General features: G+C 38.6%; 5 protein-coding genes and 1 pseudogene across 9 annotated transcripts; 2 read left to right on the top strand and 4 right to left on the bottom strand.

Annotated features, from left to right (window-relative positions):
• Window positions 1-24295: 24295 nt before the first annotated feature.
• Window positions 24296-29170, bottom strand: LOC135701790 (uncharacterized). The gene is made up of 2 exons (XM_065222718.1): window positions 29126-29170; window positions 24296-28693 (listed from the first exon to the last, which is right to left on the bottom strand). Exons 1-2 carry the CDS (start codon window positions 29168-29170, stop codon window positions 24296-24298), a joined length of 4443 nt encoding a protein of 1480 aa, XP_065078790.1.
• A 16-nt stretch (window positions 29171-29186) lies between these two features.
• Window positions 29187-30607, bottom strand: LOC135701707 (PHD and RING finger domain-containing protein 1-like). Its single transcript, XM_065222563.1, has 2 exons — window positions 29545-30607; window positions 29187-29483 (listed from the first exon to the last, which is right to left on the bottom strand). Exons 1-2 carry the CDS (start codon window positions 30329-30331, stop codon window positions 29383-29385), a joined length of 888 nt encoding a protein of 295 aa, XP_065078635.1. The 5' UTR covers window positions 30332-30607; the 3' UTR covers window positions 29187-29382.
• Window positions 30608-36366: 5759 nt separating this feature from the next.
• Window positions 36367-126230, bottom strand: LOC135701749 (glycerophosphocholine phosphodiesterase GPCPD1). 5 transcript variants are annotated; one of them, XM_065222660.1, is made up of 8 exons: window positions 126100-126230; window positions 125830-125966; window positions 81206-81469; window positions 43012-43337; window positions 42172-42942; window positions 41602-42069; window positions 41397-41543; window positions 36368-37385 (listed from the first exon to the last, which is right to left on the bottom strand). In XM_065222660.1, exons 3-8 carry the CDS (start codon window positions 81441-81443, stop codon window positions 37203-37205), a joined length of 2133 nt encoding a protein of 710 aa, XP_065078732.1. In that variant the 5' UTR covers window positions 81444-81469; window positions 125830-125966; window positions 126100-126230; the 3' UTR covers window positions 36368-37202. The 5 variants fall into 5 exon arrangements, with proteins under 5 accessions (XP_065078733.1, XP_065078734.1, XP_065078732.1 ...); XM_065222661.1 differs by lacking the exons at window positions 125830-125966; window positions 126100-126230 and adding an exon at window positions 81990-82211 and having other exon boundaries at window positions 36367-37385; XM_065222662.1 differs by lacking the exons at window positions 125830-125966; window positions 126100-126230 and adding an exon at window positions 81939-81956 and having other exon boundaries at window positions 36367-37385.
• Window positions 57942-59520, top strand: LOC135701762 (CLIP domain-containing serine protease B15-like). Its single transcript, XM_065222694.1, has 5 exons — window positions 57942-58335; window positions 58395-58524; window positions 58581-58683; window positions 58741-59036; window positions 59102-59520. Exons 1-5 carry the CDS (start codon window positions 58102-58104, stop codon window positions 59437-59439), a joined length of 1101 nt encoding a protein of 366 aa, XP_065078766.1. The 5' UTR covers window positions 57942-58101; the 3' UTR covers window positions 59440-59520.
• On the top strand, window positions 69269-70576 carry LOC135701767 (CLIP domain-containing serine protease B15-like). The gene is made up of 4 exons (XM_065222698.1): window positions 69269-69556; window positions 69612-69841; window positions 69901-70193; window positions 70250-70576. Exons 1-4 carry the CDS (start codon window positions 69317-69319, stop codon window positions 70552-70554), a joined length of 1068 nt encoding a protein of 355 aa, XP_065078770.1. The 5' UTR covers window positions 69269-69316; the 3' UTR covers window positions 70555-70576.
• LOC135701789 (MICOS complex subunit Mic60-like) lies at window positions 95839-97709 on the bottom strand (annotated as a pseudogene).
• Window positions 126231-128287: the final 2057 nt, after the last annotated feature.

Raw genomic sequence — 128287 nt, 5'->3', positions numbered from 1 at the left:
TGTTAGGTTAAAGTTATGTTAAATTTAAGTCAAAATTAATTTAAGGTTTTGTTAAACTTTAGTTCAAGTTAAGTTAAAGTTATGTTAATGATAAGTTAAAGTTATTATAAAGTTTAAGTTAAGTTAAAGATCTGTTTAGTTCATGTTAGGTTATAGTTAAGTTCAAGTTATGTTAATGGTAAACTTATTTTAAATTTAAGATAAAATTTAAAGTTAATTAAAGTTAAGTTAATGTTAGGTTAAAGTTCTGTTAAATTTAAGTTAAAATTAATTTAAGGTTATGTTAAAGTTTAGTTCAAGTTCAGTTAAAGTTATGTTAAAGTTAAGTTAAAGTTATTATAAAGTTAAAGTCAAGTTAAAGATGTGTTAAGTTAATATTACATTAAAGTTAAATTAAAGTTATGTTAAATTTAAGTTAAAATTTAGTTAACAACAACGTTTAAGTTAAGTTAAAATTTGGTTAAAGTTATGTTAAAGTTAAAAATAAGTTAAAGTTTGTTAAAGTTAAGTTAAAGTAAAGTTAAAATTACGTTAGAGTGAAGTTAAAATTAAAATGATTTTAAAAATAAAGTAATGTTCAAGGTTAAGCTATGCGAAAGCTAAGTTAAAATTAAGTTAAAGTTATGTCAAAATTATGTAAGAGTTATATTAATGCTAAAGTTAATTTAAAGTTAAGTTAATGTTAGGTTAAAGTTATGTTAAAGTTATGTTAAAGTTAAGTTAAAATTAAATTAATGTTATGTTAAAGTTAAGTAAAAAAAGGTTAAGTTTAGTTAAAGAGAAGTTAAAGTTAAGTTAAAGATGAGTTAAAGTTAAGGTTAAGTTATGATAAAGTTAAATTAAAGTTAAGTTAAGATTAAATTAAAGATAAGTTAAAATTAAGTTAACGCTAAGTTAAAGTTAAGTTAAAGTTAATGCTAAGTTAAGTTAAGTTAACGTTAACGTTATCTTAAAGTTATGTTACAGATAAGTTAAAATTACGTTAGAGTGAAGTTAAAATTAAAATGATTTTAAAATTAAAGTAATGTTCAAGGTTAAGCTATGCGAAAGCTAAGTTAAAATTAAGTTAAAGTTATGTCAAAATTATGTGAGAGTTATATTAATGCTAAAGTTAATTTAAAGTTAAGTTAATGTTAGGTTAAAGTTATGTTAAAGTTATGTTAAAGTTAAGTTAAAATTAAATTAATGTTATGTTAAAGTTAAGTAAAAAAAGGTTAAGTTTAGTTAAAGAGAAGTTAAAGTTAAGTTAAAGATGAGTTAAAGTTAAGGTTAAGTTATGATAAAGTTAAATTTAAGTTAAGTTAAGATTAAATTAAAGATAAGTTAAAGTTAAGTTAACGCTAAGTTAAAGTTAAGTTAAAGTTAATGCTAAGTTAAGTTAAGTTAACGTTAACGTTATCTTAAAGTTATGTTACAGATAAGTTAAAATTACGTTAGAGTGAAGTTAAAATTAAAATGATTTTAAAATTAAAGTAATGTTCAAGGTTAAGCTATGCGAAAGCTAAGTTAAAATTAAGTTAAAGTTATGTCAAAATTATGTGAGAGTTATATTAATGCTAAAGTTAATTTAAAGTTAAGTTAATGTTAGGTTAAAGTTATGTTAAAGTTATGTTAAAGTTAAGTTAAAATTAAATTAATGTTATGTTAAAGTTAAGTAAAAAAAGGTTAAGTTAAGAGTTAAAGTTAAGGTTAAGTTATGATAAAGTTAAATTAAAGTTAAGTTAAGATTAAGTTAAAGATAAGTTAAAGTTAAGTTAACGCTAAGTTAAAGTTAATGCTAAGTTAAGTTAAGTTAACGTTAACGTTATCTTAAAGTTATGTTACAGATAAGTTAAAGTTATGTTATGTTATGCTCAAGTTAACCCGAAAAAAAATAACAACAAAAATACATTAAAAAACAATGTAACAATAAGACGAAAATTATTGTTTTAACAATGATTTATATTGTTACGTCTACAATAAATTTACCTTGATTTATGTTGTACAAAACAGTAAATTTCATGGTAAATGGAAAATTTACAATAAAAAAGGGGGGTTGTTAAGTATCTTAACAATGAAATTTTCGTGATTTTCCCATATAATTTTTTTTTCAATAACATAATATATTATTGTTATTTTACTGTTGGTTGGCGAATTTATTGATTAAAAAAATAACAGTGTACTTTAGAGTGTATGTGTTGGCTTGACAGATCTACTTTATCGATTTTAAAAATAAATCGAAAAAATAAAACATTGCCCCGGGAAGGGAAGGGGGTGGCATGTCTGTTATGGGTGGTCCTTTTTTTTTACTGGTTATGGATCGAGATTCGATCCGGAACTTGTGAGAAATACAGGCCAACTCCCCTGCGCTCGATATCCCTAGGTCACGTCTCCTTGGGGGTTGAGCGCCGTTGATAAGTTAATGCATTCGACTGGAGAGAATCGCCCATGAAATATGCTTCCACCTCGAGGGGGGCGACACATCTAAATCTCAATTCTAGATGATCAAAAAATCTTATACTAGCGAATCAATCTTCGAAAAATCATCTTTCATTTTTCCCATCTACTTGCATCGTGCTTCATCTTTTTGCAGGAAATCTTCAAAATTGACATAAATCTTCCTTCTATCTACTCAGCGTGCGTGCAGCTAGCCACAGTAAAACCAACAATCAATACGAAACTAACGATTTTAAATTGGCTCACCACTTTAGTAGCCTATTGGTCCCAAGCAAACGATTAACGTACCCTATTCTAGTTGAAATTCTATTACTACACTATGTTTGTTTTGATTCGCTATGAAAGTTTGACAGATAACATCAGGGGTGTGTGGATTCATGCAGAACATGCAGGGGTGAGTGAAATAGCTTGGGACTGCTTGGGACCGTTGTTCTGGTACTGAGTGAGCCAAAAATAATAATGATTTTCGTCGGGACCCAGTAGTCTTAGAGTTACCTCTATGGTAAAACACAATCTTTTCTGCATCGTAGATAGAGTCGTCCCCCTCGTTCCACCTGAGAGTTCCTTTCTGACATCTTCAAGTGGTGGAGTTTTTTATTATTATTGTATGATTATTCCCTAATAAAAAATAACCATAAACGAACGATAACCCAAATCATTGAACTATTTCACAAATGGTTTGGATGATACCCAGAACACGTCGTTAAGCAAATTAACCATACAATTTTTATTAGGGTTGACTGCACGGAAAAGGTCTCCATTGACGAGTGCACGGATGGATTTGAGTTCACTCACTCGACAAAAAGTGACACAACAGCGGGGCCCTGTTTACTAAAAATGAACACATGAATAATACTCACGTAACATTTGAAACGAGTCTATAAACTTATGTACACAAAACTTGTTAAGCCTTTTTCGCGCGAACCGAATACGCTCACGCAAACTAACAACACCATCGGGCAGAGGAAATTCTCCCCTTCGCGATAGTGCTCTTGGTTTGCGTGGGCGTACTTCGGTTCTCGTGAAAAGAACCTAGCAAATTATTTACAAAAGTTGATAGGCCCTTTTCAAATGTTAAGCGAGTATTATTCATGTGTTCATTTTTAGTAAACAGGGCCCCGCTGTTGTGTCACTTTTTGTCGAGTGAGTGAACTCAAATCCATCCGTGCACTCGTCAATTAAGCTTTAGAGAGGGTCTAGGATAAGATATGAGCGGACGCGGACTGCCTGATTTTGAGCCAAACGAACTGTCAAAGCCAGAGCCATACGAGCAGCGCCTATCTTAGTTACATTGGCAGTGTTGCTGATCCTCTCATAGTCTGCATGCTTCAATCAGATTTATTTTTATTGTTCGTGAAGTAACCCACAATGAAAATACACCAATATTTAATGTAACAACAATTTTTATTGTAATAGAGTTGTTCATTATTGTTCATGATCGAATCATGTTAACAATAAAATAAATGAAAAATACGATAAAAATCATTGTAACAACATTTTATTATGTACATTCATTGTACAGCTAGGTAGCAGTTTTGCCGTTTTCGGAAGAGTACAACATTATAACAATCATTTTTATTGTCGACAATAAATATGAATGTTAGAGCATTGTTTCCACTGAAAATTTCACTGTAATTTTTTTTTCGGGAAGTTAAAGTTGAAGTAATGTTCAAGGTAAAGTTATGTGAAAGCTAAGTTAAAATTAAGTTAAAGTTATGTTAAAATTAATTTAGAGTTATGTTAATGCTTAAGTTAAGTTAAAGTTCAGTTAATGTTAGATTAAAGTTATGTTAAATTTAAGTTAAAATTACGTTAAGGTTATGTTAAAGTTTAGTTAAATTTATGTTAAAGCTAAAGTGAAGTTAAAGATATGGTTAGTTGATGTTAGGTTAAAGTTATGTTAAAATTTAAATTATAATAAATTTCAGTTAAAATTAAGTTAAGGTTATGTTAAAGTTTAGTTAAAGTTAAGTAAAAGTTATGTTAAATTTTCCTAAAAATCTGCAAATTACTTAGACGATCTTCGAACTTCCCTGAAGTTCTGTGTACTCCCTGAAGGTCTGTGAATTTCTCTGAAGATCTTCGAACTACCCTGAAGCATTAAAATATTAAAAATTTCTCTAAAAGTCTACAAAACTTTCCTGAATTTCTGCAATTTTTTTCTGAAGCAATAAAAATTTATCTGAAGACCTCCTTTAAGTTCTGCAAATTTCTCTGAGGATCAACAATCTTCCCTGAAATTCAGTATTTTTCCCTGACGTTCTGCCAATTTGCCTAAAGCTCTGTGAACTGCCCTGAAGTACTGAAAATAACTCTTAGATGTACGAGGATCTTTAAATTTATGTGATCTTCCCTGAAGTTCTGTGAGTTTATCTAAAGTTCTGCGAACTTCTCTGAAATTCTGTTCTATAAATTTCCCTTAGGAACTAAAAAATTATCTTTAAATTTACGAACATCACTGTAGTTCTGTTAATTTCTCTGAAGATCTTCAAACTTCCCTGAAGATCTGTGAACATCCATAAAGTAGTGATTATTTCTCGAAACGACGACAAACATTACTGTAGTGCTGTAAATTACTCAGAAGATCTACGAACTTCCCTGATTTTCTTTTGATTTCTCTAAAGATTTCAGTTTTTTAAAACTTCTCTGAAGTTTTTTTTTTTAATTTCCCTAAAGTTCTGCTAGTTTCTCTGAAGATCTACGACCTTCGGTGTAGTAAGATCTTCATAACAATTTCCGATTATTCTACGTTCTGAAGAAATTTTCAAACGACTTCAATTCGATTTTTTATCAGATGTTGGTCCTCAGAATAATTCCTGATCAACTTGACCTCTTCGAAAAATATCTCAAGATTTTAATTTCTAATCCTTATCAACCTGACCACTTCGAATATTTTCTAAATTACTTTATTTGAATTTCTGATCAGTTGTAGGTCTTCAAAACAATTCCTGCTTATTTTGATCTCTTGTAGTAATATCCGAAAAGTTTCGATTGATTTATTGATCAGTTGTAGGTTCTCAGAATAATACCTGATCAATTTAAACTATTCAAAGAATATCAAAAGGACACCGTTTGAATTTCTGTTCAGTTGTAGGTCTTCAGAATAATTATTAACTTAAATTAAATTAAATCTGGTATTTTTCTGATGTTTATAGAACTACCAACAATCAATACGAAACTAACGATTTTAAATTGGCTCACCACTTTAGTAGCCTATTGGTCCCAAGCAAACGATTAACGTACCCTATTCTAGTTGAAATTCTATTACTACACTATGTTTGTTTTGATTCGCTATGAAAGTTTGACAGATAACATCAGGGGTGTGTGGATTCATGCAGAACATGCAGGGGTGAGTGAAATAGCTTGGGACTGCTTGGGACCGTTGTTCTGGTACTGAGTGAGCCAAAAATAATAATGATTTTCTTCGGGACCCAGTGGTCTTAGAGTTACCTCTATGGAACTACCCTGAAGTTCTAGTAGCTCTTCTAACTAACCTTAAAATGTACATTTACCCCTATACCGCTATGCCGCTGTCCTGGTGTCATTGGGTTCGGCCCTTTACCTGGCTCGTAGACAATTCAAAGACAACAATGTCTGCATGATGTTTATACATCGGTTCAAACTATGCGTATTGATAAGTTTTCTGAAAAGATTTGGATCTAGGTGCATAGTTTGCTTTGATAGTCTTTCAGTTTCTCTAGCATTCTCTAGTCTTAGCTCATCTAAATATTTATTGCAAAATCCCTGGATTAATCTTCAATTTGGCTTTGTTTTCTTGTTTATTTTCTATCGTTCTATGTTCTGCAACCGAGTGGCAACCACTAACGCTAGGGAGGCAATTGAACACCTAGACCTGGACTCATCAACTCAAGGGCCAGGATCCACGGCTGTGCTTCTTTTCGAAGGAAGGCATGACACCACCAAAGCAACCAAGGAAGTCATCAATCCCCACCAACTGACGAGTTTCGTTTGTGGTTCGACACATGGACGGAGCATTTGTGTTTTGCTAAATTTTGCAAATTATTGGGGAATTTCCCTAAAGTTTCACGCGGCCACCAGTTTTCACTCTTCCACAGGCCTTAAGGGTAACCCACATTAGATCTGCTTGCGTTGCGTTGTCGTAAATTTTATAGTTAGACAATATATTTAGCTGTCACTTTGCTGCATCGCGCCAGATCCGGATCTAATGTGGGTGGCCCTGTAGATTTGGAAACTTGATTATGTAAACACTAGGCATCTTTGTCTGGTAGTTCGTTCAAAAATGATACAACAATCGTCAAGCTCGCTGTAACGTCACCTAGTGCCTCGTCACCTACAAATTGGCGCCTATGTCAGTGGTCTAATAACTCTTAGCGCGCTAATGGCATAGTTCCCCTGCCGCATAGAGAGTTACCACAATGACATTAGGTTAGCTAAGGTCAGTTAACTGACTGGTGGGAAACGGGAGCTTACGCAATGACTATTCTGTATGCATTTAAGAGATAGTCTACCAGAATGGATGATTTTTTTGTACAATTTTATGTTTTCTGATTGTGCAAAACATGATAATTAACTTTTCCAATGCTTTCAATTGTACAAAGCATTAGTGCTAGAAACATGATCTTGTAAACACTACACACCTTAACTGTTAGTTTGATTAAAAAATGCTGCAACAATCGTCAAGCTCGCTGTAATGTCACCAAGTGCCTCGTCACCTACAAATTGGCGCCTATGTCAGTGGTCTAATAACTCTTAGCGCGCTAATGGCATAGTTCCCCTGCCGCATAGAGAGTTGCCGCAATGACATTAGGTTAGCTAAGGTCAGTTAACTGACTGGTGGGAAACGGGAGCTTCAGCATTGACAGTTATGTACGCATTTTTATGATGTTATCTAACAACAATGGTGTGTAGTGTTTACACGATTATGTTACTAATTCTAATGTGTTGTAAATATAATTGAAAGCATTTGAAAAGTAAGATTCTAGTGGTTATACTACTTAAAACATAAGTAAACATCTACATTTTAAAACATTCAAACAACGTTTACTTTAAACGTTTTGTACATCTGAAAACATCAGAGAACAACAAACAGGAAGTACAATTGAAAACATCCGAACAACGTTTAGTTCTAACGTTGTGTACATCCGAAAACATCCAAAAAACGTTTGGTTCTAGCATCGGGAAACATCTACATAAGAAAACATTAGAATACATTTACATATAAAAACATCCGAACAACGTTTAGTTCTAACGTTTTTTACATCCGAAAACATCCAAAAACGTTTGGTTCTAACATCAGGAAACTTCTACATTAAAAAACATCAGAAAACATTTACATATAAAAACATTTAAACAACGTTTAGTTCTAACGTTTTTTACATCCGAGAACATCCGAAAACGTTTGGTTCTAACATCGGGAAACATCTACATTAGAAAACATCAGAAAACGTTTACATATAAAAACATCCGAACAACGTTTAGTTCTAACGTAATGTACATCAGAAAACATCCTTAAAACGTTTGGTTCTAATGTCAAGAGATTGAAATTTTTGACGTCAGACCGACATTAGAATGGCAAAATTTTGTTCCAAAATTTCTGATGTATACACCATGTTACGTTGCTTAAATACAACTAAATCATAATGTTTTCTAATGTTTGACATCAGGCATACATTTGATTTCGATGCTGATGTAGACATCAAAATCAAACGTTGGGCTAATGTAAATTTCTATTCGGGCATTCACAATACTGGAATTTTCAATGGCACTTCTTTCATCGAATAACTCCGCTCCGGGAAGCGATATGATCAAATTCGACCTTCTAAAAAACCTCCCCGATATCGCTAAAAGACGATTACTTAACCTATATAATTCATTTATGGAATTCAATATAGTTCCACCAGCATGGAGACAGGTTAAAGTAATAGCTATTCAAAAGCCTGGGAAACCAGCGTCTGATCACAATTCTTACCGTCCGATCTCTATGTTATCATGCCTGAGGAAATTATTAGAAAAAATGATCCTATTAAGACTTGACCATTGGGTTGAATCAAAAAATCTACTTTCAAATACGCAATTTGGTTTCCGAAAGAGTAAAGGAACAAACGATTGTCTAGCGATGCTTTCATCTGATATTCAACTGGCCTTTGCGCACAAGGAGCAATTGACTTCAGTCTTTTTGGATATTAAGGGCGCATTTGATTCGGTTTCTATAGACATACTGTCAGACAATTTGCACAGTAATGGATTACCCGGTATTTTGAATAATTTCTTGTATAATTGCTGTCAGAAAAACAAATGACCTTCAATCTAGGTCAACTGACAACTTCTAGAATTAGCTACATGGGCTTACCCCAAGGTTCATGTTTAAGTCCCTTACTTTATAATTTCTATGTCAAAGATATTGATAACTGCTTAGATAATCTATGCACGCTTAGACAGCTTGCAGACGATGCCGTGGTTTCCATGAGAGGTCCACGAGCGGAAATCATGCAAAGACCATTGCAAAATTCCCTAAATAATCTGTCTTTCTGGGCAAGAAATTTAGCGATCGAGTTTTCACCGCAAAAAACTGAATTGGTAGTGTTTACAAGGAAGCGGTTTCCAGCCCAACTGCGTCTAAATCTTTTGGGCAGAGACATTACCCAATCTTTAACCTTCAAATACCTTGGAGTCTGGTTTGATTCAAAATGCACTTGGGGTACCCATATTACGTATTTGAAACAAAAGTGTCAACAAAGGATCAACTTTCTACGATCAATTTCCGGGACACGGTGGGGTGATCACCCGGAAGACCTCATTAAACTATATAAAACGACTATTCTTTCAGTTCTTGAGTATGGCTCTTTTTGCTTCCTCTCGGCAAGAAAAACCCACCTAATTAAATTGGAACGCATTCAATATCGTTGTTTACGTATTGCCCTTGGCTGTATGCATTCAACACACAATATGAGCCTAGAGGTCCTAGCGGGCGTAAAACCCCTGCGGAACCGTTTCTGGGAGCTCTCATTAAGATTATTGATCAAATGTAGTGTCAGTAACAACCTTGTGATTGAAAACTTCGAAGAAATGCTCGAATTGAGCATCCAGTCTAGATTCGTGCGAATCTATCTTAATTATATGTCATCGGATATTAGCCTTCCTTGCTATAACCCCTCTCGTGTATGCTTTACTAACTACAGTTCCCCCATTGACTATGATCTCTCCATGAAACAGGCTATTCAAGAAGTTCCAGATCAACTTCGACCTATCTTAATTCCCCGCATTTTTGCTGAAAAGTACCAACAAGTCAATTGCAATAGAAGATTTTTCACTGATGGATCCACTGGCTTCGGCGTCTTCAATGAATACTCAACCGCCTTTCGGAAACTTCAGGAACCTTGTTCCGTTTATGTTGCTGAGCTAGCAGCAATCAACTTCGCATTGGGGATGATTTTCGATATGCCCATAGACCATTACTTCATCTTCTCGGATAGTCTCAGTTCGATTGAGGCTATTCGGTCGATGAAACAAGGTAGGCACTCATCTTATTTCCTTTCAAAGGTAAGGGAGCAGATGAGTTTGCTGGTCGAAAGATCATATATGATTACCTTCGTATGGGTCCCCTCACATTGCTCAATCCCAGGCAATGAGAAGGCAGACTCTCTCGCAAAGGTGGGCGCACAACAAGGCGAGATTTATGATAGAAGAATTTCACATGATGAATTTTTCCCATTAGTACGTCAGAGTTCTCTTTTAAGTTGGCAAAACGATTGGACAAGTAATTCTCTTGGGCGGTGGTTACATTCCATTATTCCAAATGTATCTTCGAGAGCGTGGTTCAAAGGTCTGAATGTAAGTCGGGGATTCATTCGAGTGATGTCAAGACTTATGTCCAACCATTACTCGCTAGACGCACATCTCTATAGAATAAACCTCGTTGACAGCAATATATGTAGGTGCAGAACCGGTTATGATGACATCGATCACGCAGTTTGGTATTGCCCGGGTAACGACGCCTCCAGAGCACGACTATTGGATACCCTAGTGGCCCGAGGTAGACAACCCTTCCGTGAAGTAAGAGATGTATTGGGAACACGTGATATTCCCTACATGCAAGCGATCTACGAATTCCTTTGTTTGTCTGATGTTAGAGTTTGATGTGACCATCCCATCCTTTCCAAACAATTTCCCGCCATTGTGTCCCAGTCTTATTATCCTCCTGTTCCTGTGCTACTTGCCCCTGCCCAGCCAGGATTTGGTCAACCGTCCGAGAGTAGTATCTGAACGAGGCTTCAGAAACCAGTTTCTTACCTAGCTCCTTCCCATCGAAATTGTTACCCATTAACCTCGAGCCCGCCACGAGTAATTGGTACCCAATACTAGCCTAGAACTACTGCTATTTAAACTGTAAAATCAAACATTACTGATTTTGGCTCCGCAAAGTGTCACACACGACTGAACCTAGTAAATAAACGAACTAGTAAAAAAAAAAAAAAAAATCGGGAATTTTTCCCTGGAAAATCCTGGAAAACATGAGGCAAATTTACTCATCGCTGAGTTCCTGCACTTTTGGCGATTATGAGTGAACTAAACTCAAATTTCGGTCGTTCTCATTCGCCGTGAAGGGGAGTAGACAGTGAGGTTCGATGTCAATTATAAATACAAGGTCTGGAACAACAAGCAGCTTGCTAGTGTTAGAAGCAAAAATGTTGTAAACATTGCTGAGCAAGCGAATGCCGATGTCACGGCAGCACATTCCATACTGCGATTAGCAGACGTGTCGTCACCGAAAACAGCTGTTTCGTCTAAAAAGATAAACATTGTGATGAAATACGACCCCCACTAGACATTTTCACATTTCACTAATACCAATAAGCCGGTTGGGCCAGACCTTGTATAATTGACATCGAGTGAGGTTAGGGACCGTGTGATCTATTGAGTTCTCCAAGCAGGATCTCACGAACACTACGTTAACAATATAATTTTACACACACTATAGTCCTCTCCAGGCGGGTTCGTATTGGTTCGATTTGCTTGTGTTAGTGAAATGAAGTTTTTTGTTAGCTGTGAGAAATTTTTTGTTTGCTGTAAGAACTGTCATTCTAAAGTAAAAATAAACAAAACGAAAACAAACCTTACGCTTGCACGGTAACAGTCAAACACTCTTTTATGAGTAAAAGTTAACCCATTTTTAATAAAAGTGGCTTTACTCATTTATGACTAAATTATTTTAACAACAATGAGTTTCTGCTAACAATAGCTAACAGTTACTACTTGATTGGCATAATAAATTACTCATTAATTAGTAGTGCCACTTTTATTGACAATGGGTTAACTTTTACTCATAAATGGGATTTTGATTATTACCGTGTACATTGCAGTATATGCTAGTGTGAGTAAAATTATATTATTAGATTAGTGTTCGTGAGATCCTGCTTGGAGAACTCAATAGCGTATACTGTCATGTGCACGGTAAGAATCAAACATCCATTTATGAGTAAAGGTGAACCCACAGACAAACAGACATAACACATTGAATATTTCTCATTGTAAAACATCGTCGCTAAAACATTACTGCCATCTGTTGAGTACACTGTGGTGGGTAGTACACTGAACAGATGGCGGTAGGGTGTAAACGTCAAACGCAAGGGAATTTACTATGCGCGCCACAGGTGGTGGTACTACCAACTACGATACTTTTAAATTGACCGTTAAATGCTTGTTCGATGAACAACTTGCGAGTGTTATGTCTGTTTGTCTGTGGTGAACCCATTGTCAATAAAAGTGGCACTACTAATTAATGAGTAATTTATTATGCCAATTAAGTAGTAGCTGTTAGCTACTGTTAGCAAAAACTCATTGTTGTTAAAATAATTTACTCATTAATGAGTAAAGCCACTTTTATTAAAAATGGCTTAAATTTTACTCATAAAAGGGTATTTGACTGTTACCGTGCAAGCGTAGGGTTTGTTTTCGAGTATCATTTCAGGCATAACATTTGATAACGGCACAAAAGTATTTGTAAACAAACTTTCTAAGGCCCTTTACACGCGAACCAAAGTACGCCCACGCAAATTATTTAAAAGGGTCTATAGTAATTGTGGTATAACTTCACGCTATTTCAAAACTTCCCAAATTTGGGTAGAATCCACCCAGATCAGTCAAAACTGAACCTACCGAAAAATGGGTAAACTGTGTTGGGAATGACAAGTTGACAAAAGAACAACGTCGATCGGATTCATGTCGATGTTCTTCATTAGTCAACTTGTCACTTCAAACACAGTTTACCCTTTTTGGGTAGGTTCAGTTTTGACTGATCTGGGTGGATTCTACCCAAATTTGGGTAGTTTTGAATTAGCGTGTTGGTATCCAGCTTTCCATGCTCGGTAATGACAGCCTGTTTGTATGCTTAAATCTGGATCAACAATAGAAAAGGGCCCATCAGCATTTGTAAACAAACCGTTCCAAAGCCCATTCCTCACAAATCGAAGGCCGCTCACACAAACCAACACCATCTGATAAATTGAACTATTCCCATTTTGCTTGAAATTTAATCAATTTGACATTGAACTCAGTTTAATCATATCGAATGATTAAAAATTAATCCTCTCTTTCTAAAAAATAAGCATCTGATATTAATCCCAGTTTAATCATGGTTGATTAGATTGTAGGTTATCTTTTTTTGAATATTTTTTAATCATTTTTGATTCTATTTAAAAAAAATTTGATTGAATTTTAATCTTTTTTGATTATTTATCAGTATTGAAAAAGAATAATATTTAATACTGGAAAGATTATTTCGAATTTAATCATGCATGACTACTACCGAAGTAATCATGGCTCGGACTCAATAAGGTGAAGCGGGAATCTGCATACTTTTTAAGCTTTTTTGATTTAATTTATCTTTGAGTGTAGGTAGAAGTTTCCCCTATCCGATTATGGTGTTGGTTTGTGTGGGTGGCCTTCGCTTTGTGAGTTAAGGGGTTTGGAACGGTTTGTTTACAAATGCTGATGGACCCTTTTCTATTGTTGATCCAGAAATGTATCCTTCACTGTGCTATCTGGAGGTTCGGATTTTAACCCCTCCCTTTCCCTCTCCCAGGAACAGAAGAAGATGAAACAACATACGCCCTCCAGTTAGTGTCAAAAGCACAGTGAAAGATACATTAATTTATTCATACAAACAGGCCGCCATTACCGAGCATGGAAAGCTGGATAGAGATTGCTAAAGTATGATCACGTGTGATTGTGTTAGTGATTTGTTGTCATCAGGAAAATTTTCCGATATGAAGTTTTTTTTTCTGATGAAAACATTTTGCGTATACGTGTAGTGTGCATACGATAAACGTCAGCAATCTTTATATTCGGATTCCAATTCATGCACACAATAAAATTACTTGTTATTCTGTTCGGTAGCACAGTATATTCTGAATTTATTAATTATCATGTTTTCAAGGCCTGCTTAGATATTATATTGCACATTTTCTTTTTTATATAAATTGAGATCAAGTTTTAATCTATTTAATCAACATAAATACTTAAATCACAGACAAACAGACATAACACTCCCAAGTTGTTCATCGAACAAGCATTTAACGGTCAATTTAAAAGTATCGTAGTTGGTAGTACCACCAACAACCAATACGAAACTAACGATTTCAAATTGGCTGATTGGTCCCAAGCAAATCGATTAACGTACCTTATTCTTGTATAAATTCCAGTACTACACTATGTTTGTTTTGATTCGCTATGAAAGTTTGACAGATAAAATGAGGGGTTTGTGGATTTTCCTATGTTTCGAGGGGTGAATCGATTAGCTTGGGACCGAAGATAGTACCAGAGTTGAGCCAAAAAGTTGAGCTCGTTTCTTCGGGACCTTCTGGTCTTACCACCGTAGAGGTAACTCTAAGACTACAAGGTTCTGAAATAATAACATAGGAAAAACCAATAACCCCTCATTTTACCTGTCAAACTTTCATAGCGAATCAAAACAAACATTGCGTAGTACTAGAATTTCGACTAGAATGGGATACGTTAATGGTTTGCTTGGGACCAATAGGCTAGTCAAGTAGTGAGCCAATTTAAAATCGTTAGTTTCGTATTGATTGTTGGTACCACCACCTGTGGCACGCATAGTCATTTTCCTTGCGTTTGACGTTTACACACTACCGCCATCTGTTCAGCGAACTACCCACCACAATTTACTCAACAGATGGCGTTAATGTTTCAACGACGATGTTTTACAGTGAGAAATATTCAATGTGTTATGTCTGTTTGTCTGTACTTAAATCTCTACAAAATAAAATTATCCAATCCTGGAGATAGTCTTCTAGTTCTTCATGGTTGAATCCCCGCATAAGTGGGAACCATTACTTGACCGTACCAAAAATGGTTAAACATTGTGTATAATCCCTGCTAAACTTTAACTGAAATGGTTAGGGAACTTTACACGAACGTTTGTGTGATAAAGTCTCAACTTTATGTATTATGTTTTTTTGGAAGTGAACCTTACAAATAATGGGTTGTTAAGAATCATTACCTAGACCATTACCATTCAAAATTTTTGTTTTCTCCATACATTTTCGGAGAGAAGACTATATTAGAACCTTTTACTTATGGTTTGAGAATTTTAATGGTAATGGTTATCGTAGTCAGTAAGGTCCATGGATGGTTTTGTATTGTCGGTCAACTTTACGTGAAATATATCGCGAATTGGTAATCATTTATTTACAGGCAACCTATTGGTGATATATTCCACATAAAGTTGATCGATGTTACAAAACCATCAATGGACCTTACTTACTATCATAACCATTGTCACTAAAGTTCTCAAACCATAAGTAAAAAGGTTCTAATATAGTTCTCTTTCCGAAAACGTATGGAGAAAACAACTATTTTGAATGGTAATGGTTCTTACAACCCATTATTATTTGTAAGGTCCTCTTTCAAAAAACCATAACACATAAGATTAAATCTTTATCACAAAAACGTTCATGAAAAGAACCATAACCATTTCAGTTAAGGATTAGCAGGGCTTATAAACAATTTTTAACCATTTTTAATAAGGTAAAGTAATGATTCCCATTTATGCGGGTCCCCGAAAGTTTTCTTCAGCTCCATCTGATGATATATTTTCTAGAGTCGGTGTATAATGAGTCACGCCAAGAGTGAAGCCAATTGAACTGTCAAACCGGCTACCTATCGTGCAAAGTAAACAAACATAACGATGCTATGCAAGGTCCACGAAAGGTATTGCAATAAAATATAAAATAAAATCGAAGAAATGATCATAAACACGTCGTGAGCATTAAATTGTCATGGGGTACGTTTGGTAATGATGAGTAATTGGCAAATCAAAGTTGGCACTCGTTGAGAATAGAAGAACTATGAGAGTGATGATGGTTTCAAAATTTTCCACGGGGTGGTATACTAGTGCAATCTTAACATGCTTTTATTTTGCAAATGGAGCGTTTTTTTTTTAAATCTGGTTGCTGATACAGTTGTAGAAAAGCTTGAATATATGTCTACACATAACAATCTGAAAAGAAATTATTTTTTCTATATTATATGTCTATTAAGTAGTCCTTAAGTTTTCTACTAGCGTAGCATTAACCAGATTTAAATAAAATGCTCCATTTGCAAAATAAAAGCATTTAAAGATTGCACTCGTATACCTCACCGTGTAAAATTTTGAAACCATCACCACTCTCATAGTTCTTCTATTCTCCACGAGTGCCAACTTTGATTTGCCAATAGAAATTTCTATTATTTTTTGATAAAATAATTTGACATAATCACTGATATAATGATTAACTACAGACGCTATTTTTTGTTCTCGTTAGAAGTCATTTGAAGTTGATGTAGAAGTCCGCTGTTGCCAAGTGAAAAGAAAGGAAATATTTCGAAAAGTTTGATGCGAGTTCAACTGTTTTTATCTTGGCGTGACTCATTATACACCGACTCTAATATTTTCCTCCTCTTGATCTTCCTCAAATAGTGATGTACTAACCATAGGTTTTGATTCGCATGATGTTACTAGGTCAGCAGTGGTTGTAGCTGTTGCGTCTTTGCCAGAACATGAAGTGTCAGTAGAAAGTATTCTTCTTTGAATCTGATAGTACGCCCGTAGCACAGTTCTGTTGGAGGTTTCTGGGTTGTTGAATGAGGAGTTGTATAATATATCAGTAAATAGTCGTTTAAATCCTTCTTCCAATCTCTTTTCAACGCGTTAATGATCTGTAGTCGCTTCAAAAGTGACCTATTTTGACTCTCTACTAGTCCGTTTTCCTGAGGCCAATATGGTGTTGTATGATTAAGCACTATCCCATGTATCTTGCAATATTTTTCGAATTCTTTCCCAATGAATTGTTTTGCATTATCTAGTGTTATTGTTCTAGGATAGCCCATATTTTGCCAAGTCTTTGAACTGTGTCACAGGTACAAATCCTTGACATAATGTCCACTTCTTTATACTAGAGTCGGTGTATAATGAGTCAGGGTCCGACCTAGTAGCAACTGCAATTTCTCCTACATCAATCGCCACTGGTTCCTGAACAGCGATAACTAAGAAATGGTTGTCTGTTTCGAATTCAACAGGATCCTCTGCTACTACCAGCCGAGACAGTGAGTCTGCAATATTTCCAGAACCTTTCCGATATTTCACGGTGAACTTGAAGGATTGGAGCCTTAATACCACAAACGAAGTGACAGACGACTAACTGGCGAAGAAATCCATTTAAATAATGTGGTTCACTGTAATAGAATTTTCTTGGAAGCTTATGCCATCATCCACCAGATGGGTTAGTTTTTTTGTTTTGATTTGAACAAAGTTGATTTTGTGTACAATGATTCTTTGACAGTGTGCAAAGAGTGCGTATCATTTTGTCATTTTTTTATGCATTTCAGTTTTGAGTAGAGTGAAAGAGATAGAACCAAAACATTCTAGTACATTTGGTGAAAATGCTAGTTCAATCTAGTAGTAGTGTTGCCATGTGGTACAATCCAGTAGTAGTGGTGTTGCCATGTGGTACACTGAAAAATTGAAATAGCAGGTGCGTCACCAAAGTTTTCGAGCCGCTCCGTCTGTCACTTCGTTTGTGCTTAATACCCACCGCTCAATTCGAGCACACGGCGTGGATGAAGGTGAGAAAATGATGTCTATAGAGAATCAGCTTATGATCTGTCTCCAATTCAAATTCTCTGCCAACCAGATAAATTAAAAAAAATTCCACTGCTCATACCCGAGCCCATACCAACGCAAGCGCCTCCTTCTATTTTGGCAATAACGTTTGTCGGTTATGGTTAGGCATTTGCTCGCATAGCTTATAATTCGAGGATCAGCATCAGTTCTACCATTAAATTGAACAAGGACTGTTCCTAGATACGAGTATCCGCAATAACTCGAGTTCTCAGCGAGTTATTGAAAAACGAGAGAGTTTGCACATCAGCGATCATCTTTTTCAAGAGCTCAATACTGTTTTTATGTTTCCTTTCCCACGTGAATCTATTATCTTTGCAGATAAGTTGTCTTAGAGGTTCCGTTATTGTTGCTAAATCGGGAATGAATTTTCCGACGTACGTTACAAGATCCTGGAAACTTCTTACTTCTTCGGGAGTCTGGTTCGCAACATTTTTGATGCGCTTCAACCTTACTAATAGTTGGCTTAATTCCTTCCGATGAAATCAGATGACCAAGGAACTCAACTTGCTTTACTTTACTTCCGGAACTCTAGTACTATGAGCACCTTCCTCAATGCTTCATCATGTTCTTCTTCAGTGTCCACCGAGTCTATTATCACAAACGAAATGACAGATGACTAACTGGCGAAGAAATCAATTAAAATAATGTGGATCGCTGTAATAGAATTTTCTTAGAAGCTTGTGCCATCAGCCACCAGATGGGCTAGTATTTTTGTTTTGATTTGAAAATAGTTGATTTTGTGTGCAATATGATCTTTGACAGTGTGCAAAGAGTGTATCATTTTGTCATTTTTTTATGCATTTCAGTTTAGAGTAGAGTGAAAGAGATAGAACCAAAACATTCTAGTACATTTAGTGTTGCCATGTGGTACAATCATAGAGGTAACTCTAAGACTAGTAGGTCCCAAAGAAAATCATTATTATTTTTGGCTCACTCAGTACCAGAACAACGGTCCCAAGCAGTCCCAAGCTATTTCACTCACCCCTGCATGTTCTCCATGAATCCACACACCCCTGATGTTATCTGTCAAACTTTCATAGCGAATCAAAACAAACATAGTGTAGTAATAGAATTTCAACTAGAATAGGGTACGTTAATCGTTTGCTTGGGACCAATAGGCTACTAAAGTGGTGAGCCAATTTAAAATCGTTAGTTTCGTATTGATTGTTGGTACAATCCAGTAGTAATGGTGTTGCAATGTACTGAAAAATTGCAATAGCAGGTGCGTCACCAAAGTTTTCGAGCAGCTCCGTCTGTCACTTCGTTTGTGGTACTACACTATGTTTGTTTTGATTCGCTATGAAAGTTTGACAGATAAAATGAGGGGTTCGTGGATTTTCCTATGTTTCAAAGGGTGCATCGATTAGCTTGGGACCGAAGATAGTACCAGAGCTGAGCCAAAAAGTTGAGCTCGTTTCTTCGGGACCTTCTGGTCTTAGAGTTACCTCTATGGTAGAACATCATGAGTTTAATCTCAAGCCCCTCCACATTCAAGATTCGTTAATCGAAGCACCGACAAAATATAACCAAACTAGAACCGATGGGAGAAGCAGTAAAAAGAATCAGTCTGCCGTTCTATCCCAAAATCACAAACCCAATCAAATCCACACTCAAGCGACAAGGACTTAAGGTAGTACACAAGAGCGACAACACTTTGCGTGATCTGTTGTGTAATCTGAAGGATAAGGTTCCGCCGGATGAACAGTCTGGAATTTATCAAATTCCCTGCAAGGACTGTCCTTCGGTCTATATCAGACAAACGCGCCGCAAAGTAAAAGTTCGCATAAAAGAACATAAACATGCTGTAGACAACAAAAAAATCCCAATGAATCAGCCGTTGCGGTACACACAATTAGCTTAGACCTAAGAGGAAGAGGTGACAATTGGCTTCTTCCTCTTTTATTTCTATCTCTATCTCTATCTTTATCTATCTTTTTCTCTATCTTACGCACATGAAATCGGCCAATCAGGAGCTGGTTCACGTTTGACAGAAAAGTGGTTCATTTTCCCGTATTGTCACCTCTTCTCTTAGGCTTAGACCATAACATTGACTGGAAAGGTGCAAAAATCATCAAAACCGTCAGAAAAGCTTCTAATCTAAACGCATGGGAATCATCATTTATCACCAATACTGCTGAACCATTGATGAATGAAGGAAAATAAGTAAAAACCCAAAGGCTTGGTAGCCATCATAATCTCGATCATAATGAAGTAATGAAATTGGGTTGTTAGAGGAATGCTTAAATAAAACAGCAAAAAGGTTATCTTCCATTTAATTCCACTTAATTAATTTTGGTATCCACGACAGATATGTACGTATTTCGACTACAATGTGCAGTCTTCCTCAGAGTCATTCCCACTAAAGAACTTATCAAAATCTAATTTTTTATAGAATATAGGGTAGATGTACCAGTTATGGCTATACGTTCCTATTATGGTGTGTTCCAATCATGGCCTATGGAAATACCATGTGCCATAATTGGAACACACCATAATAGGAACGTATAGCCATAACTGGTACATTGATGTAATATTGTACCCTACCTGTTTTCAGCAAAGTTGTTCAGGTGACTAAGGTCTATTCGATGGTGGACATAAAAGTTGTAAATTCATTCACTGCGTGGTGCAAGTATACGTGTGTGATTGATCATGTTCCATAACTTGGTACCCTGGCATTATTAACACCACAAAATATAATTATAACATACCGTTTATGATTACGATTACAGGTAACTAAGAATCACACCTAACTGAAAATTAAACCACAGACAAACAGACATAACACATTGAATATTTCTCACTGTAAAACATCGTCGTTGAAACATAAGCGCCATCTGTTGAGTAAATTGTGGTGTGTAAGTGCGCTGAACAGATAGCGATAGTGTGTAAACGTCAAACACAAGGAAAATGACTATGCGCGCCACAGGTGGCGGTACTACCAACTACGATACTTTTAAATTGTTATGTCTGTTTATCTGTGAGTAAACCACGAAAGAAATTCCACTTTTTAAAATAGATTAGAACAATTCTACACTCAAAAAAATTATCACATACATATATAATGGATGAAAACCATGTGGACTTCACATAGCTTTCATATGAGGCCGACAAAATTCATATGAAAAATCATATAAAATTAACGTGATCGCATAAATGTTATGTGAAATTCAGATGAATTGCATTAATTTTGTATATGGATGAAAATCATTTGCGTTTCCAATGGAAGCTACACTATTTTCGGTGTAGACAAACCACTCGCTGTAAGTAAATTGTAAACGAAACACTGAAATTTTAATGCGATTGCTCAAGCGTAACTTCTTCTTATGAGTAGTATTCACGGTACAAAATGTATGCGAGGTACACGTTAGCTTTTGCATTTGCTTGTTCCCCGCATTTTATATTCGCTTCTTCTTCTGAGCTTTTGCAATTGCACATGAGTTTGTGCATTGGTGCGAGCTGAAGTTTGCACTGGTTCATAGTACTTGCGTTCAAACTTGTGTACAAATGGGCTTGAACATAGTCGAACATAGAATGCGGAGAAGAAGCGAGTGCAAAGACTAATGTGCACATCGCACTCATGTTGTATCGTGAAGACTATAGATACTATAGATTCCATAGATAAGCAAATCTTTGCAACAATGTATCTAGGAATGGTTTGCTTTATCTTTCCTTCTTCCGTTGTCCGCGAAATAAATCGGAATGTGGAGTGTGTAAAGCGTTTTGTGCTCATAATATTACAATACTTCTCCCTCAAACAACACCATGATGACGTCATACTCGTTTGGCTACACTTACTGACAGTTCGTTTGGCTACATTACACTTTTCCTACGCTTATCTATGGAATCTATAGTATCTATAGTGAAGACTGGTTGTAATAAAAAGAGCTCGTTTGCCTAGTGGCAAACGTTTTTGCTTACTGAGCAGAAGACCGTGTGTTCAGTCCCAAGCTCCTTGGCGTTATAGGATCGTTAGGATATCAATCCAGCTTATCGTTTACCAAAACAAATCCTGCTGCAAACCCGACCCTTTTATCCAACATCCCAATGATTTTTCGTGGAAGTGCAGAGGATTTCTCGGCTTTCAACATAGCGGATCATACCAACACATTCTGGTGGTATTGCCTAGTTTGAGATCACCAGTTTTTACAGATTGAGGATGAATGCTAGTCCTAAGGATCATCTATTGGTTCTCTGTGTAATTACTGCTGATCTGGCAATAAACGAGTAACATCCGCGGACGGTCAATCATGCTCATGCTCAATCCAGCAAATTCATCTTCCGAGCCTGATACCTTGAATTAATTCACCACCGGCAATCGAATTTTTACTTGCAACCGGCACCTCGTTTTCGGAACTATCCTCATTATCCATATATTTTTTTGATAATCAATTGGCGTTGACGGCGACTCTGTAACTCTTTACTCCTATGAGAAAATCCATAAGCAAACGTCAGACTGTGCGTGAAACATGGCGGACTTTGTACTATCCTTTCACTCCACCGAAAGTTTCCATAAGAAACTGTCTATATTTGCTGGACGGTGCCGTCAACGCCAATAGCAGACATTTTGAAACAATTGAATCTGATCCATCCAAACACGTGAACTTTCGAAACAACAATAAAACACCATTTGGCGTTGACAGCTCCGTTCACGAAAAAAATTACAGTTTCTTATGGGATTTTTCGGTGGAGTAAAAAGATAAGACAAAGTTTGTCATGTGTTATGCACAGACTGACAGATGCTTACAAAATTTAACCATAGAAGTAGTTAGTTACAGAGTCGTCCTCAACGCCAATGTATGATACTGTTTTGCTTTTATTCTGACTCATTCAATTGATATTTTCGCAAACTTTTATGCATTATTTTACAAATTGGGTGTAAAAGTATTTTCCAATGCATATTTTAACTAATTGGATGCATATTTCCAAGTTTCGCTTTCAAGTTGTCTGAATAAAAAAGAAAATGTGCGGCGGTTTCAACCTTCTGGAGATAATATTATAGTCCATTAAAATGTGTTTTTGTTGAATTCAGACTTTGTGGATCTAATCCGCACCAAATTCGCGCAGACAAAATCTGCATAATCGAAACATATCGCTTTTTTTCACTTCCACTCCTCTTCTTTTAACCCTCTCAATTATCTCTACACGGCGAATGAGAACAACCCAAATTTGAGTTTAGTTCACTCATAATCGCCAAAAGTGCAGGAACTCAACGATGAGTAAAATGGTTCTGTGACACTACCCCGAATGTCACTACCCCGAATGTCACTACCCCGAACGCCGTTACCCCGAACGGTACACTACCCCGAACGCCATTACCCCGAATAGTACACAACCCCGAATGCCCATTACCCCGAATGACCATTACCCCGAATCCATTTCCAAAAGCTGTAAGCTGTATTTTTGTTTATTATAGTCACTCCTGGAATCTTCCTTCGCATATATAAAAAGAAGAGAAAAACTTCTTAATGGATCAAGGGGTTTTAGGAGACCTTAATGGATCAAAGGGTTTTCCCTTGTTTGAAAATATAAGAAAAGGAAATAATTAATTCTTTGGATATACGATAAAGAAGGGAATATTTCCTTCTTTGCATATGTATAAAAGAGAACATCATTAATTCGTTAAATATATGATAAAGAAGGGAATATTCCCTTCTTTGAAAATATAACAAAAGGAAATAATTAATTCTTTGGATATACGATAAAGAAGGAAATATTCCCTTCTTTGAATATATAACAATATAAAATGACAAAAAAAAGTGATAAATTACTAATTTCATCATCTTTTCTGGGGAATGGTACATTCTGGGGAATGTTATAGAATCGGTGTAACTGGTATTATTAGCAGTAAAAACAAGCAGATTTTTTCCCAAAGGCATTATAATCCTTCACGCAGCGATCTGGGTGTATGAGATTCACATGTTCTGCATTGAAGTTTCCATCTTTAGTGACACTTCAACAAATGGATTGAAAATATAATAATATTCCTTCATAATCGAATATTCTAAGATGAGTGTTGCCGTAATAAAACCCCCTTGCACTAATTTTCGAGAGCTATATTTTTATCAGCTTCAAAGCTACAATTAATAGGATTAATTAGAACAGAAATGGTAGATTTAGGACAAGTAACTTACAATTTAGTGCTTTTATGGTTAGCAATATGTATATAACTTTAATCCACGGAAAAATAGATTTAAGGTTAATAGGAAATTCAACTAATTAAATACAAATATCACTCCACTAAAACGCCGTAGTCATCCGAGGTCGTGCAGGGTTTTCGTTTGACAGCTCGACCGTCCTGAGCTCGGTTGATCATCGGTGACAGCGGGTGACGCTTCTGTTGGACGCGTCGCCTTCAGCGACCGGGTTACCAGATTCATCACCCCTGTGGTAAATTGGTAGACTTGCGGCAACATCCTCCGCCGGGTGCATCTTGCCATCGGCCAAGACTGCACGGGTTTCTCCAACATCCAGCAAGGCGATCTTGGTAACCGGTCTTCGTACACTACCTCCCTTAGTCCGCACGATAGCTTGACGCACTCTTCCATCAGGTCCTCTAATAGCTTGCTCCACACGTCCTCTGGTCCACTCGCTTCGTCTGCCGTCATCGGTAATGAGAACCAAGTCACCATCCTTGATCTCTCTCGCAGCTTCTTCGAACCACTTCGGTTGCCGGCGAATAACTGGCAGATATTCTTTAAGCTACCGTTTCCAGAAGATGTCCAGTTGCTGTTGTATCTCTACCCACGTCTTCTGAAGGTTCCGCTGCTGGTAGCGAATGTCCCGGCCCGGTTCCTTGATACCGCTCGAACTCCCGAGCAAGAAATGGTTCGGTGTTAGTGCCTCAGATTCCTCCGAGTCTAACGGCAGATACGTCAAAGGCCTAGCATTGACTACGCTCTCAGCCTCCACAACCAAAGTCCCAAGTCCTTCCTCGTCAAGTTTCCCATCCCCGTAAGCTTCACCCATCGCGGCTTTCACTGACTGGACCATCCTTTCCCAGGCACCGCCCATGTGTGGAGTACCTGGCGGAATGAAGAGCCATTTGCACTTCGAGCTGGTGAAGGTGGCGGATAGTCCCTGCTCAATTTGTTCCCGCAGAAGTCGTTCGGCGCCTTGAAAATTGGTCCCGTTATCGCTGTAGAATTCTACTGGTGCTCCGCGACGGCCGATGAACCTTCGGACGGCGGAAACGCATGATGAAGTCGTCAGGCTGTGCACAACTTCCAGATGGACCGCGCGCACGGTGAGACAAGTGAAAAGTGCGATCCACCTCTTCACGCTCGCTCTTCCTTGCTTCACCAACAACGGACCGAAATAATCCAATCCGACGAAACTAAATGGACGGCTGCAGGCTGCAAGACGGGCCGCTGGAAGTGGAGCCATCGGAGGGATGTACGGCCGCGCTCGGCGAAGTATGCAGTACCTACACTCACGGCTGCACCTTCGCACCACTGTTCGCAATCGAGGGATTTCAAAATGCTGACGGATTTCATTGACTACAGTTTCCGGGTTGGCATGTTTATACTTCCGGTGGTACTCATCCACCACGAGCGTAGTCACTTCACTCTTCCGGGGAAGAATCACTGGATGCCGCAGATTGTACGATGCATGTTTTGCTGCTCCGATGCGTCCGCTCTGTCGCATTACTCCGTCTTCGTCCAACGCCGGTACTAGTTGATACAGCGAACTGCTTTTCGGGATCGGTTGTGCTTCACCTTCCGCAGCAGACTTGTTCTTCGTGAGAATTGTCATCTCGTCCGGAAACACTTGCCACTGCACCTGCTTCATGATCACCGCTTCCGCTGCCTGGAGCTCCTCTTGTTGCAATTCGCCACACATTTTGCGCCGCTTTCCGTTGATGTTGTTCATGAAACGTAGCACATAAGCTACCGTGCGATGTAGCCTCTCCCACTTCGGGAACCTTTCAAACTGAATGACTGGCTCATACGGAAAGTGGAAAAGAACAGAAGGACGTATCTCCTCAGTCTCGATGGAAGATAACTCTGGTGGAGTTGGCCAGTCGTCTTCCGGGTACCTCAGGAACTGTGGTCCAGCAAACCAGCGGCTATCGGTGCTGAAATACGGTCCTTTGCCCCACTTAGTCCCCTCGTCAGCCGGGTTGGACAACGATGGAACGTATCTCCATTCATCTACGCTGGTAGTCTCCAGAATTTCTCCTACTCTGTGGGCAACGAAGGGGCGGTAGTTGCGTGGATCCGACCTGATCCAAGAAAGCGCCGTAGTGTTGTCCGTCCACAGATAGCGCTTCGTGATCGGGATGGTGTGGTTTTCCTGAACAAATTTCAACATCCGTGTTCCAAGTACGCACCCTTGTAGCTCAAGCCTGGGAATGGACATTGGCTTCAGAGGAGCCACCTTCGCCTTTGCTGCCACTAAAGAACACTGTCCGTTACCCTCAGAATCCATCACGCGTAGATACACGACGCAGCAATACGCCGCAGGGCTTGCGTCAACGAAAACGTGCAGCTGTGCATTCTCATAGGTGGAACTCGTCGCTGCTTCGAAGTAGCATCTCGGGATACGAACCGTTGAAATAAACTGGATCATTTGCACCCATTCCCGCCAGCGATTCAGCTCAGCGTCCTTGATATTCTCATCCCAGTTGATTCCGGTCCGCCATAGCTCCTGAATTAGAACCTTTCCGTGAATGAGGAACGTCGCCAGTAATCCTAGCGGGTCGAACAACGTCATCACACAGCGCAGTACTTGCCGTTTTGTAGGCCGAGTGGAAGTCTCGATAAGCGTGCGCACTTCCTCGTTCATCTGCGTTGAGAAGCATAGTTCGTCGGTTGCGGGCATCCACAGCATTCCGAGAACCCCCTCAGTGTGCTCCTTGTCAACCAGGTTGATATTCTTGTTTCTATCGATCCCTGGCTCTCCCAGGAACTCCAGCACTGCATCGCTGTTGGCATTCCAGTTCCTCAGAACGAAGCCACCGTTGCGATGAACTAAGCGCACTTCTGCAGCAATCTGCTTGGCTTCTTCTACATCCCCGAAGCTGTCGAGATAGTCGTCAACGTAGTGGTTGTCTACTATCCGTTGAGCAGCACGAGGATACTGCTGCGAGTGCTCCTTGGCGTTTAAGTTCTTTACGAACTGCGCTGAAGCCGGTGAGCAGGTTGCTCCGAATGTAGCTACGTCCATAACGTAGACTATGGGAGGCAGTGTGGGATCGAAGCGAAATAGGAATCTTAATGACTGCTTATCGCGTGCTATCATCAAAATCTGATGGAACATCTCTGCGATGTCTGCGCTAACCGCAATGTGGAACTGCCGGAAGCGGAATAGAACAGCAGGAAGAAAGGTCAACTGGTCGGGTCCCTTCAACAGATGGCTGTTCAACGACAACCCGTCCACCTTGGCAGCAGCGTCCCAGATAATGCGCACCTTTTCGGGCTTCTTCGGGTTCGTTACTGCTCCCAACGGAAGGTACCACACCCTTCTTGGGTCAGCTCTCTCCAGTTCTGCATCCGACGCAACGTGTGCGTAGCCCTTGATCACGTAATCCTGAACTTGCTGCTGTATTTTCTGTTTCAGTGTTGAATCTCGCTCCATACGACGCTCCAAACATTTCATTCGGCTCAGCGCCATAGGATAGCTTTCCGGTAACTCGACGTGATCCTTCCGCCACAGCAGTCCGGTTTCGTATCTGTCTCCAACTCGCCGGGTCGTTTGCTCCAGTAGCTCCTGCGCTCGTTGATCCTCGGCCGAGAGAATGGGGTTGGCCGCTCCTACTTCGTCTACGGCGAAGAATTGCTTTACCGTTTCATGGAGCTCTTCGTTTTTCGTACACTCACACACGTGAAAACTGTACGATTCCTGCTCCAGCTGCTGCTGCTGGCCGTAAACGCACCAGCCAAGCCTGGTTTTGGCTGCAACAGGTCCGGATCCATCTCCTTCTCTGACCTTCAGTGGTAGGGCCAACCGCAGATTATCGAGCCCTATCAGAATCCTAGGAGTAGCATCCTGGTAGCTCTTCAATGGTAGATGCTTCAAATGTTTGAAGCGCTCCGCTGCATTCTCCAAATGGAAGCTTTGTGTCGGTAGATTCAAGCATTCGACCGTTCGCGCTCCAACGATAGTGAACTTCCGTTCCTTACCTTCACCAGAGATCGAAATGGAAACACTCTGTGAAGATTTTTCCGTACGGGAGGTGTTTGCCGTCCATCGCAGGCAGAGAGGTTGTGGTCTTCCGGTTATCCCAAGCTGGTTCACTAGCTCCCCTTCGATCAACGTCAATGAGGACCCTTCATCTAGAAAGGCAAAGGTATTTACCTGGCCGCTATTCCCATAGAGAGTCACGGGAACTATCCTGAAGAGAACACTCGAAGTAAGCAGACGATGAGTATGATTATCCGCTACCTGCGTGACAGCACTCGATGACCTTTGCGTTGAATGTAGGAGAGGATGGTGCCTATACTGACACCCGTCGATGCCGCAGCGTGTAATGACTCGGCATGACCGCCTGCCATGCCTAAACAGGCAGTTTTGGCAGACGCCCAACGAACGAATTTTCCGCCAACGATTGTCGATACTGAGAGCTTTGAACTCCCCACAATCTCGAATACGATGTCCAAATTTACTACAGTTCACGCATTCGATCTTGTCAGCCGGCTTCTGTACAGCTGCTTCCGACGACCCTTCGACGGTGGACGCGTGTTGGTTGACGAATCCCTTCTGCTTTGCTTTTTCCTTTCCCTGCTCTCTTCCGTGACATCTGTTCCCGTCCGACTCGAACGAAAGTACACTCGTAGCATCCTCGACGACTTGCTGCATGTAAGCACAGAACGTTCTCAGGTCTACGATGCCCGCAAAACATCGTCTATACCCAGCCCACATCATCTTCTGGTCCGCTGGCAGTTTAGCTACCAGTTCCTGCAGAAGTGTAGGATTAGACAGGTGACTGAGTTCGTTCGCCGCCTCGATGTGATCGCACAGTGCCTGTATAGCGGTCCCATAATGGATGAGCCCCTCTAATCGATCCGATCTTGGTGCTGGAATCGATCGAACTTTCTGGAGCAGAGCGTTGATCAGGAGTTCCGGACGTCCGTAGCGCATCTGCAGTGCCTCGATGACCTGTGGAACGGTGGAAGGTATCACAAGCAAGGTTGCAAAGACTCATTTCAGCTAAAACAATGTTTTTCTAAATTATGAAATAATTAGATGCCATGATCAAATTTTGAATTGGTAGGATACAAGAAGAGGTTGCAAAGAATGTGTTTGACATATTAAACCTGTTTATTTCACTTCATGAGAGTCACAATCAGCGATTTTTCACAAACTCACTCACTCACTCACTCACTCACTCAGCGATCAGCAAATCGCTGATTGTGACTCATAGAAAGCAAAATTTACAGGTTTTATGTTTCCAACGCATACTTTGTAACTTCTTCTTGTAAGTTACAAGTAAAACATGCCATCATACCATCTTTTGGTTTTATTATTCCGAGAAACATTATTTTAGCTGAAATGAGTCTTTGCAACCTTGATCACAAGTCTGCTCCTGACACTCTCGAGCGCACTGCCCTTCAGGCAACGTTGTAGCCGGATCATGTTTTCGCCATCCGTATAGCCGCAAGCTTCGGTCGTGTAGTTGTAGCTGGAGATAAATATAGGCCATTCGGCTGGGTCCCCGGTGAACGTAGGAAGATCCCTAGCTAAGGACTGACGGGCTACAAGCTGCTGCGACGTGGGACCCAATTGCACATTCACGGGGGGATTTCTAGGGGGATTTCGTAGGGGGAAAACTTGACGGTTGGACCCATTCATGTAAGGAAGGCGATCGTTAATGTTTGAGAGTGGGTTTGTACTTTGCGGTGGCACAAACTGAGGAAATGGGTGGTTGTTTTGGTTGGTTGTGGGAGGACTTATGTCAAATAAACCAGGATTGCCTTTATTTTGAGCGTGAAGAGGGGCCTGACGCTTACCTGCTTGTTCCGGGTTAGGATACGTTTTAGGAATAGCACCTGTATCCCGGTGTTCATCACGTGTCATCCTTCCCGGTTCGGGTACCCACAGCGGTGGCGCTTGCGGTACCGTGTTCGCTGGCTGCTGACGGAAAGCTTCTTCCATCCGCTTCATGCATTGCTCCAACTGTGCTCGCAATTCAGCCACTTCGTTACGCGACTGCGACCGATCGCGAGATTTCGCTCTCCCCTGGGTTTGATTCGGGTCACCGGTGTTGGAGCCTTGTGGTTGAACGCCGTGATCGATTGGCGAGGCAGCTGGTGCTGGATTTCCGCCCACCGCGCCTTCTTCCGTACCGTCACGGGACGACTCCTCTACCCATCGACGCACTCGCCGATTATGTGCCTGACTACTTACTTGGCTCTTCTGACTCCGGGTCTCCTCGGCCGCTCTGGCCTTATCCAGCAGTTTTTGTTGCTGCTTTAAAAATTTCATCTGCAGCTTCAAATCCGCCTGTTGCCGCTCGAGGTCTTGCTGTCGCTTCAGTCGTTCGAGCTCGTGAGCGACAGTCGATCCGCTTTTGTTGGATTTGCTGCTTCTTGCCGACACGCTGGGGGCAGCTTCGCACTTGGTGCATATCCATGCCCGTTCGCTAATCGATGAATCGACGTCGGCACATGCGAAATGCCACCAGCAATCACAGGTGTCGCATTGCACGAAGTTGGCCGGCAAATCGGACTTGCTGCACGCCACACAACTAACCTCTTTATCTGCAGGCATACGTGGAGGATCCGGGGGGTTCGGCATCGTTCAAGGTAAATTCTTTGAAGAATTGTTGCCGTAATAAAACCCCCTTGCACTAATTTTCGAGAGCTATATTTTTATCAGCTTCAAAGCTACAATTAATAGGATTAATTAGAACAGAAATGGTAGATTTAGGACAAGTAACTTACAATTTAGTGCTTTTATGGTTAGCAATATGTATATAACTTTAATCCACGGAAAAATAGATTTAAGGTTAATAGGAAATTCAACTAATTAAATACAAATATCACTCCACTAAAACGCCGTAGTCATCCGAGGTCGTGCAGGGTTTTCGTTTGACAGCTCGACCGTCCTGAGCTCGGTTGATCATCGGTGACAGCGGGTGACGCTTCTGTTGGACGCGTCGCCTTCAGCGACCGGGTTACCAGATTCATCACCCCTGTGGTAAATTGGTAGACTTGCGGCAACAATGAGAATATACCCATTTTCCTTCTGAAAGAACTGCTCATATTCAAAAGAAGGAGAAATATCCAATAAAGATTTCTTTTCCCTTAATTTCTTCATGAGCTGTTCTTTCGTATTAAATTGAACCATAGTTCATGAAAAGAAGAAAAAATATCAATTTATTTTCTAAAATTACTTATTATTATTTTTAATCATGTTCTGGTCCAATTAAGTTTGAAAGAATAGCTCATGATCAAAAGAAGGAAAAAATTCCAATTACTGTTTATTAAATTACTTTTTCTCCTTCTACAATTACATTCCAGTGTTTAAAAGTATGAAAACCTCAAAACTCCAAAGAACTGCTCATGTCTAAAAAAAAGGAAGAATTTCTCAACGGTGTTCCAAGAAACAAATCAAATAATGATGAATAATAAATGAACTGAAAACAAGCATACTGGTTTTGGATTATTATTCTATATATAAAAATGAAAATGCTTTAAACGGCTCAATACATTAATATAGGGAAAAGAGGGGCATAGTGAGCATCCTGTGCTTTGGGAATGGGTTTCTAGCTACTCGAAGCAAATTAATTGGTAGTTGGGTTAATCTCATATTAAATCTTCCATTTGCATGGTTTGAAATTTAAGGTGGGTTGCAATCTGCTCACTATGCTCAATATATAGTAAGAAAATTGCCAAGGTTGAAAAATTCCTAACTTTTTTTTTTCGTGGATATGGCATTCGGGGAAATGTAGCACAATCCTTATCCTTTTAATCGCATGCTGTTCTTCCGTTTGTCTTAATTTCGGGGTTATGGTCATTCGGGGTAGTAGGGTATTCGGGGTAATGGCCATTCGGGGTAGTAGGACATTCGGGGTAGTAGCTTTCGGGGTAACGGCGTTCGGGGTAGTGACATTCGGGGTAGTGTCACAGAATCGACGTTTACATCTGTGCGGATTTACTCGCGCTAGTGTACTCGTTACACACTAAGATTATTTTACCGAAATCTGTGAAATTTTACCGAAATCTCACCTGCTGAACGTTAGGTAAACAGTTCGGTGATTTTTCACAGATTTCCTGTAATTTTTCACAAATATTCGGTGAAAAATTACAGGAAATCTTTAAAAAATCACCGAACTGTTTACCGAACGTTCAGCAGTTGAGATTTCGGTGAAATAATCTTAGTGTGCAACTAGTACGAATTTCAGTTGCTCCTGAAATTTCATGCTGGTAGACGCTGATGCACTGTTTATATTATGCTAGTGAGCTTTTTTGCTAGCTGCTAGTTCATTAGCGCTAGTGAAATGGCATAAATGTAAACACCCCATTAGGGCGCGTTCTGCCAGGTTGGTCGAGGCAGATTTTATGTGTGAGTAAGTGATGAACATTGTTACACTAAGAATAATGTTCACGTCCATGCTACGTGGAAACAAACGTAGATTTTTTCCATCGTACTTTTCACATAAGAGCTACGTGATTCTCATGTAGTGGCACTCATTTCATGAAGCTTAACCATCACAGGATTATCAAATAGAAGCTACGTGATTTGGTCGGTAATACTCATTGGAGGATTCTAGAATCAATATTTTGACACTGTTCATACAATTATTTTCTCAATATGTAGATTAAATCTTTACCGTATTCATATAATAAAATATAATAATATTCCTTTAATTTATTCATATATGCTAAATTCGCTAAATCAGATTTTTTCTTTAATATTCGATACGAAGCACAAACAATCTGGATGATCATGGGGATGGGCCGAGGTACTTTTTTCCTTAGCGGAAGAAACTGCTGGACAGCTTGAAATCATTCTGTTGAGCACGATGAAACGGTCAGTTTGTTTTTGTCAAAGAGAAAAAAATAATCCATAATTTTATACTTACATCTTGCCGCTATCTTTCAAAAATACCGAACAAAGGGTACCATGATGACGCAAAGATTTGCAACGCTCTGAGTGTACCTACGTACCACTCTTTTTTTAGATGTGGAAATCACACAAGCTTTACGTGAAACGCACATAGACTCAGTGTTATGTGAAAATCACGTACATTTCATTGATTATGTAGGTGTGTTAAAAAGGAACTCCATGTGAAATTCAAGGGTCTTCACATACATTCTACGTGAGCCACATAAAACTGAGAGGAGAGGAAAATCTGAGAACTTACGTGATTTTTCACGTAGCTTCAACGTGTAGATTATTTTGAGTGTATGTGCAATTCACTTTAAAAGGTGCGTTTCATATTTCATGTAGTACCAAAGAGCCTGAACGAAATGTGCCGCTTGCGAAGATCACTTGAAGATACGATATGACGGAACATTTATACTATTGGTATACTGCCGCTATTTGCATGTCCGTCGCATAGCGAAAATCACTAAGCCGAGAAAATCGCGTTTTAAGTTTGCTTCGTACCATTGCTTCTTATGTGATGGGACAACTAATTTGACTGTATTTCCAAACTTTTTCATAACAAAGTTGTTGAGCTCATCCAGTATTCTGAAAATATGTGTGATTATCTACCATTTGCATTGAAAAACTCAGTTTTGACAAAAACAACTATGGGACCGACATGCGAAGAGCGGCAGTATACAACACAAGTAAACTGCCGTTCTACGCATAACTGTCCCATGTTCTATGCAATCCTTATGCACCTTGGGACTCTTATGCGTATAATGGCAGTAAATGCTTCCAGAAATTAGTTAAGATAGCATATTGAAAAATGTGTTAGTTGTCAGTGAACAAATGTAATGTTGCATTGAAATACTTTAAATCGTGTTCAATTTAAATTAAGGTTCTACAAAGGGTAAGTAAATTTGTGTTCGTCTTCTTTTTGAAATATTCTTCAATCATCATCATTGGTTTACACATACATTCACATAATATTAATACAAAAATTTAACACTTTTTTTTTTTCTTTGGTTTGTTTTTTTCGTCGATCTTGTTTTCCGTGCTGAGCACCAATGCTACCGACGTGCCAGGAAGGCAGCTCCCACACCTGGACCCTACCTATCGACCCATCAACTCATGAACCGGAGACCAACGGCTTTACTTCCCATCCGAAGGAAGGCGTGATCAGAGATGTTATGCCTCAGAACATCAAGGCGGCGCCGACTGGTATTGAACCCAGGCCTGCTGGGGTGAGAGGTAATCACGCTTACCACTACACCACCGGCGCCGTTCAAATTTAACACTTGTAGTTCATGATTTTAGAACGAAAACTTCTTGGGTAAAACATATTCACTGCATTAACTTACTTGTGTTCTTCGAAGCATAGCACAATATAACACACCATTGAATACGCAAAACCTAAAACAACTGCTTCTCAAAACTCTTGGTGAACAAAATTGAACACCAAGAAAACCACTTCAACTTTACTGCTTTGCCAGCAATCGTAAAACTATCATTGAAAAAGCGTTGCCAGATGTATTACCTCTAGCAATGAATTTAAGTTTATTAAAACAAGCAATTAACCACTTCATTCGAGCTGTTGAAATGACGTTTACTACCGCTCGAACTTTGAAATAAAACATTATTTTGAGATTTTTTTCTTCTAGAACCTCGAGAAAAGTAGTCATAATTTGTGCGTTTCATAAAAATATAGAAATTAGTTGGTCCAGTTCTGTGAAATCGCTGGTAGAAAGTCACGCCAAAACTGCTTGACAAAGTGGTCAATTGCGAAGATTGACTCATTAAGATAGATGATTGGATGTATTTAATGGTGAATAAATATCTGAAACTGAGTAAATAAAACAAAACCGACCATTCTAGGCATTTTACCGGTTCAATTTAAAAAGCCACAGAAGATTTAAGTCAATACTAACAGGGTTGATGGCAGCAGTGCACGTAGCCTGCACGGCGAATGAGAACGACTCAAATTTGAGTTTAGTTCACTCATAATCGCCAAAAGTGCAGGAACGCAGCGATGAGTTAAATTTGTCTCACTGCAATTGTGCACGGTCCATACAAATTTTAAAAATTTTGTATGGAAATTTGTCTACGCAGGGGAAGGGGGGGGGGGTCAAGAATCCCAAAAAATCTACGTAGTTAATGAACAGCCCCTTAATGGCTCAAGGGGGTTTCCCATCTTTGAAAATATAACAATAGGAAATAATTAATTCTTTGGATATACGATAAAGAAGGGAATATTCCCTTCTTTTAATATATAAAAGAGAAAATAATCAATTCGTTAAATATATGATAAAGAAGGGAATATTTCCTTCTTTGAAAATATAACAAAAGGAAATAATTAATTATTGGATGAACGATAAAAAAGGGAATATTCCTTTCTTTGAATATATAAAAAGAAAATAATTTATTCTTTGGATGTATGATAAAGAAGGGAAGGGAATATTCCCTTCTTTTAATATATAAGGAAAATATGTAATCAATAGCTTTTGGCAAGGGATTCGGGGTAATGACCATTTGGGATAATAACGTGTGGAATAATGTTATAAATTTGTAATCGATAGTTCAACGTTCCATGCACCGATTTTTCAATCCATAACGAGAAATTCTTCAACTCAGGTCTAGACTCAGGTCGAACAATTCTTTGATAAGGTTTAACAGTTTCCGACTGGTATTGCATATTGAATTGGATTGCATATTAGACCCTTTGACTTTTTAAATGGTGAACGAAGTGCTCGAAAACTTGAAGGTTGTAATTTTCTAAACTGCTTTAAAATGGTTTGGAATTGATAAATACATAGTTCCATAAAAGCAAACGTAGTGTATCATCAATTTAGTAAAGTGAAACTAATCAGAGAGTTTAATCACAGACAACAGACATAACACTTTGAAAAGTTTTTCTTGAAAACATAGTATCTCAAAACATAGGACCTCAGTAACGACATCTCTCGGGCTTCTCGCGTAAAACAAGCTTGCTCGCTTGCAAGCTTCAAAATTCCAATAAAAATTATCATTTAATAATATACATATATATATAAATATATATATATATAAATTCCAAAACGAAATTTCCATCTAAAAATGTACCCTTCTTTTGACCCCTTGCTGTTCTTTCATTTGTCTTAATTTCGGGGTAATGGCCATTCGGGGTAGTAGGGCATTCGGGGTAATGGCCATTCGGGGTAGTAGGACATTCGGGGTAGTGGCATTCGGGGTAATGGCGTTCGGGGTTATGGCGTTCGGGGTAGTGACATTCGGGGTAGTGTCACAGAATCGAGTAAAATATGTCTCATGTTTTCCCAGGTTTTTCCAGAGAAAATTCCCGAATTTGAGAAAAGTTAAAAGTGGATTCACTCAGTCTATTGGTACTACTCCGAGACTGAATAAAATTTTCGTAAATTTTCTCATTTTCCGGCAGATTTTTTAGGTTTTCCACAGGAAACCATGAGACAAATTTACTTATCGCTGAGTTCCTGCACTTTTGGCGATTATGAGTGAACTAAACTCAAATTTGGGTCGTTCTCATTCGCCGTGTAGTGCTAGCAGACTTCCCATAATCTTTTATCCGTTTCATCTTTGCTTGATTTTCAATTCGTTTGAGACAGTTATGTAATTATGGAGTATTAAAGTATTAGGTAAAGTTAAAACATGATGTGATATTAAGTTTTAAAAATATACAACCATCCTACTTATCATGAGTTTTATATTTTTTTATATTATATTTAAGAATGAAAACTTATTTTAAAACAATCTCCTGCAATCTTCTGAACAAACCTTATGAAAATGTTGCTTCTTTGTTTTCATTAAATCATATAATTACCACAAAACCTTTTGAAAATCAATCGGAAACACTAGCTTTGCTATCCCTTAGGCAAGGTTTGTTGATTTTATTTTGGTTTGAAAATTTTATACAATGGACATACATATATTTTCTCGTGAAGCAGTAGAACAAATGTCATCTTATACCATGGACAGACATGATTATATTACCGTTCTAGTCCTTTAATCGAGGTACCAGACGAATGGAGCACAACGGTAGTACATCTGTCGATGGTATAAAACTATCAAGCATTATCGGGTTTGATTTGATATTTTCCGATGATTTAGCTGGATGTTTATTGCGGTTATGTTTCGGATGACTGAAAAATAAGTAAGTCTAAACGTAAACGTAGTTAAATTAAATTTCACCAAAAATTTCAATTCAAGCCCGATGATATCAATGTCACGGTGATCGTAACCAGAAACACAAAACTATCTGGTAGCAGTTGGTAAATGTTCTAGGGTGTATCATAAACTATGAAATATTACATCTAATAGCCTTTGCTTGATTGCATTCAACAACAGTTAATAGGTATGAAAAAGAACAATACTTATAAATATTTTTTTTTGTTATACTGGATAAATTCGAAATTCTTTACAAGGTTAAATGGTTTGCCAAACGACTGTAGTTAGGATATTTTCATCAGACGGTAGTTGACAGATACAATGTTTACGACGGTGTTGATTTATCTCTTGATTGTAACAATCTATTACCTCTCCTTTTTTCGGGGCCAAACGTTATTCAATCAGCGGATTTTGGTAACAGTGACGAATTCGAAGCCACATCTACGGAAGCAACCTTTCCCGGTTTGCTTTGGACGACTAAATCATGTTGGTTGATGATTTGCTCGTGGCGGTTTTCAATATCAATTTGCTGCAACAAAGCAGCCTGTGATTCGCGAGCACCCACTAAAAATACACTTTCCTACAAAAAATAATCAAATAATTTTCATTTAGGTAGCCTGTTGGCCTTCGTTTGCGGTATGTATGGTTAAAGTAACAGATATAAATATCTTTTACAAAACACCGCAGAAACAAACTACAATGTGGGACGTTTTACAACAAGCCACTACCTGAAGAGATCGAGTTCATAGATAGTATTAAATTTAAAGTTACTTAGGAACAGACAACATAAATTCTCAAAACTATAGATCATAGTCTAGATATTGTCACGGCCATCGGAAAGTAGGAAACCACAAAAACATGAAAGCTTTCGCTCCAATCGATGCCTCTTCGGTTGGGATCTCCTCTCCTACAATATAATCACATCAATAGACACATTAGAAACGCAACATGACGGAACATGACGGTGTACAATTATATTATAAATATATTTAGCCCCTTGAGTAACTTTGCTGACTAGAATCGGCATTTTGACCCTCCACCTGGAATGACAGGGCGTCGGAAGAGAGAAAAGAAAAACATGATGGAATCGCAAGATCGGCAATTATAAGTCTGTTGTTTGGAAGATACAAATCTACGTGCAATGAGCGGACTGTGACCGCATACGTTGGAAGAATGATTTCAAAATATTCTAATGGTAACCGAATTTTGTCGTTTAGAACGACTATCACATATTTTTGCATCGAATAGCTGAGATGAGAAGGCAAGACAATTTCATAGAACTGTGATGATAGCAGACAATATATTAGCATGTAACTGTTTCCTAAACTCTTGAAATACCAAATCATCATATAATTAACGACGAAAGATAAAAAAATATATATTCACAATTTAGAACAAGCAAAAGAACGACTGCAAGCAATTATATATAAATGGCTGATTGTGAACATGATTTGAAGCGAAACAGTAAATCACGATGCAGCTTAGGTAAAATGCGCATTAATCCCTTATGCATTTGCCAAACATGATACTAGGGTAAACGTACCTATAGTGGAGGTACGTTAGTGCAACGTGTTCATGACACGGATAGAAAACCCCTTACAACTTTTGGCAAATTTCTATTGTTGATTTAAGTCAACTAAGAAGCAGGCGCCTTGCAAAAAGTAAATGAAGACCTTGTGTCAAATGAAATGCTTAATGGTCACACTTACCGTTTATGCCTTCTTACAGAAACTATGTGGTTTGTCTTATGAAATGTATAACGCTGATGTTTTGGCAACAATGTATAAGTAAAACACATGAATAAAATAATTAATTTTCGTTTCGTCATAAGCCACTATAGGAACACATTGCACTAACGTGCCTCCACTATAGGTGCGTTTTCCCTATACTAAATATGACTATGTGCGAGCGCTCGCTCTAAAGTGGCAGGTTTGGAATTTAAAAAAAAAGTTGATCACACAGTGCAGGGACGTAGCGAGGGTGTGGAAATATAGCTCCCGCCAAGGGTGACAAGCCAAAGGGGCGTATTCCGAGAGTTTCTTCTTCGCAAATTATTCAAGAAATTCATTCCATCGTCATTTAATTCATTGACATGGAGGCATAGGAGAAAGTCACGTTAAGAATGTTAAGAATATTAAAATTTTGGTAAGCTTAAGAATTGTGTAAATCATGTGTTTCAAGCATTCCAAGGGTAGATTACTTAAAGAATGATGAATACACGCAAAGCAAATGGCATGAACATGAAATGTTAGAATGCATTTCTTACATCATCTGTATACACTGAGAAAAATTCAATGATTATATTTATGTGTCCCACACATGAATTTTTGCAATTTGAGAAACAAATGATATATATGTGTCGGACACATAGTTCTTATGTGTAGACATAAAATCCATGTGTAACCACACATACTATTCATTTGACTCTCATAATGTTCATGTACTTCTGACTGGATTCTGTTTATGTGTGGACACATGAAAATCATGTGGAATTTTACATGGAAATTCACCAATAAAAATGTGTAGAATTTTATGTGTGTAGGATCTTTGCAACAAATGCAATGGTAGTTCTTAAAATGTACTGCACAGCCCTTTTCAACATAATTGTCCCATTCGTTAAAACAGCAAGCTGAGAAAACAGTATTGGAGATCGTTTTCTCTATGGGTTCTTATCGATGGGCTCGAAAGCTGGATATCAAATTGAAATCAAAATGTGCCCTTATGCTGTAACTTATTTTGAATATTCCAGTTGATCTAATTTTGGTTTACGGTTAACATAGCAAAAATGAGAGCACAATATTACACTGTTGAATCTAACGGAAAACTAATCCTCCTTTCAATTAAATCAATTTGATTACTGATTTTGCATTCATAATATTTAACTGAATACGGGCCTGGCGTAAATGGTTAACAAACATGCTATTCACGCTGAAATACTTGAGTTCAAATCTCACCCGGACAAGTCACGAATGACCTAAAATGTGTTAAACAAAACAAATAAACAATAATCGTTAGTTCAATGACACATGAACTTAAATTAAATTTTAAACTTAGCAAAACTTGAAGTTAAGTGGCTTTTGTTCTAGACTGGATCGAGAATCGAAACCGCCACCTCCGGCTCGTAATACCGTGCCTTAATTGACAAAGCTATCTAACGTCTGAGCCTCTTTTTGAAATTTAAGCAGTTATTATCATTGATTCATCTTGTTTATTTAGACGGGTGTTGAAATTATATTTATTTTTATTCGGTATTTGAAATTTATGTGTTCTTTCATGATGTTACCATTCAAAAAAATAATTTGTATCTTCTTACCCTTCTTAGAAGAATATATATATATATATACATCGGAAACCCGACTTTCGATCCGAGGTTCAAAGGGCCAAGTGCCATATACCATTCGAATCAGCGAGGCAAGATCAGAAAATGTCTGTGTTTGTGTAACGAATTCTTATCGTGTTCCTCAGCAACAACTGAATCTAATTGGACGCAACAACCGCCAAATGAAAGGTATCATTGTCCCATAGAACGATTTTTAATATTTTTGAGTCCTATTTGGACACTATTTTGCCTAAATAGGGTCAAAATCCATCAATCACTTGAGAATTCATCTGACCGCTTTTTTCGGAATTTCTATCGATAAAAAGGGTCAGAGCTCACCATAGGTGGATTAGTTCAGGGTTTTTCTTTGCGATTCTCCGCGGTGTTAGGAATGTACGGTTTTAGTGTTTTCATTTTGCTGCATCATTGTCGACCATCAACCATTATCCTTATCTCTCTTCCAAATGCCGATCAACTGTTTACATGGCTATCTGAGCAAAGCTGGAGATCAAATAGAAATCAAAATGTGAAGTAATGATGAATTTATTTTGAATATGGGAAATGACTCTAATGATGGCCTATGGATCTAAGATTGGGCTCATCGCTAAAAATCTCATTTTTATCAATTTCATCTAGACGACGCGTCATTGTGACGGTACTAATGGATATTTTTGGTCGTTATTGAAAATTTAGTCGATTGCTGAATTTATGTATTGGCCCAAATTAGGGACATTTAGGCCGACATTACATCCATTTCCCTTACAACTGGATTACCATTTTGGTTGACTTAACGGTTACCACCACTGTAAAAATGAATGCAAAATCTAATCCTGCTTTTAATGAAATCAATTTGATTACAGATAATATTAACTGAACACGGGCCTGGTGTAAATCTAGATAGAGCTGGAATTAGGGCGTAACAGCTCTGGTAAAAAAATGACATCTCTCGATTATTTGAAGGCTCTCAATTAACAACTGATAGAAGGACTTAAAGAATAAGAGCAGACGTAAAGTTCCAGCTGGGCTGTAAGCGCCATGAGAAAGGAAAAACATAAATAAGGTATGTCACAGGTCTATTGTAGAAGCACTTATATAAACGGGTAGAAATTTCAGTAGATACTACATACGTTGTATCAACTAATTGTATCAAAAACACATAAAACAAGCAAACCAAAAGACAGATAACACAACCTAAGAGAACGGAAAACAGTGTTTTTTTTACAAAGCGCACACAAAGTATATACACATTTCGAAACAATCTTCAATACTTACTTTGACAGGCTTATCAGAGTACTCGTGCATCTTATCGTAGATAATGGCGTGGATTCCAAGGCTTTTCAAATGCTTGATCGTATCTTTGCAGTTATTATCATCACCCCAGCAGAAGACGATCAATCCTTTTTCTGTCGCTAGATTAACCTGCAGACGGAAACGTAATAGGTAGGTGAGATTCCTCAGGAAATCGTGTGTAGCTTACCTGAGTTTGATCACGCAACAGATCCTCAGTATGCGCGACGATTCCGAGCAGTTCGGTAGCGCAGGCATTCCTGACTGCCATCTCAATCGAATTACAGCGTGGATCGTGGTAGCTCGGATATCGACTGGTAACACCCAGAGTGAGGAACATTACCGGATAAAGGTTCTGCTTGAGACGTAACATTGTACAAATGTCGGCGTCGAAGCAAGAGAAAACAATCCGCCGGTCGCCAGCTTTCTCTAGAACGACTTTTAAAATACAATCAACGTATAGATTCGAATCGAAATTTAATTCTGATTCCATAGAGCCGTCTTTGAGTTTCTGGGACCACTTGATTTCGATATTGAAACCACAGTTTGGATCGATCAGTTCCAATGCGTCGGCCAACTGTGGGAATGGTTGATGTTCTTCTAGATCCTCGTCGAAGAACTTTGCTTCACGATTTCTACCTTCTACGGCATGGTAGACCTGCGCTCAAGAGAGCAACAATTACACACAAAATACTTTCGATTGTGACTAATTTGCAATGGTTTGGACAGAATGTGATGTCAATGAGAACCAAGAATTTACCTTAAGATTTTTAAGCTGCTCTAGCGTCAATTCACGCATCGGCAACTCCAACATATCATTAATCTCGAGGCTTGTTTTACGTTTTAGCGAGACATAAATATCGAAATCATGGTAGATCACCGGTACCAAGTCTTTGCTTAGCTGTACATCAAATTCAACCATATCTGCACCATGGGCGACGGCGCTTTTCAATGAAGCGATTGTATTCTCTCGTATTAAATTTCCATCGCTTGCTTTGAAGCTAGTCCCTGAACCACGATGACCTACGTCAAGCCCAGTCCATCTTTTATTCCAGTATCTAATGTAAGATCGTTCCAGAGTACACCGGGATGGAAGTAATGGGGTTATTTTCAGGTACTCGATACGCATCATCCCCAGTGGACGATGTTTGTTAGCACATGTCACTGGAAGCTCCAAAACTCCTTCGGATTTCTTTAAAAGGTTGGGTAAGATATAATGGTAGCCCAAATGATAAGGTAGTTCGCTCTCCTTGGAACGAGAGCTGTACGTATACAGGTCAACTAGATAGGCCACATTCTCTGGTTCTGCCACTGTCACATTAAATACCATGAAATCTTCCTGGTGATATGGGCATCCAAATTGGTACTGCTGTTCAAATGTTGCATTCTGATTCCCCATGGATACTACCTCAGTAAAAGCATAGCCCTGATGTTCGGTTACATTTTCTCTAGTATCACTAGATAGCGATTCATCCAGCAGGGTCGTTAGATTTTGGGTTTCCGCATTGATACGAAGATTCATAGGTGTTATCTAGCAAGAAGAATAAGTTTCCATTTATGTTGGTGCTGTCAATAACTCGAACACACTCCTTATACAAACCTTCACATACAGTAGTCGATTTTTAACTCTCTCCTTTACAGAAAAAGGGTTGTCAAAGAGTTTAAATTGTATTATTGTCTCGCTGGTCAGCCAGCCTCTGTCTAGTTTAATCGATCCATCAATATCACCGAGAGTGTCAATTTTCAAAGTCTGCTCCGCTTGACTTGGTGCGCTATCGATCGGAATGGTCCGTGGGTTGATGTGGGTCTCGAAGCGTCGCACATGTACATTTTCGCTGGTTGGATCGATCGAGCAAATCAGATACCGGTAGGAAATGGCAACATTCTGAGGTAGCTCAATTTCTAGATACCATACGTTTGGACTACCTGTAAATAGGTAAAAATAAAAATAAATATGAAGACATTTGGTAACAAAATTGATGAGATATTCTTATTTGAAGTTAGTGGTTTGAAAAAAAGGGTCCCACGATATCTCATCACTGCTTTGACCAAACCGGCTCATTTTTGGGGTGACAGGTTCCGTGGGCATGACAAAGGCCGATTTTTGAAAAGTGGATTTAAAAAAATACATCCATAGGGGAAATGGGTGTAATGTCGGCCCAAATGCCCCTAATTTGGGCCAATACATAAATTCAGCAATCGACTAAATTTTCAATAGCGACCAAAAATATCCACTAGTACCGTCCCAATGACGCGTTCATCTAGATAAAATTGATAAAAATGAGATTTTTAGCGATGGGCGCAATCTTAGATCCAAAGGCCAACAGTAGAGCTATTTCCCCTATTTTTATGTTTTTTTCATATTAAAATCGTCAGTTTTTTATTTGTATTTTAAAACATAATTTTCAAAATCCGATTAAGTCATGCACACGGGATACATCTTGTGAGTCTTCACCCCAAATTTCAGCCAATTTTGTCCATCCAGTCCTGAGATATAGTGGGACCCGTAAATCAACTCTGTGTTTCGAAAAAAACGCTTTGCAAGTTTAACGGTTCGCGTGTTCACTAATACTAATACAAATCGAATTCGACCATTTTTGAAAAAAATCGATTTTTTGGTTGATTTTTACATATACTTATGTAACCCCTTAATTATGTGCGATATTTGGCGCAAGGTTTCTGTTAGCAAAAGTGAAAGAATCATACGCTTGAATTTAAGGGTTTCGTGCGAAAATAAGTAAAAAACTGGACAGTTTATTTCTTTTCATACTGATTATTATCGAAGACAACAAATCAAGAAGACTGGCAACTCTTCAATTTTCTCATACAAACGCTATGAGACAGGTACAATCGCGTCATCTGCCGCTCAAAGGTAAATGCTTCGAACGAATTTGATAGCAAAGATTACATCCTCAGACGAAAGGTTTGTGTATTTGCTCATTTTTCTATGCGTTGCTTCCACTTTCACTCAAGTGCAGCGCTACTGTATCTGTCACTTGGATTCTGGCAACGTTGCCAGTTTTCTTGATTTGTTGTCTTCGTTATCATGCTACATAAGAACTGCATTTTGTTGGAATTACCTAATAGCGAAGACTATCGGGAATAGACTATCTTTGCAAACTTTGGCAGACAATCAAATAGTCAATAATAAAAAAAAGTAGAGTTGCGGCAGGCGAAATATTCTGGTCGAATATAAAAGTACACATGTATCGTCTGCATAACAAAAACCATTTCGCGGTTCGAACCGGTAATACCATTTCGCCGTATGAACTATATAGGCCGTAATAGTTGTTTTCTTTTGGGGAAGGACGGGGGTCTAACACTGCACTAACGGCAATCTATTTTACATTGAAAGAAATGATTCCTTCCATATCAAAATGCATTAGGTATAGGAAAAACATTAGTTTCGTTTTAGCTTGGCTAAGTAGCACGTTAGTTTACCATGCGCACCTAACAGAGTGGTCGATTTCATTCTGACAGTTATTTTGTTTATTCTCGGCAAAGGAAAATGTGAGGTAACGTTAGGATAAAATCAAAACATTGAGAAATATAAAGCATCACTTTCAAAAATACTTCACTTCGCAACCGATAAACCATTTTGACGGCCATATGTGTACCCAAGTAACCATATAGTCGCAATATAGCTTGTATATTCTTACTTTGCTTGAGTATGGCTAGTTGGGGAATCTGATGAAACTGTCACTTTTTGAAACTGATCCTTTTCGTATTTCTTTTATTCTCTTTTCGCACACGGAGCGCCCGGTGGACCAGCGATTTTGGATGTGAGCCTCGTCCCAGATCACCATGGAAATTCAATGACAGATGGTGGACATGAAACCGACCAAAAAAGGCGGAATCATATTAGAACCAACCAAGGACGATCTACGGAAGGAAATTGTCGGTGAAGCACGGAATGAAACATGAAGCGTTAGAGAAAAAGTCCAAAGGATTCCAAAAGAAGCAATAACGACGGCGGAAGAGCAGAATATGGTGAGAGCTTTCCAATTATTAAAAAAAAAAATTAATATCAAAATTAAACTAAATACATGCCGGGCTCGAAAAAAAAAAAATTTTTGAATCTGGAAGTGTTTATATATAACCAATATCCATTTGATAACGGTGATGCATACATGCGGGACTTATTGTAAGTGAAAGTATCCTCAGAATGGGCGTGACTCTCCAGACAATCTGAAATGGGTTGCTGGATCTGCAATAGAGCTATCACGTTCTAACTCCCGGACTAAAGCTGTCTACAATGACCAGAAATGCGACATTGTAGAGAGTTCTTCCATAATAACACTGCCGGCCAGTGGGGGCTAGAGGGAATATATACACACACACACACACACACACAGACATGGGCTACAAATGGTGAGTTGACAACCTGGGAAGAGCGTTTTACCTAGCTCTGGTCCTCACAAGTCCTACCTAACACCTCCCCGTGGTGTAGCCTGGGCAATGTTGTCCTTTCGACAATAGCAAAGTGAGGGGGTGCGACGCGAACACTGGCGCGGTAACCATAGCATGACGATAGAGGAAATGCTTCGTCAACCCGCAGGAGTTCCAACCGGTACCAGTAAGATCATAATTACGGCATACTGGACACGGCATGGAATAATGGACACGACACAGCACAATGGATTGGATACCACGCTACAGGGCTGACAGTCGTGCTATTCTGCTCCCTGAGTAAAGAAGGGTGACACCTTCTTGAAATGACGAGTGGGCTAATAATGCGGCTGCCCCCGTCCCGTTCCCCTCCGGATACGTTCAAAACTTGTCACTAATTGGTGGTTGGTGAGTAGTAGGCTCAGATGTAACATTCCTGACTTACGCTGATCTGGCTCTGAACACGGCCCCATGAAGGACCGTGTCAACCCTAGCATGGCCTCCCTGCTTGCATAGATAACCATGGGATCACGATAGGCGACTACATACAACGAGTGGAGATAGCGGCCCGGAGGGGGGACCCAACAGAATAGAGAAAAACGGAGAAAAAAACAAAAAAGTAGAAAATGAGAAAACCCAAAAAATATGAAGGACGACGGCAAGACGCCAGAAAGTGAAAACGGAGGAGCGAACGTGTTCTCAAGAAGCGGGATATTGCAGAGATCACCAGTGTTGAACCTGGGGGCCACAGCGAGTTCCAGCAGCAGCACTAAGCCCCAAGGTGAGCAGCAAGGACACCAAGGAGAGCTAGGTCTTATGCTAAGCCAGATGTTCACACCGAAATCCAGCAGTAGCACACCCCAAGAAGGATTGCAGCTTTGGAAGACCAAATTGGTGGAGGTGAGGAGGAGGATCAATGAACTCCATGACTTCTTCAAGGATAAGAGCAACGTCCACAAGGCAATAAAGGAAATGGTGACGGGCATCAAATCCGCCATGATTGCTGCCGAACGTGAACAGGATGCGCTGAGGACGAGATCCGTGACTGCCGAAAGGGCGCTGATCGAGGCCAAGGAGAAAGCATCAGCTGAAATACAGGAGACACCAAAGGGATCTCGAAATCCACGCTCGGAGAAGAGGAAAAGGGAAACGCCAGGAGAGGAAGAGGAGTTGAAAAAAGACAAGAACGACAAGGAAGACAACAAGAAGGAAGGATGGCGTACCGTCGAGAAGCCGAAGGAGAAGTGGAAAAAAACGGAAGGAAAAAGAAGTAAAGAAGAAAGCTGAACAGAAGAAGGAGATACCCAGGACTCGTTGGGAGCGAAGTAAGGGCGATGCTCTGATCGTCGAAGCTAAAGTCAAAACGTCGTATGCAGCACTCCTCCGGAAGGTTTGAGAGGATTCGGAGTTGAAGCAAATAGAAAGAACGAGGTGAAAACCAGGCGCACCCAGAAAGGCGAGATGCTCTTTGAGCTGAAGAAGGATCCTGCGATCAAGAGCTCAGCCTTCAAGGAGCTCGTCGAAAAGTCTCTTGGCGAAGGAGCGAACGTAAGAGCTCTATCCCAGGAGACAGTGGTCGAGTGCAGAGATCTGGACGAGATCACCACAGAAGAGGAGCTAAGAAGTGCGTTGAGAGTGCACTGCGATCTGGGAGGGATCACGATGTCAATCCGGTTGAGGCAGGCGTACGGCGGCATGCAAACGGCGGTGATACGGCTTTCGACAGTTGCAGCGAATAGGCTGTTGGAGACGGGCAAGGTCAAGGTTGGCTGGTCAGTGTGCTCGCTGAAAGCCACTCCTCGGGTTACCAAGCAACTGGAGCGATGCTTCAAGTGCATGGGATTCGGTCACCAGGCGAGGAACTGCAATGGCCCTGACAGATCTGATCTGTGCAGGAAATGCAAGAGATGCGAGATCGCCAAAATCAACGGAATCTGCATGTGTAGTTGTTACGTTCCCCCCAGATCGACGATAGAGAAGTTCCATGAGATGCTGGATGGACTTACCGAAGAGCTGATCGGACGAAGACCGGTCGTCATCGGAGGAGACTTCAATGCTCGGGCAGTGGAGTGGGGAAGCAGGTGTTCCAATGCAAGAGGGCAGTCTGCTGGAAGCTCTGGCAAAACTGGAAGTTATGCTGGCCAATAAAGGCACCAGCAGCACTTTTCGCAGAGATGGCCGGGAATCCATTATCGACGTTACTTTCTGCAGTCCGTCGCTGGTGGCAAACATGAATTGGAGAGTGTGCGAAAGATATACCCATAGCGACCATCAGGCGATACAATATGACGAGAACTTGTGACCGGGAGTGGAAGACGAAGGCTTTCGACAAGGATCTTTTCGTTGAGGCACTTCGTGTGGACAGGAGTCCCGCAGATCTAAACGCGGACGAGCTGACAGAAACGTTAGTGAGAGCATGTGACACGACCATGCCGAGGAAACTGGAGCCAAATAACAGACGGCGTTCAGTTTACTAGTGGAACGAGGCACTTAGCACTCTCCGCACTAGTTGTCTCAGAGCCAGAAGACGTGTTCAGAGAGAACGGAAGCAGACAGAGAGGAACGAAGAGAAGTGTTTCGAGCGGCCAGGGCCGCACTTAAACGAGATATAAAGCAGAGCAAGTCAAACTGTTTTAAGGAGCTGTGTCGAGACGCTGATGCCATCCCCTGGGGCGACGCATACCGAGTCTTGATGGCGAAGATCAGAGGTCCAACGATGCCCGCTGAACTGTGCTCAGAGAAGCTGAAAGTCATCGTGGAAGGACTTTTCCCGAAGCACGACCCAACGACCTGGCCACCTACACCGTACGGAGAAGGAGAGGGAGATAACGTCAAAGTCACCAACGAGGAACTCGTAGCAGTGGCGAAAGGATTGAAGGTGAAGAAAGCTCCCGGTGGATGGAATCCCCAACGTAGCGTTGAAAGCGGCGATCCAGTCATCCCCGGACATGTTCAAGATGGTGCTGCAGAAATGCCTGGACGAGGGTCACTTCCCTGACAGGTGGAAGATACAAAAGCTAGTGTTGCTGCCGAAACTAGGAAAACCGCCGGGGGATCCAGCATCGTACAGGCCTACATGCCTGCTGGATACACTCGGAAAACTCTTGGAGAGGATCATCCTAAACAGGCTGACGAAATCAACGGAGAGTGAGCACGGATTGTCGGAGAGGCAGTTCGGATTCCGGAAAGGGAGATCGACAGTGGATGCAATGCGGACAGTGGTCGAGAGAGCTGAGAAGGCGTCCAAACAGAAGCGGAGAGGAGATCGATATTGCGCCGTGATAACGATCGACGTCAAGAATGCGTTCAACAGCGCCATCTGGGAGGCCATCGCCGAAGCGCTGCATAGAATGAGGGTGTCTGACTACCTGTACAGGATCCTGAGGAGTTATTTCCAGAACCGGATTCTGGTCTACGAGACAGACATCGGACAGAGATCGATTAGAATCACAGAGGGAGTTCCAACGCTCTGGAACGGGATGTACAACGGTGTGCTAACGGCGAAACGCTAGAAGAAGTGGAAGTGTTGTCAACCGAAGCGATCGACATGATTGGTAACTGGATGCAAGGAGCGAAGCTGCAGATAGCCCACCACAAAACGGAAGTGTTATTGGTCAGTAACTGTAAAGCGGTACAGCGGACAGAATTCACCGTCGGGGAGCAGGTCATAGCCTCGAAGCGTGTGTTAAAATACCTGGGAGTGATGATCGATGACCGGCTAAACTTCAACAGCCACGTCGAATTTGCCTGTGAGAAGGCTTCGAAGGCCATCAACGCGTTAACTAGAATCATGCCGAATAACACTGGTCCCAGCAGTAGCAAGAGGCGTCTTCTTACCAGTGTGTCGTCTTTGATACTGAGGTATGGAGGTCCAGCCTGGGTTCCAGCGCTTGAAACGAAGCAGAACCAAAGAAAACTGAGCAGTACGTTCCGGCTTATGGCCATGCGAGTCGTGAGTCGTGAGAACGGTAGATGGACACAGAGACTAATACCGATTCTTTCGACCTGGGTGAACAGAAAACACGGAGAAATCAACTTCCACCTAACGCAGTTCCTGTCTGGCCACGGCTGCTTCAGGAAATACCTGCATCCGTTCGGACACGCAGCGTCACCCCTCTGTCCGGAGTGTGGCAACATCGATGAAACGCCGGAGCATGTGGTTTTCGACTGTCCAAGGTTCGAGGCAGTGCGAAGGGAGATGCCCGTCCTTAACGTGGATAATGTCGTCGTTGTAATGTGTCTAGAGGAGGGCACTTGGAATGCCGTCAGCAGGGCAGTCACGCAGATTATGTCGGAGCAGCAGCGTAAATGGAGAGAATAGCAGCGATCTAGCAACGCCAGCTAGCGCTGAGTACGACAAGTGCATGAGCACAGCCAACATACCAAACGACCACTATGCTGGGTTGTTTTATGTCAAATAGTATTGCTCATGTATTTACTATAGACACTGTATGTAGACCGGCCAACATAAGAGATACAGATTTGAGAAATTTACCAAAGTTGTATCTAATATTAATTTTAATCACTTTACGTAAAAAGTAAGAGGCAAATGAATGTAAATATAAGCACAACATTAATGTTAATGATTTACTATGTCTGGCGATGGATGAATTCAAGCTTTTTACTAATTTCTGGGGGAACGACACATCCTCATCCGTATCTATTTCTTTACAAATTGTGCATACATATATATCCATATCAATGTTTTTACAAGATATCCTGAACATCCTTGATAATCCTTCTGTCTATTCCTATCCAAGCATTTTATGAGACGATTCTGTTTACAGGAGACAGTTACTTACTCGCTGTGAGATGCAATATAAATATCAGCATATCTGTCAGGCAAACTGACTCCTGTCATCTCGTAAAATGCAGTGACTATTCTTTTCATGCTATCCTATGCCTTTTTTGGAATAAAATGTTTCCCCAGACACTTCACTACATCACTACGCCCCCTGACTTATTTACGAAAAATGTTTTCCTCAACATTAACAAAGCGAGTACTAAGGTATTCCCACCAGAGCGTAAAATTATTGACTGCTTAGGCTGAGTGTGAAAGCACTGCTCTATTCAATTCATCGCTCTATCCTGACCGTATGTATCAAACGGTAAAGGACGAAGGCGGTCACACAGCATGTAATTGAGGCATTTTTCTATAAAAAATGTACATGAGTTGGGTACCATCATGGAAGAATAAACATACTGACTGAACTACTGACTGAGTGCTCGACTGTCAGTGACTCGTTTCCTTCTTGAATCATTCAGACTCTCACGAGGTAGTCTATTCATATTCATATGAAAATGACTTATTGAACCTGACTGTTTGTGCCCTGATTCCCACCCCATTGTTAAATGCGTGGTGCATTTATTATGACAATTCCATAAACCATGTACACAACCAAAATTACCTTCCATCCATCTGTTCATATGTTTTTATCAGTAGCACGTTTCGGTGCATTTCTAATAAAAAGTGAGAGTTTAGTGAGACGAAGCAAGTCTATTGTCTGCCCACTATACAACAATGTAAGCAAGAGTATCCATCGGAAATGGTACTTCAGATTATTAAACCAATTGCCGAGCAGTAAAGCAAACCCCGTATTAGCTAAACGAAGTAATGGCTCGTGACCAACTTGATAGGACCGTCCATTTCTGTATTTACGATATAAAAGTAGATACGCGAAATGATTCGTGCAAATCTAATACATATAAACAAGTGTGTGATGGGCATGAGTTTTAATATCATACAGATCAAATTGTTGGTGCAGTGTGACTTATCAGTCAATTGACTATATTCCGGGTGGGGTAAACCGTCTAGTCGAGGTTCACGGACAACGGGGAATACAACTAGCTACTTCATGGCAAAAATGCCTAACGCTCACGTCAATCATCATTGAGTCTGTCTGCAGTTGCTAACGTTGATCACTTCACGTTTAACTGCAATCGCGGAGTTTACCATGCACAACCATGTTTCAGTTCGATTATACGTAGTTAATTGTATAAATTTCATTAAGAATAAGATACACAGCCTTAATAAAAACACTTTTTATCAGATGGATCAGGCAGTCAGTACAAAAATAAGATGACAGCCTTTAATTTGAGCCACATGAAAAAGGATTTTGGTATAGATGCGGAGTGGAACTTTTTCGCCACATGCCACGGTAAAGGTCCATGTGATGCTTTGGGAGGAGTCTTGAAACAAAATGCTGCTAAAGCAAGTTTGCAGGGGTATCACATTACAACTGCTAGGGGAAATGGATGAAATGTCGGCCTAAATGCCCCTAATTTGAGCCCATAAATTAATTCAGCAATCGACTAAATTTTCAATAGCGACCAAAAATATCCATCAGTACCGTCCCAATGACGCGTTCATCTAGATAAAATTGATTAATAGGAGATTTTTCGCGATGGGCCCAATCTTAGATCCATAGGCCCACATTAGAGCCATTTCCCCTACATGGGCAGTTTCTAAAATCGATTAAAAAATGCACTATAGCTTTTTCAGATGCAGATCATAAAGGGATGGAAAGAAAACTTAAAACCCGTTATAATCGTGTCAAACATATTTCCGGAACACAGTCATATCATAGTTTTAGGCCAGAAAATGAAAATTATATTATTGTGAAACGATTCTTGTTCTCGGAAGAAGAACATTCTGTGAAACTTTGAAAGTTTAAGCATGTTTTATGTCTACAAATAAAAAAAATAAAAATATATAACAAATTAATGAATTTTATTTCAAACCTGCCATGTCCATAGTTGGAAACCATAAGATTATCTTATCAAAGCATAGATTCTAGTCCAAATGGATATCGATATGGGGCTGTTCATTAACTACGTAGACAGTTTTTTTTTATTCTTGACCCCCTCCCCCCTGCGTAGACAATATAGACAATACATACAAAAAAAAATTTGTATGGGCCGTGGATAATTGCCAACCCCCTAAACTGTCCACGTAGTTTATGAACAGCCCCTATGGAGTTCCAAACAGTCCGTGAAAGATTTACTACCCAAATTTAATATAAAAATATTCTATTTGAATCCCTGGTGGTAATTATTATTTACACATAACCCAAAAGCAATCAACAAATTTGATTCAAGTTTCTATGAATGTCATGGTAGTCTAGGATCAGAAATTGAAATAAGTAAGTAATGTAACCATGTTACATTCGATATGTATCAATGGAGACGCAGGGTAATCTAGTCGTATTGGAGTAATGAGCGAAATTTCTAAACATGGTAATTTAAAAAAAATCGTAACTCAAAAACGAAGAAAAATACATCGCTGATTTTTTGATATGTGTAGAAGAGCCTAAATTTTGAAAGAAAAATATAAAAACGTGACAACGTCATTATAGCTTGACGTAATAACCATGTTCCAGGAGCTTGTAAAATCAATATCAAGCATGATATTTTGTTCCAATAGCACGCGTGATATTGCGAGCGCATGTGAGCGGCAAAATATCAATTGATTTCTGATTTTGCCAACACTGGTAATGAGATTGATCAGAAATAAGGTTTCCACAGCGATTCAACTTCTCAAAACGCTAAAAAAATGGACACACAAAAACGGAGTGCACTATTTTGCACCAATGTAATGCAACATTTCGTAGTTGATCGGGAATATCTCTATTAGCCATAAATCCCTCCAATAAGTTCTCGGTACATCTTCTATCTACCGATGGAGCAAAAATAAATTACTAAATATTGCTGTTTTTTTAAAGATTTTGTTCGCGGCATAAGAACACGGGTGGGAAAAAAGTGACTTCCATATCTATCACAGATTACAAATTCGACAGTGAGCATACATAAGGACGTAACCGCGATGATCTATGTTCTCTTTTGTTAATAACTCGCTTGGATTAACATTTCTTGGTGCGTTTGCTGTTGCTTTTGATAGCCAATACAACCTGTAACATTGAAAAAAAAAATCAGATAATATTCAACCTGAACATTGCGTTTCTTGTTGTGTTTGTCGTATTAGATGCTAGCTTATTTTATACATGGCCGAGGAGATACAAGGAGAAAGTCGACGAAGAGAATCTTATTCTTGTCAATGTTCATTAGGACCTAATGCAATGTTCAGCTTGAATTGTTTCACTTAGCTGTAGCAATATAAAGAGCAAATCGATGAAGAGAATCGATCACTGTAGAATTTCAGTACCTAGCCCTGAAAAAATCTCGACGGTCCCTCTATCTATGCTAAGAGATAAGCATTGCAATCGAAAGGCTCGCTATGCCCGCCCCCATCAGCAAAAAATCTAGGATTTTATAAACCGTTCTACAGCATAATTTTCCAAGTGGACTTTCATAGCCTGTCTAAAAGCATAAATATATTATAGAAATCTATAATCTGTGTAGGGAAATCCTTTTTTCCCACCACAGAAACACCCCGTTTCCTTATGCAAAATAATGAATTTGCGTTCACAAAACGCACGAAATCTTAATAAATTAATATTTAGTATTTTTTTAATTTAATCATAATATAAGATGTATAATGTATAATAAGAGATGTACCGAGAATTAAATGGAGGGATTTCAAGCTAAAATGTTCTGAAAGCAACGCTGTTTTATAACTTTTCAGATTTAAGCAGCACGATGTGCAACCAAATGGTACTCGATTATGACGACTGGGTTTGGGGATACCGTTTATTTAATGAAAACAGTGATAACATTATCACTTTTTATTTGTACATTTTACAACAGTTATTTATGGAAAATTGAAAAAAAGCGTTTATTGTAGCATTATGTAGATTATGAAAGTTATTTTCTATCGATTGGTGAATTTGGATTTTAATTTCATCTATAAATCCGTTCAAAACCTTACACTTTTTCGTGACGGTAGCAATTTTAGATTTTCGATTTACCCCCGGTACCTTTCCGTAAGACGTAGTCTACGTCAAAATAATTCAAAGTTGCATGCAAATGAGAGGAGGTTGTGGCTGGTCAATTCTAGATAGAGCTGGAATTAGGGCGTAACAGCTTTTGTAAACAATGACTTCTCTCGATGTTTTCGAGGAATTGAAGGCACGCCTACACAAACCAACATAACCATCAAGTAGGGGAAGCCTTCCCCTACCCGATGGGGATGTTGATTTGCATAGACGAGCCTTGACTGTCTAGAAGTCATTGTTAACAAAAGCTGTTAGGCCTTAATTCCAGCTCTATCGAGAATTGTTCCTTTGGCGTGGAACTGCCATATGTAATTTCTGTAATTTAATATGCACTTTTTCTGGATTATCCACCGTAGGACTTAAACAATCTTATCGTGGATGGAACATTTAATTTTAGCAGCGAGTAAATCCATTATATACCTTAGACCAAAAAAATAAAATACCGCTATCCACACTGGGGGTGCACGCATTAACTGTCCCGTGTTTTATGTATCTTCCATATAATATTTATTTATTATTCATTGTGTTGTCTTAATGAAATTATTAATATGATGGGGAAAAGCCGTTTAAATTGGCGTAAAAACCCCATATCTTTTCACAATACAATACAATACGATACATTACAAACGTAGTATAGTAGTACAGTATTTTCGAAGTGTCTTTGATCTCAAACGTTTTAAGTGCCGTAATCAGCATTAGACCGGAGCATCGGAGCCTGATTCACACCATGGGACAGTTAACCCGAGTAAAGTCGGATATCAAAATGCTATCAAAATGATATCAAATAATGTTTTTAAAATCATGTTGATGACATATTTTGATATTTATATTTATGATATTTGATCATATTAAAAATATTTTTATTTTCGGTTGAATTCATATTCATATTTCTAAAATATATATAAACAGCAATTCCATAGAAAAAAGTTATAGTGGGTCTCAGAATTTCATGAAAATTGGTATAGTTCTTCCTTATCAAAAAATATTAGACTCGTATTTTTTATTGCGCCATTAGGGTGACCATTTCCGTGTTAGGGTGGTCCAAAAAATCATTTTTTTTTTCAAAAATGTCTTTTTTCAAAAATTTATAACTTCTGAACGTTTTGACCGATTTTTACGATTGACCCTTCAAATGAAAGATGTTTTAATGTAGTTTTAAGAAAAATTATGAAACACTCAGAGATATTTGATTTTGTAGGAAAAAAAATATGTTACAAATGCTTTTCCTTGATTTTCACTGCGAGGGTATTCAACAACTTCTTATTTTAGTATTTTTAATTGAAAACACCACCAAACATTTCCAAATGTCACTAACACCGCGAAGCCTATTGGGCTGGAGCTTATGTAAAAGTCATTGCCTACGAACGAGTGATATACCTATGAGGTACAGCTTGGACTCTTAGGTACTGATGCAACATGCAAAAAATTTTTGGCATTGCTGCCGTGTGGCATTTTTTCGCAACTTGTCATGGAAAAGGCCCTATGGGAGGAGTATTGAAACGAAACGCTTTAAAATTTGAGTATACGAAGGGAAAGGTAGGATCTGCAATGTTTAAAAATTGCTCTACGTGGTTTATGGACAGCCTCCAGGCTGAACTGAATGTTGCACCCAGCTTGTAAGTTACTCATAGATTTCATTAGTCACAGCTGCTGTGACTCGATGGAGACGCATTGTGAACTACCTTGCGTCTTCATCGTTTCCATGCACGTGTGGTGCATATATTGCGGAACAATAATGTTTTATTTAAAAAAAATTATATCTCCAAAACTGCTTCTCCGACATCGCTAATTTTTTGATATGTTATGTAAAATTAAATGATCTTTCAATTAAAAATACTAAAATAAGAAGTTGTTGAAGACCCTCGCAGTAAAAATCAAGAAAAAGCATTTGTAACATATTTTTTTCCTACAAAATCAAATATCTCTGAGTGTTTCATATTTTTTCTTAAAACTACATTAAAACATCTTTCATTTGAAGGGTCAATCGTAAAAATCGGTCAAGACGTTCAGAAGTTATAAATTTTTGAAAAAAGACATTTTTGAAAAAAATGATTTTTTGGACCACCCTAACACGGAAATGGTCACCCTAATGGCGCAATAAAAAATACGAGTCTAATATTTTTTGATAAGGAAGAACTATACCAATTTTCATGAAATTCTGAGACCCACTATAACTTTTTTCTATGGAATTGCTGTATATATAAACAAAATTTGATAATTTATGAAAAAAGAATCTACATTTATCACTCCCAACGACAATTATGATTTTTAGTTATATTTTACAACATTTATTGATATTAATCTACCTGCACATTGAATTAACAAATCAATATAACTGATAGATATCGATATAACTGATTGAAATATAGGTTTGTTTTTATTTTGAATAGATGAAAACTTATTGATAAAATTTTTCGGGTTTTGAATCTTAATCTCAACCAATAGATTTCAAAACATTCAGGTTATTAAATTTGATATCATGATATCAAAGTAATACTAATTTAGTTTTATTTTATTTATTGTTTTCCTTATAATAGCATATTGATTACTTATTTTGTTTATAATCAATGAAATTACTGATATCAAAACGTGTCATCAAGAAAACATGGTTTGTTATCTTTCTAATATCCTTCATACACCATTTAGATCTAATTTTTGTTATGATTACTGTTAACTCGACCGCACGGCAGGCAAAATATGCTATCAAAATATCAAATTTAGTTTTAATTTTGTTTTCATTCTCTGCTCGGGAAGCGTCTACCGGCAATATAATGTAACAATTAACTAATATTTTTAGCATCTTTTGTACTTGGAATATTTTATTCCTTTCTAGGCCGAATCAACTAAAACTAAATGCCCCCCGATGAGTTGAGAATCTCACTTGAAAGCAGTAATGAAGAGAACACGCAGCAAAAATACTAGCACTTATCAAATACCTAGTCCAACGACTTTTTTGACCGGGTTGATCATACTTGTGGCATAGGCAAAGAGAAGAAAATCGAGTGAGCGTACATATTTCAAACCAGTTTCAGTTATGAATACGTACGAACAATTTGTATATTTACAACCATCCGTAATTCGTGTTGGTTGAATCGTTATGAAATTTAGTAACGTTCAGTTTTTAATAAGCATTGAAATGATAAGAGTTTTATTTTTTATTTTCCAGACTTTTGTGTAATCGTGGTTTAAGAAAAGAGAAGTCTGACACATAGTATAAACCATTATTTAACTGTTCACTGTACTGTAAGGGGATTGATCTTCCTGCGGGGATTTCCAGCGTAATCGGTCTTTTTGTTGCTCATACGGTTTCTTCTGCATCATCGGAGAAACTTTCATTCTGTATCATCGGAGAAACTTCATCAGTCGAGAGGAGTCCATTCGCCACAGTTTGATGAAGTAAAACATCAAAAATGAAGTTGATAGTAATAGCAGTAATTTGTGTAATTTGTGCCTCTCTGGTGTCAGGTTTGAATATCAATGATGACTGTATCACTCCGTGTAATAAACCCGGTAAATGTGTATCGGTGAGAAATTGTGATTTTTCTCTCCAAATTGTGCGTAAGGAAGATGCAACATATGAGGATTCTCTATACTTGGAAAACAGTAAGTGTGGAACTCATCCGGGACCACCACCTGTTCCACTGGTATACCCTTCAATTATATAATTGTATTCACAATTCTTACATATGGTTCAATATTGTAGACATGCTGTCCAGCACTGCTCAATCCGAAAGAATGTGGTGTCATTGATTTAACCAACCGAATTTTTGGAGGAGAACCCACGAAACTTGAGGAACATCCATGGGCTGCTCTACTCATTTACGACATTTACGGTAAATTAATAAATTTATAGGTTTAATTGCTCATCATATACATTTGATTCGTTTAGAAAACAACACTCTAGTGCCGAAATGCGGAGGATCGCTACTAAATTCACGTTATGTGCTGACTGCTGCACACTGCATTGAGGATATTCCAAAGCGATGGAAATTGTGAGGGATTGCAACGCTAAATTGACTAGATCTTTATAATAATTATTCCTATTTTAGACGATACGTACGATTCAGTGAGTGGGATGCTATTAGTAAGGAAAACTGTACAATTGTAAATGAAAATGAGGAAATCTGCCGACAGGAGTATGAAGTTGAAGAAATTATTGTTCATCCAGAATATAACAAAACGGTTAGAAACAAAGTTCATGACATTACTCTGTTGAAACTAGCAAGAGATGTCCAGTTCAGCAAGTATGTCCGACCAATCTGTCTTCCTTTTGACGAAACTATCCGGAATCTGCCTATCGATGACGAAGATTTTACTGTTACCGGATGGGGTCAAACAGAAACAGGTATGATGATGAGTTGTTTACTGATAAATACCACTACACATGAATAACCCATATTCATTTTACAGCTGTGCGAAGTGGCACTCAACTACACGTTGATATCATAGGTAAATCTCTCGAAGTATGCAACGAAAAATTTTCAATTGCAAACATTACACTGGCTGATACGCAAATTTGCGTGGGCGGAGAGAAGGGTAAAGATTCATGCAAAGGTGATTCCGGTGGACCATTGATGAGACTTGTTAATAGTGTTTGGTATCAAACGGGAGTCGTCAGCTTTGGAAACAGATTCTGCGGCTCGGAAGGATTCCCTGGAATTTATACAAACGTTGCTAAATATTTAAAGTGGATAGAACAAGATGTTAACAAAAGCCACTGCACGGATGTCGAATCCGAAGAAGATTAAAAAAATACATCGTAATGCTGCTTTTTTTTTAATGAAAAGAACGTAGAGCAGCAATAAAACATTAGAGCTGAAGGAAAACTTTTACATTCAACGCTAATTACTTGATATTACTGCCTTTATTTATTTATGCAATTATTTTTAGCTTTCAATCTTATCGGTAGAATTAATTAATTAATTTATGCATACAGTATGGGTCCCATTTTGGCAACATGTCTCTGACATTGGAGACATGTTACCAAAATCGGATCCATACTGTAGAATAAATTAATTAATTTTGATTATTCTCATCACTTAAAAACTTCAAACCTTACTTAATATGTTTAATAGATTTTCTGGGTAAATGTGAAGCCATGATCAGATACTTAGGTTTGCAATTATGAAAAATTGTAGCTTTATAGTGAAAAATGATGTGCTGCCAAAATCGGACCCCTACTGTAACCATCACCTCACTTTATAATAAATCATACACACTACAGTGTTGTTCCACTCATGATACAAAAAATATCAATTTGCTCTTACAATAGATCCGCTATCACTTGTGATATGCAATGGTAACTCACTCAACACATCAATCCTTACAATCTCAAATGATAGAAAAACTCGCTTTATTATGAACTCATGGTCATAATAAAAACTCACGTGAGATTTTCTGTCACTCTATTTATAACACTCACACCCGCACGGGTTTTGAATCAACCGTGAGTTCATTGGCTATGCTTTCTGTCATTATGATATTTTCAGTGTTCTCAAATGTCTTTATCTACTGGTCTGCTACACCGAAAATAGTTTTCATGTAGCTTCCATTGGAATCGTAAATGATTTTCATCCATAAACAAAATTAATGGAATTCATCTGAATTTCACATAAAATTTATGCAATCACGTTAATTTTATATGATTTTTCATATGAATTTCATTGGCCTCATAGTATTCATGTGATTTTGTGGTGAGATTTTTAGCTATGTGATCACATGAAAGCTATGTGAAATTCACATGGTTTTCATCCATTAGATATGTGATAAATTTTTTGAGTGTACGGGTCGGGTGAGTGTTAACTTGAAAAAAAAAGTGAAAATGGAGCAACGCGCAACGCAGAGATCTAAGCGGCTAAGAGGAAAATTAGTGTCATCTTGCCAGGAAGAGCGGAAAAAATCGGGTGTTGCAAAATGAATTTTAAATGTATTTTTTCTTGTTACTCTTATAGAATGTTGTTGTGATGTCACGCAAACGTTCCATAAGAACAACTTAGGAAAGAAAGAGGCGATAAATTTAGAACGCACGATCTGTCTATCTGAACATAGGCGCTAGGTTCCCATTATGGAGCATTTTGACGTTTAATCAGCGCACACTACTGCACCATCTAAATCGAAAAAGTGCAAGCAAGAGGGGAACATATTAGTGGGAAAACAATGAATCCATTAATATCCGTGAACCAGTCAGTAATCAGTTGACATGAATCAGTTAAGACCAAATCAATAGTTGAGTGATTTCTTGCTGAAGAAAAGCATGTTGGGCTGTTCTGCTATTGAATAGTGTAACAACCTGCAGAACAATCATCAAACAGAATATTACCATTGGAATTGCTTTGAGCATTATTCCATGAGCGGTGTTTTGCATTAAAATCACCTATAATGAAGAATTTAGACCTATGACGGGTAAGTTTCTGAAGGTCACCCTTGAGAAAATTCTTTTGCTGGCCTACGCATTGGAATGGCAAATAGGAGCTATAAACGTATGTTGTCCAAATTAAGTTTCAAAAACTTTGGTTTCCAATGTGGAAAGAATTAGATGTTTGATACCACCGGCTCCATCAAGACGATCATTTCGATGAATAACATAATTTGGGTCCCTTTTAACCTTACGATCAGGTTTAAGGAAAGTTTCAGTTATAACGACGATATGCACGATATGAACTCTCAAAAAATTAAATAGCTTGTCTTCATTCACCCCTATTCTGTATTTCGTTTCGAACGAAATGCTCATACAAAAAAATATTTTTTTGTATGAGAATTTCGTTCGAAACGAAATACAGAATAGGGGTGATTATCTTTAAAAGATGGAGGTTCCAATTCAAAATGTTAATTGATTTAAAATATATTACTGAATTTAAAAGCCATCGCTATATTGTTCGCAAATTTTACTCCAGTTTGAATAGCATTAACATTCCTTTGCAAACCAAAGATGAAGTTAATTATGCTCTACAATCTCTAACTACTTCTATATATAGAAGAGCTGCCTCAGTACATAAAATGCGAGGTTAAATTCGATTAAATTATAATAGACGACGACCTTCAGCTCTTGGTCCGTCTAAAAAATGTCCGTAGGCAGCAATATAAAAAAACACGCGATCCTGCCATGAAATTTATCTGGCAGGATTTGCAAAAACAAATTAAAAAGCGATTCTCTCCTTTTGAAAATAATGTTTCGAAATTTTACCCTCGCCGAGTTGCAAACCATTTTGGAAGATCACAATTTTTATGAAAAAAATTTCAACTCCCTAGCTCTACTGAGAATCAGGTTGCTTGGAATTATCTGAATATTTTCTCTCGGGAAAATATTTTTGATGATTCGAGAGCGACTGATTTGGACGAAGTAAGATCTATAACTTAAATGTAAGCTAAAACTATTTTACAGATGTTTCCATTTGGTATACTGTCCTGATAAATGGAAAAATGAAAAAGTTGTTCCAATTTTGAGACCGGATAAAAACCAGCTGAAGCTTCTAGCTACCGTCCAATAAGTTTGCTTTCATCAATAAGTAATTTTTTTTTTAAATATTTGTAAAGATTTGAAAAGATTTTGAATAGAATGATGCTTTACATCAATACAAACTCAATTTTTGCAGATAAGCATTTTGGATTTCGGCATGGTTATTCAACTACTTATCAACTCTTAAGAGTTACCAATTAAATTCGTTCAAACCAATCTGAAGGCTGGTCAACTGGAGTTGCTCTTCTAAATATAGAAACAGCATTCGACAGTGTTTGGCATGAAGGTTTGATTGCTAAATTGTAAAAGATTTATTTTCCACTCTATATTATGAAATTAGATCAAAATTGAACTAGTCGTTGCACTCCCAGGAAGAAAGCATTTCAAAGGATTCAGAACAAAGCTCTGAAGATGATATTGAAGTTGCCTCCCTGATACAGTACTACCGACGTATGTACACTGGAGTCGCTTTTTACGCGAGTGATACATGCCGCGTAAAAAAAAACCGCGTAAATTCCGGAATCCGCGTAAAAAAACACGTAAATTCCGAAATCAACGTAAAAAAAACCGCGTAAAAAGCGACTCTAGTGTATAACGAAAAACCGCGTAAATTCTTAAATCCGCGTAAAAAAAACCAAAATCCGCGTAAAAAATCGCGTAAATTCCGAAATCCGCGTAAAGAAACCGTGTAAATTCTGAAAACCGCGTAAAAAAACCGTGTAAAAAGCGACTCCAGTGTACATAGAATTTCGTATGTTGATACTTTAGAATAAATATCCAACAAAATAATTAATAATTTCAGACAAAAATAGTTGCAATCCTCAATTGCGTATCGTTCCCATTATACTTAGAGAAGATTTAGCTTTAGTTTTAAAATGTCAATTGTTATACTGACATGCAGGTTTAAAAAACCTGTTTAAAATACTGAATTGCCAAGGCAGGAACAATGTAAACACACTTAGATATATATCATAACAATTAAGGCTCCGTCGGTGATTGGCACTAGATTGCGGAACAGAGACCGACGTTAAATAAAGGAAAGAAGAAGATAAGAATTAAGTCTGATAAGTTACTGTAGTAGCTGGAGCACCTAGGTTAAAATTAAATGTAATTAATTTTGAATTTAGAACAAATAAAAAAAATAAAAAAAAACCTAAAAATGTTTTTTTCTTTATTATCTCGTTGGCCTATAGTCTCGCATCCAGTTACCCTATAACCTTCCCTCCCATTATCCTATATCCCCTTAGATGAGCCATTGGATTCCGATACACAAATATTCAACAATTATAACGATTTTAAAAGTGCGCAGAAATAGGATTCTCCCTTTTTAAATGCGCGGACATACGGAAGAATTATTATTTAGAGTAGAGTTTATCAGAGGAATTGGTAGTTCTATATTTTTCTTGTATACAACTTCAGCAACACTGCTTTTTGGTAGAACAAGTTTATCGCTTCAAAACTTTTTCATCACATTACATTTTTCTTAACTACGCAGAATTATGGTGGTTTACGGTAGCTTATTGTCCATAATTTCTTGATTCATGAATAAAAATTCAACATTTTTTTTCCGTGGTTTGTTTTCCGTAGATCTTGTTGTTACAATGCTACCGACGCCAAGGAGGCAGCTCCCACACCTGGACCTTACCTATCGACCCATGAACCCATGGACCGGGCAACAGAAAAATAGTATCATAATGAAATATGCCTCCAAAGTTGACCATTTCAGGATCGCAGATTAGAAGCCGTTAAAAAACAGTGAATTTATGGAACAATAATAACTTGTGTTTATATGATTATATGATTATGAACGCTCACACATTAAACTTTCTGAAACTGCAGGAGTAATCAATTTTAATAGAGTCCGCTATACAGGGTGTTTGGTTCCGGGTTTTATATATTTTTAGGGTAGACAGAGATCCTAAAAAAAAAATCCCCATGAAACATAGGGTTTGAAATGACTGCTGGTATGTTGAAAGTACAATACAAAAACTGGTAAAATACCGTATATTTTAGAGTTTTTACGTTTAAAATTTTCATTACTGTTTATTTATTTGTTCTACAAAACATTATCCATGCAGTTTCCTATATTTATGCCTTTGGAAGTAATCTTGTAGGTTTTATGGTTTCTACGTAATTATTAATTTAAAACACCCATGAAAACTTGCGACGTTTACTTAAAATGCGTTATGGACACCCTATTCGTTCGTACGTTCGGCAGTTGCAGTCCAATACCCACGGAAGTTGGCTAGAATATTAAAGGATGAGATACATTTTTAACTTTCGATTACATCACGCCGAAAGAAAATATCATTGCGGAGATGTTTTGCGGTATTGAATATTTTTCATTTATAGTGGAACACACAACGAGAGACACCGAATCCGCGAATCCTGAAGTGGAAGGGAGAAAAGTAGGTAGTGGTAATAAATCAATATCCCTTTTATTTCATTGCACTCGCAGGTCCGCTGCGGTGCTATTTAGATGGGAGGAGTGCGCAACTCGCTTTTGCATGCTGCTGTGAAGAGGCTAGCATCCGCGCCTCTTATGTCGTAAGGACCAGTGTATTGAATGGACACCGTCTCTTATAACTCAATAATACATTATTTTATCATTTCTGTTTACAAAATTTGACAAAAAATAGGTTTGAAGTGTCGTTTCCAATTTCCCAATAATTCAGATAACTGTTTTATCTGAGCTCTCATAATTTATCAAAGTCCAAGAAATGTTTTACGGTTTATTAAAAATCGAACACTACTAAGACAAACGTGACCGTTCTGAATGGATCCCAAGTAACAATCCAGTAACCATTTAGCATCCACTCTGATTTATGATGGTTTTATAACGACAATGGACAATCCAATTAGTTTAAATATAGCATTTCAAAGTGTAAAACATTCCTGCTTAGTAATTCAGCTTTTTGTAGTCTTGCAAGAAAGTCAAAAACTGTCTTGTTTTAAAAATAAATTTAAAACAGTTATCAATCCCTCCTTAAAACTGTTCTGTAATTCAAGCATAAACGTCATTAGCAATTGTTTATTAATGTCTTGATAAAATACTTTATAGAACACGTTTATATCATTATCATTATCATTATAAAAGCAACCATAAAATCATTTGGTTTTGCATTAGAGCAAAAAGCATTTATTGTTGCTTTTTAGGCTTTTTAAAGTGCATCATTAACTCCCCAATTACTCTGTTTACAAATTGAGCTTAAAAGATGGTTCCTCATAATTAATAAATGCCAATTTTATGACAAGGAAATCTCATAGAATAGACGAAGTAGGATGAAAAATTCAAGTCGATTTCAGAAAAATTTACTTCTTTAGAAGAATCAGCACACCATCAACGACTGACCATCTGGCGGAGAAGAGTAAACTGAGCGGTGCCATAAAACATTGTCGAAAGTTAAAACATCATTAACTCCCCAATTACTCTGTTTACAAATTGAGCTTAAAAGATGGTTCCTCATAATTAATAAATGCCAATTTTATGACAAGGAAATCTCATAGAATAGACGAAGTAGGATGAAAAATTCAAGTCAATTTCAGAAAAATTTACTTCTTTAGAAGAATCAGCACACCATCAACGACTGACCATCTGGCGGAGAAGAGTAAACTGAGCGGTGCCATAAAACATTGTCGAAAGTTAAAGCACATACCAGCCTTCTCCAGATCTTGCGAAGTATCAACCGACAGTAAACCACTGAAACTGTTCGTAAGCGGAGATTAGCTGGTTTCCGATCCATAGCAGCGATTTTAGAATCAAATCTTCGAAAATTTCATTCAAGCGTACATCCCTGCATCGTTGGATGGTGCACTTCTGTAACCATCCGGAAGAAGGGGATCTTTTTCGGGAACGATTGCACTTCCAGCTGTTCGACATGCGAAATGTTGTAAAACAGTATCGCAAACTATCTGAGTAACTGCTTCCAATCCATCGGGAGAAAACCGCCTGGAAGAATCCTGGATCTCACAGCGCAACTATCGAAAGATAAACAAACTTTGACGTTTAACTTTTTGCAGGCAACTTTGCCTCCATAAATGCTGCCATAAATCAGAACGGATTAGGATCAAGCAAAATGGCTTTAGATAAATACAATTCAGCCTGCAAGTTTTCTTCATAAAAGCCATTTTAAACCCTTATTAATTTGTCAAGGAATTCTTGAAAGCAAAACAACTTTTTCACAAATGACCCATGAAAATCAACTTTTATGCCACCGCCATGTTGCAATTAGTTTGCTTGTTTTTTACAATCTTCGATTTTCAATCAATATTTTCTTAGATATAACTATATTTTGGTAAATTTAGCAATGAGCAAACATTTAAATGCGAAAATAATAAAAAGAAAGTCTCGGCCAAGCTCGATCTGAAGAATATATTTTTTTTCTATGTTAAATAATTAGTCAAATCAACGTTTTACGAGGGTGGACTTAATTTTTCCGATGTTTTCACGTACATTTCACATAAAATTTAATATGGCACTTAAAACAAGGCCACTTAATGAGAACTATTGTAATAAATTTGGATATTCAACAAGATTTTTATACCATCAGTTTCTATTTTCATTATTTTGATAAGATCGAATTCATAAATCCTTTTCTATCTTGATTGATGCTTTCCTAGTGGATTCAGCATGCGGCTAGGGGACATGGCTCGGAAAGGGTTTTTATTGTTGCTAAATAGCTTTTATTGTAGCTTGAAATGGTTATCAATGCGTTCGTCATACAACCTTTTGCAGTAGATCAATCTTGAAGAGCTTCGAGAATACACCCTTCAGAACCTTCTCCAGGGTGGGCCAACTAGACATATTCAAGTCTTAATGAGGTTTTGGTGGATGCATTAATGACAAAATAGCCTTGACCAGGGTTTTATGAATGTTGTTTTATAGTTGCTTTGTAGTATTTCATAAAACTTAAAATGTTACTTGGGATCTGTTGGCCGACTAGTGAAAACTGGGAAGCAGAATATAAAAATTGTTTTAAAAACGAGAAAACATTCAAGGTATGTAATTTTGAATTTTGGCGGATAGTTCGATCACATGCAAGCTCCAGGAAAAGATATGTGAAGAGAGGTAGCCAAAGTAGTTCTACAAATTTCATAGAATATTTTCGAGAACTTCTTAAATGCTCACGAATTTTAGAAAAGTTTCACAAATATCTAAGAAATTTCGCAAACCTCACAGAAAATATACGAATTTAAAAAACATTATGTGAACATCCAGAGAAAATGTGCAAACTTCAAAAACAATCTGCAGAATTAAAAGAACTTCTAAGAACTTCAAAAGACGATCTTGGAAATTTAGGAAATAAATACAAACTTCAGCAAAGTCCTGCAAATTTCGAAGAAGCTTCAGAAAAAATTAGAACATTCAGAGAAGTTCACAATGCCATACAAAATTTCTTAGAACTTTTAAAAGTTCTGCTAATATGCGATTTTTTATAGAATTCGAGAAGCTTCTCAAAGGTTTGCCTATCATCTTTAACAATCATTGAATATTTGTGATGTTTGCTGAATTTTTGAAAAAAAGTTTTCAAAACTCATGTGAAAAACACTTAAAATCTGTGTTTTGAAGCATGATGAACTTTTTTGAAGCTCACAGGTATGTTTGGAAGTCCGCATATGTTATTATTCCAAAGACCTTAAATTGATCAAATACCTGAATATTGTTCTCGTGATATTTTGATTTGTTTTGGTTGATTTGTAATTATTCAGATTTCTAATTGTTCAATTGATGAAATCATCTTTCAAAGATATTCTCTCAAGATAGTCGGTTTATCAGGAATTATTCAAAAGACCTACAATTGATTAACAAAACCAGATTAAATTGTTCTGTAGATCAAATCATGCATCTAAGATATTCTTGTAAGAAAGTCGGTTGATCTGGAATTTTTCCTAAGACCTTCAATTGATCAAATACCTGCATAATTTCATGTTGATATTTTGGCTATTCTTCTGATTGGTTAGTGATTATTCTGAAGATCTTTAATTGCTCAATAGGACAAATCATGCCCCTAAGATATTCTTTAAGAAAGAAGTTTGATCAGGAATTATTCAAAAGACCTTTAATTGATCAAACATCTGCATAATGCTCTCATGATATTTCGGTCATTCTTCTGATTAATTAGCTATTACTCTGCAGATTTTTAATTGTTCAATAAATCAATTCTTGCAAGAAAGTCGCTTGATCTGGAGTTATTGCAAAAACCTTCAATTGAATAAATACCTGCATAATATTCTTTGGGTATTTTAGAAATTCTTCTGGTTAATTTGTAATTATTCTGAAGATTTCAATTTGTTCAATAAATCAAATCAATTCTCTAAGATATTCTTACAAGAAAATCGGTTGAACTGTTCTAAAGACCTTCAATTGATCAAATACCAGCATAATTTTCTTCATAATTGTGACATTCTGGAAGCGAAATTGACTGGTTTTATGTGTCATACACAAACTTTACCTCCTCTTCTTGCATCTTATATATACAAATTATTATTATTATATTTCATAGTTTCATAATGTCAAAAAGTAGCATTTTATCTGTAATGAGCATGTTCAAGTCTGGCTCTCACACCTAGACCCTACCTATCGATTCATCAACTCATGAACCGGAGACCAACGACTTTACTTTCCTTCCGAAGAGATTTTAAGCCTCAGTAAATGCCGACGGCTCCGACAGGGATTAAATCCACTGACATCGCTTAAAGTTTATTGTTTATTGCAGTTTTGTTGTCGACTTTTCCAGGTTTTCCTTATTTTCCTGGTTACTTTTCAAATTGCCGCTGGCCACACTGCACCGTATTTAGGTTTTATTTTCTACAATCTATCACAGCTAAATACTGTGCTATGGAACCCTTATCTGATCTTGAAATATTACGAAAATATTGAGTCTAATCTAGGGCATTCCATTAAAAATAAGAATAATATTACATTACATACGAATTTACATAACCTAAGAAGTAAAATGCTCTACATCAGAGCATTATCTCAGGGAATCCCATAATGATTTGTCAGGAATCCACACAGCGCTGAAATAAAATAAATTAATAACAATCGCGTAGTTCTCATCCCATTATCAACATTCGGCTTCCTCTGTATGGGTAGAAACCGGATTATTGGTGTATCTGTTGAAAGGCTGATCATTCGAGCTGCAGACACGATCGGTTACTAGTCTAAAATGTCTTCGCTGATTATTGTACTGTTTCTATTGAATTTGGGATTTTCCCTAGTCAAAAGTGAACTCAACGACACCTGTACAACGACTAGTAATCAAATTGGGCGCTGTATACCAGTTAGAGATTGCCAGCCCGCTATAAAAATTCTAAGATCTCCGTTTGAGGACCTTACAAACGAAGAATGGTACTACATAGAAAACAACAGTTGCGGCAAGATGCCCGGAAGTTCTCTCAAATTATTGGTATTTATGACGTAGTAATATATTACTCTACATATCTGAACAACTGAATTTTAAGATTTGCTGTCCTCTTATTCAAAATGTGGAAGGATGCGGCGTAGCGAAAATTGGAAGACGTATTTACGGTGGTAACGAGACTGAAACTGGTTTGTATCCGTGGGCTGGTGTTATCGTTTACAAAGTTAGCAGGAGAAAATTTTCCGTACACTGTGGATGTACGCTAGTGCACCATCGATGGGTACTGACTGCGGCGCATTGTATTAGGAGCATCCCGAGAAGTTGGAGCATGTACAGAGCAAATCAAGCATTTTACTAGCTTTAAATAATACCTAACTACATAATTACAGAAATCGTGTAAGGTTCAATGAGTGGGATACTACGAAAAAATCGAATTGTACTAGCAAGAATGATGTTTCCATATGCAGAGAGGAGTATGAAATAACACAACAGTTTGCTCATCCTTCATATCAGGTCAATAATGCAAATATGAGACATGACATTGGATTACTGAAAACGAAGACGGATGTTGTCATAAACGATTTTGTTATTCCAATCTGCCTGCCATTAAGTGATATGATCAAACAGTTACCTATCGATCAGGAAGATTTCATCGTTACAGGTTGGGGACAAACAGATAAAGGTAGTATAATAGTACTCTACGTGAAGGAATAAAAAAAATATATATATTTGTTTTAGAAACACCCGGCATTCAGAGAGATGTAATAATGACTGGACAGAAAAACAATGTTTGTGATAAGGCTTATGAGTCGCACAGAATAAAACTTACGGAAGATCAGTTGTGCATCGGAGGAAGAGAAGGCGAAGACTCTTGCCGCGGTGATTCTGGTGGTCCGTTAATGCGCGAACATGGACTTGTTAATTATCAGATAGGAATCGTAAGTTTCGGTGCATATAAATGCGGCACTAAGGGTCATCCGGGAGTTTATACCAAATTGATCGATTATTTGGACTGGATTGAGGAAATTATGACACAGAATTGATGGAATTTACCAAAAATAAAAACTTTTTTTAAATGTCCAGATTATTTTTTCGAGATTATCATACTTTATATGCTGACGAGGCCTCCCTTAGCTCAGTCGGTAAAGGCGCAGCTATAAACCAAGACCATGCTGGAGGCGGCTGGGTTTGATTCCCGATCCGGGTACACATTTTTTATTAGCATTAGCACAAATTAGCATAAAACGTGCGTGTTCGGGGTATTTGTGGAATACTTTTACAATAGGGTTATCTTTTTTTTATTTCGATTTTCGATTATTAGGGAACGGATGTGGCAATTAATATGGGAAAAAATAACTTTTTGTTCTCATCGTCCTAGCCCTTCACCATGCCATACCATATCATACATACCATACCATATTGATTTACGAAAAGCTTGCTATCTGTGCTTATGTGAAATTTCATCAGATACAATGTTGCTCAAGACTGATTATAATGCCGAATGTTATAGTTTATTCCATAGTGATGTGATAATTAATTGACAATTTAGTGTGAAATTGTGCTGTGTGCCGTTGTTTACAAAAGCTGTTAGGCCCTAATTCCAGCTCTATCTAGAATTATTTCTTCGCGAGCCCCGTAGTGATTTTCTATCAGGCCCATACATACATTCAGAAATCGACTAAATTCCTATTTATCCTATTTAGCAATTTTATCTAGATGAACGCGTGATTGGGACGGTACTAATGTATATTTTTGGTCGCTATTGAAAATTAAGTCGATTGCTGAAGTTATATATTGGCCCAAATTAGGGGCATTTAGGCCGACATTTCATCCATTTCCCCTATTTCAATTTTTTCGGTTATGGTTCAAAACTCGCGACAATTCATGTTACCATAATCAGGCAACCCTTTATCTTGCGCACGATATATTTAAATTTAATGTAATGGTTAAGAACTGACAGAATTTTCCCTATATAACTACGTTGGGTTTATCAATGTTGAGCTATTTTGCTGTGATCAATGTGCACTAAATTCGACATCGACGTCTACTACAATAGGAACTGACACTATTTCGTCACACATTTTTTGTTCATTTGCACCTCAGTGGTATAAAACTATTCCCAAAAAATACGTTATTTCAGTAGCTCCATCATTAGTTTGAAATTAGGTCTCTGAAGCAGAGAAGAGAGTGAAGGTTGTATTTTATGATAACGCAACAGGCAGTTGTTTTCCCTATCAGAAGACGGTACTTTCAATATTAAACAAAATGTTGGTTCATATGTCAGCGAAATAGGGGAGGAAGGGGTATAACGATCATTCGGGGTTTAAGCACCTCTTTGTTCTCCAATTTGGAGGACAACCCTAGCTAAACATTATTATGCATCATCTTATGCATGATGCAAAATAGAACACTGTGACTTTTCTCAAATCAAACGTTTGGTTTCCAATAAGTAGGTGCTTAGTACAACATTAATTGTAAATTAGTGGGTTTCAGTTATTGAATTTCAAAGTCAGAGCAAAAGCTCGTATACAGGTTTTCCACCTGTTCAATGTTTTGATAGTAAGCATCACAGTTAAGGTACACCGGGGTAAGTTGAAACGGTACGTGTATCTCTTAGCGGAAGTGAATATTCACTGTAATTATTTTTGAGAGGCATTGTGTACTACCGCAAACTACTATATTAGAAATAATCTCAGTGATTATTCACTTCCGCTAAGAGATACATCTACCGTTTCAACTGCCCCACGCGTTTCAACTTGCCCCGCGGTAGGGTAATGGATTTTGGTTGGACCTATTTATGTCATATTCGCACTGCTTCTAAATGTATGCCGTGTTTTTTCAATGAATATAACACATGGACATGAAAAATGTGTGTTTGGTGAAAAAGTCTAACTTTCTAGTTTCTAATAATACTAAAGAATGAATAATGTTATCAAAATAGGGTTTTATTGAAACGCGGGTTCGTAATCACCCAAGCTCCCCTGAGCAGGGTTGCCACATTTCAATCTTTATTTTTTTTATGAAAAAAAATCTATTAATCTGTATTTGTAATATTACTTTAATGAGTATATGTTCCCAATTCATCAAAAAATTACCAACGATACTAATAACCGCATGATGCTATTAATGCTACAGTTGTTGAATCAACTTATACCAGAGGCAGTAAATTCCTGTATTGGCAATAATTTTCAAACACTGAGCCTTTCACAACTGAAAATTATTTGCTTTTCACATAGATAGATGATTTCTTCCTGAATGTAGCTTTTATTTATATATTATGTATAATCTATATATATTATATATAAATGAATTACTGTCTGTCTGTCTGGCTCTTATAGACTCGGATACTACTGAACCGATCGGCGTGAAAATGTGTATGCAGAGGTTTTTGGGGCATGGAAAGGTTCTTATTATGGTTCGAAACCCCCCCCCCCCCTCTTTAAGGGGGGAGCTCCCATACAAATGAAACAGAAATTTTTGCATAACTCGAGAATTAATCACGTAAATGGAACCAAATTTGGCATGTGGAGATCATAGTGGATAGCTCCTTAGATAAGATGGGGCTACGTACAAGATATCATGTTTTTTTTAAATTGGCGCGCTAATTTTTTAAAACTCAAGCTAATATTGAATCCCGAGCAAGGCCGGGCACACTCAGCTAGTGTATAATAAAATGTACTTCTGTATATCAAAACGATTACATTTTTGAAACTTTTCTGCGTTTCGTATCAGGGGCTGGAACTTTTGCCTATGGTATGGTAGTTCGAAGTAACTTTTTCCCCCGCAAGGGCCACCTGGAGATCACCTGACCAACACACATAAAACAAAATCGATCACGTTTTAATCGACGGGAAATTCTACTCTGACATTATCAACGTCCGCACGTACCGCAGTGCGAACATAGATTCGGACCACTACCTAGTTGCAGTATGCATGCGCTCAAAACTCTCGACGGTGCATAACACACGTCGAAGTCGAACGCCGCGACCCAAGATTGAGCAACTACGGGACGCCGGAGTTGCCCAGGACTACGCGCAGCAGCTGGAAGTTGCACTACCCACGGAAGAGTAGCTTGGCGAAGCTTCTCTTGAAGATGGCTGAAGGGACATCCGTTCAGCCATAGGTAGTACTGCTGCAGCGGCACTAGGTATTGCAATCCCAGACCGAAGAAATAACTGGTTTGACGGCGAATTCAAGCTGTTAGTAGAGGAGAAGAATGCAGCACGGGCGAGAATGCTGCAACACCGCACGAGATTGAATGTGGAGCGATACAGACAAGCGCGGAACAGACAAAACTCGGTTTTCCGAAGGAAGAAGCGTCAGCAGGAAGACCGAGATCGCGAGGTGATGGAAAATCTGTACCGCGTAAACGACACACGGAAGTTCTACGAGAAGCTAAATAGTTCGCGCAAAGGCTACGTGCCGCAAGCCGATATGTGCAAGGACTTGGACGGTAACCTTCTCACGAACGAGTGTGAGGTGATTGAGAGGTGGAAGCAGTACTATGACGAGCACCTCAACGGTGAAGCAGCAGAAAACGAAGGTGGCACGGCAAAATACCTTGGAGCACGCGCAGAAGACGACAGGCTACCGGCCCCCGATCTTCAAGAAGTTGAGGAGGAGATCGGTCGGCTGCAGAACAACAAAGCAACTGGTGTAGATCAACTACCAAGTGAGCTATTAAAATACGGTGGTGAAGCACTGGATAGAGCGCTGCACTGGGTAATTACCAAGATTTGGGAGGAGGAGATATTACCGGAGGAGTGGATGGAAGGTGTCGTATGCCCAATCTACAAAAAGGGCGACAAGTTGGATTGCTGCAACTACCGCGCGATCACACTGCTGAGCGCCGCCTACAAGGTACTCTCCCAAATTCTATGCCGCCGTCTGTCACCATATGCAAGAGAGTTCGTGGGGCAATACCAGGCGGGATTCATGGGTGCCCGCGCTACCACGGACCAAATTTTCGCGATTCGGCAGGTTCTGCAGAAATTCCGCGAATACAACGTGCCCATACATCATTTGTTCATCGATTTCAAATCCGCATACGACACAATCGATCGAGATCAGCTATGGCAGATTATGCACGAGTACGGACTTCCGGATAAATTGACGCGATTGGTCAAGGCGACGATGGATCGAGTGATGTGCGTTGTTCGAGTATCGGGGAGACTCTCGAGTCCCTTTGAATCTCGAAGGGGGTTACGGCAGGGTGATGGACTTTCGTGTCTGCTGTTCAACATCGCGTTAGAAGGTGTGATCAGAAGAGCTGGGATAGACACGAGTGGCACGATATTCAGGAAGTCCATCCAGCTCCTTGGCTTCGCCGATGACATTGACATTATGGCAAGGAACTTTGAGATGATGGCGGAAACGTACATCAGACTGAAGGCTGAAGCTAGACGGATTGGACTTGCCATCAACGCATCAAAGACAAAATACATGAAAGGAAGAGGTTCTAGGGAAGACAATGTTAGCCTCCCACCCCGAGTTCAGATTGACGGTGACGAAATCGAGGTGGTCGATGAGTTCGTGTATTTGGGCTCACTGGTGACCGCCGAAAATGATACCAGCAGAGAAATTCAAAGACGCATTATGGCAGGGAATCGTGCCTACTCTGGACTCCGGAGGACGCTCCGGTCGAATAAAATTCGCCGCCGCACGAAGTTGACTGTCTACAAGACGCTGATTAGACCGGTGGTCCTTTACGGCCACGAGACCTGGACTATGCTCGTGGAGGACCGCCCTTGGTGTTTTCGAACGGAAGGTGTTGCGTACCATCTACGGTGGAGTGCAGATGGATGACGGAACATGGAGGAGGCGAATGAACCACGAATTGCACCAGCTGCTGGGAGAACCATCCATCGTCCACATTGCAAAAATTGGGCGACTACGGTGGGCTGAGCACGTCGTAAGAATGCCGCACGACGACCCAGTGAAAATGGTTCTAGAAAGCGACCCAACAGGAACAAGAAGAAGAGGCGCGCAGCGGGCAAGGTGGATCGACCAAGTAGAAGGTGATCTGCGGACCCTTCGCAGACTACGAGGCTGGCGAACTGTGGCCATAGATCGAGTAGAGTGGAGACGACTTCTTCGGACAGCAGAGGACAACAAGGCCTTAGCCTGATTGGTAAGGTAAGGTAAGTAACTTTTGCCTCCCTCTAAACTGTCTACTTAGTAAATGAACAGCCCCTTAGTTGAACGGGACCCAAGTCTCCTTCCACCCTATCGCTGGTTGTCAAGTTGATCCACCTTTAACCTCTGCCCGGAAAAAAATAACCATACAATTACCATAAAATAAAATACAATTACAAGTAAATCTATTGCCAACAATCGATCTTATTGTGCGTATATAGTACACGAATTTTTAACATATTGTTATTAAAATAGATGTACAATACGTCCCATATTGTAAGAGTTTTCAACAATAGAACAACAATACAATTAATGGTAAATGGTTCAAGTTTGTTCGGGAAAAAGTGATTTTTCGTATGGTTAAGATTTATAACGACCCCCTTAATCCATTGTATATCCCCCCATTTACCATAGATTCTATTCTAGAAACAATACATTCTATTGTTATTTTATCGTTGTGGAGAATACGATTTATTGTAAATACCATAAACTGTGTTGTATGGTTACAATACATTTCATTGTACCTCTACGGTTCTTTTTTTTTACGGGTGACTTGCTCCTGCTTACTGCAGGACCCAGTGCCACGCCGTCCGAAGCGGTAATGAGCAGAGGCACGACAGCAGCGCTGATTTATATCTTTTCAGGTTCAAGCAGAACGATGTGCAACCAAGTGGTACTCGATTATGATGACTGGGTTTGTAAAAAACGTTTATTTCGTGAAAACAGAGATAAAATTATCATTTGTACATGTTTCAAGTTTTTTAAAGAAAATTGAAAAAAAAATTATTTCAGCAGATTTTTTATGTAATATCCTATCGATAGACGTATTTGGATTGTAATTTCATCTATAAATGACAAAGTTGCAAGTGTTCAAAACCTAACACTATTCCGCACAATTTTTTTTTTTTATTTGCACCCGACAAAGGCGTAGTTTTCGTAAAAAAAAAACAATATTAAATTGCAAATACACTGACATTTTTGTTTTTTTTTTGTTCGAAACAAAAAACGAATGAAAAGGATCGATCCAGTCGATTTTTGTCGTGTTTGAGATCGAATAAAAAAATCGATTAATCGAACCAAAATAATCGATATGTTGTGTTTCGATCCAAGATCGCCGATTGCTAATTGGGATCCTTTAGTGATCTGTGGCCAATGAGATATATACAGGTACAGGCACAAGAGAGTATTTGTTGGTATTTGTAGCAAAAAAGAGGTAAACAATCGGTGATGACGAAAAACTCATAAAAATTTATCATGAAAAAAATGGAGTTTGACGTCACGGAAAGTGTACTTCACAAACACTACGACATATTTTGCACTGCACGAACACCATTTTACGATCATTTTCTCACCTGTATATACCTCATTGAGCTGTGGCATTGTACATTTTGTTTGTTCGTTTTACTTGTCCCTCTGTAGTAGTGGTTGAAAATAGCGTCTCCGTTTATGTGTATTGGGTAAGCAGATATGGGAGTGTGCGTCGGTTGTGATGTCACGGTTGTGGTAAGTGATTTGACGGTTCTCTATGTGGGTAAGTGTGCTCGTGTATTTCATTGCAAATGCACTACACTTACGAGAACTCAGGCAAAGCTTATCACGGACAATGCAAATGTTCTGTTCAAGTGTGATAGTCTTTAAGATCAGAGTTGTGACGAGCAAAATAGTATTTCTACTCTCGGACTCAGTCACTGGCATGCGAGATTACATTGCTGCTCAGATGGACATCGCGTTTAAAAGCGAGACGGCAGACATCAGACAAAATATAAATGGTCTTGAAAAATTATTTTGTGAGAAATTTAACAGTATGAAAAGTTGATTTTTAAAAGCTAATGCGGAAAACAAATAAAAAAAATTAGAAAATACTAAACGCAAGAAACGTTAATTTCAAAATAGAATCGCAGAATAAAATAATGCGTTTGATTTTGAGATGTAACAGATTCACTTCCTCAACTTCACGGATAGAAATCTCCTTATACCTTTTGGCAAATTTCTATTGCTGATTATTCATAAAATGTATAAGTCAACTAATGAGCAGACGCTTTGCAAAAAGTTAATGAAGATCATGTGTCAAATGAAATGTATAAGCGGTCACACATACCTTTAATGCATTCTTATAGGACCTATGTCGTTTGTCTTATGAAATGTATAAGGCTGATGTTTTGGCAAAAATGTATAAGTGAAACACATGAATAAAATAATTGATTTTCGTTTCGTGTTTGATGCGGTGAATAATATAAAATAAACATAAAATAAATCACACAACCAGTGGAAAATATCCATGTGAATTTCACATAACTTCCATTTGAACCCATAATTGGAAATTGCACCACTAAATCACATGAACTTTATGTGTGCAATGAAATCTATATGATTTCACATATAGAATTTCTTATGCTATGTGATAAAAACCATTATTTTAGATATTGGAAAAATATTATGTGCTAAGTGAAAACTTTTTTCAGAGTATATTTGACAATGGTTTTCATTTTAAAGCAGTTAACGTTTTGCTACCTCGATATTTCGAATTGAAAGAGGAAGTGACTTTCATAGATATAACACTAGAAACGCGGATGAAATAAAAACACTATATTTCTTGATCTGTGCTTCACAAAATTCATTGTATTTTAGAGGAATAACTGTTGATGATAAACATAAAATTGAACATTGAAGTTTATTTGGAAGATGCCATGAATTAGTAGTAAGTTTTCTGGCTGAATGTAGGGGATTCGTGAGGATTCCTGGCGTTGCTGAAGATTAAGATAGCTTCAGATTGCATGGTTGCTAGTGTATTAGAATGCTTTGTTGATTATTCATGAACTCTTGATCGTTGTGAGTATGTTAGGCGGAAAAAAGAGTGACAAGAGGTGAACGCCTAAGCTTTTCACATTTATATCGCTGTGAAGCAACTGAAAAGTGTTGAGGGAATTTATATCTGTAACTGTAACCAGTTCGTTTTAAACTGGTTAAGTGTTATACTTAATTATCTTAAAGATAAATCGTCCAGCTTAAATCTTTGTAGGAGTAAGAAGTCAGTGATTAATCGACTGCTTTCAGGGCAACACTGCATCTTGAACTTATGGCATAGTAGCCTGGTTAGTTGCCCTATTCTTCGCGCCAAGTTCACCAATGTTGCATGCTGAACAGTTGATGGAGCATGTCAGATGAACATCATCTTCGTAATAAATTAATCACTAATTATTCTGACGTTCAATTATAATGTGGTCTTGAGCAAATTTGTAGCTGGGAAAATTTAATGTGCTTCAGAGCCCAAATAATTTAGATGGAGAAATATGAAACATTGAATGAGTAGGTAGGGGAAATGTCTCTAATGTTGGCCTATGGATCTAAGATTGGGCCCATCGCTAAAAATCTGCTATTTATCAATTTTATCTGGTTGAACACGTTATTGAGACGTTACTAATGGATATTTTTGGTTGCTATTGAAAATTTAGTCAATTGCTGAATTTATGTATGGGTCCAAATTAGGGACACTTAGGCCGACATTACCTGCATTTCCCCTATATAATCAGAAAACATCATCAGCAATAAGAAGACATCATTGAATTTGTGATGGTTATATCGGAACTACATTTCATAAGTTATTGTTTGAGTGCCTTTTCAAACAGGTATAAAACAAAAATGCTTGTTTAATGTGTTTGGAAAATATGTATCACATCTATCTATCTATCTATCTATATATATAAAAATGAATTTCTGTCTGTCTGTCTTTCTGTCTGTCTGACCCTTATAGACTCGGAAACTACTGAACCGATTGGCGTGAAAATTTGTATACAGGGGTTTTTGGGGCCGTCGAAGGTTCATATGATGGTTCGAGACCCCTCCCCCTTCTGTAAGGGGGGGCTCCCATACAAATGAAACAGAAATTTCTGCATAACTCGAGAACTAATCAAGCGAATGGAACCAAATTAGGCATGTGGGGGCGAGTGTGGGGGTATAAGGAGATAATCATAGGAGGTAGCCCCTTAGATAATAGGGGGGGGGGGGCTACGTACAATATAGCATGCTTTTTTTTTTAAATCGGCGCATAAACTCAAGCTAATATTGAATCCCGAGCAAGACCGGGCACACTCAGCTAGTAATATATAAAAACTCTTTCCGATATCAATGGCAATTCGGGAAAAGTGTGAATTTTTTTCGCTCAGCCCAGTAAAAATACAAATTTATCATTTTGAATTTAACAATATTCTACATTTGACAATAGAGCAGCGTTTCTCAATCTTGCGCGGGAAATTTGTCTTTTTCAAGTAAATTTAATGGCAATTTGTTTTAAAGTTTTATCATATGTATACACATACAGCATCATATTAATACATATACAACATCAATATTGATGGGTTAGGAGCTTATTAAATCTCAAAATAAAATAAAAAGGAAAGGAAGATTGAGAAACGCAGCAATAGATTATCATATCGACACGGAAGTGGAGATAAATCTTTTATTTTATTTTTTCAGCATGAGTGATTTTTTTTGAGGGATTGATTTTAGCGCAGGAGTCTACTTCGGCGCTAAAGGCGCAATACGATCGATCCTCAGCTGGATAATCAGCAAGTTCAAGATAAAGACGCCGGCCACGTCCATACGGTCATCCGGGAGGGGAAGGATATTTAGTTCGACATCTGTTGTTTCTAGGAACCTGCTGCTCCATGGTTTTCACAGGAAAAAAGTTTTTGTTAGTAGGCAGGGTAAATTACATCTGCATATGCTTTGTAAATTGATCCGATCATTCAAAGCTTGGCAAACTAATGATAAGATAATGTGACTCTATCAACTCACTAATGTAAAGGGGCTTGGGATAGCACATCACAACAAACCACTGTACCCGACGATCAAGCTCGGAGAAAAAGCATTTAGGATTAGTCAACATTTCCAAACACAACGAAATCCAATTGGTTAAATGCCAAGCCTGCATTATTTATCGCGATCGCGGCATTCATTTTTCTCCTTCAAAACGAATCGTATTTCAACATGAACAAAAGCTTAACTTATTACACGTACTCAACAAAACAAAACACGATCGCGATCGAGGTTATCGTGCTCGGTAGCAAAAGCAAATTAATAACAATGATAGAACCTTTACATTAATTTGATCCAGGAATGGCTCAGCGCTTCCTATAATTAACCGGGTATGTGCTTTAATGAACTCTGATACAGCCAAAATTAATGACGGGATAACAGGTGCGTTACCTTCACTTGAACTTAAAATCATCTTGGTGGTAGTTACCGTTCGGGACCCTTGGCGGGACCCAATGCCGTATACCCGAAAAACGACCCGAAGTCTGTCTATCCCATACGAAAAATGTAAAAATTAATATGCTGTACCATAATCATTCCCTCATTAAGGTATTTTTTTTACTATGGTGGTCACTTTCACACTCTTGCGTCATTCGTGACATGACCGGGGATGAGATTTAAACTCGTAACTTTAGCGTGAGAGGTATGGATGTTAACCGTTATGTTTACCTCTAGAAAATGTATCGCGCTTATGAAATTTCCAGATACCATTATCGCCGGAGTATTTAAATTTTTGCAAACACTTACCTTCTTCTAGCTGCAGTTGAACACAGTGTTCGGACTCCCAATTGCCTAACGCTTCGCAGTTCCCTGTAACTCCAATTGTTTCATCCTTCAGTAGATCATAGGTGACCAACACTCGAAACTTGTGACGACGATCACCCGGTGGTTTGAGTGGTTTAGCCTTTTTTGTTACAGTGCCCACCGATGAGGATGCACTGTTGGCTGACCCGCTATTCTCTTCAAGAAACCACCACCGCTGCATGATTGTTCAATGACGTTGTATTATGTCTGAAATAGAGAAAAGATAGCTACTGATAAACAACGGTGAGTTCAATGTTTATTGAAGATAATCTCTATATACATAGCAATAACGAACTCTTTGAATGGCAAGCAATATTTGAACGATCTGAATTTTTAATTGAGGATGCGATGGTATGACTGATATAGCTTTTGGAATTACTCGCCCTCTGAAGGAAAACTAGGTTTATCTGTTCGAAACTCTACTAACGGACTGAATCACATAACAACGACCAATAAAAGGTCATGGCGATCTTCAATTGAAGCGATTCCTGTTATCTACATTTGCTGATAGCATTGAATTCAAATTTTATATTGGCGAGATAATGGAAGCATTCTCGTTAAACTGATCTGTACATAAGTCCCCACTTGAAGGCATTGCCCTTACCACAATTGGCAATGAAAAGAAAACATTCAATTACAAATCATTATCGAAAAAACAACAGTCGCGAGACACTACCAATGCTTAATTATATAGGTATTCGTCAACTTGATGATTAACTATTTTTACTTCGCAGTCGGAGACACCAACAACCCTTTCACGTGAAAGCCAAAGCTCAGTTATAAATTGATATGCACAACAGCATTGTTCACATGGCAAGTCCGTCCCATAGCACAAATCAGCAAGCCGAGAAAAACGCGTTTTAAGTTAGCTTCGTACCATTGCTTCTTATGCAATGGGACAACCCGTTTGGCTGTTTGTCCTAACTTTTCCAGAACAAAGTGTATCCAGTATTATGAAACTATGGCTGATTAGTTCATTGAAAAACTCAGTTTTGACAAAAACGGAAATAGGACCGACTTGCGATTAGCGGCAGTGTAGCTCTCGGCGTGGTAACAAGTAAATAAACGGCAATCGTATACAGTATTATACACATTATTTAGCCTCGTCGCTTTTAGATTTAGTATTCGTAAACAAAAGCTACATCACATGATGTTGGTGTCGTGTCTTCGTTACAAAATCGTCTAGAGTAAAGTGGGGTAAGAGTTCGCCGGCGGCAAAAGTATGCACTTGTCCAAAAGCCAGGTTATATTTTTTGATGGAAAAATAATTATGAGTAATTTAAGAAAAATTTCATGAGTTTTCAAATAGCTTTTCCGTTTGTTTTTTTTTTTTTTTTTTTGTGGAGACAGTTTTTTCCGTTTTGTGGTGATAGTCGTCCATACTTTTACTAGAGGGTTTTAGTTTGGGGAAGTGAAATATCATGCACTATAAAAAATCTTCGTCGATTTACCTGAAATATCACGTAACTGATGAGCATGAGCATGAGTATTGATACATTTCTCGCCTAACATTTGAAAAGGGCCTATCCTCGTTGATCGATTCTCTTCATCGACTTTCTCTTTGGTTTACCACGGCAACATAAACCAATTTTTCGATAAGAAAACAAGAATTTGGAATGGTAATGGTTCTTAACAACCCATTATTTGTAAGGTTCACTTCCAAAAAACCATAATACATAAGGTTAAAATTTTATCACACAAACGTTCATGTAAAGTTCCATAACCATTCCAGGTAAAGTTTAGCAGGGATTATAAACAATTTTTAACCATTTTTGGTAAGGTCAAGTAATGGTTCGCATTTATATATGACTCCGTGATTGACCAGATTTAGCGAAATTTGCACAAAGAACCATATGAATGGGGCTTGGGATTAGCAATCCATTCTCAGTATGATAAATCCGGTGAATCGCTATTTTTGAGGTTCATAGCGGAGCCGGCTACGTCCTTACGGTCATCGGGGTTGGAAAGAATTGTTATTTCGACACCCGTTGTTACTAGAGACGGAGTATCCCTAATAAAAAAATGTTATGGTTATTTTGCTTAACGACGTGTTCGGGGTATCATCCAAACCATTTATGGAATAATTCTACCATTTGAATTATAGTTCATTTATGGTATTTGTTTATTAAGGACACCTGTGCATCTTCACGGTTATCACGGGACGTTTTTGTTAGTGGGATTCATATTGGAAAGTGGTGCGATCTTTTAAAGCCTGTTAAGCAAATGACGCGACCCTATCAACTAAGTAACACACACAAGCTAACGAAAGACAATCGTTCAATATGGTGTTTTTTCATTTTTTTTTTCTCTGTTTGGGACATAGAATAACTGCGACGAGTAATTTGATCTATTGTAGTATATCTCGTGTTCTTAGTTTAGTGCATGTAATATTACTCCATCACTATCGAGAAATGATTGAGTATTCGGTTTTGATACAGTTGTCATTCTTGCCTTCATCACAAGGAATCGATTCGAATTGAAGAATGAGAGCACCCTCCAAAGGCGCGCCTCTTTGTCAGTCAAAATTGAACTCCTTAGTAACAATTTTAAGCAATGACACCGATAATGACCATGCATCAGAACCCTAATCAAAGTAGGGAACAGCGAATAGAAGATTAGGAATCACATGGATGGCAAAGTCGAGTCTTGTCACTATGAACAAGGCATAACAAGCAACAAAGACTAACCCAGACAACCAGAATGCACGTATATTCAAAGTTGTTTTCGTGATATACAAACATATATACAAGCCAACAAACCGTATAAATAGAATACAAAGAAATGGCTTATACGTACAAAAGTGGAGGCCATATACGTGCAAATTTAAATTTAATTTTAAACAAGTTGATTTAACATCATATACGATTTAATCTGTAATAACAAATTGACTTTGAAAAGTCTTACGATGTAACCCGATTTGATTTATGATACAGTACGATGGAAAAATGAATCATCGCATATAGGTCGGAAATTTGCATTCTATACGATTTAACTTAAACATAATGCGATGTATGCCATTCTTATATGCGATTTTGACTTAAACTGTAGCAATTTACGATACTGTCTGCACATTGTTATACGACTACTGGTTGTCTGGGAAGATGTGTTCCTCTGATTACTGAAAATTCTTGTTCCACTTTTTCGTGCATAAAACTGGTTCAGAATTTCAGCACATGTAGCTTTATCTATAAGAAACAACTTTGCTCAAGACAGCATCATGATTCAAGTTAGTATTATAGAGATATTTATATGTGCATTTTGTTCGTATATTGCAAAAAAAAAATACAGGCAGCTTCGTATCAACTAGATTACCATTAAAAAAAATAAAAGTTCACCATTTCCACAGGCCAACCTTAATTTTTATATGGAGATATTTTCATATAAAAAATGCTAATAGGGGAAATGGATGTAATGTCGACCTAAATGTTCCGAATTTAATGCATAAATTCAGCAATCGAATAAATTTTCAATAGTGACCAAAAATATCAATTAGTACCGTCCCAATGATGCGTATATAGTTAAAATTTATAAATATTAGATTTTTAGCGATGGGCCTAATCTTAGATCCATAGGCCAACATTAGAGCCATTTTCCCTATACACTCAACAGCGAATATCTCAATAAAACTAACCGGATTCATAATGCAGTCTTCAGCCAAGTTGTTACTTATTGTTCCCCATGCAAAATTCATACTAGCGCATCCTGGTTGTAGAATGAGCTAAAACTTCCAGAGAATGGTTTTCTCACCTATAGACCCAAATCTAGAGGTTGGCCCGTGGAAAATTATAACTTTTATTTTTGTGGGCTAGTCTATTGCAGATTTTCGGATGTAGCTATTGATTTCATTTTTCATTTTCATTTTGCAGCGTTTGGTGGGGCAATGGGAGCGCAAGTCAATCCAAAGCCGAGGATAAAGGACGGGTAATGGCTGAATAGTCTATGCGGACCACTTGAACGCCATGGGAAAAGGAAGGGATTGAAGAGGCCGGTTATTAGGGGGTTTTGAGGAAATGACACATAGTGATGCTAAATGTAAAGAAACCGAAAATCCATCTCCCACTGATTCATCCTTTCACATTTATACCAAATTGATATTTTAAAGCAATAATCAAAATAAACAGACAATACATAAAAAGGCTAGTTGCCAGTTGCTTTAAAGGCTAGTTGCCTTCCTAAGCGGACCCTCCGCATTCTAACTCTTCTGTTAATCCACTTAATGCTACTAGGCTGTCTAAATTTTCTTATTTAAGTTCGTTTGATGATTATGATATCTCTAGTCTAATTTAATAAATAATTGAAATATCTAATCTACCTACCATGCTTTATTAAGTACCTGCACTTGTGAATGTAATCTAAAATTTAACGTGTTTCAAGTTGTTTTTGACTTTGACCTATATTTAATATATATTAGTTCGTCCCAGGTGACACCTTCAAGTGACTAAAATGCTTCACTTTGAAGTTAGTTTCCTAGCTGATTTTTAAATTACATAGGATATATGCTTCAACTACGCTCACACGTTTCCACTATGTCGTCCCACAAAAATACATATGGGTATGTCACAATAGAAGCACGCCACAGTGGAAATCCCGAGCCATAGTTCAAAAACTTATCCCAAATCAAAATGAAGCACATATAAGATTAGTTCATCCCACTGCGACCTAGCAAGAAGTACAGTCGACTTGTTTCGCGCTCCGGTATTTCGGAAGTTTTCTCGGTATTCGGTTGGTTTAAATTATCAGTTTTTTCTCGCTTAGTGATTACTGGCATAGTACCCGGCTAAACAATTATCTGAAAGTGAGTTTTTCTGAGAAGAAAGTGGTTTTCGGCGCCATCGGAAAGAAAATTGTTCACTTGCAATTGCATATTCGCAAACCAATTTGCGCTTCATCGGTGCGTGATCACGCATACCTGCACACAGATCATCGTCATCGAGTGTCAGCATCTGCCTCCGCATTTATACCGGTCATCCATCATCGTGTGTCCAGCTGAGTGCCGAGCCTAATACAAGCACACCACTACAAAGATCGCCCGCACACGCGCATCGAAGGTCACCCACGCTGCGCGTCGCTCCGCTGCTGCTGTGTAATCACTCGGTGGTAGTAGTATAGCAGATAAGTTTCTTTTTCCTGTTTCTTTCTTTCTCTCGCCCATCAGTTAAATTTAATTTTGTGTTTCTGTGTTTGTATTTTTTTTCTGTTTATTGTGTCTGTGTGGTTTTAATCATCGTTTTAGTGGTAGAGCGTTTACCGCTCCCACTAGTACGGCAAAATGGACGTCTCGTCAGAAGACGATATGGACATTTTGTCGGAAGATGACACCAGTTTGCCACTCGATGGCAAGAAAAGACGAAAACGTCCTGTCATTCATGGTTCGTCTCAGAAAAGCCCCCGATCGCGAGCCTATCCAGATGACTCGACTGGGCCATGGGTTGTCTACTTTCAGCCCAAAAACAAACCTTTGAACTTGATGCAAATTTCCACTGATCTGACGAAGCGATACTCAGCCGTGACCGAAATCACGAAGGTTAGGCATAATAAACTTCGTGTTGTCGTTTCTAACCTGAAGCAGGCTAACGAGATTGCTGCCTCCCAGCTCTTTACGATTGAGTACAGGGTTTACATACCAGCTCGTGATGTGGAGATCGAAGGTGTGGTCACCGAAGCGAGTCTGACCCCCGAGATCTTGGAGAAGCAGGCGGTTGGCCGTTTCAAGAACCCCTTGCTCCCCCCGGTGAAGATACTGGATGTCCAAAAACTGGGCTCAGTATCTGTCAGCGAGGGTAAAAAGAGTTTTACCCCCACAGACTCGTTCCGTGTGACCTTTTCTGGTTCAGCCCTTCCTCACTACATCGAGCTGGGAAAACTTCGACTACCTGTGCGCTTGTTCGTTCCCCGGGTCATGAACTGCCAAAACTGTAAGCAGTTGGGACATACGGCGTCCCACTGTGGCAGCAAGGCACGCTGTTCCAAATGCGGGGAGAAGCACGAGGATGGCGCCTGCACAGTCACTGCACCAAAATGCGTGTACTGTAAGGGAACTCCTCATGGTCTCTCGTCATGCCCGGTGTACAAACAACGCGGGGAAAAACTAGAGCGCTCTCTTAAAGAACGTTCCAGGCGGTCTTTTGCAGAAATGCTTAAGACAGCCAAGCCATCGACCAACGAAACAAATCCCTTCGCTCTTTTGTCAGATGACGAGTCTGGCTCTGACTTGGCTGAGGAGGGAGTTTCTTTCAGTTTTCCGGAAGGTTCTGCCCGGAAACGAAAACGCATCCGTTCGCGGAAAGTTGCAGATCAAGAACCCCAAATCAGCTTGCCCAAATCAAGGAGTGGTGGAAAAAAGGAGACTTCTACTCCTCCTGGTTTCCGCAGAACTGACTATACCCAGGATTTTCCACCTCTTCCGGGGACATCCAAAACCCCTGATGCCCCAATTTTCAGAACACAAGCCCCTTCTTCATCTGGGTTGTTCTCATTTGATAACATTGTGGACAGTATCCTCAATTACCTCGATATTTCTGATCCTCTGAAAAGCATTGTTCTGGCAATGCTTCCTACTGTGAAAACCCTCTTGAAGCAGTTGACATTGAAGTGGCCCCTCCTTGCAGCAATCATCTCCTTCGATGGATAATTTTCCAAACGAGGTCGGGGATTTGATCACTGTTCTACAGTGGAATTGTCGAAGTCTTATTCCTAAGATAGAATCGTTTAAGTTTTTGGTTCACAATAATGATTGTGATGCATTTGCTCTATGTGAAACTTGGCTCTCTTCAGATATCGATCTTCCTTTTCATGATTTTAACATTATTCGACTGGATCTTGAGGATTCGCGTGGAGGAGGAGTACTTTTGGGGATCAAAAAGTGCCATTCCTTCTATAGAGTGAATCTTCCACAATTTCCAGGTATTGAAGTTGTCGCATGTCAGGCTTTTGTTAAAGGCAAGAGCCTTTGTATTGCTTCTGTGTATATTCCTCCCCGAGTTACGATTAGTCAAAAACAACTTTCAGATATCTGTTCAGTTCTTCCTACTCCACGGTTGATTATGGGAGATTTTAATTCCCACGGTACAGGCTGGGGGGAACTGTATGATGACAACCGTTCTACTTTGATATATGACCTCTGTGATAACTTCAATATGACAATTCTTAACAATGGAGAAGTAACACGTCTGGCTGGTCCATCCTCAAATGGAAGTAGATTAGACCTCACACTTTGCTCTAATTCATTATCGTTGGATTGCACGTGGAATGTGATCCAGGATCCCCACGGTAGTGATCACTTGCCGATCAAAATTTCGATTGCCAGTGGGTTCAATTCGTCGGAATCCGTTAACGTCGCGTACGACCTCACCCGTAATATCGATTGGACAACGTTCAAGACCGCGATAGATGAAGCCGTGTCGTCGGTAGAAGAGCTTCCACCGTTGGAGGAATATAACTTCCTCTCCAATCTGATCTTGGACAGCGCGCTTCGAGCTCAAACTCGGCCGGTTGCAGGAACGTCTTTGCGTAGGAAACCTCCTTCCCCTTGGTGGGACCACCAATGCACTGAGGTTTATCGTAAAAAGTCCGACGCGTTTAAGCTTTTCCGGAAACGCGGAACACCCGAGTATTTCGAAGCGTACTCGACTCTTGAACACGAACTCAAGAGCCTCATCAAAGCCAAGAAACGCGGATACTGGCGGCAATTCGTGGACGGTTTATCGCGCGAAACGTCGATGAATACGCTTTGGAACACGGCGCGAAGGATGCGTAACCGGTCTTCAAACAACGAGAGCGAGGAGTACTCGGATCGGTGGATTCTCAAGTTCGCGCGAAAAGTATGTCCTGATTCCGTGCCGGCACAGATGATTCCTCGCGAAACGACGAATTCGGTAGACGAGATCAGCCAGCCTTTTTCAATGCTAGAGCTCTCACTCGCGCTCCTTTCGTGTCGCAATTCGGCTCCGGGGGCTGATAGGATCAAGTTCAATTTGTTGAAGAACCTCCCAGACGTCGCTAAGAGGCGCATGTTGAACTTGTTTTGTCAGTTCCTGGAGTTTAATATTGTTCCAGATGATTGGAGGCGAGTGAGAGTTATAGCCATTAAAAAGCCTGGAAAACCCGCGTCAGATCATAACTCGTATCGTCCCATCGCGATGTTATCGTGCATTCGAAAATTGTTGGAGAAAATGATCCTTTTTCGCCTCGACAAATGGGTTGAGACGAACCACCTACTCTCAGATACTCAATTTGGTTTCCGTAGGGGTAAGGGAACGAACGACTGTCTCGCGTTGCTTTCCACAGAAATCCAGTTGGCTTTTGCTAAAAAAGAGCAAATGGCTTCTGTGTTCTTGGATATTAAGGGGGCTTTTGATTCAGTATCGGTTGAAGTCCTTTCAGACAAACTCCACGCTTGTGGCCTTTCCCCATTAATTAATAACTTTTTGTACAATTTGCTGTCAGAGAAACACATGAGCTTTTCTCATGGAAACTCTACAGCTTCTCGATTTAGTTATATGGGTCTCCCCCAGGGCTCATGTTTAAGCCCCCTTTTGTACAATTTCTATGTCAGAGAAATTGACAATTGTCTAAGTGACAACTGCACGTTGAGACAACTTGCAGATGATGGCGTAGTGTCTACGACAGGGCCCAAAGGGGTCAACCTGCAAGGACCCTTACAGGATACCTTAGACAATTTGTCTACTTGGGCTATCCAGCTAGGTATCGAATTCTCCACAGAGAAAACTGAGTTGGTCGTTTTTTCTAGGAAGCATAGCCCAGCACAACCAAAGCTTCAACTTTTGGGTAAACCGATCACTCATTCCATGTCTTTCAAATATCTTGGGGTCTGGTTCGATTCCAAATGCACCTGGAGATCCCACATTGAGTATCTGAGACGAAAATGCCAACAAAGGATCAATTTTCTCCGAACAATTACCGGAACGTGGTGGGGAGCTCATCCGCAAGATCTTCTAACGTTGTACCGGACAACGATTTTATCGGTTTTAGAGTACGGTAGTTTTTGCTTCCAGTCGGCGGCTAAAACTCACATCATCAAACTGGAACGTATCCAGTATCGTTGTCTTCGTATCGCGTTAGGATGCATGCACTCGACTCATACGATGAGTCTCGAAGTGTTGGCGGGCATGTTGCCACTATCGGATCGGTTTTCGGAATTGTCCCTCAGGCTCCTCACCCGTTGTGAAGTTATGAACCCACTGGTAATCGAAAACTTTGAGAAGCTTCTTGAGCTAAACCCTCAAACTCGTTTTATGTCATTGTACTACGTGTACATAACTCAGGATGTCAGCCCTTCACAGCATAATCCTCATCGTGTATGCTTCTCCGACTTCGGCAATTCAGTTAGTTTTGATTTATCCATGACGCGGGAGATTCGTGGGATCCCAGAACATCATCGTTCCATGATTGTTCCGTCAATTTACGCTGCAAAGTTTGGCCAAGTTGATTCCGCAAGATCGTTCTTCACAGATGGATCATTAATAGAGGCGTCCGCTGGTTTTGGTATTTATAACGAATTTCATAGCGCCTCTCGAATGCTTCAAGCTCCTTGTTCCGTATATGTTGCTGAGCTGGCGGCAATACATTATACGCTAGAAACGATCGCCTCACTTGCACCAGATCATTATTTTATTTTTACGGATAGTCTCAGTTCTGTCGAGGCTATTCGATCCATGAGGCCGGTAAAGCACTCCTCGTATTTTCTCATGAAAATACGAGAGCTTCTGAGTGCTTTATCTTTAAGATCTTTTGTCATCACCTTTGCATGGGTCCCATCTCATTGCTCGATTCCGGGCAATGAGAAGGCGGACTCACTTGCTAAGGTGGGCGCTATGCAAGGCGATATTTACGATCGACAAATCGCCTACAATGAATTTTTCTTCATTTATCGTCAACAGTCGCTCGCCAGCTGGCAAAATAAATGGAGTGAAGGGAGTTTGGGACGATGGCTGTTCTCGATCATCCCTAAGGTGTCGAAGAGTCCTTGGTTCAAGGGGTTGGATGTGGGTCTAGACTTCATTCGTCTGATGTCTCGCCTCATGTCCAATCATTATTCGTTAAACGCTCACTTGTTTCGTGTTGGGCTGGGAGACAGCAATCTCTGTGAATGTGGACAAGGTTACCAAGACGCCGATCACATCCTTTGGTCTTGTGCTGAGCATCGTGGAGTCAGATCTGAGCTATGCGATTCCCTTCGGGCTCTAGGTAGACAACCTAATGTTCCAGTTCGGGATATTTTGGCTAGACGTGATCTGGAGTTTATGAAACTCATATATGTTTACTTTAAGAATACTAACCTTAGATTGTAAGTTTGATTAACCTTGTGTTTAGTTTGTGTATTGTGCGTGTAGTTTTTTTTTATGTTTGTCTTCAAGATGAATAGAAAAAAGTTCATGTTTTAGGATTAATTAAATATTTGTATAATAAATCATATTTCAAACCTCCTTCTCCCTTTCCCCATCCAAAAAATTGTAAATCTCCACTAACCTCGAGACGACCGCGAGTAATCGGTTCAATTCCTTTAACTCTAGATTTAAGACATTAATCATGTATAATGCAAATGATAACTCGGCTCTGTAAAGTTTATTCGATTGAGCCTGTACAAATAAATTAATAAAAAAAAAAAATAAGATTAGTTGCAATACCATGTACAAAAATAGTGTTTAACATTGTTCCCTGAGTAATGCTTCAATTAAAACAACAACGAAAGCTTGTCACGCAAGTAGAAGGAGCACTGTTGGGCACTTTCTGAAATATTTCAATAGTATAATTCCCTTGCAAACCCAAATAAATATATCTGCGTAAAAATAAATAAAATAAGAGTGATTTGCGGCAAAACCCGCCAGTATCGCACCCAACGTCAGTGCCTATACGTAAGCGTACTACAACGCGGCTTTCAAATAAAGGAGTAACAAGTGTGATACTATCACTTCAGGCTAGAACTTTGGGTCTCTTATGCAATGGTTCATCAGAGAGGGGAAGCTCAGTAATACTCATCGCATGCTCATGACGCTATTCTGTCACGGCATGAGCCAACGATGCCGGACCTAAACCTACCGTCTCCAACGCTCCACTATGAAGCATAAGATTAGGCCCGCCCACCAACGTCCAGGTTAAAAAACTAGCCAAGGGGAGGGGATTTTCGGATGTAGCTATTGATGAAGATTAATGAACGGAATGATGCTACGCTCGAATAGCTGTAAGCAGCTGTAAAGGGACCGCAAAGATGAACAGAAGAATTTCATCGATGAATACTGTTCCATCAAGCACTCTCCAAGGACTCCTTTCCACAGCGCAGCCAGGTACATCGATGGTTCCTGCAATGCATTCCCAATGTAAACAGACGGCTCCAATTTGCATGCGTGTTAAGTTACCAGATTTTAAGTTACCAAAACTGCAAATAGTTGGGACATACGGCCTCTCACTGTGGCAGCAAGGCACGTTGTTCCAAATGCGGGGAGAAGCACGAGGATGCGTGTACTGTACACGCTAACTTGAAAGTACCCATTAAATGAGTACCTTCTACTCACTTTTTGAATTTAGTCTGAACTGTCAAAAAATGAGTATTTACAAAAATATCGTTGACAAAAGAAGACCTCATGCAAACTTGAATCAGCTGCCTCGAAGTTGTGATGTGATTTGGCTATGATCGGTTTTTATTTAATTGCTGAATAAACAAAACTTAGTGTTTTAGGATTTTATTTAAAAAAACTCCAATCAATGATTTTAAAATGAACTTAGAAATATCTTTGATGACAAGGAGCCCCATGAAGCAAAATTTTCGATAAAATGGGTACTTTTTACTCATGTACAGAAAAAATGAAGGGGTAAAAATACCAATTTTTTTGAAGTATTCGGCAAATACTCATTAATGAGTAAAGTCAGTTTTACTCATTTCATGAGTTAAGCCACTTTTCTTCAAAATGGGTAAAATTTTACTCATTAATGGGTACTTTCAAGTTAGCGTGTAAGGGAACTAGTCTACAAAGGTTTGAACCTCGCGCGCGTATTACGGATATAGAGGACTGAATTTAACATTTGATAAAAAAAAAATGCAATTTTGAAGCTTATTTGGAAGATACCTTGAGTTAGTAGTAAGTTTTCTGGCAAATGTTGGGGGTTCGTGAGCATTCCTGACATTGCTGAAAATTATGATAGCATCAGATTGCGGGGTTGCTAGTGTAATAGGATGCTTTGTTGATTGTTCATTAACACTTGATTGCTTGTAATACTTATGAATATTTTAGGTGGACAAAAAAGCGAGCTAAGAGGTGGACGCCTGAGCTTTTCCACATTTATATCGCTGTGAAGCAACTGTAAACTCTAGAGGGAATTTATATCTGTAACTGAACCCAGTTCGATCTTGTTTGCTAACCTGTTTAAAATGTCATATTTAATTATCTAAAAGATAAATCGTCCAGCTCAAACCTTTGTATTCCTAAATTAGACTCTTTTAAGTTTTTAGTTCACAATAATGATTGTGATGCATTTGCTCTTTGTGAAACTTGGCTCTCTTCAGAGATCTTCTTTTTTATGATTTTAACATTATTCGACTGGATCGCAAGGATTCGCGTGGAGGAGGAGTAGTTTTGGGGATCAAAAAGTTGCATTCCTTCTATAGAGTGAATCTTCCACATTTTCCAGATATTGAAGTTGTCGCATGTCAGACTATTTTTAAAGGTAAGAGCATTTGTATTGCAACTTTTAGATTTCTGTTCGGTACTTCCTGCTCCACGGTTGATTATGGGAGATTTTAATTCCCATGGTACAGGCACGTCTTCCTTCGGAAGGGAAGTAAAGCCGTTGGTCCCAGCCAGCAGAATGGGTGCGATATCCTACGCAGGTGTAGAAGCTACCTTCCTGCACATTCGATTGCCTTCAATGGATGGCAATCAATGTCCGTCGGTGATTGGCACTAGATTGCGGAACAGAGACCGACGTTAAATAAAGGAATGAAGAAGAAGAAGCTTTACTGCACGAGCTCTGCTTGTTAGTGGATCACAGTTTTGCTGCGAAGCGTGAAATCGAATTTAAAGTGGACCCTACATGTTTGCTTTTATTGACAATAATCGTATTGTCAATACATTATATATTAACGTCAATACATCGGTATTGACAATAATTTTATGTATTAAGTGAACCCTACACGACAGTTTGTATTGACAATAATCGTATTGTCAATACAATTTATATTGACGTCAATACATCGGTATTTACAATATTTCTGTATTCACATCATCAATATTATTGTCAATACTTGTAAGTATTGACAATATTTCTTACCGTGTGGGGTTCGCTTTAACATAATTAATATTATTGTCAATAATTCCCCTTCGCGTCAATAAATTGATACGTGTGGGGTTCGCTTAAAGCGAACCCCACACGTATCAATATATTGACGCGAAGGGGAATTATTGACGATGATATTGATGATGTGAATACAGAAATATTGTCAATATCGATGTATTGACGTCAATATAGAATGTATTGACAATACGATTATTGTCAATAAAAGCAATCGTGTAGGGTCCGCTTAAGGAGTAATATCAATAATAGAAATTCTTTTGTATGAAACGCCAATCGGGCCGGGCCTCTTCACTCTCACTATTGCAGCGGCCTTATGCTTCATAACTGAGAGTATCTCTCAGAAGCTTCAGTAATGCGGAACACATCGTTAGGGTGGATTATTTGTGGAAGGATGTCCAAAGATGCTGGTGTACCTCGACCAGCAGTAGCCAATCTATCCATGGAAAGTATAGATGAAGTATTGACGAGATTTTAGGAATTAGAGGAATGTCACACCAGAAGCATATACGCTAGAGGAATCGGTTTATGAACACGTATTAGATCGGACCACCTTTCGATACACTACCGGAAGATGTATTGTAACAGAGTATCCGAACACCTTAGCAGAACCGGTTCTTGGAGCCACGTACCAGGCTGTGAAAATCCAGCCGACGTTCTTTCTCGTGAAACAACACCACTTCAATTAAGGGATGATACACGGACTAACGTGGTTGGTCAAGGCCTAAGAACCAAGAATGTTCTCGTTAACCAACTGGATCCATCACTACTGGAGGTGAATCCAGCCGTATCCGTAGATGTCAACGTCCTGCTACCTAGCCAAATATTTGGATTAAAATCGTCACTCTATGATTTGGTAACCATCATAGCTTGGCTGCTCAGATTTAAGTTCAACTGTCTACAAGAGCGATCAAGAAGACGCATCGGTGTTTACCTGAGCAAAGTCGGATATCAAAATACTTTCAAAATGATATCTAATTTTGTTTTTGAAATCATATTGATAACATAATTTGATATGCTATTTTCATATAGAATTCATATTTTGATATTATTTTGATGTTTAAAAAATATAATTAAAAACAAATTTTGATATTTTATAAAGAGCATCCCCATTTATCACTGAAATATACATATATTTTACTTTTTTCTTCTTACGAGTCAATCAGGATGCTTGCTGTTTTCTTTATGAACATCACAAAGACAATTATGATTTTTACTGTGTTGTTTTACAACATTTATTGATATTAATCTACCTGCGAATTTAATTTACAAATCGATATAAAATTGATTTCATCCTGTTCGTCTTGTGCGACTTACCTTGTGAAGGGCTAGTCCGAAAGTGCATGGAGAATTGCCCGTGTGTGTTTATGAAGCGTTGCCATAGAAACCTCCGTTTACCGGCATTAAAACTGTTGCGCTTACAACGGAGCTCACACGGCTTGCTGATTCATAAGCGTCAAGTTAAGACCTGCTTACACTAGCGCTATTATATGCCACACATGTCCCTCTCTCCTCACAAAAAAAGAATTTTACTCGGTTTTTATTTTCAGCCGTGAATGCACCATTGCTCTGACATCAGTATTATCAAGGAGATCAATGAGAGCGGTGGTAGAGAGCTTAGGAATCCCTCGTTCGTGGGGGTAAAATCGAAATGGATGATTTTTCAATTAATCTCATAGTTGCCCGGCGAAAAATTGACCCGATTGCATCCTGGGACGTCTGGGGCGCAATGTGGGATGGTTGCCGTATAACAAAATGTTGGTAGACTTGGTACTGACGAACTGAAACCGTTGTGTCAATCCGATTGAAATTAGTGTGGCTTCTTTAAGATAGAAAACCAAATGTGCTTATGGAAGATTCCGTATGGGGTGGTCAGTGTGCGCCTCAGACTGACGCTTCATCTGGCTGCGCTCCAGGTCCACTCGAATAGCAAGAAGCTGCAGCAAGCATTTATTAAAATTCGTTTTCCTAAAGCATCTTAAGGAATCCTTACCTTCTTTTGAATCTACAGGTTCAAATCCCGTCTTTCCTTAGCAGTCTCATACTCCAACTAGGCCTTGACAGTTTCGCTCTGATCGGTGCCCCGCACCGCTTCAAGAGCACGCAGTTCCTTTTGATGAGCTACCACCTAAGTGAAGGCATTTATGATGAACAAATCCAAATCTTCCTTCGACATGCCCGTCTTCTTCTCTGCTAGGTTTATACCCGGGAAAAGGGACTGAATTTCAGCGATGAAGAAGTTTCGCACCGCTTCGACCTTCTTCCAGTATTTTTCGCCTAAGTTGGCAAGGTTTCGCGCCTTATACACATCCTCTTTAGCTTTCTTCAGGTGTTCCAGATAGGCGGCGATGTTCTCACGAGTTCATCGGAACATTTGATGTCTCGACTATCCAACAAGCGATGTAGCTTTTCGATATCGGTGTCGATGTCGGCGGCATCCTCTGCTGCTTTTAGAGCAGTATCTCTTGCGCTGGTTCGATTGCGCAACAGCACCCAACTTGAAGTATCGAGTTTGTCGACGGACTCATCGACCACCTTTTTGACTTCATTGGTGTACTCTTTCAGCACCTGTACGGCTTTTCCGTATTCCTGATGGCCGTTGCAGCTGCCACATCGGTCTGGTGCTCTAAGTCTAAGTCTAAGCTCTAATATCGATCTAGGTACGTCTTCAGCAGTTTTAGAGGCAACTAGTTTCGGAACTGTCGGTGCCGCTAGCTTTTCTGGCGCAGGTTTCGAGGTTTAAGCGGCAATAGGAGCGGCAGCAGCTGGCTTCATTGGAGCAACGGCAATAGCTTTTGAAGCTTTGACCTTCTCTGTGGTAGGTTCCGGTTTAAAAAGCGGAGGAGATAGAACAGGTACATGGACCGATCTCAAACGACTGACCGGTGGTAAATCAACCTTCTTTTCTGTCTTCTTCTCCTTTTCTTTGCCGCCCGCGAAGAAGCCGGTAACGGTGTAGGTGTAACCACTGATGGAGCTGGAAAGTTCATCCAATTGCTTCGACACCTCTGCCAATGGGTTTTTCTCCTGGCAGGATCGCCAATGTGCGACTTACTTTGTGAAGAGCTGGTCCGAAAGTGCATGGAGAATTACCCGTGTGTGTTTATGAAGCGTTGCCATAGAAACCTCCGTTTACCGGCATTGAACTGTTGCGCTTACAACGGAGGTCACACGGCTTGCTGACTCATAAGCGTCAAGTTAAGACCTGCTTACACTAGCGCTAATATATGCCACACACGTCTGTAAGACCATTAGTAGAAAACAAATCCTACCCGATATAACAATCACTTTAGGAAACCAGATCGTAGAAAAGTGTGATAGAGTCAGGGATCTAGGTGTTATTTTGGACTCAAAACTTACTTTCACCGATCATTATAACACAATTATTAACAAAGCTAACAACATGCTTGGTTTCATAAAACGTTTCTGCTATAACTTTCACGATCCGTATACGATAAAAACATTGTACATTGCTTATGTAAGGTCGATATTAGAATATTGCAGCATAATTTGCTCTCCTTTTTCAATCACACACGAAGAAAGAATAGAGTCTGTTCAAAAGCAGTTTCTATTTTATGCACTCCGCAAGTTAGGTTGGACTGTATTTCCTCTGCCATCTTACACAGCTCGGTGTATGCTCATAAATATCCAAACATTAAAAGAGCGTCGTGAATTTGCTATGATTTCATTCGTAAACGATATCGTATCACATCGAATTGATTCAATAGAACTATTGTCATCCTTAATTTTATATACACCATCTAGGCATTTACGAAATAGAAATATATTTGCTACAAATCGTCATCGTACGAATTATGCCAAATTTGGACCCTTGAACCAAATGATGGATACATATAATAAGCACTGCGATAACATTGACTTTACAATGACAAAATCCAAATTAAAGCAATATTTTAATTCCTCGCATAACGTCAACTAGAAGTAATGTTTTAACTTGTTCTTAAGCCATATTATAAAAATATAAACAAAGACAAAATTGTAAAAAAAAGCACTTAAGACAACAATTGTAAAACGGTCTATACTGATTGACGACAAATAAATAAATAAATAAATAAATACTTATACTAATACATTATCGAATATTGTAATTTAACTTTCGTAGGCTTAGTCGATTTCTTAGCTCATATTTAAACATGTTGTCATAATGTCTGTTAAAATATGTTCGATGCGAAGGAATTTATCATTCATAATAATATAAGAGTCATCGTATTAAATTTTTAACATGATTCGTGTTTCTTATTATATTGAATATAATTTGTCTATTTTTTCCATTATTAGAAAGACTTCTTGTCTATACTAACAAAAGCGATTCATTATACACTTTCTTGTAATTTGTACCACTGGATGATTATTTCCAGATCTGTACTTTAATATGGCACCATTCGCACTTTATTGACATTTTGATTTTGAATCTCAATATCAACCAATAGATTTAAAAACATTCAGATTACTAAATTTGATCAAGATATCATAATAATAACTAATTTAGTTTTTAATTCTTTTGTTTTCCTACCATAGTTATAATATCATATTGATTACTTATTTTGTTTATTATTAACCAAATTGCTAATATCAAAACGCATACATGGATTTGTTATAAAAAAAAACATTATTTGTTGTCTTTTTAATATCCTTCATATACCATTTAGATATCATTTTTGTTATGATTACTGTTAACTCGACCACACGGTAGGCAAAATATGTTATCACGAACGCTTATATCAAAATATCAAACTTAGTTTAATTTGTTTTCATTCTCTGCTCGGGCCATGTCTTTCGTGCTAAGTTTCGGGCGGAGAGTGGCCAAAACCGTTCTCGAAATCTCGCGACCAACAGCTGGGGACCAGCGTGCAGTAATTTATAATGGTAATGTAGCATAACTAGTGTGCTGAATGGATGATTCTTGTCCAATATGATTGAACGTTTCCCATCGGTGGGAACGTTGACATGCTGTAACCGACCGCCAACTCGGAGTATGCCATTGGATGGTCAACACTCTCCTACGAAAAATAAGTTTAACCTGGACGTTTCTCTGCCTAAAACACTCATGCTGCGCAACTCTTGCCAACTGTATATATCGAGTAAACTAGAAGATTAAGTGTATTTTTCAACCGATTCGAGTATGAATATGGCATTAAGCCTGGTTTTAAAAATTTGTGGCACAGGTAAAAAGTGAGGTCCACTGTCTAAAACGATATAAAATTGCTTGCTCACAAAAACATGCTACCATGTTCACGTTTTCTGGAATTGTGGCGAGCATCTTCATTACACTGAAGTCTTTTTGTGCACGGTTTTTTTACTCGGTTTTTTTACACGGTTTTTTGCGATTTACACGGTTTGTTTTTAACGATTTCTCGACAACGATACAACCTATCGACTTGATTTCAATCACATTATCCGTTTCAAGCTATAGGTAATCGAATGGCATACTTAAAAAAAAAAAATCACAATTTTTGGTGTAAATACAGAAATTTTTAAAATATGTCTATATTGATCATATTATAATATACTATATTACTATATACTATATTATAATTACAAATGGTATCAAAATCCGATTTTTTAAAAACATTTAAGCATGTGAAAAATCAAAATCTCGAAGGTCTTTTTTTACACGGTTTTTTTTTACATGGTACGTATCCCCCGTGTAAAAAAGACCTGAGTGTATATTCAACGTCTCTGACTCAACGAGGAACATTATTGGTTTAGTGCTTCTAATTGTGAAAACTCTTTTCAAGCAACTAGCTTCTATGTCGTCCTCCCTTGCATCGATCATATCTTTTGATGGATAATTTTCCGATACATGGGATCAGGGATATGCTTTCTGTTTTTCAGTGGAACTGCAGAAGTCTTATACCTAAACTTGACACATTAAAATTTTTAGTTCACAACTCACTTTGTGACACTGATCTCCCATTCCACGATTTTAACATTATTCGCCTTGATCGAGCAGATTCGTATGGAGGGGTGCTTCTCGGGATTCTTTTAAAGAATCGATCTGCCTTCCGTGAGTCACGGCTTCCAATGCGCGCGCTACCGTATGCGAGACGCAATACGAATAGTCTCATAGTCATAGCAGTCTCATGCGCAAGAGATTTGTAGCACTCTGTTTCTCTCTCTTCAGTTTTGTCGCATCTCACATTATCATAATTTCTGTGTGTCGCACTGTTTTGTAAGCACAGCACATTTCCGGATGTATGCGTTTCATGCGACGTCGCATGAGGGGAAGCTCATGCGCTTTTCTCAATGAGACGTCGCTAAGCGACGTCTCAATCCGACATCGAAATAACAAACTCAACTGGAAGACCTACTCGTGTTTTTGATGTGGGCAAAGTGTTGTTTTGTTTTGAAAACGATGGAAAGCGACCTAGCTACTACACTCTTATCGAACATGGAGAAGAGGTGTCAGATGGCTATGACCAACAAAGTTTTCCTAGCGGCAATTTTCGTTGATTAAAGGATTAACTTGAAAAATAGGGTATACGTCCCTAACCTCGGTCTAATATGCAGCCATCGATTACGTTTTTAATCATAACTCATCAATGAATTTACCTGCAAACGATATTCTACTGCTAAATGGTATGCTTAGATATGCTTATCATGTCGTTTGCTATCAGAAACCACGAAAAGTTGAAAAACTTACTTTTTTTAAGACAATAACTCACGAGGGAAATGTATGTAATATGGGTCTATTGTCCCCAAATTGGGTCTATTTATGGATGCAACTTCGTCCTATCTTGTTTGATCCTCAAAAAAACGCTCTTGGTAACGTTTTCTGATGTATTTTTTTTTATCACTATCACTGTTAACTTAATGCTCTTCATTCCTCAAAACATTTCTTAGAGAAAATTTTACGAAAACTACATTAAATCACTCAATTTAAAAATTAAAAATTAAAAATTTCGCTTATCGTCTTTTGACCGCAGAATATCTAAATCAGAACATTGTGATGTTCATTATACAGGTTTGGCAGAAAAAATCTCCCTTCCTGTTCGTTCCTTATCATCCAAATGCAAAACAACATTGTTGACGTTACTCTTATTGCTATATGCTGTCAAATGAATTTCATGGGCCATAGTTAGGAACATAGAAAAGAAATGTGTCCCTAAAGTTGGGTCCATGTTTTACTTGTGAAAACGTTGTTAAACAATTAAAATAAACATAAAATATTCAAACAGCAACTGTAAGTTTTACGTCTAGTGTGTATTATCAGGTAATTCCAATCAATAAATGCCATAATCAGGCCATTTGATGATCGTCAGTCAACCTTCCCATCTTAACCTTATAAGTCATGGCGGCTAAAAACTCCGAACATTGTGATATTCTCAACCAGTTTTATTACTTACGAGAGCTGAAAATGTATTGAAATGTTGTGATATAAATTGATTTGTGTGTGGTACACATTTATCAACCATCAGTGATCAATATTTTCCTTATTTTTTGTGTAATATTCCTTAATTAATTATTTATTTGCGTGATAGGCCGAATGAAAGGACTAGACCCACATTACATACCGTAACCCTAGCACATACATAACGAACGAAGGAAGATATGTGGCTTTGGTAAGCGAAATGTACGATCAAGTTGTGGTTTATTTGCTCGTTAATATGCTTTTTTTCAATTTCCACCGTACTAACACTAAGACTATTTGAAAATCTGTCGTCGCAAATTGATTGTTTCAATTCAGCATCATGGTGGCTGGTATGAACTATCCTGTGAGCACTAACACATCTGAATAATTCAGTTGCTGCCGTAGTAAGTTTTGTTGATTGACATTTATTCAATACAATTCCTGATGCAAGAAGCTTTGCAAGAATCCGTAATACATATGACACAACTTTTTCCTAAATTTATTACATTAACGTTAATCCAGCACTTCGTACCTACGTACACAGTGGTGCAAAGTTGATCGGACAAAGATCGTTTTTATACAAACTAGTCCAGTTTAACATGTTGTAAATGTGTTCTATTATGATCAATTGAGCTGAAATTTTGACGCAGAACTACAAATATGTTGAATTTCACGTGTAAGAAATACCAAATTTGCTGAAAGGTTACAATAAAATTAAAATTTGTGCATAGCTGATCGGACAAAGGTCAATGGAAAAGCAAGTTTTGAGTCAAAATTTCAGCTCAATTAATCATAACAGAACACATATACAACATGTTAAACTTGGATAATTTTTAAGTGTAGACTTGTGTGTACGTAATGAGAAGTCACCACCAACTTTTTTGCAGCAAAGTACACTTCTGCGTTGAAAATAATCCCTTAAAATAGTGTTCACTCAATGCTTCAGAGTTCTATCATAACGAGCGTGTCTACTTTGGTGCAAATGCGCAATAACTCGTTTATTTTTCCACCAAATGGGCTGAAAGCTTCAGAGGCTTCAAAAAATGTATTTTAGAAGATTTCCGCATAAGGACTTGTTGAAGGACACGTAGTTCCAGAGATATTCCGGTATTATTTGGGGTGCTAACATGCTAACGGTATTCCAACTACCGTAAGGTTGCCATCCACCGCTCACGTAGTCTTCCTTTACCTTCCTTTAGCATCCTTTCGACAAGCAATTGCGTCTTCCTATGAGCATGAGTAGTGATCTTACGGTGATTCCAGTATATCACTGGAACCATGTGTCCTTTAACGAGCCTGCATGAATCTATACTAGAAGATATTTCTGGAACCATTAAAAACTCCACCCCATTTCAAAAGCCACATGTGAAAAGGGCACACAAGTCTTCTGTGAACAAACCCTTGCAGTCCCTTCTCTCGTCACCCGACAACATCACATATGATGGGACCGCGAGAGTCAAGGAATGCGAAACAGCGCACGGCGATGGCGCCCTGAGAGAGCGCATTGAGATGTTTCAATGCAACAGTCGCATGTGATTGAATACATGCGTCGAATTGAGAGAGCAATGCGATGAGAGAAAAAAATTGATTTTTTTTTTTTTTTTTCCTTTGGTTTGTTTTTTCCGTCGATCTTGTTTTCCGTGCTGAGCACCAATGCTACCGACGTGCCAGGAAGGCAGCTCCCACACCTGGACCCTACCTATCGACCCATCAACTCATGAACCGGGGACCAACGGCTTTACTTCCCATCCGAAGGAAGGCGTGATCAGAGATGTTATGCCTCAGAACATCCCGGCGGCGCTGACTGGGATTGAACCCAGGCCTGCTGGGGTGAGAGGTAATCACGCGATAACTTCAATATGACAATTCTAAACACTAGGGAAGTAACACGAGTGGCCAAAGCTCCAGCAAGAGAAAGTAGAATAGACCTCTCACTCGTTGGATTACTCGTGGAAAGTAATCCAAGATCCCTACGATAGCGATCACTTTTTTTTTTATTAATTACTTTATTTGTACAGGCTCAATCGAATAAACTTTACAGAGCCGAGTTATCATTTTCGTTATACATTATTTATGTCTTATATTTAAAGTTAAAGGAGCTGGACCGGATACTCGCGGTTGTCTCGAGGTTAGTGGAGATTTACAATTTTTTTGGATGGGAAAAGGGAGAGGGAGGTTTGAAATGTGGTTTACGATACAAATATTTAATTAATCCTAAAACATGAACTAATTTCTATTCATCTTGAAAACAAACATAAAAAAAACCCCACACGTACAAAATACAAACTAAACACAAGGTTAATAAAACTTACAATCTAATGTTAATATTCTTAAAGTAAACATATATGAGTTTCATAAACTCCAGATCGCGTCTAGCCAAAATATCCCGAACTGGAACATTAGGTTGTCTACCTCGAGCCCGAAGGGAATCGTACAGTTCAGATCTGACTCCGCGATGCTCAGCACAAGACCAAATAATGTGATCTGCGTCCTGGTAACCTTGTCCACATTCACAGAGATTGCTGTCCTTCAGCCCAACACGGAACAAGTGAGCGTTTAACGAATAGTGATTGGACATGAGGCGAGACATCATACGAATGAAGTCTCGACCCACATCCAACCCCTTGAACCAAGGACTCTTCGACACCTTAGGGATGATCGAATATAGCCATCGTCCCAAACTCCCTTCACTCCACTTATTCTGCCAGCTGACGAGTGACTGTTGACGATAAATGAAGAAAAATTCATCGTAGGCGATTTGTCGATCGTAAATATCGCCTTCCATAGCGCCCACCTTAGCAAGTGAGTCCGCCATCTCATTGCCCGGAATCGAGCAATGAGATGGGACCCATGCAAAGGTGATGACAAAAGATCTTAAAGATAAAGCACTTAAAAGCTCTCGTATTTTCATGAGAAAATACGAGGAGTGCTTTACCGGCCTCATGGAGCGAATAGCCTCGACAGAACTGAGACTATCCGTAAAAATAAAATAGTGATCTGGTGGAAGTGAGGCGATCGTTTCTACCGTATATTATATTGCCGCCAGCTCAGCAACATATACGGAACAAGGAGCTTGAAGCATTCGAGAGGCGCTATGAAATTCGTTAAAAATACCAAAACCAGCGGACGACTCTATTAGTGATCCATCTGTGAAGAACGATCTTGCGGAATCAACTTGGCCAAACTTTGCAGCGTAAATTGACGGAACAATCATGGAACGATGATGTTCTGGGATTCCACGAATCTCCCGCGTCATAGATAAATCAAAACTAACTGAATTGCCGAAGTCGGAGAAGCATACACGATGGGGATTATGCTGTGAAGGGCTGACATCCTGAGTTATGTACACGTAGTACAATGACATAAAACGAGTTTGAGGGTTTAGCTCAAGAAGCTTCTCAAAGTTTTCGATTACCAGTGGGTTCATAACTTCACAACGGGTGAGGAGCCTGAGGGACAATTCCGAAAACCGATCCGATAGTGGCAACATGCCCGCCAACACTTCGAGACTCATCGTATGAGTCGAGTGCATGCATCCTAACGCGATACGAAGACAGCGATACTGGATCCGTTCCAGTTTGATGATGTGAGTTTTAGCCGCCGACTGGAAGCAAAAACTACCGTACTCTAAAACCGATAAAATCGTTGTCCGGTACAACGTTAGAAGATCTTGCGGATGAGCTCCCCACCACGTTCCGGTAATTGTTCGGAGAAAATTGATCCTTTGTTGGCATTTTCGTCTCAGATACTCAATGTGGGATCTCCAGGTGCATTTGGAATCGAACCAGACCCCAAGATATTTGAAAGACATGGAATGAGTGATCGGCCTACCCAAAAGTTGAAGCTTCGGTTGTGCTGGGCTATGCTTCCTAGAAAAAACAACCAACTCAGTTTTCTCCGTGGAGAATTCGATACCTAGCTGAATAGCCCAAGTAGACAAATTGTCTAGGGTATCCTGTAAGGGTCCTTGCAGGTCAGCCTCTCTGGGCCCTGTCATAGACACTACTCCGTCATCTGCAAGTTGTCTCAGCGTGCAGTTGTCACTTAGACAATTATCAATTTCTCTGACGTAGAAATTATACAAAAGGGGGCTTAAACATGAGCCCTGGGGGAGACCCATGTAACTAAATCGAGAAGCTGTAGAGTTTCCATGAGAAAAGCTCATATGTTTCTCTGACAGCAAATTGTACAAAAAGTTATTAATTAATGGAGAAAGGCCACAAGCGTGGAGTTTGTCTGAAAGGACTTCAACCGATACTGAATCAAAAGCCCCCTTAATACCCAAGAACACAGAAGCCATTTGCTCTTTTTTAGCAAAAGCCAACTGAATTTCTGTGGAAAGCAACGCGAGACAGTCGTTCGTTCCCTTGCCCCTACGGAAACCAAATTGAGTATCTGAGAGTAGGTGGTTCGTCTCAACCCATTTGTCCAAGCGAAAAAGGATCATTTTCTCCAACAATTTTCGAATGCACGATAACATCGCGATGGGACGATACGAGTTATGATCTGACGCGGGTTTTCCAGGCTTTTTAATGGCTATAACTCTCACTTGCCTCCAATCATCCGGAACAATATTGAGCTCTAGGAGCTGACAAAACAAATTCAACATGCGCCTCTTAGCGACATCTGGGAGGTTCTTCAACAAATTGAACTTGATTCTATCAGCCCCCGGAGCCGAATTGCCACATGATAGGAGCGCGAGTGAGAGCTCCAGCATTGAAAAAGGCTGGCTGATCTCGTCTACCGAATTCGTCGTTTCGCGAGGAATCATCCGTGCCGGCACGGAATCAGGACATACTTTTCGCGCGAACTTGAGAATCCAACGATCTGAGTACTCCTCGCTCTCGTTGTTCGAAGACCGGTTACGCATCCTTCGCGCCGCGTTCCAAAGCGTATTCATCGACGTTTCACGCGATAATCCGTCCACGAATTGCCGCCAGTATCCGCGTTTCTTGGCTTTGATGAGGCTCTTGAGTTCGCGTTCAAGAGCCAAGTACGCTTCGAAATATACGGGTGTTCCACGTTTCCGGAAAAGCTTAAACGCGTCGGACTTTTTACGATAAACCTCAGTGCATTGGTGGTCCCACCAAGGGGAAGGAGGTTTCCTACGCAAAGACGTTCCAGAAACCGGCCGAGTTTGAGCTCGAAGCGCGCTGTCCAAGATCAGATTGGAGAGGAAGTTATATTCCTCCAACGGTGGAAGCCCTTCTACCGACGACACGGCTTCCTCTATCGCGGTCTTGAACGTTGTCCAATCGATATTACGGGTGAGGTCGTACGCGACGTTAACGGATTCCGACGGATTGAACCCACTGGCAATCGAAATTTTGATCGGCAAGTGATCACTACCGTGGGGATCTTGGATCACATTCCACGTGCAATCCAACGATAATGAGTTAGAGCAAAGTGTGAGGTCTAATTTACTTCCATTTGAGGATGGACCAGCCAAACGTGTTACTTCTCCATTGTTAAGAATTGTCATATTGAAGTTGTCACAGAGACCATATATCATAGTAGAACGGTTGTCATCATACAGTTCCCCCCAGCCTGTACCGTGGGAATTAAAATCTCCCATAATCAACCGTGGAGCAGGAAGTACTGAACATATATCTGAAAGTTGTTTTCGATTCACAACGGCTCTAGGAGGAATATAAACAGAAGCAATACAAAGGCTCTTACCTTTAATAATAGCCTGACATGCGACAACTTCAATACCTGTAAATTGTGGAAGATTCACTCTATAGAAGGAATGGCACTTTTTAATCCCCAAAAGTACCCCTCCTCCACGCGAATCCTCACGATCCAGTCGAATAATGTTAAAATCATAAAAAGGAAGATCAATATCTGAAGAGAGCCAAGTTTCACAAAGAGCAAATACATCACAATCATTATTGTGAACTAAAAACTTAAAAGAATCTAATTTAGGAATAAGACTTCGACAATTCCACTGTAGAATAGTGATCAAATCCCCGACCTCGTTTGGAAAATTATCCATCGAAGGAAATGATTGCTGCAATGAGGGGCCACTTCAATGTCAATTGCTTCAAGAGGGTCTTCACAGTAGGAAGCATTGCCAGAACAATGCTTTTGAGAGGATCAGAAATATTCAGGTACTTGAGGATATCGTCCACAATTTTATCAAATGAGAACAACCCAGATGAAGAAGGGGCTTCTGTTCTTAAAAATGGGACATCAGGGGTTTTGGATGTCCCCGGGAGAGGTGGAAAATCCTGGATATAGTCAGTTCTTCTGAATCCAGGAGGAGTAGAAACTTCCTTTTTTCCACCACTCCTTGATTTGGGCAAGCTGATTTGGGGTTCTTCATTCTCAACTTTCCGCGAACGGATGCGTTTTCGTTTCCGTGCTGAAAAACAGAAAGAAGTTCCCTCCTCAGCCAAGTCAGAGTCAGTCTCGTCATCTGACAAAAGAGAGAATGGATTTTTGTCGTTGGTCGATGGCGTGGCCGTCTTAAGCATTTCCGCAAAAGACTGCCGGGAACGTTCCTTGAGTGAGCGTTGTAATTTCTCCCCGCGTTGTTTGTACACCGGGCATGACGAGAGACCATGAGGAGTTCCCTTACAGTACACGCATTTTGGTGCAGTGACTGTGCAGGCGCCATCCTCGTGCTTCTCCCCGCATTTGGAACAGCGTGCCTTGCTGCCACAGTGGGAGGCCGTATGTCCCAACTGCTTACAGTTTTGGCAGTTCATGACCCGGGGAACGAACAAACGCACAGGTAGTCGAAGTTTTCCCAGCTCGATGTAGTGAGGAAGGGCTGAACCAGAAAAGGTCACACGGAACGAGTCTGTGGGGGTAAAACTCTTTTTACCCTCGCTGACAGATACTGAGCCCAGTTTTTGGACATCCAGTATCTTCACCGGGGGAAGCAAACGGTTCTTGAAACGGCCAACCGCCTGCTTCTCCAAGATCTCGGGGGTCAGACTCGCTTCGGTGACCACACCTTCGATCTCCACATCACGAGCTGGGATGTAAACTCTGTACTCGAGCGTGAAGAGCTGGGAGGCAGCAATCTCGTTAGCCTGCTTAAGGTTAGAGACGGAGACACGAAGTTTATTGTGCCTAACCTTCGTAATTTCAGTCACGGCCGAGTATCGCTTCGTCAGATCATTAGTAATTTGCATTACATTCAAAGGTTTGTTTCTGGGCTGAAAGTAGACAACCCATGGGCCAGTCGAGTCATCTGGATAGGCTCGCGATCGGGGGTTTATCTGAGCCTGTCCTTTGCCAGACTGAGACGATGAATCAGGGATGACATCATCTTTCTTCTGAGATGATGTACGTTTTCGACCCTTCTTGCCATCGCGTGGCAAAGTGGTGTCATCTTCTGACAAAACGTCCATTTCGTCTTGCGACAAAATGTCCATTTTGCCGTACTAGTGGGAGCGAAAAACGCTCTACCACTGAAACGATAATCACTCGGACACAATACACAAAAAAAAACTACAAACACAGAACACAAACTTAAAATTTAACTGGTGGGCGAAAGAGAGAAACAAGAATAAAAACTTATCTGATAATCCTATACTACTACCACCGAGCGTTTAAACAGCAGCAGCGGAGCGACGCGCAGCGTGGATGATCTTCGATCCGCGTGTGCGGGCGGTCTTCGTTGGTGTGTGCTTATGTGAGGGTCGGCACTCAGTTGAACACACGATGATAGATGAGCGGTGTAAATGCGGAGGCAGATGCTGACACTCGATGACGATGATCCGTGTGCAGGTATGCGTTACCACGCACCGATGGTGCGCAAAATGGTTGGCGAATTGGCAATCGCAAAAACTATTTTCCTTCCGATGATGCCGAAAACACACTTTCTTCTCAGAAAAAACTCACTTTTAGTTAATTATTTAGCTGGGAACTCTAAGCGAGAAAAAACTGATAATTTAAATCAAGCGAATAGCGAGAAAACTTCCAAAATAGCGGAGCGCGAACTAAGTCGACCGTACTTCTTGCTAGGACGCAGTGGAGTGTATAGCGATCACTTGCCAATCAAAATTTCTATTACCAATGGTTCATCGTCCACCCACTCGGTTGATATCGCGTACGACGACCTCACGAAAAACATCGAGTGGCAAAAATTTGCGTCCGCGGTTCTCAGTGATACTGATTTGGTTGAGATACTCCTTCCGCTGGATGAGTACTCCTTTTTATCGCTACTTATCGTTGATTGTGTTCTTCAAGCACAGACAAAACACGTTCCGGGTGTTTCCGTTCGCAAACGACCTCCCACTCCGTGGTGGGATAAGAATTGCACCGACGCAAACAACGAGAAGTCCGTCGCGTTTCAACGCTTCAAGTGGGAAATTTTTCCAGTTTTTATTTTTTGTATTTTTTGATTTGCATGAAACCTTGCATACAAGTTTTTGGGGAAGAAAAACGCCGTTTTGCATACTTGGTTCGCCATTTTGAATCTAGCCTTACTTATGAGAAGGGCCTATGAAAATGCACATGATATCTTCAAAAAATTGTATCTCGGAAACGGTTTGTCCGATTGGTTTGGTGTCTTGGGCGAAGTTTTAGATAATTTATAGCTGACTGAAAATGCTATCTAGTGCACAGTAGGTTGTTCTGGAGAAAAATAGGTTACAATGAAAAAAAATGTTTTTTAAAAAAATACAATTTTCAAAAAAGCTATTAAGAAAAGTCAAAAAAGTTTGTCACCCTAATTTTATGAAAGTACATCAAATTTGCAAACAAAAAGTACTTCGGTAACATTTTTCTAAGATGCACCGTTTAGAAGATATTACTGATTTAATATTGTTTTTTTTTTGATAACTTAATAAGTTTTGACCCTTTTCGCATGTACTCCGTGTTTTTCCAGTTTCAAAAGTATTTTTTTCGGAAAGATTGGAAAATTTTGAGTTAAAATGACACTGACAGCTTAAAGATTCGAGTGAAATTCTCTGCCTTAAAAGTATTTTGAAAAACAAGTTACAAAATCCCACTATCAGGAACAATGATTTCTTCAAATGATTTTTGGTGCGTTGTGCTGAAAACGTGCTAACAAGTATTAGATACAGGTAATCAGATACCAGTTAGCTGTACTACGTACAGTTGGTGATTGTAAACATGGTCTTTGTTGGAACTAGTCCACCATGGCCACGCTGGCCATAACGAGGCTAGCTCCGTCGTTGGCCGTTCCTTAATAATAAATAAAAAGAACGCAGTAGTCACCTTCCATCAAACTAGAGGGCTGCCGACTGATACCTCAATCAACAACCGCCGCACTCTTTATTCATTCCAGGTATATACAATTTACAATCTTCTTCAATAACAATATACCTACGCCAGCAAATCTACCTCGCTCCAACTCTCCAAACTCGTACCTGAAGGTTCGTCGATACCTGAGCGTTCAACTCTACCTATCTTCCAACAGTCTTTACCCAGCATTCTATGATTTCTACCCGTGAGCTGTATAATAATGTCTGACCTAGGGGAAGGACGGCTCCAAGTATCAGCATCAATACCGATGGTGGAAATATTAAATATTTTAATATGTGTGATATTTGCGAATCTTACACCTAGTCTGACAGTTGTTTTTTTTTTGTTTGGCTATTTTTGGTTTAAAGTGTACATTTGACATTCGTTTAATCAAAAAATGGATTTCACACGAGAGTCAAGTCATTCCTTGATGATCTTGCTGGGCAGGGCCACCAAAATCCACTCCTTCTTCTGATAAATTTGGCATTCTTCACACTAAAAAAATCTGAATTTTACTGGTGTTGTAAACATCTATGCATGCAAACATTCATGCATGTAAACTTCCTTTTCACGTAAACTAGCAGCTTGCAAGAAATGTTGCAAACAAAGGTGGAAAGTTGCATACAATATATGGAATATTGCATGACATGTCTCATAAATTTACACGATTTATAATGTAAATTTGTATGATTTATGACGCTCCATTTATGTGCATCATAGTAACGGAAATTTACACTACTTTTTTTAGCTGTGTTTGGTAGCTGATCTCAGTGCACATAATCTGGGGCACTTCCGTTCCCAGGAAATAATCATTAATTTTCACGAGTTCTTCATTGTCTGCAATCCAATGTTCAGTCCTCCGATGGAACGGGAATCGACTGACTACGGTGCCCCTGTAAACGGAGTCCCATAGTGATGGTTCCGTGGTCGTAATACATTCGCCATGAGCCTGCAATTTGGAGAGATTTGCTGCTGGGGGAACTTGCCTAGTCGAGTGCCGTTTTTATCATCAAAAAAGCCGAAGGCGAAAGAGATCAGAGCTATCGAAAACAAAAATCTAGGCAAACATGATGAAACAGAAAGCTGCAGGTAACATAAACAACAACGGTGAAACGTCATTGAGTGTATGCGTTAAAGCTACACTGTTATTTTTTTTTACTTTGTAGCTTTCCACTTGACAGTTAATATCATTAATATTTATACTAAAAACTATAATAACTACCAATATGAGCAATTTCTACACCAAATATTACTTCATATCAAGTTGTACTCCCCCTAGTGTCTGACTCGGTTCTGAATTCATCCAGTATCTACTAGGGAAAACCAAACAGTAAATGCAGAAAGGTTGCTAGTAGCATAGTGATTATAGTAATTTCAGCTCATAATCCTGTGTTTTTGAACGAGATCCAGTGTTGTTTGATAAAATAATAATTGTAAAGGAAAGTGTAACACGTTTTGGTGCAAAGGTAAGTTTTAAATACACATTTTAATTATATGTTTTGTGATATTTTCGTACAAAACTAACAATTGGAAAATATTTTCTATGTTACAGATTACAAAATGAGTAAAATAAGATGTATTCGCCCATTCAAAGACATTCAGTGTTCGAAAGAGCTGCGATATCTCACGGATGGTATCAAACTAAAATCAATTGGATTTTCCAAGGTATCCACACTGAACACCAAGGATTTTCGTGTTTGTTCGTCTTGCCGTCTACATATTGATTCAAGAGCTCACCTCACCCAAAACGAGGAACAAAGCGTAGCCGGCGGCTCAAGGATGCCAACTGTTCAGACCATACCTGATGTACCTGATTCGCAAAGCTATGAAAGTTTGGTCACGATACCATCAGAGTCAACGCTAAGCACAATTAAATCAAATGAAGACTTCACGATGCCTGTAGACGTCGAAATATTCAACCGAGGAATAGCAGCTATTCGTGTTTCGCCTATAGATTTAGGTAAGGTTAAAAATGTTCACTATCCTGAAAAAAAGTGCGCTGAAATCGTCGAAGGTGTACGAAGAAATCTTTTTAAATTAGACGCTAAAACAGAAAAAGCAAACGAGTTTGATGAAGTCATAGAAAATATGAAAATTAAATTTTTAAATTCAGCCACAAGGCAAGAAAAACTATCAATTTTATCATTGGTGCCAAAATCATGGTCAGTACAAAAAATTGTAGACGAATTTAAAACCAGTAGAAATATGGCATCAGATGCAAGAAAGGAAAGAGATAATGTATTTGATTCATCTCAAGGTTCAAGCTCTGGAAAAGCTTTGAGTAATGAAACAAAAGAACTGGTTTTGAATTTTTTTGAGGACGATGATATAAGCCGTGCAATGCCAGGCCAAAGAGATTTTGTTAGCGTAAAGACAGGAAATAAGAGATTAGCTGTTCAGAAAAGATTGTTAATGATGACATTGAGAGAAGCTTTTAATCGCTTTAATGAAATGTACGTCAATGTAAAAATAGGGTTTTCATCATTTGCAAGCCTCCGGCCAAGGCAATGTAAACTATTGACTATCACAGGAACACATAATGTTTGCGTTTGCACTACGCATGAAAATGTCAATTTAATTCTACATAGCTTAAAAAAATACAATGTCTTGAATGATCTAAAAACATTAACGAATAGATTACTTTGCGAAAATAAGACAACTCATTGCCATCTACGAAGATGTAAAAACTGCCCAGATACCTCAGTTTTAGAAGACAGTTTATTGAAACAACTGAAAGAAAACTTTGTTGAAAAGCTTTCATTCGAACAATGGGTTACCACTGACAGATGTGATTTAGAAACTATTGTAAAGCAAACCGATGAGTTTGTTTTATTTTTCAGCTCAAAATTAGAAAGTTTGATTCCGCATGATTTTGTAAAAACCGAACAATCCAATTTTTTGAAAACTACAAAACAAAACTTGCAAGATGGTGAATTTTTAGCTATTTGTGACTTTTCTGAAAATTACAGCTTCGTTTTGCAGGATGAAGTTCAATCACACCATTGGAACGTGCAACAGGCCACAATCCATCCTTTCGTAATATATTATACTGAAAATATGCAAATTAAACATTTTAGCTTCATTATAATTTCTGAAGAACTAAGACATGATTCAGTCGCTGTCAATTTGTTTATTGATAAAATGATAAACTTTTTACAAATTGATCAAAATAAAAACATAAAAAAATTTATTTTATGTCAGATGGTGCTGCTTCACAGTATGAAAACCGAAAAAACTTTTCTAGCCTTTGTAAATTTAAGTCAAAGTATGGTATTGACGCTGAATGGCATTTCTTCGCAACATCGCACGGAAAAGGTCCATGCGATGCTATTGGAGGTACGATAAAACGCATGGCTACCAGAGCAAGTTTAGCCAAAGAACGCGAACACCCGATAAAGACTGCAAGAGAGTTGTTTAATTGGGCAAACAAACGAAAAGAAGAAGAACTTACAAAGTTGTCATTTTGTTATTCTACTACAGAAGAATACGAAAATATGTCTTTGCAGCTAAATAATCAATATAATAATGCAAAAACAATTCAAGGAACTCTAAAATTCCACTCATTTCTTCCTCTATCAGAAAATACAATAAAGGCAAAGCTTTATTCAAACTGTCCTGACAATGATGCCAAAATATTCAATATTGTTAAGAAAGTTGTGTAAACAATAATTTTATAAAAATACAGGAATAAAAATAAACTGATGATATCCACCATATAATGTTATTTTTTATTGCGCACAATCACCATCCCTGAAAAATAAGCTTAATTAGCTCTTTTGAATCTTGCTAATTGAGGAGCTTACATTTGCAGTTCTCAAAAAGGTGTATCTCGAAATCGAGTTGTCTCATCGGTTTGATGTCTGTGGCGATGTTCGGCAATAGAGAGAAAATATGCACAGTATAAACACATCCAGTTTAAATGGATTAAACTGTTAGGCGATATGCAAGAGTTGAATGCACATTTTCAGCACAACGCACCAAAAATCACTTGAAGAAATCATTGTTCCTGATAGTGGGATTTTGTAACTTGTTTTTCACTTTTAAGGCAGAGAATTTCACTCGAATCTTTAAACTGTCAGTGTCATTTTAACTCAAAATTTTCCAATCTTTCCGAAAAAAATACTTTTGAAACTGGAAAAACACGGAGTACATCCGAAAAGGGCCAAAACTTATTAAGTTATCAAAAAAACAATATTAAATCAGTAATATCTTCTAAACGGTGCATCTTAGAAAAATGTTACCGAAGTACTTTTTGTTTGCAAATTTGATTTACTTTCATAAAATTATGGTGACAAACTTTTTTGACTTTTAATAATAGCTTTTTTGAAAATTGTATTTTTTAAAAAACAATTTTTTTCATCGTAACCTATTTTTCTCCAGAACAACCTACTGTGCAATAGATAGCATTTTCAGTCAGCTATAACATAAGGATAATAAAAAAAAATATTGACATGTCACTTTAAAGGGAAAATTTATATTTTAGTTCAAAACACAAATACCAAACTTTTTTTTTACCGTGCATATTTTCTCCATATAACACCAACAATTGTCTAAAACTTCGCCCAAGACACCAAACCAATCGGACAAACCGTTTCCGAGATACAATTTTTTGAAGATATCATGTGCATTTTTCATAGGCCCTTCTCATAAGTAAGGCTAGATTCAAAATGGCGAACCAAGTATGCAAAACGGCGTTTTTCTTCCCCAAAAACTTGTATGCAAGGTTTCATGCAAATCAAAAAAGATGAAAATTACTCGTTGCTTTAATGATATGGAACCGCTCTATTGTAGTACCGTGTCCTTAGTTTAGTGCATGTCGTATTACTCCATCACTATTGAGAAATGATGAAGTATATTCGATTTTTTGTACAGTGGTCATTCTCGCATTCATCGCAAGGATCCGACTCTAATTAACCATTTCATTCGAGCAGTTAAAATGACGTTTACTACCACTCGAACTTTGAAATAAAACATTATTTTGAGATTTTTTCTTCTAGAATCACGAGAAACGTAGCCATCATTTGTGCGTTTCATAAAAAAATAAAAAAATAGTTGGTCGAGTTTTGTGGAATCGCTGGTGGAAAGTCACACCAAAACTGCTTGACAAAGTGATCAATTGAAAGGTCCCGCTATTTATACCCTTCGGAGTGTTGAAATACCCTCCAAAGGCGCGCCCCTTTGTCAGTCAAAATTGAATTCCTTAGCAACAAAATTAAGGAATGACACCGATAATGACCATGCATCAGAACCCTAGTCTTAACCACTTCAAACTGGTTGACTTTCAGATACGCAATTTGGATTTCGGATGGGCAAAGGAACGACCGACTGTCTTGGGTTGCTTTCTACCGAAATTCAACTGGCCTATGTTCAGTTTTCTTGGACATTAAGGAGGCTACTATAGCTAAGGTCCCATCTCATTGTTCAATTCCGGGTAATGAGAAAGCGGACCTACTGGCTAAGGTTGGCGCTATGGAAGGCGATATTTTTGAGCGACAAATCGCCTTCAACGAATTTTTCTCCATTGCTCGTCAGCAAGGCCTCATCAGTTTTTTTTTTTTTTTTTTTTTGTGTATCAAGCTGGAGCTGCGTGACAGCTTAATTTTCAAGACTTGACCCATTTGAATAAATTTTGCTTCTATCTTTGACAATACAACAGAAGGACTAGCCTATGTTGGCCGCTTGAACACTGGATTCCGTATGTATTGTTTCAAGATAGTTATAGAAAAAATGCTGTGACGTGTGCGCGTAGATATATCCGCGTAGTAAACCGATTGAATAAGTAAATCCGTTTCGAACGAAATATCTAAATTATGTAAGTTACGAAAACCGCGCGAATTCCGAAAGCCGTACAAGACAACCGAAGCGAGAAAAAAGGCTTATTATCATTTAAAGAGTGCCACCAAAAATAAATGTGATAGCCTATGTTGGCAAGTTGATTAATTTTGGTTTCCTCCCTAAATATTCTACTTATTTTACTGTTGAGCTTTGTTTCAATTTAGTTATTTTACCGCACCTATCAATCATTTCAAGATTTCGCGAGCGTACCGAACAAATTCTATACTACAGAAGCTCAAAAAAAAAAAACTTTTGGCTCCGTAGACGTAGGCGCGTTGATTCCGACAGCCGCGAAAAGTTAAACATGCATCAATACCACATAAGGAAAGATCGATTTTACGTATGGTTTAGTTCATAGATTAACATTGACTGCTGTTTACAAATGTAAGTACTTGAACACTAAGAAATAAGTTAACTCAAATGCTTTAACCGCATATATAAGAGATTTCGCGTATTGAGAGAATTATATAGTAATCGAGTACAACAAACTCAGGGGAATACAATACCTCCAAAAGTTTAAAAGCTATTAATTGTCACATACCTCTACTTTTACTTATTTCCTAAAATATTCCTCTACTTGTTAATCTGCTAAATGCTATTGGTCTGCCTGCATTTTCTTTTTAAATTTCAAGACTAAATAAGAAGATTTATTCTACAACTTTAACTTTAGGTTAGTTGCCTCCCTCACGTTTCCACTATGTCGCACCACAAAAATACATATGGGTATGTCACAATAGAAGCACACCACAGTGGAAATCTCGAGCCATAGTTCAAACACTTATCCCAAATCAAAATGAAGCACATATAAGATTAGTTACAATATCATGTACAAAAATGATGTTTAACATTGTTTCCTGAGTAATACTTCAATGAAAACAACAATGAAAGCTTGTCACGCAAATAGAAGGAGCACCGTTGGGCACTTTCTGAAATATTTCAATAGTATAATTCCCTTGCAAACCCAAATAAATCTATCTGCGTAAAAATAAATAAAATAAGAGTGATTTGCGGCAAAACCCGCCAGTATCACACCCAACGTAAGCGTACTACGACGCGGCTCTCAATTAAAGGAGTAACAAGTGTGATACTATCACTGCTAGACTAGATCTTTGGTTCTCTCATGCAGTGGTTTATCAGAGAGGGGAAGCTTAGTAATCCCCATTGCCTGCCTATGACGCCATTCTATCGCGGCATGAGCCAGCAACGCCGACCATAAACCTACCGTCTCCAACACTCCACTATAAAACATGAAATTAAGCCCGCCCACCAACAACAAGGTGCAAAAACTAGCCAAGGGGAGGGAAGTCCTCATCAGTTTGCAACAAAAATGGAATGATGGTGATTTGGGAAGACACCCACAGGTGTCGAACAAACCATTGTTCAAAGGGTTGAATATGAGCTGCGACTTTATACACGTTATGTCAAGGCTTATGTCCAATCACTGTTCGTTAGACTCGCACTTCTATCGAATTGGGCTCTCAGGCAGCAATTTATGTGCATGTGGCAGTGGTTATCACGATATCGAGCATGTTGTTTGGTCATGACCTTAAACCGTGTTACCAGATCTGAGTTATACACATCCTTCAGGGCCCGAGGAAAACAACCCACGATACATATTAGAAATGTCTTGACGAGCCAAGATCTCGACTATTTGAATTTAATTTATGTGTTTTAAAAACGGATAGATCTGAGGATTTAGTAGTTAGTGTCATATTGTTTTCTCCCAAGTTGTTAGCTCCCCATCGGTGTACCCCCATGTCTGTCTTTTTCATCAGTATGTCGTTTAGTTCGAGATCAAGAGCACATTGCTCTCCAAACCTTGTGTTCTCAATCCCTGCCATCCATTTGTCGCAATTTGTTACCCATAACCTTGAGATAGCCGCGAGTGATCGCCCCCCGCTTTACTAACGTTAGTTTTAAGTAATTTTGTGATCGAAACAATAAATATCGGCTCCGCAAAACTACGGCAAATAAGCCTGGAAAAATAAACGCATTATAAAAAAAAAAAATCATATAATATTGATGAATCTACGCGAAACTGCACCAGTGCATGCAACACCTAGGTTTGAAATCTGAAACCACAAAAGTGAGGATGTACTAAAAAATATTCCATACGATTTGACAGCTAGCAAAACGTCATTTTCATTTTCACATCATTTCCATCTGCTGGCCGACCGTAACGTAGATTCATCAATAGGCTATCTTGATATCAAAATGTATGAAAATGATTTCCAGTGAAAATTTGGCGCATGACTGCTCCTTGCGACTGCTTCTTTTTTTCCCTTTATTTAACGTCGGTCTCTGTTCCGCAATCTAGTGCCAATCACCGACGGACATCGATTGCCATCCATTGACGGCAATCGAATGTGCAGGCAGGCAGCTTCCACACCTGCGTAGGATATCGCACCCATTCAACAACCCTTGCGACTGCTTATATTACATGATTTCAGCCATAGTCTGAACATAATATTAATATCAAAAGTCATACATTTGACCGGGCACAATTTGAAGTATGAGTGCTCTTTGCAAGATAGCCTATATTACGTGTGTTGTTTTCGATAAAATGTCGGAATCCACCGTGACAGTTCGAGTGAGAGAACATGTATGAAGAGAGAGATGAGAGTTATCGTTTTATAGCAAACGAGTTGATTGAAATAAAATCGAGTCCGAATCGGTCTTTTAGGTTAACACCAGTTCCAACCAGCTAGCTGGCATCCCTATCTTGTTTGCCTTGCCTTGAAAAGAGCTAACATCGCTGCGGACCCGCGAATTGCGGGCCCCACTGACAGCTCATAATTTGTAAACAAATAGAAGATTCAAGCCAGAATTTCAAAAAAGGCGTGATAATATTTAATATTTTTGCTTACATTTTATGAAAAATAAACTTAGGACTCATAAAATATTATTTTCTGATTTTCTTCCACGAAGTCAACCATTTATATGGCATAAAAGGGAAAATAATTTCATTTGATAAAAATAAGACAATTCAGTCACGCCATTTTTGCAGTTCACACTGGAATTGTGACGTTTCAGATGTTGGTTTCAATAACATGGCGGCATGCCAGCCAGCTGGTTCCAACCCAGTGCGAAACCGAACTTTTTGTCAGTGTGAACCTCAACCTGAGCTAGGTTTTAAAAACAAGCGAGCAAACTGACGTTTGTCAGAAAACAAGCAGACACAATAGGCCTTTTTAATAGAAACTAAACGATCGATTCAACCTCTGGTGGTGAATAGGAGAACGTCAAAAAGAGTGTTATGAGCATAAATTTTTGCCTTGAGACATAGGAAGCGGAACACTCTTTTACTTTTCCTGATAAATTGATTCATCTGAGATGCTGCAAAACTTAATCTACAGTTGAAAAATTTAATTCTGTAATTCTGTTTTTTTTTAAAGATCCTGCTGGTGTTCAGGAATATTTTGGTTGAGAAAAATGGAAAATTAGAAAAGTGCCTAGTAATTATGATCTTCCGGATTTCTTGTGTGTGAATAGTTAAGGTGCAAATCAGTTCAGATTTGTAGAAAATCGTACAATAAGACAATTACCGATAGAAATTGGCAAGATTTTGAATGAAAAATGCTGTTATTTGCGTTGGGGAAAATACTTATTCTGATGTAAACAAACGGTTTGGTTCGCGTGGCGCACTCTACGTTGGTGGTGCATTAAAAAGGCGTATCGCTTGGATCGTGCAAGGTGAAAGACGTGTTTATTTTTAAACTGTAATCCGAAGCGTGTATCTGGTGATAATACTTTTTTTTCTTGATTTGTTTTCCGTCGATCTTGTTTTCCGTGCTGATCACCAATGCTACCGACGCCAGGGAGGCCGCTCCCACACCTGGACCCTACCTATCGACCCATCAACTCATGATCCGGGGACCAACGGCATTACGAAGGAAGGCGTGATCAGAGATGTTATACCTCAGAACATCCCGGCGGCGTCGACTGGGATTGAACCCAGGTCTGCTGGGGTGAGAGGTTATCACACTTACCACTACACCACCGGCACCGCTTGGTGGTAATACTTAAAAACGTGTTATCAGCTATAGTCTGAAAGCACTATATAGTGCCTTTTCAGACTTAATAGTTATAACATGTTATAATCGACAAGAAAAATATCATCAAGATAGGCGTTTGCTGTCGGCTAATTTTTAATGTTTAATAAGTGATTACATTTAGATTTAAGTGTTTCATTGAGACTACCAAGTTAAATGGACTATAATAATAATAAATAAATAAATAATAACATTTTACAACTGCTCAGTCTAGTCAGTGTTTAATTCGTGTATTATGGGTATAGGGGAAATGACGGTTTCGGCACTTTTTTAATTATCGTCAGAGGGTATTGGTCATAGTACATATGCTCTAGAACATAGACCGTTTCCTCAACGTGTGGTCAAGCTCGCTCAACATCGCTGCTTCTCATGTGCTTTTCGCTTATTGGGTTTTCCCGATGGTGAGAATCGATGCTCTAGAATATGATGCACCTTCATGCAAAATAACAGCGCTCAAGGACTTCATTTACCCGCTGACGACAATAGAACACTTTGTCAAGCAGTTTTGGCGTGACTTTCTACCAGCGATTTCACAAAACTGGACCAACTAATTTCATTTTTTTTTATGATACTCACAAATGTTGGCTACTTTTCTCGTGGTTCTAGAAGAAAAAATCTCAAAATAATGTCTTATTTCAAAGTTCGAGTGGTAGTAAACGTCATTTTAACTGCTCGAATGAAGTGGTTAATTAACCACTTCGTTCGAGCAGATAAAATGACGTTTACTACCACTCGAACTTTGAAATGAAACATTATTTTAAGATTTTTTCTTCTAGAACCTCGAGAAAAGTAACCAACATTTGTGCAAAAAATAGAAATTAGTTGGTCCAGTTTTGTGAAATCACTGGTAGAAAGTCACGCCAAAACTGCTTGACAAAGTGGTCAATTGGTAAAGAAGTGCCAAAGCCGTAATTTCCCCTATTTACTATAGCTAGGTGCAACTGAATTTTTGATTTTATTATACGAAAAATACATTCAAACTCAAGCATTTTTATATAATAAATATACCTACCTAATAGCGAATTCGTTTATTATCGGGGTTAACACCAGTTCCAACCCAGTGCGAAACCGAACTTTTTGTCAGTGTAAACCTCAACCTGAGCTAGGTTTTAAAAACAAACGAGCAAACTGACGTTTGTCAGAAAACAAGTAGACCCAATCTTGATACCCGATCCAGGTTGGAACTGAATAATAAACGAATTCGCTATAAGTAGGTATGCAGTACCGTGCGGGACCGAAATCCGTACAGCACCGAAATCCGTACACCCTGTTGAATTTGTTTATTTATATGCATCATAACAATGTAAATATTATACATGAATACATATTCATGTTCATTCATGCATTAGCTTAATGTTTACGTCAACAATTAAGCAGAATGTCATGCAATTAAAATAAGAAAAATAAAAACCTTAACACGTGTCGGGCATTTCTGTCAATCGGTTGCGTTCTTAACGATTTTCTAAGAAAATCTCTCGGATTTACTTCAGTTTGTTAAGCGTATTTCAGTGATGTTTGCAAGTAGTTTCCTGAAGGTCGATCGAAAAGGTTAGTGTTTATCGTTTTATATCTCAATTCTAAGCAATGGATCGTTCATATGGTATTTATTTATCAAAATTAGTACTGTACGGATTTCGATCCATATATAACAGCTGATTCTAAATCCGTACACTTGTGCATCACTAATGACGATTCTACTTTATCCAATGTTTTTCAGCAGATCATGGAAACTAAATACACGCCGGAGGATTTGGAGAAGACTGTGGCAATGATGCGTGCGGAGAAATCTTACCGAGAAGCATCCAGGGATTTTGCCGTTCAATTCACCACCATAAGAGATGCCGTATTGAATCGCTACTCTCTTATTTTATTCGTATTGTAAACGTTATATTATTAATATCTTTTAATGAAGAGCGTCAAGAACCAGCCGAAAAGTAAAACAACGCAGCTCCCCTACAGGATATCACCAACACGCATATACAAATTAGGGACCATGCATAAATGACGTAGCATTTGAGGGGGGAGGTGAGGGTTTCAGAATTTGTGACCGGCCATGTATTGGATATAGCCAAATACGCTACGAGGGGGGGGGGGGAGGAGTATACAATTGATCAAAAATATGCTACGTTATTTTTGGATGCTCCCTTACAGAGAGCAGACAGAAATGGGCCAGAGAGCTACCAGCGAGGAATGACCGGAAATACACATGAAAGTAGTGCGGACGAAAATTGATAAAGAGAACGCAAAGAAACAAAGGATTGAGGAACGACAAAAGAAAAAGGTTGAGCGAGAGAGGAAGAGGAGGAAGAAAAGGAAGAAGAGCAAATAAAGTTCCCTAATAAACAAATACCATGAACGAACTTTATCCCGGATGGGTAAACTTTCCCACAAATGGTTTGGATGATACCCCGAACACGTCGTTAAGCTCTCTATTATGGTTATTTTTATTAGGGTTGGAAGCAAGAAAGCATTATAACTTGAAAAGGCAATGGTATCAATGGAGAAGAAGCAGAAGAAAGCTGTGGAAAAGAAGCAATGAAAGATCTGTATTTTTATGATTATTACTCTCTTGACGTATTAAGTTAAATTAAGTTATAGTCGTTATTTTACCAATTTTAATTTTCATGCACAAAACGAAAAACTAATCCTTGATGTCAGTTCATTGTCTTTTTTTTTGTTGGTTTCTAGTATGGTTGTATTTTTCTTTTACTTATCCGCCATTATAGGGCTACCATCTTAGGAACCGGTTAATTTATCGCTTGATGCCAGTGGGTTGGTGGAGTTCCAAAGTATGGCGCATCTTGCACGTTATCACATGTCAAATTTCAAAAACCTCGAAGTTGTGATCGGAGGAAAACTCCAGTAAGAATATTTAACCCAAAGCACTGGTATAGAATAAAATTTGGAAGAAATTAATCCTTAAACATGATATTAGTTAGCATAAAAATCCAGAGCAGTTACATTCTTAAATTAAAAGAATTCAGTTACCTCTCCTTTGAATCGATTGGAGCATCAATTAATCTAACGCTGATATCATTAGTTAAAAAAGTAAAAGTAAAAAAAAAATGAACTTGAACCTTTGACGAATGATTCTTAGGTAAAATCGTGCACTGAATTCAACAATGTAGTCGAAAAAAAAAAATGTCAGTAGGATAGTTTTTGAGATACAGCTAAAAATGAAAATTCACTTTAAACAAGTTTGATTACTATAATACAAATATCTCCGGTTGTAATGAGATTATATCAATTATTTTAACGCTAAATTAGAGGTAAGAAATTTTTTCGTTCGATCAATTGAACATCAATTGTCAGTGAGATTGATGGTATTGTCACAAACGAAGTGACAGACGGAGCGGCTCGAAAACTTTGGTGACTAACCTGCTATTGCAATTTTTCAGTGTACCACATGGCAACACCACTACTACTGGATTGTACCACATGGCAACACTACTACTAGATTGAACTAGCATTTTCACCAAATGTACTAGAATGTTTTGGTTCTATCTCTTTCACTCTACTCAAAACTGAAATGCATAAAAAAATGACAAAATAATACGCACTCTTTGCACACTGTCAAAGAATCATTGTACACAAAATCAACTTTGTTCAAATCAAAACAAAAAAACTAACCCATCTGGTGGCTGATGGCACAAGCTTCCAAGAAAATTCTATTACAGTGAACCACATTATTTAAATGGATTTCTTCGCCAGTTAGTCGTCTGTCACTTCGTTTGTGGTATTGTTGTTAGTTAATAGTTTGTTTTTTAAGTTTTCCTAAGAAAAATTGAATTTCTGCTAAGTTTTTAAGCAATGTGAATGAAAATGTTTATGGTGGTTCTACCATTACTCTCACGGAAAAATAGTGTTATAACGATCGAAATAAAATTTTATCACGTTTAATTTGGCGTTAAAATAATTAATATCACTTCATTGCAACCAGAGATATTTGTGTTTTATTTTTTTTTAGCGTGAGATATCAATTTTTAGCTTGGGGAAGGAGGGGCATAGTGAACAGGCGGGGCATAGTGAGCATCCCGTACTTTGGCTCTGGATCTCCAACTGCATGAAACAAATCAACTGGTAGTAGGATCAATATCCTTAAGATATTGATCCTACAGCCAACAAATTTGTTCTGAACGGCCGGAAGTCCAAGCTGGAGCACGCGTGATGCTCACTATGCCCCACCTGTTCACTATGCCTCTCTTACCCCTATATCTCCAAAACTATCCTACCGAGATTTTTTTTGACTATATTTTTAGATTCAGCGCACGATTTTACATGGGAAATGACCATCAGCGTACAAAGTTCAAATATGCTGTAAACTAGTGTATTTAAACGAATATAGCTGTTTTGGACTCTTAGCCAAGCAACTACAAAAAAAATACTTTATTCAAGATAGCAACACGTTTTTTTCATTGATTTGGATCGATTTACATTCATGTACGGATTTTGATTCGTGACTGTACGGATTTTGATTCATCCTCAACACAGTGTACGGATTTCGATTCAAAACTGTACGGATTTTGATTCAATCGTAAAACGCTGTACGGATTTTGATTCAAGATATGTGCAATTTAAATCCTTTTTTCTAATAATTAAAGGTAATTTTAAGACCTGGTGTTTGCAAATATTGGAAAAATAAAGAGAAATGTAAAGGAAAAAGATGTGATACAGAGCATAATGTGATAGCATTATTTAGTATTGACCGTTAATGATTCTCTCGTGCTTAGGTGTACGGATTTCGGTCCCGCACGGTACGTTAGTGATCAAGAAAAACCTACCTTCCGAGTGAATATCTATCAGCTGCTTATCCTTGCTTTGTGAAATCAAGTAGCCACAGAGTAATGGCAATGCCTCTTTGTTCGTCAATTTTTGTCACTTTCATGTGATTTGCGAATACGTATGGTCTTCTTGTTAACTAACAGTTGAAAATATCAAAAATATAATAACACCAAATATTAAAAATCACGCACACCACAACAAAAACGAGCCTCTTTTTCGATAATTTCAATAGGTGTAAGGAAAAACAAAGCCCGACGTAAAAATAGCACCTAGGACACAGTCCGCAACTTCAATAGTTTTATCGTTTACAGTCCCGAGCACGTTAAATCGATTATTCTGCGGAAATAGTCACAACCTGCTGCTCTGTGCGAGAATATCTAAAAAAAAAAATCAAAATCTGAGACAAAAATAATTATACTTCTGCGACGCGCCGATGATACCTTCTATTTACGAAATCGAAAGCACAACTGAAAAGAGGATGGAAACAGGGATGCCAGGTTTACTTTTAAAAACTTTGCGTTAAGAGCTTACACGGCCAATCATCCCAACTCAGTGACTGAGAATAATAATAATTATTATTGGCAAATCAAAGTTGGCACTCGTGAAGAATAGAAGAACTATGAGAGTGATGATGGTTTCAAAATTTTACACGGTGAGGTATACGAGTGCAATCTTGAAATGCTTTTATTTTGCAAATGGAGCATTTTATTTAAATCTGGTTAATGCTACGCTAGTAGAAAACTTGAGGACTACTTAATAGACATATAATATAGAAAAAATAATTTCTTTTCAGATTTTTATGTGTAGACATAGATTTCAGCTTTTCTACAACTGTAGCAGCAACCAGATTTAAATAAAATGCTCCATTTGCAAAATAAAAGCATTTTAATATTGCACTCGTATACCTCCCCGTGGAAAATTCTGAAACCATCATCACTCTCATAGTTCTTCTATTCTCCACGAGTGCCAACTTTGATTTGCCAATTGGCAAATCAAAGTTGGCACTCGTGGAGAATAGAAGAACTATGAAAGTGATGATGGTTTCAAAATTTTCCACGGGGAAGTATACAAATGCAATTTTAAAATGCTTTTATTTTGCAAATGGAGCATTTTATTTAATTCTGGTTGCTGCTACAGTTGTAGAAAAGCTGAAATCTATGTCTACACCTAAAAATCTGAAAAAAAAAAGATTTTTTCTATATTATGTGTCTATTAAATAGTCCTTAAATTTTCTACTAGCGTAACATTAACCAGATTTAAATAAAATGCTCCATTTGCAAAATAAAAGCATTTTAAGATTGCATTCGTATACCTCCCCGTGGAAAATTTTGAAACCATCATCACTTTCATAGTTCTTCTATTATCCACGAGTGCCAACTTTGATTTGCCAATTGGCAAATCAAAGCTAGCACTCGTGGAGAATAGAAGAACTATGAAAGTGATGATGGTTTCAAAATTTTCCACTGGGAGGTATACGAGTGCAATGTTAAAATGCTTTTATTTTGCAAATGGAGCATTTTATTTAAATCTATATAGGAGAGGTATACCGTGGAAAATTTTGAAACCATCATCACTTTCATAGTTCGTCTATTCTCCACGAGTGCCAACTTTGATTTGCCAATCGACTTTGTTCATTTCTCAACTTGTCACTACGAACATAGTTTACCCATTTTTGGGTAGGTTCAGTTTTGACCCATCTGGGTGGATTATACCCAAAATTGGGTAGTTTTGAAACAGCGTGTTAATAAAATTCCGTACACGGCAACCACAAAATACCCAATAATGACTACAAAGTAAGCATTTTCGAGGAAGACTGGGGCTACCCATTAAATCAGTGCTAACATTTGAAAACGGCGCAAAAGCCATTTGTAAACAAATGGTTTGTGGGCCCTTTACTCGCTACCCGAAGAACGCCCACGCAAACCAACAGCATCGTCAGGAAGGGGAAAATTTCCCCTACCCGATGTTGCTGTTGTGTCGCGTGGGTGTACTTCAAGTAGTGAGTAAAGGGCCCACAAACCATTTGTTTACAAATGGCTTTTGTGCCGTTTTCAAATGTTAGCACTGAAATGGGTAAACAGATTACCCATTTATGAGTATTTGTGATTCAAAAATGAATACTTACTACTTGTTTTTGTAGTTTTAATCAAGGTTGCAAATACTCATTTCAGCTAAAATAATGTTTTTCGGAATAATAAAACCAAAAGATCGTATGATGACATGTTTTACTTGTAAACTACAAGAAGAGGTTACAAAGTATGCGTTTGAAACATAAAACCTGTAAATTTTGCTTTCTATGTGTCACAATCAGCGATTCGCTGATCGCTGAGTGAGTGAGTGAGTGAGTGAGTGAGTGTGTGAAAAATCGCTGATTTTGACTCTCATGAAGTGAAATAAACAGGTTTAATATGTCAAACACATTCTTTGCAACCTCTTCTTGTATCCTACCAATTCAAA

This window comes from Ochlerotatus camptorhynchus, unplaced genomic scaffold, assembly GCF_037179485.1.
Source record: "Ochlerotatus camptorhynchus isolate MF236.1 unplaced genomic scaffold, CSIRO-AGI_Acam_v1.1 ptg000176l, whole genome shotgun sequence".
In the NCBI taxonomy this organism is placed as follows: domain Eukaryota; kingdom Metazoa; phylum Arthropoda; class Insecta; order Diptera; family Culicidae; genus Ochlerotatus; species Ochlerotatus camptorhynchus.
The sequence above is the reverse complement of the archived record's forward strand: the minus strand, read 5'-3'. Positions and strand labels throughout refer to the sequence as shown.

Coding starts and splice junctions, on each gene's coding strand:
- LOC135701790 (XM_065222718.1), bottom strand. CDS start 29,170: ATGATCCGGCTACAACGTTGCCTGAAGGGCAGTGCGCTCGAGAGT. Junction 28,694..29,125: donor AGGGCAGTGCGCTCGAGAGT/GTCAGGAGCAGA, acceptor ACCGTTCCACAG/GTCATCGAGGCACTGCAGAT.
- LOC135701707 (XM_065222563.1), bottom strand. CDS start 30,331: ATGCCGAACCCCCCGGATCCTCCACGTATGCCTGCAGATAAAGAGGTT. Junction 29,484..29,544: donor TCCTAACCCGGAACAAGCAG/GTAAGCGTCAGG, acceptor ATTTGACATAAG/TCCTCCCACAACCAACCAAA.
- LOC135701762 (XM_065222694.1), top strand. CDS start 58,102: ATGAAGTTGATAGTAATAGCAGTAATTTGTGTAATTTGTGCCTCTCTG. Junction 58,336..58,394: donor GACCACCACCTGTTCCACTG/GTATACCCTTCA, acceptor TCAATATTGTAG/ACATGCTGTCCAGCACTGCT. Junction 58,525..58,580: donor ACTCATTTACGACATTTACG/GTAAATTAATAA, acceptor TGATTCGTTTAG/AAAACAACACTCTAGTGCCG.
- LOC135701767 (XM_065222698.1), top strand. CDS start 69,317: ATGTCTTCGCTGATTATTGTACTGTTTCTATTGAATTTGGGATTTTCC. Junction 69,842..69,900: donor ATCCCGAGAAGTTGGAGCAT/GTACAGAGCAAA, acceptor ACATAATTACAG/AAATCGTGTAAGGTTCAATG. Junction 70,194..70,249: donor TTGGGGACAAACAGATAAAG/GTAGTATAATAG, acceptor TATTTGTTTTAG/AAACACCCGGCATTCAGAGA.
- LOC135701749 (XM_065222659.1), bottom strand. CDS start 81,443: ATGCAGCGGTGGTGGTTTCTTGAAGAGAATAGCGGGTCAGCCAACAGT. Junction 42,070..42,171: donor AGCAGCTTAAAAATCTTAAG/GTAAATTCTTGG, acceptor TCTTGAGCGCAG/GTCTACCATGCCGTAGAAGG. Junction 37,386..41,396: donor ACTCTGATAAGCCTGTCAAA/GTAAGTATTGAA, acceptor TATTTTTTGTAG/GAAAGTGTATTTTTAGTGGG.